Below are 144,179 nucleotides of genomic sequence, written 5' to 3'. Positions count from 1 at the left end.
TCTGAATGTCGCAGATCCGTTGACTAAACCTCTTCCATGAGCAAAACATGATCAGTACCAGTACTCTTTGGGTGTTCGGTTCATCTCAATGTAACTAGATTATTGACTCTAGTGCAACTGCGAGACTGTTGGAAATATGACCTAGAGGCAATAATAAAATAGTTATTATTATATTTCCTTGTTCATGATAATTGTCTATTGTTCATGCTATAATTGTATTAACCGGAAACCGTAATACATGTGTGAATGCATAGACCACAACATGTCCCTAGTGAGCCTCGAGTTAACTAGCTCGTTGATCAATAAATGGTTGTGGTTTCCTGACCATGGACATTGGGTGTCGTTGATAACGGGATCACATCATTAGGAGAATGATGTGATGGACAAGACCCAATCCTAAGCATAGCACAAGATCACGTAGTTCGTTTGCTAGAGCTTTTCTAATGTCAAGTATCATTTCCTTAGACCATGAGAGTGTGCAACTCCCGGACACCGTAGGAATGCTTTGGGTGTATCAAAAATCACAACATAACTGGGTGGCTATAAAGGTGCACTACAGGTATCTCCAAAAGTGTCTGTTTGGTTGGCACGAATCGAGACTCGGATTTGTCACTCCGTATGACGGAGAGGTATCTCTGGGCCCACTGGGTAATGCATCATCATAATGAGCTCAATGTGACTAAGGAGTTAGCCACGGGATCATGCGTTACGGAATGAGTAAAGAGACTTGCCGGTAACGAGATTGAACAAGGTATAGGGATACCGACGATCGAATCTCGGGCAGGTAACATATCGATGGACAAAGGGAATTGTATACGGGGTTGATTGAATCACCTACATCGTGATTCATCCAATGAGATCATCGTGGAACAAGTGGGAACCAATATGGGTATCCAGATCCCGCTATTGGTTATTGGCCGGAGAGGCATCTCGGTCATGTCTGTATGGTTCCTGAACCCGTAGGGTCTACACACTTAAGGTTCGGTGATGCTAGAGTTGTAATGGGAATTGTATGTTGTTACCGAAAGTTGTTTCGAGTCTCGGATGAGATCCCGGACATCACGAGGAGTTCCGAAATGGTCCGGAGGTAAAGATTTATATATGGGAAGTCCTATTTTGGCCACCGGAAAATGTTACGAATTTTGCGGTATTGTACCGGGAAGGTCCTAGAAGGTTCCGGAGTGGGGCCCACCTGCATGGGGGACCCACATGAACGTGGATAGTTGGGACAAGGCCCCACACCCCTGGTCAAGGTGCACCAAGATCCCGCCTTAGAAGGAATAAGATCATATCCCGAAGGGATAAGATCAAGATCCCTAAAAAGGGGGGATAACAATCGGTGGGGAAGGGAAAGGATGGGATTTCTTTCCTCCCACCTTTGCCAACGCCCCAATGGACTTGGAGGGCAAGAAACCAGCCCCCTCCACCCCTATATATAGTTTTTTTTGAATATTTACTGTGAGGCAAAGCCCCACAGCCCTTTATTATATAAAGAACCACTGTACAAGTAAAACAGACTATACAAAGAAGGAAAACAAAAGGGGAAAGAGTCTACCTATTTGCTAACTAACTGTACTTGCTTTACAACAAAGAAGCAATCCAAGCCAAAAGCTTTGGCTTGTTACAGTCCTTCACCCTGTGAGCAAGCAAAGAAATATCATGGATGAAATTACACTTCCAAGCACTGAAAGTAGCTCTCTCAGCTCTGAAAATTCTGCCATTTCGCCTAATCCAAATATTCCAGGCTGCTGTTAGTATAACTTCAACGAAGAAAGGGTGTGTGAAGTTAGACCTGGCGTGCAGGAGACATTGCAGGATATCTGAACCTCCAGACCAATCAATACCCAAATAGTTCCAGATTCTACAGCTGAAGGTGCAGTTAAAAAACAGATGCATCCTATTCTCATACGCCAACTCACTGCAGATGAGGCAAAGATTGTCATCCTGATTTGAGCGCCAGTGTCTCCTAACCAGCATATCCTTGGTGTTAAGTCTGTCAAAGAACAAAAGCTAGCCAAACACCTTGATCTTCATGGTGCATTTACTCTGCCAAAGCCATTTACAGGGTTGTATTGTAGGCAAGTGGGAGTGCATGATCCTGTAAAAGCTTTTTGCAGTATACCCTCCTGATTGACCAGGCCATATCCAAACATCAGGTATGGTGGGGTCTCTGTCTAACTGCATGATCCAATTTTCCAATATGTGCAACTCAGCAGCAGCTTCCTTAGAAAGAGGCAGATAAAACATGGAAAAGAGATCCTGGGATTGGAGAAATTCCCTCACAGAGATCCTGTCATTATTGACAAAAGAAAACAACCTTGGCAATCTCCAGCAGAGGGGTCTAGCAGAGCCCCCAATGTGCTAGGAATTAGTCCAGAAAAGAGCAGAATCACCCATGTTGATGTGAACTGAAGCAATAGCAGTGTAAGCTTCATGCAGCTTCAGAATATCTCTCCACCAGAAAGATCCAGCAGTAGCTGTTGCCTGTGGGACCCCATGATCATAGTAACTATTCCATATCAGGGTCACCCAAGGAACAGCAACCTTGTTATAGAATTTGTGTAGATGCTTGAGAAGCAGTCCTTTGTTCTGGATGTTCAGATTAATAATGCCCAAACCACCCTTATCTCTTGGCCTGCAAATGACCTCCCAAGCAGCCAGGGACTGTTTTGGAACATCACTATTACCCCTCCAAAGGCATTGCTAGTGGGGAGGCGCATGGGAGCTGCACCCTTTTCCCTGGCGCAGCCCTGCTCCCTCCTACACCTCCTCCTCCTTCGTAGTGCTTAGCGAAGCTCTACTGGAGAACCACGAGCTCCACCACCACGCCATCGTGCTGCCGGAGTTCTCCCCTTGCTGGATCAAGAAGGAGGAGACATCCCCGGGCTGTACGTGTGTTGAACATGGAGGTGCCATCCGTTCGGCGCTAGATCGGATCTTCCGCGATTTGAATCGTCGTGAGTACGACTCCATCAACAGCGTTCTTGTAACGCTTCCGCTTAGCGATCTTCAAGGGTATGAATATGCAATGCCTCTCTCTCGTTGCTAGCATCTCCTAGATTGATCTTGGTGACACGAAGGAATTTTTTTGAATTATTACTACGTTCCCCAACACTGAGACATGTTTGCAACCAACTGCCGAAAGTCCTGATGTGTTCACATGTAATCCAGTCGTCACACTGCTCCAGGTGTTTGGAGCGCAGAATGTTCTTGTGTGTTCATCGACATACGGGGTCACCAATGTCGAATTCTGTAGAACTGTGTAGTGTGCTTGAGACCAAGAATGCCCGTCCATACATATTATTGAGTTCCCTCCTAGCGTGCCTTTTCCAGTCAGTCTCCCCCGATATCGCGATTGAGGGAGACCAATCTTCTTAAGGTCAGGAATGAAGTCAACACAAAACCCAATGACATCCTCTGTTTGATGGCCCATGGAGATGCTTCCTGCTGGCCTAGCGCGGTTACGGACATATTTCTTTAGGACTCCCATGAACCTCTCAAAGGGGAACATATTGTGTAGAAATACAGGGCCCAGAATGACAATCTCGTCGACTAGATGAACTAGGACGTGCGTCATGATATTGAAGAAGGATGGTGAGAACACCAGCTCGAAACTAACAAGACATTGTGCCACATCACTCCTTAACCTTGGTAGGATTTCTGGATCGATCACCTTCTGAGAGATTGCATTGAGGAATGAACATTGCTTCACAATGGCTAATCGAACGTTTTCCGGTAGAAGCCCCCTCAGTGCAACCGGAAGCAGTTGCGTCATAATCACGTGGCAGTCATGAAACTTTAGGTTCTGGAACTTTTTCTCTGTCATATTTATTATTCCCTTTATATTCGACGAGAAGCCAGACGGGACCTTCATACTGAGCAGGCATTCAAAGAAGATTTCCTTCTCTTCTTTGGTAAGAGCGTAGCTGGCAGGACCTTCATACTGCTTTGGAGGCATGCCATCTTTTTCGCGCCCACGTTGCTGGTCCTCCCGTGCCTCCGGTGTATCTTTTGTCTTCCCATACATGCCCAATAAGCCTAGCAGGTTCACGCAAGATTCTTCGTCACGTGCATCACGTCGATTGAAGAGTGGACCTCTAGGTCTTTCCAGTAGGGTAGGTCCCAAAATATAGATTTCTTCTTCCAAATGGGTGCGCGTCCCTCGGTGTCATTCGGAACAGATAGTCCGTCGGGAACCTTTCCAAAGATTACTTGTAAATCATTGACCATAGCAAGTATGTGATTACCGGCACGGACGACGGGCTTCTTCCGGTGATCTGCCTCGCCTTTGAAATGCTTGCCTTTCTTTCGACATTGATGGTTGGTCGGAAGAAATCGATGATGCCCAGGTACACATTCTTCCTGCATTTGTCCAGGTATATACTTTCGGTTTCATCTAAACAGTGTGTGCATGTGTGGTATCCCTTGTTTGTTTGTCCTGAAAGGTTACTGAGAGCAGGCCAGTCATTGATGGTTACAAACAGCAACACATGTAGGTCAAATTCCTAATGTTTGTGCTCATCCCACACACGTACACCATTTCCATTCCACAACTGTAAAATTTCTTCAACTAATGGCCTTAGGTACACATCAATGTCGTTGGCGGGTTGCTTAGGACCTTGGATGAGAACTGGCACCATAATGAACTTCCACTTCATGCACATGCAAGGATGAAGGTTATAGCTACATAGTCACAGGCCAGGTGCTGTGATTGTTGCTCTGCTCCCCAAAAGGATTAATGCCATCCGCGCTTAAACCAAACCATATGTTCCTTGCGTCACCTGCAAAGTCCTCCCAGTACTTTCTCTCGATTTTTCTCCACCACGACCCATCAGCGGGTGCTCTCAACTTGCCGTCTTTCTTACGGTCCTCTCTGTGCCATCGCATCAACATGGCATGCTCTTTGTTTCTGAGCAGGCGTTTCAACTGTGGTGTTATAGGAGCATACCACATCACCTTGGCAGGAACCCTCTTCCTGGGGCGCTCGGCGTCAACATCACCATGGTCATCTCGTCTGATCTTATACCACAATGCACCGCATACCGGGCATGCGTTCAAATCCTCGTACGCACCGCGGTAGAGGATGCAGTCATTAGGGCATGCATGTATCTTCTGCACCTCCAATCCTAGAAGGCATACAACCTTCTTTGCTGCGTACGTATTGTCGGGCAATTCGTTATCCTTTGGAAGCTTCTTCCTCTTCAATATTTTCTGTAGCTTCTCAAATCCTTTGTCAGGTACACCATTCTCTGCCTTCCACTGCAGCAATTCCAGTGTGGTACCGAGCTTTGTGTTGCCATCTTCGCAATTGGGGTACAACCCTTTTTTGTGATCCTCTAAGATGCGATCGAACTTCAGCTTCTCCTTTACACTTTCGCACTATCTCTTTGTATCAACAATGACCCGGCGAAGATCATCATCGGGCACATCGTCTGGTTCCTCTTGATCTTCAGCTTCCCCCATTGCAGCATCACCGTATTCAGGGGGCACATAGTTGTCATCATCCTCTTCTTCTTCGTTGTCTTCCATCATAACCCCACTTACTCCGTGCTTGGTCCAAACATTATAGTGTGGCATGAAACCCTTGTAAAGCAGGTGGGTGTGAAGGGTTTTCGAGTCAGAGTAAGACCTCGTATTCCCACAAATAAGGCATGGACATCACATAAAACCATTCTGCTTGTTTGCCTCAGCCACTGCGGCAAAATTATGCATGCCCTTAATGTACTCGGAGGTGCGTCTGTTACCGTACATCCATTGCCGGTTCATCTGCGTGCATTATATATAATTAAGTGTGTCAAAAACCATTACAGAACATCATGAATAGATAAGTGAACAAATTAATAGAAGTTCATCATCACATTAAAACCAAAGTACATACATAGTTCTCATTGAACAACATATAGCGCTCCAGAGCATCTAATTAAACCATACATTGAAACTATGTAAAACATCAATGCAACACCAAATGCGATCATAATCGCAACTAAGGTAACAATTGATCCAACGGCATAATGATACCAAGCCTCGGTATGAATGGCATATTTTCTAATCTTTCTAATCTTCAAGCGCATTGCATCCATCTTGATCTTGTGATCATCGATGACATCCGCAACTTGCAACTCCAATATCATCTTCTCCTCCTCAATTTTTTTCAATTTTTCCTTCAAGTAATTGTTTTCTTCTTCAACTAAATTTAACCACTCAACAATATGGTCGGTTGGAATTTCCGGTTCATATACCTCCTAGATAAAAAAAATCTATGTCATGTTGGTCGGCATAATTGTCATAAACACTAAATGAACCAAATAGTTATAAAAGATAATATATACCACATCCGAATCATAGACAGGACGAGGGACGACGGAGGCTACGAAAACCATCGCACTATATAATAACAAACAATAATAAAAGTAAGAAAATTACACAAGTATCTATCTAAATCATACAAGTAAGAACTTTTTTATTTTAGAAAGAAGATAAGATCAAGAGGCTCACCACGGTGGTGCCAGCGACCAGATCGGTGTGGGCGATCGAAGGCGGTGCGGACGGGACGGGACAGGATGGACCGCCAAACCTAGACAAATCTTGAGGAAAATGGAGCTTGGACAAGGAGCTTCGAGAGGATAAAGCTTAAGTGTGGCTCGGGCATTTCATCGAACACCTCATGTGCATAGAGGTGAGCTAGAGCACCACAAAGCTCTCGCACGGCCGGGCAAAAAAACAGAGCACTCCACTGCTCTGCTCGCGGGCAAGGGGGTATATATAGGCATCTGATTGGTCCCGGTTTGTGGATGGAACCGGGACTAAAGGACCACATTTGGTCCTGGTTCCAGCCACGAACCGGGACTAAAAGTTGTGGGCCAGGAGCGAGGCCCATTGGTCCCGGTTCGTGTCTGGAACCAGGACCAAAGGGGCCAGACGAACCGGGAACAATGCCCCACGAGGCCCGGCCAGCCCCCTAGCCTCACGAACCGGGACCTATGCCCCCATGGGTCCCGGTTCATGACTGAACCGGGATAAATGGGCTTACCCGACCTAGACCAAAGCCCTATTTTCTACTAGTGCTATCTCCCTCTTTTTGTCTTCTCCACAGCCACCATATTCTATTCCACCTATAGTGCTATGTCCATGGCTCACGCTCATGTATTGCGTGAAAGTTGAAAAGGTTTGAGAACACCAAAAGTATGAAACAATTGCTTGGCTTGTCATCGGGGTTGTCCATGATTTGAATATTTTTTCTGTGATGAAGATGGAGCATAGCCAGACTATATGATTTTGTAGGGATAAACTTTCTTTGGCCATGTTATTTTGAGAAGACATAATTGCCTTGTTAGTATGCTTGAAGTATTATTGTTTTTATGTCAGTATTAAAATTTTGTTTTGAATCTTATGGGTCTGAACATTAATGCCACAATAAAGAAAAATTACATGGATAAATATGTTAGGTAGCATTCCACATCAAAAATTCTATTTTTATCATTTACCTACTCGAGGACGAGCACGAATTAAGCTTGGGGATGCTTGATACGTCTCCAACGTATCTATAATTTTTTATTGTTCCATGCTATTATATTATCTGTTTTGGATGCTTTACATGCATTAATATGCTCTTCTATATTATTTTTGGAACTAGCCTATTAACCTAGAGCCCAGTGTCAGTTTCTGTTTTTTCCTTATTTTTGAGCTTCACAGAAAAGGAATACCAAACAGAGTCCAAATGGAATAAAACCTTCACGATGATTTTTCTTGGACCAGAAGACACCTGTTGGAATTGGACTCCAAGTCAGAAGATCTTGGAGTAGACGACAAGGCACAGGGGCGCGCCCTAGGGGGCGGGTGGGTGCGCCACCTGCCTTGTGGCCTACTCCAACACCCCCTGACCTAATTCTTCGTCCTATATATTCACATATATATATATATATTCCCAAACCTCCAAAAGCATCCACAAAAACACTTTTCCACCGCCGCAACCTTCTGTTCCCGTGAGATCCCATCATGGGGCCTTTTCCGGTATCCTGACGGAGGGGGATTCGATCACGGAGGGCTTCTGCGTCAACTCTATTGCCCTTCCGATGAAGCATGAGCAGTTTACCACATACCTACGGGTCCATAGCTAGTAGCTAGATGGCTTCTTCTCTCTCTTTGATTCTCAATACCATGTTCTCCTCGATGTTCTTCGAGATCTATCCGATGTAATCTTCTTTTGCGGTGTGTTTGTCGAGATCCGATGAATTGTGGATTTATGATCAGCTTATCTATGAATATTATTTGAATCTTCTCTGAATTCTTATATGCATGATTCGATATCTTTGTAATTCTCTTCTAACTATCGGTTTAGTTTGGCCAACTAGATTGGTTTTCCTTGCAATGGGAGAAGTGCTTAGCTTTGGGTTCAATCTTACGGTGTCCTTTCTCAGTGACAGTAGGGGCAGCAAGGCACGTATTGTATTGTTGCCATCGAGGATAAAAAGATGGGGTTTACATAATATTGCTTGATTTTATTCCTCTACATCATGTCATCTTACTTAATGTGTTACTTTGTTATTCATGAACTTAATACTCTAGATGGAGGCAGGAGTCGGCCGATGTGTGGAGTAATAGTAGTAGATGCAGGCAGGAGTCGGTCTACTTGACACGGACGTGATGCCTATATTTCATAATCATTGCCTTAGATATCGTCATAACTTTGCGCTTTTCTATCAATTGCCCGACAATAATTTGTTCACCCACCGTATTATTTGCCTTCAAGAGAGAAGCCTCTAGTGAAACATATGGACCCCGGGTCTATTTTCCATCATATAAGTTTCCGATCTACTATTTTGCTATTTTTTACTTTCCGATCTATAAACAAAAAACCCAAAAATATTTACTTTATCTTTTGTTTAGTTTTATCTGTCTCTATCAGATCTCACTTTTGCAAGTGACCGTGAAGGGTTTGACAACCCCTTTATCGCGTTGGGTGCAAGTGTTTGATTGTTTGTGCAGGTATTGGTGATTTGTGCGTTGTCCTACTGGAGTGATACCTTGGTTCTCAAACTGAGGGAAATACTAATCTCTACTTTGCTGCATCACCCTTTCCTCTTCAAGGGAAAAACCAACGCAAGCTCAAGAAGTAGCAACATCTCCGTCGTTTCTATAATTTTTGATTGTTTCATGCCAATATTATACAACTTTTGTACACTTTTGGCAACATTTTATATGATTTTTTTGGACTAACATATTGATCCAGTGCCCACTGCCAGTTCCTGTTTGTTGCATGTTTTTTGTTTCGCAGAAAATCCATATCAAGCGAAGTCCAAATACAATAAAAATTTATGGAGAATTATTTTGGAATATTTGTGAATTTTGGGAGGTGGAATCAACGTAAACGAGGGCCCACATGCCCCAAGATACACCAGAGCACGCCAGTGGGTGCCCGGCGCACCCAGGTGTCTTATGCCCTCCCCGTAAGGCGGTTGGGTATTCGGACACACTGCGCGGCAGATCTGTGTAGGCTCCTGGAGAACTCTGAATCCGGGTTAGTAAGAAATACTTCTTCTTCATAAACTTGCTTTGCATACTAAATGCCTTACCCGCCGCGATCTTCCTGGCCTCCTGGATCTCTTGGAGGGCGCCCTGGGCCTCATTCCGGGCCGTCTCCGCGCTCTGACGAGCCTTGGCGAGTTCGGTCTCTCGAACCGACGCGTCGCGCTCCAAGGTCTCGCACTTCTTCACCGTGTCCTGGAGCTCTTGTTGAACCTCGTTGACCCGGGCCTTGAGGTTCTTACGGGCGACCTGCTCCTTGACAGCCTTCCCCTCAGCTTCGGCCAGGGCCTCGACCTCGGTCGTCGCTCCTATATATATCTTGACACTTCAGTCAATGCATACACTACAAAAAAAGACACATCCGTGACATTTTGGGCCGAAGGAAATTTTTTTCTGTCATACATACGACACTTCTATGACGATAATTGTGACAAAACCCGGTATCATCATAGATGTGGTGGGCTCCTACTTCTATGACAAAAAATCATGACAGAAAATGGGCTTTTCGTCCTGGGTGTTCCAGAGACGCAGCTGCATGACATTCTTTGGGCCGTCCATGACGGAAAAAACCGTGGTAGAAGCGAGGGCGAGGAAAATTTCGGGGAGTTCACGGTTATGGTGGGAGGTCGGGGGCCGAGCGATGCGCGTTTCTCTCGTACACGTACGCGCGTGTGTGCGAGGCGTTGGCTCTAACTGAACCCGAGCGAGGCGTTGGGCTCTAACTGAACCCGAGTGATTGCACTGCAGGCTACGCGTTACTGAACCCGAGCGATCGATCGATGGCTGTTAACTGAACCCGATCGAGCGATTCCTTCGCTACTGCTGCTAACTGAAGCCGTTCGATGCTGCCTCTGGATGAATAGTGAGCGTTGCTGGGGGGTTTGGATGAACAGTTCCCGGTGGGGTGGATGAACAGGACCCCGTGGTGTTGCCTCTGGATGAACAGGACCCCGATCGATCGAGCCAGTTGGGGGTGGATGAACAGGACCCCGTGGAGGGCAGGATGAACAGGACCACACCGTGGAGGGCAGAATGAATAGTAGACGGTGGAGGGCTAGATGAACAGTAGCCCGTGGAGGGGTGGTTGAACAGGAGCCCGTGGAGAGGGCTGGTTGAACAGTAGCTGGTGGAGTAGCACGTGGTGGAGGCTGGATGAACACGAGCCCGTGGATGAACAGTCGCAGGTGGAGGCTGGAGGAGGTCAACGGTGGATGAACAGTAGCCCGTGGAGGCTGGAGGGGGTCGACGGTGGAGATGAACAGTATCCCGTGGAGTCCCGTTTTGCGGTACGCCACACCCCTCCCGATGAACAGCACCCCCGTTTCGACCTTAGCGCTCCAACACAAGTCTGTTTCCTCCGTTTTGCGGTACGCCACACCCCTCCCGATCAACAGGACCCCCGTTTCGACCGTAGGAGGTCCGTTTCCTCCATTTTGCGGTACGCCAGACCCCTCCCGATGAACAGGATCCCGTTTCAAACGTGGCCGGTCGAACACAAGGCCGTTTCCTCCGTTCTGCGGTACGCCAGGACTCGTTTCCATCAGTTGTTCCGTCCAAGCCCTCCCGATGAACATGACGACGCATTCCATTCCGACCCAGCCGGTTGGCTCCCCATGAACACGACGACGACGCTGTTTCTCCGTTCTGACCCATCCATGTACACGAGCCCTGGCCGTACGTATGCGCGAGTAGGCGTTCGAGACCCCGCCTGTATGTACACATACGTGGCCGTATTTTCTTTCTTGCACCCTGGCCGCTGTACGTACGTGTACATGCTACATGCGGGCCTCTACTACGACACGGACGCGCCTCTACTACGACACGTGCGCGCCTCTACATCCACCAGTATATATTTACGTACACGTTCGCGACCAGAATGACAACGCTACGTACGCTTCGACCAGGTGGGTCCCGACTGTCAGGCACTTCCTTGCCTGCGAAGATGTAGCTGGTGGGTCCCAGCAGTCAGGGGAGCGAATCATTTTTTTGCCCGGATGCACTTCCTTGCGTGCGCAGATGTAGCTGGTGGGTCCTAGCAGTCAGGGGGAAACATTTTTTTCGCGAAATACAGTGGCCCGTCCGGTGGGTCCCGGCTGTCAGGTGGAGGAATAATTATTTTCCGCGTAATAAGGAGGCACTTCCTTGCTGCGGCCGTGAACCCAGCTGTCAGCCTCTCCACTTACAGTCCACGTCCGATGGAAGTCGTTCCTTGACCACGTTGACCATGCCGCGCCGAGAGCACCAGGGCGGTGGACGATGGTGAGGCCTAGGAAGGGGACGACGGGGAGCCGGGGAAGACGCGGCAGTGGAAGCCCGCGCGGAGAGGAGTACGAGGGTTCACTGGTTAGGCTGCGGTGTGAGGCTGCCGTCGCCACAGGGCCTGGCCAGCGGTGGGAATAGTAGGGGGCGGTGAGGCCTCCGCGGCAGCACAGCCGGCCACGGGAGGCAGGAGCATGCGGCACGACCGGCGCTGCTTTGGGTGGCTGGAGCAAGAAGACCAGAGGTTGAAGAAGCACTACGGCCGTTGGATGGACATCGTACGGTCACTGGAGCTAGAATCATGCATATTGACTAAGTTGACAAAGCCCTCCGTCCCCGTCAACTTAGTAGGCCCACAAGTCAGCCTGCCACTATACTGGGTCCCAGCTAACAGGGGGAGTATTCATCTTTTTGTGCGTAATAAGGAGGAACTTCCTTGCGTGTGAAGATATAGCTGGTGGGTCCGAGCTATCAGCGGCGGTAACATTTTTTCGCGAAATACAGAGGCCCTTTCGGTGGGTCCCTGATGTCAGGTGGAGGAATCATTATTTTCCGCGTAATAAGGAGGCATTTCCTTGCGTGCGGCCGTGGACCTAGCTGTCGGCCTCTCCACGTACAGTCCTCTTCAGATGCATGTCAGTCGTTGACCACGTTGACCAGGCCGCGCCGAGAGCACCAGGGCGGTGGACGACGGCGAGGCCTAGGAAGGGAACGACACGGAGGCAGGGAAGACTCGGCAGTTGTTTCCCACGCGGAGGGGAGTACGACTGTACGAGGGTTTACTGGTTCGTCTGCCGTCGCCGGAGAATAACAGCAGGTGCGGGTGAGTAGAGGGATGTCTAGGCCACCGATGGGAGTACGGTGGGGCGATGAGGCCTGCACGGCAGCAGAGCCGGCCGCGGGGAGGAGGGAGCAGGCAGTCCCACCGGCGCTTGTTTGAGCGGCTAGAGCAGGAAGAGCAGAGATTGAAGAAGCACGACGGCCATTGGATGGACATCCAACAGTCAGTGCTTGTGCGTCAACCTTTTTTTAGGAAAGCCTCAAATGTGTGGAAAACAGCATACAGCCCATCTACCATTATTTCTAATAATTTACAGCCCATTTGCTAATTATTAAGGTTTTTTTGGAGCCCGTATTCTTCTTGTTAGCATTACAGGCCATATTGTGGCCACGGTTAAAAAATTATACGAAATTTTGCATATTTCGGTGCCGTCCGAACTGTTTTTAATCCCGAAATTTGACTCACGTTCAAACTAATTTTAAAAATAAATGTATATCAATATAAAATCCAACAAATTCTCCACGCATAAAAATTAATGTAATTTAAAATCTCGAAATAAAAAAAAGATATTTGAAACTAATTGCCGGTTTGATGTGTTTTAAAAATGTACAACCCATTTCTCATTACTGATGGGCCATTTTCTCGGCCAGCGAAATGAAAGTTCTCCTCGTCTTGAAAGATTTGCAGCCCAACAGGCCTGACAAAGCGACTTACTTGGCATATCACAAAAAAACTAGGTTGTGGTCATGGACCCAGCTGTCAGCCTCTACACGTACAGTACTCTTCCGATGGAATGTCGTTGACCACGTTGACCACGCCGCGCCGAGAGCACCAAGGCGGTGGACGACGGTGAGGCCTAGGAAGGGGACGACGCGGAGCCGGGGAAGACGCGGCAGTGGATGCCCACGCGGAGAGGAGTACGAGGGTTCACTGGTTCGGCTGCGGTGTGAGGCTGCCGTCGCCGCAGGGCCTGGCTAGCGGTGGGAGTAGTAGGGGGCGATGAGGCCTCAACGGCAGCACAGCCGGCCACTGGAGGCAGGAGCAGGCGGTCTCCCCGGCGCTAGTTTGGGCGGCTGGTGCAAGAAGAGCAGCGATTGAAGAAGCAGCAGGACCGTTCGATTCAAATCCAACGGTTACTGCTGCTAGAATCATTTGTTGACTAAGTTGACAAGCCCTGCGTACGCGTCAACTTAGTAGGCCCACAGGTCAGCCTCCCAACCGGTGCGCCCCAGATGTCAGTGGGAGGAATCATTTTTTCGCGTAATAAGGAGGCAGTTGATTGCGTGCGGCCAGGCCAGCGGAGGGAGTAGGGTGGGCCGAGGAAGCCTGCGTGGCATCACAGCGGGCCACAAGAGGAGGGAGCAGGCAGTCCCGCCGGCGCTAGTTTAGGCGGCTGGAGCAGGAAGATCAGAGATTGAAGAAGCACGTCGGCCGTTGGATGAACATCCAACAGTCACTACTGCTAGAATCGTGTGTTCACTGACAAAGCCTTGCGTAAACAAGTCAGCCTCGAAATCTGTGGCGTGTACAGCCTATTTGCTATTATTTTTATAATTTTTACTCATTTTCTAATTCATATGGAATTTATTGCAGCCCGTTTTCCATTTTTAGAATTGCTGGCCATTTTATGGTCAGTACCAGGGTCAAAAAATTAACTAAATATGTGGGAAATTTTGAAAATTTGCAAATTTTTGCTGGGGAACGAAATATTCTTAATCCAAAAATTAATAGCCATACTAAAACAAATTTAAAAATAAATTAGTACTATGTCATGTTAAATCCAATGAAATACGTATAAGATATCAGTGAAGAACAAAAACAAAAAAAGAAACTTATATCCCATTTGCTATAAATTTGTTGGAATTTTCAACCCCTTTGGATATTACTTTTAATAGACATTGACCAATCTCTTAAGCCAGGCCGGAATGCATCCCTCCTCGTCTTGAAAGATTTGCAGCCCAGTAATTCGGAGAAAACAAATAGGCCTAGCTTGAGTATTCTTCAAAAAGAAATACTGGGCTACCTATTTTCCCAAAGAACTGGTGCATGAGCATTTAGCTTTATTTATTTATTTATTGACTTATTTATTTTAGGGGACCATGAGCATGTACCTGGGCCGGATTCATGTGAGAGCCTCCCTTCCAGTTAATTATGGGCTTCTCTATTGGGCCTTCATCAGTGGGCTGCATGTTATCAACAAGTGGAAAATGTGTTCCATACGAAAAATAATATGCGCTACATACGGTACGGGGCACTAAAGGATCGAACTGTGCAACGACTTCCAAAACATTGTGTTTGTCGTTCTAACAACACATTTATTCAACGGACAGACGAAATATACTACTGATTGTACATTGAAAACAGCAGCAGCAACCAGGGCTGGGGGTGCAACAGAAGCAGTAAGCAGGCCAGAAGAGTGAAGACGCAGCTCTCTCTTCCAAACCAAACATCAGCCATCATTACAAAAGGGCTACCAAAAAAGAACAAGTGTATGCATCAAACTAAATAAAGATCCTACTACACCAAGTGTACGCATCTAACTAACTGGCTCAGTTAGACGTTACTATTTATTAAGCTGTGGAGATTGGCTGACGGCTTGAACCAGATGGGTGCCTGATGGGGGAAACTCCAGCCAGCAGGTCGAAGTCTGATACTTGCGACCCTCTCTCCTACTTTGGGCTGTAGAGCGTGGCGGCACATATCAGGGTATGGTGCATGCAGAGACGCATGGTACGCTGTGTACACACAGTTTTGCCTGATGAACGAAACCGCGCTACCATCATGATCCTTGCCGTCGGTTATCTCCTGGTCAATCAGATAATTCAGTCCGACATACAGAGAGCGTGTACCAAGGCTACTTACCAGCCTCCAGTCAAAAATTCCTGAAGGCCCAGAGAAGCTGGGATCCTGCTCAAAGACCTTGCAGTGACTGTGATTGTATTCCGCGAAACAACACGTCCGGTACGTGCGAACGATCATCAATCTTTCGTCGTCGTCTGATCGAGCCAGGAACCACCTGCAACTGCCATGCCGCTTTTCTTTGAAAGGTTCTGGGATTAGGAAGGGTAGGGACACCAGGCGGCCTACAACATCATATCAAGTTGGAGTCAAATAAAAAAGGGCTCTTGATTTAGTCAATCTTAAGAACAGCATGTTATGAGCATGAATATTTTTTCAGCAAATGTTGACAGTAATATAAGCAAGCCATCATGATATCATAGGAAAGTAACATACTGCTGTAACAGCCGTTTGTAGCGATGACTGGAGTAGGCCAGCAATACGTCCAGCCATAGAAGGAGTCGACAGCGTAAATGAAGCCCTTGTGTTCAATGGCATCAGAGAACCAAGGAGGATGTATGATCCTGCGATGGACGTGCAGATTTATCCACTTACCGCAGTGACCTGTCAGATAGGCGAGACCGCGGTTGAAGAACGCAATTAGCCTGAAGTCTTTATAATTCGCAAATCTTGTGGGCACTTGGCAGATTACAACCTTGAGCAAATCAAACTTGGTATCATGTTGGCTACTGTAAGATTCCGAGTATTCTGGGCCGCGGTGCCAAAGCAGTGCAGTGTTAATCGAAGGAAGGGGGATCAATCGCCGGGTGTAGACCTCCACGAGCATCCAGCTGCCGCGACCGTCGACGAGCACCATCCAAGACGTGTTCATGCCGACCCAGTACATACCGTTAATGTAGTTGAGGCTGACGGGGATCGGATCGCAATCAAGGGGGTTGATGCTCGCCACCCTACGATCGTTATGCTGCGTGACACGCCGTTTCTGAAGATCAGGCGGCATCAGCAAGCAAGGAGCTGGCTTAAAAAACTCCGGCATGAGGGATTTGAGTAAACGGTATAGCCCCGACGAGCACGCGGCGAGCGGCATGGTACTGAGATTGTCCACATGCGAAACAATGAGCTTGATTACCTCTGTGGGGAGCGAATTCCAGCCACTCTTTCGGCGGACGCTGCTCAGTTCTGCCATTGTTAGCGGGGATGGAAGATTGGACGAGATTATGTGCGGACAAAGATGGAGAAGCGAATATGTGTTGCGGGAAGTGGACAGGTGATGATGACTACAGCACGCCGCTTGACTTACGAGACACATACCAGCAGCGTATGGTCATGTCGATGCCAGACAACTTGCTTGAGTGATCACAGTACTGGTACTCCCTACAGTGCTATGCCCTAACTTGCTTGAGTAGAGTAGTAGAGTAGGACTCTGCTCTACTACTAGCACCGGAGGAGTAGTATATTCTAATCTAAAATAGTTACAAACTTAAATGCCCGAGCATGGAACGACTACGAACCGTGCTCAAAGACCGTGTCTACGTGGTGTTTGGACATGGGCGACAACCTCAACGCCAACGGTGCTGCTCCCGTTGCACCGTATGTGTTTCTGTCCTTCCTGTTCGAAATCGTGGTAGAATTCATGTTTCTACTCTGTATCCTACTACTATGCTAGTCCACATGATTAGCTTCATCTCTGTTATAGCCGTCATGATTTATCTTGTGCTTATTCGGATTAAATCTCGTAGTAACTTGCTCATATATTCAACTGGCGCAACGTCCCCTACAGCCACTCCCGTTTCATGGACGGCCTGGTCGATGCCTCCAAGGAGCCCTTCGTCCACTGCTATGAGTGCCCGATGCCATTTTGCGGCTCGCCGGCGGACATGGTGCATCACCTCACGGATGCGGGCAGCGGTCACTGCTGGCCCTTGGCGGAGAACATCAAGTACGAGACGTGCTACCCGTTCACCATGCCGGAGTCGCTGGAGGATCACCGCCGCCTGCTAGTCTCGGTGGAGGACGGCAGCGTCTTCCTCTTGATCGTGGGCAGGAGTAATCCCATGTGTAAAAACTAATGATATCTTGAGAATTTTATCGGAAAATAGTATGTCGACCATTTCATCGAAAAAATGATATGTCGAGAAAGATGATAGAGGTGAGGAGGAGTGGGCGTGGTGGTGACTGGTGGTCGGACTGGGCAGAGGCATGGGGATGGACGGCGCCGGCAGCGGCCACCATGCCAGATTGTTCCAGAGACTTCCTTTTGTAATTGCTCAGCAATGAGGTTCTGCGAGATAAGGATGAACGAGGCAAGGCCTTATCTGTAAATGTGGAGAGAGGAGCGGGTATCTTTTGTAAATTTGTCATAGTTTTCTTTCTATCCGTCAGATATAGATCGGACAATCTATATTATAAGATGGCAGGCGCACCATCATCACCAACTCGGTTTTTTCTCTACTCCTACTCCTATAAAAGACTCAGTTGGTGATGATGGTGTGTCTGCCATCCGCCATTTCTGACCATTAGATCTGCATCTAACGGCTGTGATGTAAGTTGTGGAATTTTGCAACAATTCCCACTTCTCTGCTCCAGTTTACACAAAACCCCTTAGTATCTTGAAACCAACCACATTCCTCCCTTACTTCATCAAAACAGCCCAAAGAATATATTTGGAGTGAAACATAAGATTTTTTTAGTGATATGTATATCAAAAGTAAACTGTTTTCTTTCAAATTTGTGAATATGTATTATTCTACTTTGGATCTGTTGCAACGGACAGGCTCATAGTTATAAAGGTTTATCTCTTGCATTCTCCGCAACCAACACCTAGTGTACTGGTCCGGGCGGGATGCTCGCAGCCCGATGACCTGAGTTCGAATTCTGTCCTAAACTTTAGCTTTTTATATATTTTTAATATATACTACATCTTTTGCTACTGTACTGGCAGTGGAACCCACAGAGTACATAGAATACAGGATTAAGGATGGATTTGTTTCTTTTTAACTTTCTGTACGAATCTGTAGCCAGCCTGCAAGTCATGTACACTGTACTGACAGTGGAACCCACAGAGTACTTAGAATACAAGATTAAGGATGCAATTAACTTTTTATAGAGGGAGAATCATACACGCAATTAACTCAAATGGATTGGACGTGACTCTATTATTCTCCAACTCCAACCGACAAATTTCCTCCCGCGGGCCAGAGTACGTTTCTCGGTTTGCATGCGGGTTTAGCGGACGGGTTTGATGGAGGCGAGGAGGCGTGTTCAGCCGGGCGTGCAGTGGACGGCGCAGTACTATTCGATTTGACAACTACAACTAGTTTATTTATAAAAACAAAGAAGAGTAATAGAGATAGAGATAAGAATAGAGACCAGGGAGGAGCACCATCTACTGCTTCGTGGGCGACTCCTGCGCTCCATTCGGCGGCCGCAACGTCCCCTACAACCACTCCCTCCTGCGCTCCATTCGGCGGGCGCTTTTGAAATTTGGGGAGCGCACTCTCGCGACTGCTAGCAGCGACGACTTCACCGACGACGACTTCTTCCCCGACCTCGGCAACCTCTTCCTCAACGACATGGGCGACAACCTCAACGCCAATCGTGCTGCTCCCGTTGCACCGTATGTGTTTTGTCCTTCCTGTTCGAAATCGTGGTAGAATTCATGTTTCTACTCTGTATCCTACTACTATGCTAGTCCACATGATTAGTTTCATCTTTGTTATAGCCGTCATGATTTATTTTGTGCTTATCCGGATTAAATCTCGTAGTAACTTGCTCATATATTCAACTGGCGCAACGTCCCCTACAGCCACTCCCGTTTCATGGACGGCCTGGTCGATGCCTCCAAGGAGCCCTTCGTCCACTGCTATGAGTGCCCGATGCCATTTTGTGGCTCGCCGACGGACATGGTGCATCACCTCACGGATGCGTGCAGCGGTCACTGCTCGCCCTTGGCGGAGAACATCAAGTACGAGACGTGCTACCCGTTCACCATGCCGGAGTCGCTGGAGGATCACCGCCGCCTGCTAGTCTCGGTGGAGGACGGCAGCGTCTTCCTCTTGATCGTGGGCAGGAGTAATCCCATGTGTAAAAACTAATGATATCTTGAGAATTTTATCGGAAAATAGTATGTCGACCATTTCATCGAAAAAATGATATGTCGAGAAAGATGATAGAGGTGAGGAGGAGTGGGCGTGGTGGTGACTGGTGGTCGGACTGGGCAGAGGCATGGGGATGGACGGCGCCGGCAGCGGCCACCATGCCAGATTGTTCCAGAGACTTCCTTTTGTAATTGCTCAGCAATGAGGTTCTGCGAGATAAGGATGAACGAGGCAAGGCCTTATCTGTAAATGTGGAGAGAGGAGCGGGTATCTTTTGTAAATTTGTCATAGTTTGCTTTCTATCCGTCAGATATAGATCGGACAATCTATATTATAAGATGGCAGGCGCACCATCATCACCAACTCGGTTTTTTCTCTACTCCTACTCCTATAAAAGACTCAGTTGGTGATGATGGTGTGTCTGTCATCCGCCATTTCTGACCATTAGATCTGCATCTAACGGCTGTGATGTAAGTTGTGGAATTTTGCAACAATTCCCACTTCTCTGCTCCAGTTTACACAAAACCCCTTAGTATCTTGAAACCAACCACATTCCTCCCTTACTTCATCAAAACAGCCCAAAGAATATATTTGGAGTGAAACATAAGATTTTTTTAGTGATATGTATATCAAAAGTAAACTGTTTTCTTTCAAATTTGTGAATATGTATTATTCTACTTTGGATCTGTTGCAACGGACGGGCTCATAGTTATAAAGGTTTATCTCTTGCATTCTCCGCAACCAACACCTAGTGTACTGGTCCGGGCCGGATGCTCGCAGCCCGATGACCTGAGTTCGAATTCTGTCCTAAACTTTAGCTTTTTATATATTTTTAATATATACTACATCTTTTGCTACTGTACTGGCAGTGGAACCCACAGAGTACTTAGAATATAGGATTAAGGATGGATTTGTTTCTTTTTAACTTTCTGTACGAATCTGTAGCCAGTCTGCAAGTCATGTACACTGTACTGACAGTGGAACCCACAGAGTACTTAGAATACAAGATTAAGGATGCAATTAACTTTTTATAGAGGGAGAATCATACACGCAATTAACTCAAATGGATTGGACGTGACTCTATTATTCTCCAACTCCAACCGACAAATTTCCTCCCGCGGGCCAGAGTAGGTTTCTCGGTTTGCATGCGGGTTTAACGGAGGGGTTTGATGGAGGCGAGGAGGCGTGTTCAGCCGGGCGTGCAGTGGACGGCGCAGTACTATTCGATTTGACAACTACAACTAGTTTATTTATAAAAACAAAGAAGAGTAATAGAGATAGAGATAAGAATAGAGACTAGGGAGGAGCACCATCTACTGCTTCGTGGGCTACTCCTGCGCTCCATTCGGCGGGCGCTGTTGAAATTTGGGGAGCACACTCTCGCGACTGCTTGCAGCGACGACTTCACCGACGACGACTTCTTTTCCGACCTCGGCAACCTCTTCCTCAACGACATGGGCGACAACTTCAACGCCAATGGTGCTGCTCCCGTTGCACCGTATGTGTTTTTGTCCTTCCTGTTCGAAATCGTGGTAGAATTCATGTTTCTACTCTGTATCCTACTACTATGCTAGTCCACATGATTAGTTTCATCTCTGTTATAGCCGTCATGATTTATTTTGTGCTTATTCGAATTAAATCTCGTAGTAACTTGCTCATATATTCAACTGGCGCAACGTCCCCTACAGCCACTCCCGTTTCATGGACGGCCTGGTCGATGCCTCCAAGGAGCCCTTCGTCCACTGCTATGAGTAACCGATGCCATTTTGTGGCTCGCCGGCGGACATGGTGCATCACCTCACGGATGCGTGCAGCGGTCACTGCTCGCCCTTGGCGGAGAACATCAAGTACGAGACGTGCTACCCGTTCACCATGCCGGAGCAAGTGGAGGATCACCCCCACTTGCTAGTCTCGGAGGAGGACGGCAGCGTCTTCCTCTTGATCGTGGGCACCGGCGAGGCCCACGCAGGCCGCCGCCCCGTCTCTGTAATGTGCGTCAGGGGCGACGCCGCTGACGCTGACACTGACACGAGGCCGATGTACGGGTGCGTGGTCAGTGTTACTACCCCTCCGGGTCGCGTGGGCGGCGACACCGGCCTCATCGAACGGACTTGGACTCTGGGGAGCTAGGACTATCCCGCCAATGTGGACTTGGAAAACCCATGGCCTCCTTTACCCGCCGACGCGGTGCACGGGGACTCCAAGGAGGTTCACCTGGAAGTATGCATTATCAAGTTAAATGTTGATCATTAGTCTTCGCTCAATGTAATCCGCTGTCTAAGCATGTGGAGACTTCCATGCAGGATCTTGCTCTATTGGAGTATCGCGCATGAATAAAAGTGTATCCGTTTATGGTTTAGTCTAGAATCTTCCATGTATGAATTTTTACTACAGTACTGGGGAAAGACTTACGATGAACCATTTCTTACATCTCCTCTGCCCGCTTGCAAGTCATCCTGATTTAATCCCTCCGTCTAGGTGTATAAGGGCATGGTTAATATTACTTAATAGTATAGCCAACTGTTGACTATAAGAAAGTGCCATGTCATCTGTAGCCAACATGTATAACAATCGATACTCAAAAACTAATTCTTAAAGATCATTTCTTGCAAAGCACAATAAGTGTTATTTCTTCACAAGTTTTGGATGCAGGTTGAATAGTTGAACGCTTTTGTTTGCAAAAGATACCTTTTTATCTACTTCACCCGGATGTTTGTGAGCTCTAGAGATGAAATAATATCCGAAGAAACCTATCGATACCCGTTACACATGAGATGACCCCCACATCCTTTGTCAAAATAAACAACTCCCCGATCAATGCATTTCACTCTTCGGTGCAACGCACGGGCACCTTACTACTATAGATTAGTACGACCAAAAATTGAACTAACATTATATATAGTACGATAAATGCTGATGCATGTCACCTAAAATTATATCATTCAAAACTATGTTCAAATACGAATCCAACGATATAGTTTTTGTTGACATGCACTAACATTTTGTCAGTTAAATCTTCAGTCAAATTCAATGGGGGACTAATAAACCACGACCGATGTAGTACAAGTGTAGAGGGCAGCGCTGCACGGGAGTCTCACCTCTCACCCCGCTCGTGGCGCGGCAGTAAAGCCGTCATATCACAAAACCCAACCACTCCCAGTAATAAGTGGCCTGGTAAAATAAACGGACAAGCAACCATCACATCCCTCTGTCTTTTTTGCATTTCATCTCTCTGCATTTACTTTCTCCGGTTCATCTCGCACACTCGATCCCTAGCTACTACTCCTAGGGCCAGTTCTTTTGGCGGCTTCCCCAGCTTTTCCCACAAGACTAGTCACAGTGGAGAGTAACAATAAGGCGCCTCACTCATTTATTTGGGCTTCTAAACTACTACTCCGTCCTGGTTTATTCCTCACCATTATAATTTTTGCTAAATTTTGACCAAAGATTTAACTGGTTTATTCCTCACCATTGTAATCCCTCCGTCTAGGTGTGTAAGTCATCTTACGAAAACCAAATAATCCCAAAACACTTAGGCACGGTGCATTAACTTCTACCTCGTTTCTTGTTTCTTGACATATCAACCAATAAGAGATAAAGAGTGTGCATGCTTTTAATGACTTGAGATATCAAACACGACATGCAGTGGTTAGTTCATTGCATGCAATACTATTAATTAGCAAATAAACATTAACGTTTCTCGTTTTCTCCTCCTCCTTGGTCACGGTGCACAGCCTAAGATGACTTACTCACCTAGACGGATGGAGTAGTGCATGTGACATGCACTAACATTTCATTAGTTAAATTTATGATCAAAATTTGACACAGATTACAATGGGGACCAATAAACTAGGACGGAGGTAGTAGTTAGAGCATGGTTAATAGTATAGCCAGCTGCTGGCTATAAGCCAGTGCCATGTCATCTACAGCCCATCTTATAGCCAACCTGTACAATAATAGATCAAAAGAGTGTACTACTTTTTTATTATGTGGCCCACTTCTCATTCTCACAAAGTGCCTAGGAGCACGTGCTAGAGCTGGCTCTTCACGAAGAGCCCGCTTACCTTCTCTCTCCTCTTCTCTTTCCTCCAACTAAGCAGAAACATACTAGTTTATTTCTTATAGCCCGCTGACTCAGCTCTATTGTACTTGCTCTTATGGGATTACTAATCTAGAAGCCTAAAAGAACTGGCCCCTGCTACTCCTACTAGTAGTAGTACTCAAGTTGGAATTCCAATTGCACGGCACAACTTGTTAGGCAAAAAATTCGATACAGGGTGTAGGAAGCGGTTTGGGAATTTGCATGCCTTTCCAACCAGTGAGATACTCCGTACAAAGTATGACAGAGAAATAACCACAGATAAGGAAGCTAAAAGTAAACAATCAAACGAGCATTTTTGCATTTGTTTTGCATTGAATCGTTTCACAAGCTTGACTAGTGCTGTTTTTCTACTTTTACAAAAACCGCATCGTAATGTTAAAACGTGCATTTGCACGTACATAAGTAATAGTAGTACTCCCTCCGTCTAGGTGTATAAGTCTTCCCTCCTTCTTGGTCACGGTGCACAACCAAAGATGACTTATTGACCTGGACGGAGGGAGTAGCACAGTCTGCAAGCATATATCGAGAGAGACGTGTAGTGCGATAGTATATACTAAAGTTTGTGCTATATGCACGTACTTGCAAAATGCATACGAATACACAAGGTTTCCAAACTTTCCCTTTTACATACTCAATTAAGGACGCTAAAAATTCCTGAATGTTCAGGATTTATCATTTGCGTCCCAAAACTAATGAGATCGCCTTACGAGACAAAAATTATACTCCTCCTAAAAGCCACGGCACTCGCAGGAGCACTTGCGGCGCACCACGAGTGCCCTGGTGCGCGGCCGTTTCCCAGCGCGCCGACACAACGCCTCTTCCTCAGCCTCGCAACTCGCGAGGTGCTGATTGGCGGCTTGCCGGTGGGCGAGCGCGATCTCACCGGTGTGGTGATCCAGCGCCAACAGGTACTCCTCCTCGCTGGAAGCGTGCACCCGGTCCACGTACCGCCAAGCGTAGATGAGGCGCTTGGGCCCGACTGCACTCAGGGCGTCGGCACGGGCGTCCTCCGCCACCCTCACGGCCCTCGCACGAGCCTTGTGCCAAAGAGCCAATTGCCTGACTCTCTCGGACGCGACATAGGCCTCCCAGGCAGCTTGTTCCACGGTGCGCTTCTCCTCCTCGTCCTTCTTCTCCGCCTCTATTTTGGCTCGCTCTGCTGGAGGCAAAGCCTCCCACAAGGCGACATCCATTTCTTTCCAAAGCTCCTCAAGGCTGGGGGGCTCGGCGGGCGGCGCGGCGTTCTCCTCGTAGCGGGGAGCCGACGCGTCCTCCAGCGCGAGTGCTGGCGAGATTGGGAACACCGACGCGTCCACCTCGACACGTCGCGGCGAGGAGCGGAACGCCGACGCGTCCTCCTCAACTAGTGGCGGCGAGGAACGGAACGGCGACGCGTCGCGTCGCGGCGAGGAGCGGAACACCAACGCGTCCTCCTCGACTAGTGGCGGCGAGGAACGGAATGGCGACGCGTCGCGTAGCGGCGAGGAGCGGAACACCGACACGTCCTCCTCGACTAGTGGCGGCGAGGAACGGAACGGCGACGCGTGACCGTCCGCGCGGTGCAGCGAGGGGCTCCTACGGCTTGGGAGGGGCGATGCCATGGTGGTCGACGTGAGAGGGAGGGGGAGGAGATAGCGATGAACGTGAACGTGAGGGGGAGGAGATAGCGATGTCGTGGGAGGCGCAGTATTCATAGCGAGCATTGGCACACCTACGTAAGATATGGACTGAGCTGCACACACTTAACTGCAGGTCCAGTTGCGTCACTTACATGTGGGCCAGACCCCTGTTGGGCCCATATGTCAATGACCCAATGCACCTGTAGTTAAGTAACAGCTACATGGGCATATTTGTTGGAGTAAATTACGGGGGAGCGAAGGTGTGGAAATATTACTGGTCACAACGGATTGGACGAGCGTGGGGGGAGGAGAGTCATGCATGCAGATTTTTTCACACGGGGTGGAGTGGTGGGACCGCCGGAGGGAGAAGGAGAGTTTGGCAGGCATATTGTTTCCACACATGGAGAGGAAAAGATTTGGAGACGAACGGGCTTCCTGCAGGTATGGAAACAGTGCATAATAAGTCATCTTGCATGTCGGGCTAGGCATAGTCTCAAGTCATTAAAAACATACACGCCCACACATGTTCATATTTCAAGGTGCACTAAATTATTGCATGCGATGATTAAGGCTGGCCATAATGGTGGTATCTTAGCTGGTATCATGCACACGGGAATAGCAAACACGCTGATGTGGCAAAGAATTGAAGAAGAGAGGGGGGTCAGAGTAACTAGTGTTCATGCATGCATTGGTAAACACATTTTTTTGTGAAGAACGACAGCACTAGTTGAGTACTTTTGCAGACTTCAAAAACTATTCCACCGCCTCTACTATCTTGCTAAGAGTAGGTGAAATTTTTGAATCGAGCCCTTTAAACTAGAAGGGAGGTAGTGGTACTCTAAGGCTGGTCATAGTGGGGAGTAACTTAGACTAGTAATATGCATATGTTACTAGTCTATGTTACTACCTCTATAGTGCATAGTATCATAGGTGGTCTCATTTATTGCCATGCATGACACATAGTAGCATCACATTTATTATGTTACGATATCTACCTATGTCACTATAATCATCTCTCTCTTATACTCATTATAATCAGTATTGTAGATATTGATATTTTTAGTATAAATTTGGTCGTGGGATTTCATTGATGCCTGTCAAAGCATGGAGGAAGCGGAGCTTAGGGCTTGCATTGCCGGTCTCTACATAGGTATTTCTCTTCATAATCCTGTAATTTTAGAGACTGATTGCGCTTTTGTGGTAGCGTCTCTTGCATCGGGGGACTATGATAGGTCTGCTATGCGTGACCTGAAAATGAAAGCGTTGAGCATCTCGAAGTTGATCAACAATCTTCAATTGTCAAAGATTAGCGGTTCGGCCAACAAGGTGGCACACTTAATCGCTAAGTATAGCTTTGACAATAGATTAGATGGTATTCTTATAAATAATGTACCGCCCTGTGTGGTGAATATTGTATCGAATGAGTGTACTGGTGTGGCTGGTTAATTAATATAAGGTGGTGTTCAAAAAAAAGTATAAATTTGGTCAAACACTTTGCAAACGGTTGACGGGAGTAAAAAGGACCAGAGGGAGTATCATGCATGCGGAGTAGGCAAAAAAATTGCTTGTCTAAAAAAAGGCACAAAAAATTGCTCATTTATAGCCGGTCGAAGTCTCAGAGGGCGTGACCGCGCGAGGGAGGTGAAGGTCGTGGGAGGCGCGACGTTTGACGGAATTAAGTGAAGTTACATCCACGCGCCGGCATGGCGTGCGAACAGGCAGAAGCTATACCGTCAGGCCTACGATATGGGTCAAGTAGACATGACATCTAGTGGGTCCCGCATAGTTCTTGAGAACTCTTTGGGGGCTTGCAGCCGTTTATCCACCGGGCAAGCCAACAACCCCACGCCATTCGCACGCCCAACTCGTCCCCGTCTTCTACCTTACAACAGTTCGCTCCCAGTCGTCCCGTCCTTTCACATTAGTTCGCTCCCCGTTTTTTTTGCGGGGTACAACAGTTCAACTTCTCCTAACCCTCCTCCAAAATCCATGGTCACCGCTGAGTACCAGGTTAGAGCCATCACCGGCGATCAGTTCATCGTCATCTAGACACGTGGATCCGAGACGGTGAAAGCATGGCTTGCTCGCTTCCTACGCATGTTCAACAGTTCAACGGATGAGTGGGCCGCTGGGCTAGATGTTGAGTACACCACAGTCCTGGGACGAGAGAAGGATCTAAAGGACAAAGAGAGGAAGAAGCCCTCAGTGATCCAGGTTTGCGTACATAACGTTTGCTTGGTCTACCACATATGCCATGCCGACGTTGAGTGCCAGGATTTTAAGAACTTCCTCAAGGACAAAAGAGTGAAATTCGTTACTGTAGGCTTTAAGAACGACAAGGATGTCCTGCGTCTGATAGGTCTCGTTGTAGGCCAACCCTTCGATCTCCAGAAGGCAAGCCTGGTGTCCTCCTCTCAACCTTCAATGCTGACCCTGGCAGCAGCCATGATTGATCCTTCGTACGCTAAACTGAAGAAACCTCATCACGAGTTTCATCATGCATGGGAGTCGAAGACATTAGATGAAGATCACATCCTATACACAGCAATGGATGCCTAACTTTGTTTAAATATCTACAAGGGTTGGATGAAGAAGCATAGCCCAGTGTCCGGTTCAAGCAAAGAAGCGTCGGCGAAGAGGAAGAGGGACGAGGACGAAGTCGAGGACGTGGACTCGGACTCCGAGAGGTGGCAGTGTCGTCGCTCATGCTGGTTCTACTGCAGTGTCAAGCGGACTAGTTGCTTAGTTTATTTTCAAGGGTGTGTTGTGCTGAGGCCCCAGCAGAACTATGTTTATGTTCTTTCTCGTTATTTGACCTCTTTAGTACGTACAGTAGTACTAGTACTATGTCTTACTACTGTTCTTCTTGCAGTTGGTACTACTGCTCGTATCTTCGTGTTCCTACTGTACTTAATACGTTCGTACTAGTAGTATAATTTGGGTCAGTCGATTTGTGAAAGAAGTTCGATAGAGCGAAGGAAGAAGACGGCAGAAGAGGTGGAAGAAGCCCTTCTAGCCATCCATGTTGCATCAAACGGCTCACATGAGTCGACTGACCCAAATTGCTCCTTCAGATTGCAGGATCCACGTGGCATTCAAGGTCTCGAAGGTAGATTCCGCGTCCGCACCCGGTTTGCGGGCTCGACGCGTGCGTGACCGGCTTCCGCCGCGACAGCCACCATGCGCGCCTCCTCCGCGCGGGCGGAGACGACAATGACACGCTAGTTCCTCCTCGCCGGCGTGCTGGAGCACGCGCTCGTCCTCCTCTTTGTATGCTGCGTGCATAGACGCGGCTCCACCAGCTGCTCGCGTGCTTGGCAGCGCGGCGGCATCGCGAGGAGGGACTGCAGACGACGTGAGCGGGCGAGCCTTCGGCTTCATGGCACAGGGATGGCGGCGACACGGTGGTGATGGGCGAGAAATTGTTGGCTGGAGCAGGCGGGCGCCGGCATGCGCAACGGCGGCGGCGGCATATTGATGAGTGCGCGTGTGGGAGCTTACTTTAGTTTTATATATAAGGTTGGTCAAACTTAAAAGAAAACCGTACTAGTACACGTAAACATTAGACTTAGGCAGCGCTTTTATTAGTTAGTACCACAGCCACGATACGGAATCCTGTGCAAGCGCGTGAACCGCGGCCGCGCGGTCGATCGAACGGTGCGTCACCGTGTCGCGCTCGAAGGACATCCACCGAACCTTTTTGTGTGTGTGAAAACAATCCTCGAATATTACTCAACTTTTTTTTCCTGTGAAAGTTCTTGACGCTGCAATATTTCCATATATTTGAATTTAGCTCCAGTTCGTGTTTATTTGGATTTGGACGTTTTAGGTGTGCCCTAGTTTTTTTAATACTGATTTTGTGTGTGTGACTGAGAGAGAACGTGTGTATGTGTCCATATGTGTGTTGTGGCGAAAGGGCAATGTGGAGACGGTGTGCGTGTGATACAGACATAGAGAGGTGTGAATGTGCAAATGATCATGCATGAGTGAGACATAGACAGATGCCGATACGTTGTGTATACATGAGAGAACGGTCTTCTAGTTTACTTTGTGTGTGTGTGTGTGTGTGTGAGTTTGAGCATGTTGTGAAGTACTATAGACCTTGTATACATCTTGGGATTCGACAATGATTGTAACTATTGAATTGTATAGACCATTACATTCGAAGTCAATAGCCTAATATATTTATTTCACAATTTCAACAAATAATTAGTTCACTACAAACTAACAAAACAAATGTGTACTCCCTCCGTTTTTATTTAAGTCCGCGTATTAGCATTGGTCAAAGTCAAGTTTTGTAAACTCTCAGAAAGCTTATAACAAAAAATATTAACATATACAATAACAAATAAATACCATTAGATTCATCATTGAATGTACTTTCACATCATACATATTTGTTATGGTAAATGTTTATATTTTTCTATAAACTTGGTCAAACTTTAGGAAGTTCGACTTCGGTCAAACCTAATATGCAGAGTTTACTACTACTACTCGCTAGTTGCTTAGCCGAATCACTCAACACGCCACACGGGGAGTCCAGTGTCACAAAATTTTGAGGTCGGCGGGAAAATCTCCCGCGACCCTGATTCGAGCAGTGGGAAGTTACCATCATAGCCTTCGGAACAGGCCTACGGATGACGCTTGGTAGGGGGCTGTTTTCGTAACTTCAGGTTCACCCTACCCAGCCAACCCCACCCCGGCACCCAGAGTAGTACACCTGAATACTCCCCATTTTCTATCCCCACCGCAAAATAGACTTCTCCACGGCACCGCAGCCTTCGTGCTCCTCCCCTTTACATCGGCGCACTCGTCCACCGCAGCGCATCTGCCTCATCGACGACCTCGTATGCCGCACTGGAGCCGGTCCACCGTCGTCGTCGTACACGGAGCCTCTTCCCCGGCATCGTCTTCCACGGTCTCGGATCTGCTTCCCGGAAGCCGACGCCAAGCGCAGAAGTACCACCGTCATGGAGAATGAACTGACTCCCGTTGCCGACCATGACTCACAAAGGCCACCGCGACCATCGTTCTCCTCCTCGATTGGTAATGTGTGTATTGAATCACTTAGCAGTACATGTGCAGTTCCAATTTTGTTCATACCTACCCTTCAAATTTCCTGGGTGCTATTGTTCCCGTAAAAGTAATTGGTTATAGCCTCCATTGTCCAACAAAATATCAGCTTGTAATTGTGCGTCGCTCCTGTATCGCGCTGTGCTTGGGTAGGTTTTTCATCTGCAACCAGTAGTGTGGCAAATGATGGAAAGGTTTTTAGAACTAGCAAGATGCCCATGTGTTGCACGCATCAAGATGCATTTGTATGAGTAGTTTATCTTGTGGGAGAAAAGGATGAACGAGGGAAGGCCTTATTTGCAAATCGGGGGAGGGGTATGGGTATCTTTTTGCAAAATTCCCATTTGTTTCCTTCCTATCTGTCAGATATAAATCGGACGGCCTATATTGCAAGAAAAAAAAAGTATAGAGAAAAAAAGTAGACAGTAAAGGAAGTAGAGATAAATATTAAATATTAAATATAAAATAAATATAACAGTAGAGAAGAGAGTAGAGATAGCAGAGACGTCGGGAAAGGATCGCGCGCGCGGGAAAAAGCGGTCAGGCGTGCGCTAGTTTTGGCGCGCGGCGTCCGGCGCGCTTTATAAAATCCAACGCCCTCCCACCGCTCTGTGCCTTGCCACCGCTCTCTCCCCGCTCTGTGCCTCGCCACCGCTCTCTCCCCGCTCTTTTTCACCTCGCAGCCGCCGCGCCACCATGCCGCCGCGTTGCCGGGAAACTTGGGGATACCGCGGCGTCCGCGCGCGCCCCTTCGGCGGCTTCTCCGCCGAGATCCGGTTCCGCGGGATGCGCCTCGGCCTCGGCAATTTCGACACCGCCAACGAGGCCGCCTGCGCATACGACGCGGCGGTGTGGCGCCTCTAGTGGCCTCATAGAACATTGAACTTCCCCAATGTGCCGACGCGGGAGCGGGCGCAGGAGCTCGCGCCTCTGCCGCGGCTTAGCACCGACGAGGATCGTCGCGACAACCGAAGGCGGGAGCACCATCTCGGCATCGCCGAGATGGACGAGGAAGCCATGGCGCTGTGGCGCCAACACTTCCCGTAGGACATCATCAAAGAGCGCGAGTTCTACGCGCAAAGGAGGGCGGAGAGGGATAAGAGGAGGGCGGAGCGAGCCGCCTATCGCGAGGACAAGCGTAGGCGAAAAGCGGACGCTCAATTCAACATGAGGCTAGGAGTAGCGTTGCCCTGGGAATCCGACGACGATCGGTATCTTCACGCCTACAGTCAGACGTCGGAGGAGGACATCACCGAGGAGGAGGCGGACGACGAGGAGTAGTTGAGTTATCTTTTTTTTATCTATCTATGCTGAGAACTATCCTCTACTCTCTAGTATCTACTTCTCGATCTCAGCAATGTAAACGCTTTTTTAAAGCGCCGCGCGTTGCGATTCTGTTGGAGATGCTCTAACATGGCAGACGAGTGCTTTAATGTTGCCCACAAGATGTGCGAGTATTACTAGTAGTATATTTTTCTTGCCATGTTGAGATTTTAAAACCACGAGTGCGAACATGCAGAGGAGCAATGAAGACCAAACACGGGATATTCGGGACATCTTCAAGGAGTGTGGCAAGTTAAAGAGGAGCTGCACCGAACCTGTAAAACGAGCTTTGGTAAGTAACACCCTTTCAATTACTTTCGTGTAGCCTCGTGTTCTTCGATATGTATATGTTGTAGTTTCTGTTTCCCTTAAGCGTGGTGTTCTTCGATGTGTAATAAGAAGAGTCTTAATCGTCCTAATGCTTTCGTTTTTAGCTTGATGTAGGAAGTGGGTGTTCTCACCTTGTAGTCTGTTTTTATTTTTATTTTCTTTTGAATTCACTTCTCCGAGTTCTGTTTATCTGGCTTCTACTAAATGGATCTAGGTTGCTCTGAGTATTGATCTAAAAAAGAAGTAACTTCATGTCAGGATGCAGTTCCTGCGAGGAGGGAAGTATGGTCAACCTCGAGATCATGTTTCCAAAATGAGGCTGCATTACACACAAGGTGCCAGTTCCCTAATGATGCTGGATTAGACACAAGGTGCAAATTCCCAGATGATGATGGATTACACACAAGCCAGGTGGAGTCGTCAGCTGTTCGTGTCCTCGTGGCATTAGTAAAGGCTGAAAGAAAGCGTGCAGCAGCCCTTGAGAATGTAGCCGAGTTCCTGAAGAAGCGAAAAGAGCAATCAGATGCTCTCTTCACCCAAGCCAAAGAAGAGATGGAAGAAGCCAGAAATAAGCTAGCAGAGGCAGAGCAGGCTAGGCGTCTCCTGCTATCTAAAATCGTTGTCAATACAAAATTTCCTTCATAATAGCTAGGTTCAAATGTTTAGCCAGTCAGCATGCCTGTTGTGATGTCCGTGCATCTACTAATGTGGCACAAAATGCTTTTTTCGGGTCATGTAATAACAGCAATTACTTTCCAAACAATAACAGACGAAGCATTGGACATGGTATAGTTCACACGCAAGCCCGACATTCCAAGTTCAACTTCCACATCAAACTCATGTTCACAGATATTTGCACATTCATGCATAATGTCCACAACCATGATTCACTTCAAAGCCAAAAAAATGTGAGGAGAGTTATAAATAAAGAAAATCCTCTACTAGTTCCTGCTACCAGTGCGAGCACAACAAGTCAAGACCATGCGTAAATTAATTATATTTTAGTCATTTTTTGTGTTCTAAAATGCCTGCCGGCTCGCGGAAGGACGTGTTGCCGGCACACGCGCGGATTCAATGAAGGCAGGCGGGGCAGTCTTAAGCTGGTTGCACGCGGCGAGGAGGCGTGCTCAGCCGGGCCTGCACCGAGTGCGGCCCTCTTGGCCGGCGCGCCGGTTCAATGCCTGCGCTATGAGTGGTCGTGTCCGTGTCAGAGCAATCACTCCCTCCAGTCCTTTTTTGTTTGGGTATAACAAAATCTCGTTTTCCATTCACATTTTACAAGTAAAATTCATGGACAAACTTTGACCCAAAGTATGATGGGGACTAGTAAACCAGAATGGAGGTAGTAGTTTTTTTAATCAAAGAAGGGTTTCCCCTTCTGATTTTCATTACTGAAAACCAGCATCTAAATCTAAACCATAGTATTTGCCCTAGAACTACCAGGTTCAACATCTCGCAACATAAACCCATACAACCTCCATCGCAAAAAAAACCATACAACCATACGCCAAGGAGGTACGTAGTACTATGAATTCCATTTTTGCTCCATACCAATCGTTCTAAAAACTACTTACTACTTATAACGCACCATTGAAAATCGGAACTCTTAAGCCCGCTAAAAAAACAATATTTTAAACGTGGCTACTCGATCTGTGGCAACTGGCGAGCCACCGCGTTCCAAGTCGTTCACATGTGGTCCCGACCATCAACTCCTACGGATCAAATTATCACGCGAGCTGACTATTCCTACAAAGGTGCTCCACCACGTACCCGGTACCCGTGAATGCAGCAATCGTGCACCTAGGATTTTAGGGTTTATTTGTTAACGTTGCCTTTGCGTAACACTCATGTGTGCGAGACAGCGAGAGGCCGACTGCGTGCGTGCGCCTCTTCTCTTCGTATATGTACTCCACCGTTTGTCTGGTGTCCAAAAAAGTATAATAACTACTAGCAATGTGCCAATGCGTTGCCACGCAATCAAAGTAGATTAATACATATTCATCGATTTGTAGAAAAAAAAGTCTAGTTTTGAAATACGTATATCACTAAAAATATGTTATGTTTCACTCAAAATATATTCCTTTGGCGGTTTTGATGAGATAAGGGAGGAATGTTGTTGGTTTCAAGATTCGAGAAGTGGTATATGTCTAATTTCTACTCTTACTAGCAAGATGCCCGTGCGTTGCACGGAACATCAAGATCTTGTGGGAGAAAAGGATGAACGAGGGAAGGCCTTATCTGGAAATGTGGTGAAGAGTGCGGGTAAATTGCCATATTTTCCTTCCTATCCGTCAGATATAAATCAGACGACCTACATTGCAGGATGGCAGGCCCACCATCATCACCAACTCTATTTTTTATCCCTACTCTTATAAAAAGCATTGTCGGTGATGATCGTGTGCCTGCCATCCTGTAATATAGGCCGTCTGATCTATATCTGACGGATAGGAAGGAAACTATGGCAATTTTACAAAAAGATACCCACACCCCTCTCCACATTTGCAAATAAGGCCTTCCCTTGTTCATCCTTTTCCCCCACAAGATAAACTACTCATACAAATGCATCTTGATGTTCCATGCAACGCATGGGCATCTTGCTAGTTGTTGCAAAAAGCCCATGTGTGTGTGAGAGAGAGGGAGAGTGGAGGAGGACGGAGTGCATGTGTGACAAAGACACAAGGAGTGTGTGTGCGATAGGTATCAGCTTAAAATGAGGCGATAGTGTGTGTGTGCACGATGGAGAGGGCGTGTCTCAAGAAGAGAAGAAAAATCTACATAGATACAAGGAGCGGGAGAGAGACATGTATGCGATGGTGGAAGCACGAGTGTGCGGGTGTATAAACCTATCTAGAGGCTAGCTAGTCGATAAATGTTTGTGAGAGAAATACGAGTCGGGGTGCGAAAGTGAGAGTTTTGTGTGTGTGAGAGAGAGACGGTAGTCGGGAAGGGGAGTGGAAGCAGGAGTTGTGTGTGTGTGTCTGTGAGAGAGAGAGGAGACGGTAGTCGGGGTTGTCTGATCGGTAAACAAATGAATAATGTCAGTCTGGGATGGAGACGAAAAGGAGACCGCAACAAATGTTGTGTCTACAGGAGAGAGAGAGTAATTTTAGTGGTATGAGTCATATGTAGAGACATATATGGTGTGTGAGAGAATCCCGTAGAGAGAAAGACAAAGTGAAAGACGAGTGGAGACTGTGTGTGTGGCGGTGAAAAGGAAAGCTTAGGTACCGAGTGATACCAGAGAACAGTAGAGACGTGAGAGATAATGAAAACCGTGTAATGTATAATGATAGGGTGAGTGTGACACTCCTCAAGGGAGACGTTGAGAGACCATGTTTGCGAGGATAGGAGAAACATGAAGTGAGCGTGCGGGTGAGCTGGAGAAAAGAGAGTGATAGCTACCTGAAGGAGCATGCATGCGAGAGAGATGGGCGTGAAAGGAGTGAACAAAAAAGGGATTCAAATATTTGAATTCGAGATGATGATCCATGTAATCCATACTCGAACCAAAATTGATCTATCAAACATGCATACTCATATGAATTCACGCACATCTATGTTATTTAATATGTAGATATTACTGATCCATACATTTTAGTAGAACATAATTTGGTTAAATTTTTTCGAATTCAACCTTAAGATTTCGAGATCGTTGTATTTGTAAATCATATTATACATATAAAGGAGCAGAATTCTTTGTTGTGCCTTTGAAAGTATATATAAAAAATGATGTATATAGAATGTAATTCCAATTGAAAATGGTTTCCGCCCGAAAAAAAATAGAATACAAACGGGATTCGAATTGAGTTGGCACGGTAAACGTGCACTCTGCAAAATTTGAACGAAGCGGGGAAAGTCGCAGTAACTGCCCGAAACCAAAATCTGCGAGATGGAAATCACTACTTCCTATCCCTGCCACGCAAAGCCTATCTGCTGGATTTCTATAGGTTTCGATAGGGGTAGGTTTGTAATTTCACCCAAACGTGGCGTAACCGCCTCTCACCCGGATTCATACACGGTGGGCGCCAAAACACAGTGTGTCCTCGGCCGAAATCGACTCCCTCCCCGATTCATATTCATACACGGTGGGCACCAAAAACAAACTCTCGTCGGCAAATATTCGGTGTATGCGAGATTACCGTCCTATCCCCAACCGACTAATGTTGCTGTGATGTAGTAGAAATTTGAAACGGGGGCTAAGTTTGTAAATTTCCTCGTATTTGAGACAAGCGCGCCCTGAATACATGGTTCCCCCCTTCCTCTCTACCTCCTTTTTCCCCATTCGTACTCCGTGGGCGCCAAAACACCCTCTTCACCCCACCCTCCTCCGTCCGCCGCCATCCGCCACCCCATCCACCGCCGTCCTCCTCCACCATGCCGGAGCTGATACCCCGACGCCGCCGTCCATTACAAGAGATCGACCTCTCTCATCCACGGCTTCGGACCGGGATCCTTGCATCCCGTCCTCTCGCTTCATCCCCGCCGTCGTCCACCTTGCCGGCGCCGCTCCTACGACCGTCTCGTCCACCGCGCCCCGCCGCCACCGTCTACCCTCCTAGATCTGCTTCCACGCCGCCGACAGCCATCGCTACCGCAGCACCCTCAAATTCTCAGCAGATGCATACACGGCGCCGCACCAGAGGCGGTACTCTTTCGTATCTGCTCAACTTATTTATCGCAGCAAGAAAATAGGTCGCCACTGCTTTACTCTGATTTCTTATCTTGGTTGCGAAGTTGCCTTTGTCCGGTTTGCACCTTCAAATCCGCCATGGCACGCTCAACACTATACTCCCAATGCTTATGGTTTTCCCCTTTTATATTCCACACTAGTTAAATCATAGTAGACTAAATTTCAAAATTGGGTCAGTCGATTTTTCAGAGCTCGCCGGAGTTCACCGGTGCGATCGAAGGGGTTCGGGTGGTTGTGGGGCCTCGCCGAACGAAGAAAACTCGACGCGGGTGGGGGTTGGGGCGGGGGTGGGGGTGGCAGAGGAACACAGGCGGTGGGGGCCGGTAGTCCGGCCGGCGGCCCGTGCGGTGTTCTGTATGGGAAGAATCAGAGACGAGGAAGAAGAAGGGTTAGGAGACGTAGGATCTTCATCCAACCGCCTGAAATGGTCGAGAGACAGCGGGGAGTTGCATTCTTAATGCGCTCTGGTTCATCATTTTTGGGCACTGCGCAACCAACAATTTATTATCCAAAATCTGCTTGCTCTTCTTTACCATGTTCCTCTTCCGTTCTTCTTTAATATGTACTCTCTCCGTTCCTAAATACAAGTCTTTGTATAGATTCCACCATGGACTACATATGGAGCAAAATGAGTGAATCTACACTCTAAAATGTATCTGGATACATCTGTATGTGATCCATAGTGGAAATCTCTACCAAGACTTATATTTTGGAACGGAGGGAGTATGATAGTAGTACAGTATGTTCCTTGTACTGAAGATGAGCAGGGACATTTGCAGTGTAGAGGTCTATACGGTCGGTTGTGATGGACACTTTGAGCCTCTTTGATTCGTAGGATCTTGTAAACATAGGAATAGGATTTGTAGTGGCCTGCCCACTTGAATCCTATAAGAATAGCAAGGAAATGCGGGGAGTTGTGTCGCCTTTGAGAGTTACACTGATATTAACAATACCGCACCTTCACTTGAAGAGAGCTGGTATCCGAAGCCTTTCTAGCCGTACCGGCAATACTAGCACATATATTCCAGCAAGTTCCACTTTGCCGATTTTACTCTGATGCTTAAGGTTTTCCCGTTATATCTACACTATGATCTGTGTAGCTGCTTTGTGTCGCACTAGCAGCAGTCCACTCTTGAAGCTAAACACTGCAATTACTTACAAAATTGGCACCAAGGCATTGAGTGCCATTCTGGATGCAATGAAACTCATACGCTCCCCACCTGTTGATTCTTGTTTAGAATATGATCCTAATTACTATTCTAACCTCGAGGAGTCAAAGGCAGATGGCTTGTCCTGTTCACCCATCAAGGTGCCTGTTCTAATTTGGAAATGTTTTATTGATTGCGGGTATCTTGCATATGTTGTCTTGCATTTCTTCTACTTTGTTGCACCGCCATCTGCTTAGTTTACTCATCATATATGTCGAGATGCCATGCCCATCCATTATCAATACATATTCCATCTGTCATCATATCATGTTTTTCCACTCAAATGTTGTTCTTGTGCATAAGACATCAAAAAGGAAGAGGGTGATTGCCGAACCTGAAGGAGCACCAGCAAAGTCCTTGAAAAACGTGGTGGTGCCGGAGAAATCAGACAGCACCCCACTTATATTGGATGTACAACCAGTGACACAAAACGTAGGACCGACTCCAGCAGACTGTACCCATACTTCACTGGCCACACCACTAGCCCCACCACACAGGACCTGCACTCCAGCAAAAGGTATACCGATTTCATTTGCCATAGCACCAGTTGTACCACAGAAAAATCCCACTCCAGCAAAAAGTACAGCAAGTCCACCGGCCGAAGACCTATCCCAACTGCAGAGACGGCCAATTCCTGCAGATTGGAACCCCATTCCATTTATTCCCAGTTTAAAAGACAATGCTTTCAATGTTGTTAGGGACTACGTGCATATATTCCCATCATGGGAAGATTATTGTGAAGACAAACACCATTTTCACATCTTCTTGTCCAACTTACGTGTAAGTGATATTATTCATGGTTATTTTTCTGCTGATTGAACACATCAATGATTTACATTACATTGTTGTAACTAGGCGAGGGTCAATCTGGATAGTCATGACGAGCAAAGCTTGCTTGTGCTTTTCAAGGAAGCATTGCAGCAGTATCGGTGTTACCTGAGGAAATCACACTTTGATGGCAAGTCTATAAACGAATTTCCGGTGAAGTCTCTTGTGCTAAATTTAGAAGACATTGAATGGAAAAACCTTGTTATGCACTGGTCTCGTTCCCAGGATGAGGTACTGTCTATGAAATCACATGACAATTTGAACTTCTACTTTTCCGCATGTGCCTTACGGATCTTTTTTGCAGGAAATCTGCTCGAAGAAGAATTCCGGTTTGAGAAGAACGACAGGATATCGCAAATATGCTGCCCGCTGCTTTGCTCTTGTTAGTACCTGTTGTCCTGTATCACTATACTTGCATACATACCTGGTTCATTATGTGACCGCAGTATGCATGATAGCTTGCTTATCAATTGTTCGCTCCAAATTATCTGATATGTATGAATGGTTACATTAGTGTAGAATATATCCAATGCCAATGTTTTTTTAGCTCTGCATTGTTCTTGTAAGTACATGCTGTCCTTTATCAGTGTACTTATAATGACAGGTAGTTGTTCATGTACCATCACTCTGCAGCTTATTTTCCTTTGCCCTCCATTTTCTACACATCAGATCTATATTTACTCTTACCATAAGGTTGGTACTGAAGAAGTTTAGCTGTGCATTGCTCTTGACTGTACCTTTTGCCTGTATCGCTGCACTTACATTTATAGCTACTTGGTTATGTAGCATCACTCTTCATCTTATCTTAAATATTCTCCATTTTTTCGTATATTATCACATCTATATTTACTCTTAACAAAATGTAGAATAAAGGCAATGCTTTTGAAGAAGATTCTGTGGTAAACTTCTTGAATTGCCCCCCCCCCCATCAGCATGGACAAGGCCTTTATAGAGCATGTCTTCACCAATAATGTAAGTTTGTCCATCTCAAGCCTTCAAACTTTGTTGTATATATTTGGTTAGGCATGACTGCAACAGCTGTTTATTTTTGGTGTTTGCATCAAATTGCTTGTTTAAAGTTTATTATGTAGTTCATAAACAAAAGTTTGTCCTTTCTCAATTTAAGTTTTCAGTTGTACAACCAAGTTCCTTCTTCATACCATGTAAATTTAACTATACAGAGCAAGTGATCTTCTTTTACACTGCATGTATGCTTCTGTTCTTCATCCGTAATCCAGTGGTGTGGTGAACCTACCCACTACAGCACAATGTCATATTCTGCAATGTCTTAACTATGAACAATGTCATATCATTCTACTATTATTTAAACCGTCTCTTTATTTGCCAATCTGAAATGGTATAAATTGACAGCACACTAACCATTGATACTTATGAGTTCTTGATCTGTAATCCAGTGGTGTCGTGAAGCTGCCAACTCCTTCACAATGTCATTTCCTGCCATGTCTTGACCTGAACAATACCATATTGTGTTAATGCAATTTTAAACTGTGTCACTTTATTCGTCAGTAAGAAATGTGATGAATTGTCAGCACTGATACTTTTATGTGCAAAACATGTCATCTGTCTGCTTGTTTATCTTTCAGAGTGAGGAAGATATAAGTGTTGAACAAGCGCAGTCTCATCATCTTGCTCAGCTGCTTGCGTTGCAGCTCCCCAGCAGGGCTAACCTTTCTTGAACTCTATTGAAGTGTTGTCGGTTTTGTATATTATATTGTCGGCGTGTTTATTTGCACTGGTGGCGATCTTTGATGCCCAGTGTATGTAATCTGTTGTCTGCTTGTGCTTTATTATCATAGTGGCAAACTTTGATGCCCAGTGGATGTAATATGCCGTAATTTCTTTATTGTATAGTCTAGGTTTTTCTTATTCACGATGCTGCAGTTATTTTACTGTATATATATCCTGTCTTCGCAGTAAACCAGCCAAACCGTAAAATTACGGTACGTAATCGGGCCGTCATGCAATCACGCTGTAGGTTGGGCCTGAAACGTGCCGAACAGCTCACGGGCCGGCAGCAGCCCGAAATGAACCCCGGCCCATGATTGTGCGAATCAAATCATGGGCTTTTAATAGGCCAAAATTGTCTCGGTCCTTGTTTGGCCCAATCAGATATCGACTGCGAGCAGGACGGATGCAAACCGGGCCGTAGTTAGGCCCAACTATATGACGGGCTTTTAACAGGCCGAAATTAATATAGGGCCGAAATGTTAAACGGGCCCTTAACAGGCCAAAACTAATATCAGGCCGAATTACTAAGTGGGCCTTTAGCAAGTGGGCCCAAAAGCATAGTGTCCACTTGACGGGCCGAATCTGATATGGGCCATAATTGAGCCCAAAGCCTCTTAAATGGCCGGACCTGATCTGGGCCGTAATTTGGCCCAGAACGTGGTAGGCTTTTAACGGGCCGGATCTCATATGGGCCACTATTAGGCCCGGAGCGTGGCAGGCCATTAATGGACCGGATCAAATATGGGCCGGCATTTGGCCCAAAACATGGCAGCCAGTTAATGGGCCGGCCTACTAGGGTCCTCAAAATCTTGTGGGCCTACAGCTGGGCCAGCCCATTAATGTCGGCGAAATCTCGTGGGCCTTTAGCTGGGCCGGCCCATTATGATCCGCAAGAATCTTGTGGGCCTTTACCTGGGCCGGCCCATTATGGCACACAAAAATCTTGTGGGCCTTTACCTGGGCCGACCCATTATGGCCGCAAAATCTTGTGGGCCTTTAGCTGGGCCAGCCCATTATGGTCCGCAAAATCTCGTGGGCCTTTACCTGGGCCGGCTCATTATGGTCCGCAAAATCTTGTGGGCCTTCAGTTGGGCCGGCCCATTTAAACTTGATGGGCCGGTCCACGCGTCAACATATCATAGGCACGTCTCGTCCATTGGATGAGTGACACCTGTGCCAACGCGGACCTGACACGTGTCTCCTCCAGCCAATGATGATTTTACACGTGGAAAATCCCTATTGGTCGGGGCTGTTAACGGGTTATCGGATCCAAAATCTGACCCGATAGCTTAACGGCATTCCGTTACGGTGGATGCCACGTGTCGGTCACCCTTGACGAAAGCACTTCTGTGACGCGCGATTTATCGTCATGGAAGTGGACACTTCCGTGATGATAATTTTGGTAATGTCATGGAACACTTCTACGACAGCACAGGTATGACTATCTTGATTCTGTCATAAATTTGTCATGGATGTACATGCATGACAAAAACCGCGACCTACTGTGACAAACACGTATCATCAGGGAAGTGTATTTTTTTGTAGTGATATCATTTTACCTTCTTAATATATAAAACGGGTTATCACATACCTTGTTTTTCTTGGAGCTGCCTCCTCACCCGACCAAGCTCCTCCTCGGCCTGCTCTAGTCTCCGCTGCAGTCCGGAGACTTGGGCAGTATGTGAGGCCGTGGCCAACAGAGAGGCCTGCGTATTCATTTCAGACAAGTTTAGTTCATTTCCTGCCATTAGGGATTGATCCTCTGTCCGGTCTCTCCTTTCCGGACACCGGACAGTGTCTCAGGGGCTACTGTCTATATCGGGATTTTCTCCTTTTGCGTCGCTTACCTCAAAACCTGTCAGCAAGCTGATGCAGGCTTCGGTCAGTCCGCTCTTGGCGGACTGAACCCTTTCAATCACCGTGCCCATAAGAACACGGTGCTCGTCCACAATGGAAGCGCCTCGTAGCGCTTCCAGCAGATTATCTGGTGCCCCTGGTTGGACAGGGGTCACCGGTGGAATAGGCATACCCCCTTCCTTCGAAGGAGGCTGCGTGCCGGATCCCGGAGCCGTATCGGTCTCCGGAATCGAGTCCGGTTGAGGGCCGAATTGAGTACGGCCCTCATCCCCAGTCTCCATGGGAATTGACTCCCCCTAGTGTTCGGCGATGGGGCTTCGCCTTCTGGCGCCTCTCCTCGGCCTGGAAAGGTCCATTGGGAGAGCACCTCGTCGTCTCCCTTGGCCTTGGGAGAGTAAGCGGCCGGCGGTGTCTCGCTGGCCATCTCCTTCGAGTCCAACGAACCCTCTGATGAGGATCGCTGGGAGCTGTAGTGGGCCGGACTGTAATAGCATGGTTGACCATCAATACGACAAGGAGGAGAGGTTAGATCTATGGGCATGTACGAGTCTTAGCACTTACGATGCGGCCCGAGGCTTAGTGCGGGGGCGTCTCTCTGGACTGCTATCGATGTCCCATGCGGAGCTGCCCGCAAGCTGGCCTTTCCCCTTCTGGGGCGCCTCCATCTCCAGAACTGTGGAGGCCGCCCTCTTCCTTCTCCCTCCATCAGGGGGAGAGTCGCTCTCCACCTCCTCCTCCTCTTCATCGTCGTCGTCTTCGGCGACGGAGGAATAGGTCTTGTCTGCGGACGTCGCGTCCGCAGCAGCCTTGCGGTGGGGGCCACTCCGGACCCCCTTGACCTTCTTCGCCGGTGCCATATAGGGCACCGGCACCAGCATCTTTGCTAAACGCAGAATGACTGGTTCTTCAGGCAGTGGAGCCGGGCACTGGATCTTCTTCGCCCTCTCCATCCATTCCTGAAGAAGCAATGACAGTAAAAGTTCAGATATCCTCCTTGAAACAGACAAGTAGAGGACGCGTTAAAAACTTACCTCGCTGGCGGGGTGGTTAACATCATGCCCACGGTCCAAATCCGTGGCTGGCGATATCTCGTTGCCCTTGAAGAGCAACCTCCAGGCATCTTTGTGAGTGGTCTCGAAGAGCCTCTTCAGGGTATGGTGCTTCTTCGGATTGAACTTCCATAGCAGGAGGCTTTGGCTTTGGCACGGGAGAATCCGGCAAACTAGCATCACCTGGATTATATCGACAAGTTTGACATTCTTGTCCACCATGCTCTGAACGCGCGTTTGCAGCGCTATCAGCTCGTCTGGCAAACACCAGTTCGGGCTCTTCTCGACCCAGGAGGTGAGCCGCATTGGAGCACCAGGGTTGAATTCAGCAGCTGCGGCCCAGTTGTTGCCGCGGGGTTCCGCAATGTAGAACCATTGTTTCTGCCATTCCTTGACAGTCTCCACGAAAGTGCCTTTCGGCCAGGAGACATTCCAGCTTACTCACCATGGCTCCTCTACACTCCGCGTGCTGGCCATCCACCACCTTCGGCTTCACGTTGAATACTTTGAGCCACAGCCCGAAGTGGGGTTGGGTGCGGAGGAAGGCCTCACACACGATGATGAACGCCGAGATGTTGAGGAAGGAGTTCGGGGATAGATCGTGAAAGTCTATCCCTTAATAGTACATCAGCCCACGGACGAAAGGGTGGAGTGGAAACCCCAGTCCGCGGAAGAAATGAGGGATGAATACCACCCTCTCATTGGGCTTCGGCGTGGGGACGACTTGTCCCTCGGCCAGCAGACGATGGGCGATTTCCTTCGCCAAGTACCCTGCCGCCCGAAGCTCAGTAATGTCTTTCTCCTTGACGAAGGAGACCATCCACTTACCTTGGCCTCCGGATCCGTACATGGTTGAGTGCTAGCTTAAGTGGGAAGAAGATGAGAACTTGGGCGCTGGAGCTCAAGGGTGAAAGGGCGAAGGAAGAGAGAAGGCGTGGGAGAAGAGGGGGAATCCTTATCCCCTTATAAAGGCAGTAAATATCGAACGCCACCCCACTCGCCCTAAAACTCGCCTATTCCCAAGGGCTGTGTAAACGGCACGGTTGGGTTACCCATGCCCACATTGATGAAAATCCCGTAATAAGGGGACACGATCTCTGCTTTGACAAGACGTGCCAATGGAAACCGCATCTCGAAACACGGAACGGCGGACAAAAACGGTTCGATATAGTGACCGAACAGATGTGATGTCATCTTGCAAAAAGTGGCAGCAGATGGGACTCGTGGGATATTATATTCCCTCTGCTGTGGTATGGTGCGTGTTGCAGGTCCGGACACATTCAATACGTCCGAAGACTATCTTGGAGTTCGGAAGGAGGAACCCGCCTTGCAATGCCGAAGACAGATCTATGCGTCGGATACCTTGTCATTGAAGCCAGGTTCAGGGGCTACGGAGGGAGTCCTGGACTAAGGGGTCCTCGGGCGTCCGGCTTGTTAGCCATGGGCCGGACTGATGGGCTGTGAAGATGCGAAGACCAAAGACTGCACCCGTGTCCGGATGGGACTCTCCTTGGCGTGGAAGGCAAGCTTGGCGACCAAATATGTAGATTCCTTTCCTTTGTAACCGACCTTGTGTAACCCTAGATCCTCCCGGTGTCTATATAAACCGGAGGACCTAGTCCGGAGGGAGAGAGACCCATGACCGTAGTCATACAGGATAGACTTCTAGGGTTTAGCCATTACGATCTCGTGGTAGATCAACTCTTGTAATACTCATATTCATCAAGATCAATCAAGCAGGAAGTAGGGTATTACCACCATAGAGAGGGCCCAAACCTGGGTAAACATCGTGTCCCCTGTCTCCTGTTACCATCGACCTTAGACGCACAGTTAGGGACCCCCTACCCGAGATCCGCCGGTTTTGACACCGACAACCCTTCTTATGACACAAGAAAGATAATTTATGGAAAAAAATCGTGTAAAAATTTCAGCGCAATCGGAGTTACGGATCTCCGGGAATTTGAGAAGCTGTGAAGGGCCAGATCCGGGGAACGCAAAACAGAAGAGAACTGAGAGGGAGATCCAATCTCAGAGGGTCTCCCGCCCCTCCGCCACCATGGAGGCCATGGACCAGAGGGGGAACTCTCCTCCCATCTAGGGGGGAGGCCAAGGAAGAAGAAGAAGGAGGGGGGCTCTCTCCCCCTCTCTCCCGGTGGTGCCAGAGTGCTGTCGGGGCTAGGATCATGATGACGAACTACATCAACAATCTTGCTACCGTCAACACCAACTCTCTCCCCCTCTATGTAGCGGTGTAACACCCCTTCTCCCTACTGTAATCTCTACTTAAGCATGGTTCTCAACTCCATTTATTATTTCCCAATGATCTATGGTTATCCTATGATGTTTGAGTAGATCCGTCTTTTCCTATGGGTTAATCGTGATCTTGGTTGGTATGATTGTATATTTTATTTATGGTGCTATCCTACGATGCCCTCCGTGTCACACAAATGGAGGGATCCACGTTTTAGGGTGTTGCAATATGTTCATGATTCACTTATGGTGGGTTGCGAGAGTGACAGAAGCTTAAACCCGAGTAGGTGGGTTGTTGCATATGGGATAAAGAGGAGTTGATACTTAATGCTATGGTTGGTTTCATGACCTTAATGATCCTTAGTAGTTGCGGATGCTTGCTAGGGGTCCAATCATAAGTGCATATGATCCAAGTCGAGAAACTATGTTAGCTCATGCCTCTCCCTCATATAAAATTACAAGAATGATTACCGGTACTTGTTATCGATTGCCTAGGGACAAATGAATTTCTTGTTGAAAAAGGCTATCCACTTTTATTACCTTGCAATTTATTCATAGTTTTATTCTCGCAAAGTACACATAGTTTTATTCTTGCAAAATAGTTTCATCCTTGTTCTAGGTAAAGTAAACGTCAAGTGTGCGTAGAGTTGTATCGGTGGTCGATTGAACTTGAGGGAATATTTGTTCTACCTTTAGCTCCTCGTTGTGTTCGACACTCTTATTTATCGAAGAAGGCTACAAACGATCCCCTATACTTGTGGGATATCAACCCTTGACTATCAACTGATAGACGGAGGTCAGAATACAACTAAAGAAAGACAACTCAAAGGAACATATGGTTTTCTGAGTTGTGGACGCATAGATTAACATGTCGAACAAAGCTCAACATATTTCTTCCGGATAACCCATGCAGAAAATTAGGGCTGCCAGGTTCACAATATAGAATCGAGAACTCATCAAGAGCACTCTTATTGTGATCTTCTGGTTCACAAGAACTTCCGGCAAGGATGGGTCATGGTATTAGGAAGATTGATATACCAGGAACCTCGAGGGCTATCACAAAGGTTACTAATATCCTGAAGGAACGAGCAAACACTATCAACACAAGGTAAGTAGAGTGAATCTTGGGTTCAAGAACCCAGAAATGGAATACCTACGAACTAAATAACATCACGAGATGCTCTTAAGAATAGTGGCCAGAATCATCACACTGGGAACACAAAACATGGCTAGATTACTAGGTGGTTCTCTAAGCTACCCTAGTGTCATAATGATAGCTTCAACATATATGTCGAGGCAAAGGAGTACCACAACGCACCAATTAGTGTGCTTAATCTGACCCAAAAGGACATCGGGAACAAGGAGGAAGATTTGCAAATGTCTTAGACTATGTGGAATCTGGGACAACTCGGACAGCATAACGGCTATAAATGCTCAAAAAGATTTTGAAACATCCTCCAAAATGGTGGCATAACCACTCAACATCACAATATCAAGGTTCGAAGATCAACTGTCAACACACGAAAGTAGTAGGAACTAAACTGAGGCTTGAATCCATCATTCCTATAAGTCTACGGATTAGTAACAGGTGATCCTGATAGAAAGATGAGAAGCCTAGTTCTTAATCCCCGCAGGAAAGGAAAGGGCGATTGAGATCAGAAGGACATAAGGTAAAGGAGTAAAAAGAGCCTTACGTTCCCTTCCACAATCAATTCCCTTATATAACTAAAGCATTTCTAGACTCGACTTCAACCAGTTTGGCTTGGTAATCCTCTAGGCAGTCAGGCTCTGATACCAAAGCTGTCAAGACCTCGATCCTAAGTTACACTGATCTAGCATGTAACACATCATATCACTTTGCGGCCTCACGCACGGTATTCCCATGGCTGCAGCTTTACCTAGGTCTGGACCATTTGCGCCTTTTGGCTCACGTATATGATTGTGTCGCTAGCATCCATATGACAGAGAACCCGGGCCGGCATGACTAGTCGTGAACCCAAGGTGGCACAAACTTAGAGGGACATGCATACGTAACCCAACAATGAACGTGTCGGTCATCAACGGATGAATCCAAGTTGTAGCAAGCTACAAGGACTTATAGGAACAACGCGTGACATTTCCCCAAAGGAACAAACACGTGAACAAAGAAGGATGCATGCCAGCCAACCTAAGTGTTCCGGAGAAGTAGCGAACTACCATGGCTCAGTGGAAGCACTAGGAGACATTTCCCCATAAGGAAGAGGCTACCAAGAATAAACAACTAGGTGTCTGATCCCACACATACTAAGCATTTCAGTAACATACACACAATATGCTCGATATGTGTAAATACAACATGGCATCACAACAAGACTCTACGACTCAAGGTATTGATTCAATAGGCTCCGAGGAGCCAGATATTAGAAATATGGGTCTCATGACCCAACATTAAGTCATACAAAGCAATAAGCACACGTGGAAGCATAAACATGTCTGAGTACAAACATCTGAAAAGAAAGAAGACTAGAAAGCATGTCTATCTACAAGACCCTCCAAAGGAACCAGACCCTTGCCTAGGATTCCCAAGCTAATTGTCGAAGCCCACGTAGAACTACTAGTGAGACAGAAGTCTCTCTGCAAAAACATAAATTAGGAAAATGTGAGTACAAATGTACCCAGCAGGACTTACATCAGAACTAGCTACATATGCATCAGTATCAACAAAGGGGGTGGTGGAGTTTAACTGCAGTAAGCCAGCTTTGACTCGGTTGCTATCCTGAACTACGATTACCAGTAACTTCTTTGAGGTGGCGCACACGAGTCCACATATTCACCATATCAATACACCACTATGGATCCACTCTCGTCTCCCTATGAGAAAGGCCATCCATAGCACTCACTCTTATCTTGCGCATTTTAGAGTATCCACTTCCAGTTATCTATGAATGATGTAAGCATTCCAAGTAGTCAATATCCGCGGACATGGCTATTCGAATAGATCATATATAACCCTATAGGGGTGTACTTCTTCACACACGCTATCACCACCTATCACCGCTTACACGACATGTACTCGGCAACCTTCAAGCGGAAGCCCAGCGAGGGTGTCGGCCACGGCCTGACTAATCACACAAGTCTCTAGTCTAGGTTTATCGCCTATTCGGGCTCCATCCGCAAGGAGATCCGGCCGGGGTTTCCACTACAGCCCCAAATGATGTGTGCAGGGTTCCCGAGTCACCAAACGGGTGTCTCGGTACACTGGGCCACTTGCCTACCGCATCACAGCCCACCCCTTAGGTCAGCGCTGCACACGGCCTCCAGCATACTACAAACACCAGAAACTACTTGCAACTCTTGGACAGAGGACAAGGCGATTAATAAGCCAAGAGGGTCCATTGGTTTCGGGCCCAATGCATGGTAGTAGCTGTTGTTGGATCACAAACACATAACTCAGTTCCTAAGGACAGTTTCAATGAGACAACCCACCATGTAATCCTACATGGCCTCTCATCGCTACCTTTACCAAATCGTATTCACACACTTAACTCTCAATAGTAGGACATGATGACCACATTCCAATTCTTCCCCGATGAACCAGACCTGACACAACTCTAAGCAATAGCAGGCATAACAAGCAAGCATAAATGAGTAGGCACATCATGGCTCAAACAACTCCTACTCATGCTAGTGGGTTTCAACTATTTACTATGGCAAAGACATGTCATGCAGAGGAATGGGTTCAACTACCACAACATGTAAGAGTTGAATCGTTGTTGTCCTAATGCAGTAAAAGAGAGCAGGAGTGAGAGTAGGACTGTATCGGAGTGATCAAGGCGGGTTTGCTTGCCTGGCACTTCTGAAAATGATACTACACTTCATAAGTGTTAACAATCATAACATCGGAATTGTCTGCTACCGAGAGGGGACAAACACCAGCAAACAAGAGAAGAACACAATCAATGCAATGCAACAATATGATGCATGATCATGACATGGCAATATGCTGGTATTTGGGCTAATGCAACTAGCAACAGTTTAAATGAAGTTGGTTTGAACCCAAGGTTCAAATTCAAACTCCATGTAAGGCATTTCAAATGCCATTTAATCAAATTGTCATGTACATCAGCTTTAGGTTGTTCAAACATGCATGAAAATGCCACAAACAGATTCTTTGGATTTTTCTGATAATTGTTCATATATAATTTTTTTTCATTTGGAGATACGGTTGAATTTCTATGAATTTTTGAAGTGTTAAACATTTTCTGAAATTTTCTGGATTATTTTTAATAAAGAAAATTGTTAACTGCGTCAGCATGACGTCGGTGTGACGTCCACAAGTCAACAGGGGTGGTCCAGGTCAAACCTGACACTGGGGCCCACATGTCAGTCTCTCAGTGCCTAATTAAGTTTAGGTTTAAACTAAACTAATTTTTAACAGGGGCTGGCCCCACCTGCCATTGACCCAGGGAAGTTCAAATCCCTGGTCAACCGGGCCTAATACATCGGCGGCTCGTCACCGGCGACAGTAGGCGCGCCGTAGGGCTCGGGTTTCACCCTCCGGTGACCAAAAGGACGACAGAGGGGCTCTGCGTGCTGCAGGGAGTGCTCCACATCTCCCTGTGCAAGTGGGAGGGGCTGCGGCAGCTTGTGGTGACGGCGGCGAGGAGTTCAGCGGCGGCCGGAGTACGGGCACGCTCGGGTTTGGCGTTAGGGAGCATGGCAGGAGGAGCTGGCGCATTATTCGGCTCCTGGGAGCATGGTGAGCACGGCGACACACTCTGGTGTGAGCTTGCCCGGTTGTGGCCACACCGGCGGCATGGCCTGCGGGGCCGAGCTCTTGGGCTCGATGAGGAGGACAGCCAGAGGGCACAACCGAGGCAGGGGAGAGAGGGTTCCGACGAGGGGGCTCACGGTGAGTGCAGAGGGCGTCGAAGCGGACACGAGGAGGGCTCGGAGCAGGCGGGGCGGCGGTGACGATCTCGGCGGCCAGAGGAAGAAGATGACTGTGAAGCAGGGCCTCCCGGTGTCCCACAGCTCGGTGGAGAGGACGAGGAAGATGCGACAGTGCTTCTGGACTCATCAGAAGGGCGAGTAGTGGCTCTGGGCGTGGCAACGATGAGCGGCGGCAACGGGCGCGGTCGGTGGTCGCATTGGAGAGAGAGCAGAGAGGGGAGGGAGGTCCAAAGAGAGGAGGGGAAAGCGAGAGGGGCCAGGGCATTCTCGAGGCGCGGTTGGGACGAGCCAGGCGAGTAGGAGGTAGCATGGGGACGTGGCCGCGGTGGCTGTGCTGTGGGCACGCAGCTACTTCTTCTGGCAGGAGGAAGAAGATAGCGGTGCCCCTGGGGGGCTGGGCCGTCCAGTTGGGCCGCACAGGTAAGCCAGGTAAGTTCTTTCCTATTTTGCATTTTCTTTCTGTTTTCTATTTTCTGCAACTGTTTTGGGTTTGATTTTCAAATCAAACCCTTTTCATAAATTCTGAAATTTAATATGGGAACTAATTGGATATATCCAGAGCCCCGCAAAAAGGTTCGGAATAATTGGACATGTATTTATTTTATAACAGGAATAAATCCAATTCAAATACAGTATGAGTTAATTTCAAATACCCACATAGTTCCTTAAAAATGTTCCAAAATTTTGGTTTGATATATAACTCTTGCCAAAATTCTCAGAACTATTTTTAGGGCATTTTGGGATTCACTGAATGCATATTCAAGGTTCTTGCCCTTTATTTAAAATTTTGAGGCTTCCACTTTCCTCAATTGAAATTCCATGAATTTAAACATGATGCATGAATGCTCACTAATGCAAACATTTACAGGCACGGTCTAGGGCTGTGACACGCGGCATCATGGGAGGCCCTTGCCTTCTCCCACTTGTTTCTCATGACTTGCCGATTACCTTTTGGCACAGTGGCTCTTCCATATTCCACGACAATATCTTCCTCTTCATCGTCCAACCTAATTCATTGGTGGGAGCTTAAGCCATCATTCCTCTTCTTTTCGGCCTTGAGATCGGCCACAAGTTGCGTCCACTTTGGTCGGCCATTCAATATGATCCAACAATGGCTGAAAGAAAATGGCTTCTTCCCAGTTTCGTGATACATAGTGGCCGCCACCGCCGTCTAGCAAAGAAAATATGTATGAGCATGAGAATGCGATACAAACAAGCATATGCAAATTAATGATGACAAGATGAAGTAGCTTATGTGAGTTACCACTCTCATCCCACTTTGAGGGCGGACGGTCACTTGTGAGTAGCACCCGATGTACTTGTTCACTCCCCCTGAATGATCCCCATCGATGTAGGAGAGATTCCACATTGCGGTTGGTGACGATAGGATGCGGCTTCACATAATCCTTTTGTTCGTGATATTCCTTCCAAATCTTCTCCCAATACTTATTCCCCTTTTGCTTGGTGTCGCACATTGGATCAAGTATTGTGGGCAACGAACCTTTGACCAACCAGATATCCTCAAAAGTTGAGAATGCTGGACCTCTTGCCTTTGCCATCTTTGCCTTCTTCTTCTTCTTGCTCGGATTGGGATTGGATGTTGTCCCAACTTCAAATGAATGGCAAGTTGGATCCCCTAATTCGTACTCCATGTTGGTTGAACCTTGATTATCATTGATCATGTCCTATAGGAACACCTCCTAAATTATCATGGTTTGGAAGCATTTATCATGTCCGAAATGAACAAGCGATCTATGCAAAACATTGAACATGCCATATGGAAAGTTGATCGGACAGGAGCAACAAGAACATACCGACTCTTGTTCTGTCATTCCGTCGAACAAGTCATGGGCAGCCCGGGCGCCGCCGGTGGTCGTGCTTATCTAGGCCCAAATGAGCTATGGTGAGTGACATACGTCCATCGCCGGCATCTGCGTGGGCAGAAAGCTCTTCGGAATGCCCCAACCGGTCGCCGAATCCTCTTCTATTACTTGGTCCGATGGTGCAAGAATTGTCGACAGACAGACGGATGGGGAGCAGGGTTCCAGGCGCGTCGTGGGGGACAACTGTGTGTCCATGTCCGCATCCGCTCCTTCCGATGCTGCCGCTTCCCTCTCTCCCTATCAGCTTCGCCGAATCCTCCATGCGATGTTCTCCGACCTACACGACTAAGCCGAGAAGGGGACGCCGACAGACGAGGCAGACGCAGCCTTTGTCGTGGCGAACGCAGACAGGCTGGATGACATCTAAGGCGACGGATCGGGACCGACGGTGACGATGGGGAGCAAGGGTGGCGGACGGCGAGGGCTTGGACGCGGGAAAGGTAGGGCGGAGGCGGGACGAGGAGGAAGAGTTTGATGAATTTGATGCAATTTGTGGTGGAGTAGGTTTGTCGGGTCCGATGTGGCAGACGCGTCCGGGCGCGCCCGAGCGCCCCATATCCGTCCCAGATTTGGGCTGAATATGAGGGGTGTCGGATAGTCCAGGCGTTTGAGACCCGTTTAAGGAGCCCGTCTAGATAAAAAAAAATTGTGAGCGATCACTGACCGGGCCGTCCGCTAGGTCATTTGAGGTGGGTTTGGGGCGCGCGACTAATGATGCTCTTAAAGTAGCCTCGTAAAATAGGGAGGCGGACAACTGGCTCTCGGCGACGCCGCACCCTGATATCTGTGTCATTGAGTTCCGTGATGGTATGGTTGCATTAAAGGCACAATGAAATTGCTAGTTACATATACATATCAAATACTCGATGATGCATTGTGTGACTCCTGTCGTCTGCACGTAGAGTCAATATTCTCAATAAATATCACATGCGTTTGCACGTAGAAAAGTACGGGTGTCAGTTATAAAAGTAACAATTAATAGCACATTTGCTGTTGGATGGAGATGAATAATTTATGTTAGATAATTTTCTTTTAAAAGGAAAACCCGTTAAGTGAGAAGATGATGCTTACACAAACACGGGTTAAGCTCCTTTGAGCGGGTTTGTCTCCCAGATAAACCAAACACAGCAACTTCTAAACCCTGTTATCTATTAAGCCATATCGATTCAAGTATTGTTCTTCTTTTAGACGACTCTGATCTCTTATGGGGCGTATAGCGCATCCAGTGTTAGTTCATTAGTGATAGAAGAATGTAGTACTAAACTGCTAATGAATGATTGTGGCCGGAGTTTAGTGTGCTGAAGAAGAAACGTTACCGCGTGAGTAGTAAATGGAGTGTACAACCGGACGTTGGTGGTTAGAGCACGTACACGTGATAGGTGCATGGTGGGACCAGAGTTAGAGCATGTATATTAAATTCTCAGCTTTCTTAGAACATGATAATACCTGAGATTATTATAGAAAAGGTTTCTGGAATTATTCTCATGACATACTCAGTTTCTCAATTAACAGAAAAAAACAAATATGAAATATCTTAGAAAGTCTTTCAAATCTAATTAAATAATTTCGCATGAATTAGTACCGTAAAAATTAAGCTTCGTAGAAATGTGTGATTACGTGAAATGACTTTTAAGTTTGAGACGAAGAAGTTGAAGGAAGATGAAACGGGATAGATGGGATCAATGGGAAAGACGGTAACTGATGATGTGACTATTGCTTGAGTAAATGTAGCTTTAGTTGTTGGATGTTGGCGGCTAGAGCAGGAGCGTGTTGTTGAGTGGGTGAGTGCATGCAGAGAATATAACGCTATGCATCTCTAAATTAGAACATACATGCAACTAAAATGATGAATACATATAGTGGTGCAGATCCCTATACATATTCGATGGTGAGATATTAGGGAGGTGCGCCCGCAGGTGCTTCTATGCAATTTCGCGTAAAATAGCTGCTAGTCTAGATCACTAGAGTAGCACTGTGTACTACAGTACACAGTTTGATTTATCGGACGTGTGATCTCCGACCGAAACCGGTAGCAACAAGCGCCCGATAGACGACATATGGTGCGGTGCATCTTGACATCTTGCCTTACATGCATACATGCGTGAAGCTAGATGCGGTAGGAGCATTCGACGTACCGAATTCGGCGCATATGTGCTTAGCTACAGCAGCCTGCAACATCCCAAATTCAGCATATAAAATACTCCCTCCTCCCTGTAAGGTGAGATGCTGTTTTGACTATAGTGTAGTGTCAAAAAAAAGTTTTACATTATGGAACGGAGGAATTACTGTATATACTAGGAGTAGACTAGATGCATTGGCACGCCAGCGACTACGTCACCACACTTGCGTATTCATATCCGACTCCCGTGGGCGCACGTGGGCTCCCCCGCGGCACAAGTATGTAGGAGTACGTAGGCGCGCCCGAACCTTAGCTAGGCAACTAGTAGTAGTACGTACTTCGGGGAGCAGGCTAGCCAGCCGCCGGCCGTCGGTCGCCGTAGATTTCTCCACACACATACACAGCCAAGTTTTCTCGGCTCCGATGGAGTATCCGAGAAAACAATTCCATCCAACCCCACCCTCCTCCAGCTCCGCCGGCCTTCTTCCTCCCCTCTCCCCCCTGACTCGATGAGCTCTTCCACCGTACAGCGTATGCTCCCAAGCTCTCCCGTTTTCCCGAGGCCACTCCTCCCGAGCGTGCCGTACGTGGACGGCTCAAGGTGGAGCTCGAACCCGCGCTATTGATCTAGCTCCGGTAGACGCAGGGACGGCGAGGATCGGCCAGCCCGTGCAACATTTACTGATGCGTGATCTCTACGTACTGCTGGATAGGGCGGTTGAAAGTTCAACGACTACAAGCTAAGCTATCGGCCAACCTCAAACGATTACAGCTATGGAGATTCTCGGGAAGATGTTGTTCCTAAGGTAAGCAACTCTAGCTAAGCTGATGTATGCACGCAAGTTACATAAGTATTTAATTAGAGTACGCGATTAGTTGTAATAACTCACCTATATGCAGGCCTTCCGGCCGTGGCAATGGACCGATCCTCAACGTCGACGTTGATCCGATCGTCGGGTGCTGATCTCCCATCCATGGAACTAGATGAGTCTCAGCACGGTGTGAACTGGAGCTGGAAGGTGCAGCAGGTGGCTGACTTATCTACCTTCTTGTAGTAGAAAGATATGGCAGAGGTCACTTGGTAGCAACGATCTGAATGTGTGCCGGTGATCTGGTGTCCCGGTCGCGGGGTGCACATCTGGTGCGCATGCGCGCAAGCATGCATACGTGTCACGACATCTAACGCAATGACGATCGCACAACCTCTCTATCTTTCTCGGTGCGATACATCCTAACTACTGTTTTCTACTCCCTCCGTTCCTAAATACTCCGTATAACAAGAGTTTTCAATACGGACTATATATTGAGCAAAGTGAGTGAATTTACGATAAAATATGTCTATATACATCCGTATATAGTCCGTGTTGAAATATTTAAAAAGGTCTTATATTTAGAAATGCATGGAGTATAAACGCATGCATGCACGCTCTATGTTTATGAGCGCCTTTGAGATAAGCACAACATTGTCCTACCGAACAAGCATTGTCGAAAAGACAGAAATTACCACGTCTAAGAACCCTGGCGGGACGATTCTACCATAAGGAGGCTAACCATCTGAGTTACGCTCAGTTCGCAAACTACCCGGCACAATGATCTTGCATGTATGCACATCTGACCAACATGATGAGTATATTAAAAGTTATTACGTACTTTGCTGTGCCTCCCTCTTATGGTTGACTTCTGTTTTCTTTCTTAGAGGTGTTAAAAGTATAAGAGCGGAAGACCAGTGATGCAACATGCCACTTCTTCGAAAGGGGAAGCAGCACAACAAACCCTTCCTCGTATCCACAATGGCAACAAAAATTCATAGAGACTAGTACCGCCTCTTTTATGGACGCGCCAACTATAGACGCAACTCACTATGTATCTAACATTGCACATCATACCAACACCCGCACATAAGAGGCAAAAAGTCACACACACATACTAACAAGTTGACACAACAACACTACACAATCTTCCCGCAAAAAAAGAACACTACACATTCAGACCACCCACTTATAGCTGGGCTTCAAGCCGTGTCCCAATCCCATTGGACCACAAATCTCCCTTTCTAGGGAGCTAAGTAATTGTAGTGATATACTACTAGTTAGTACAAGTAGCTATATATAATTGGTCTAGAACCATTTCATATACTATCATCCCCATTTATATCGTTGTAAATCATGGAGTGAGAAGCCTAATGCTTAGACTAGTCGGAAGTAACATAGGTAGTAATATGTATCCTCATGTAATGCCAATTAGGCATATTGATGACATGACATAGTATTAAGGCCTAACTACATTCGAGCCCCTAATCGGGGCACACCTGTTTTATTTGCCCCTAGTTCGAAAAACCCTCAGTTCTGCCCGAGCGTGTTTGCTCCTCTTATGCTATTGCCCACGGACCATCACTTCAAAAACTTCATAACAAATTCATATTAACTCAGAAACATGCGAATAAGATTTATTTAGTTTGCTCCTATTATGCTTTTGCGTTTGACATATTAACTTGCCCGCAGAATGCCTGCTAGTCTAAGAGCTCCGGGATGTAATAAAGTCGTGAACCATATTCATTCTAGTGTAAACAAAACTGAGGTTTGGCATTCACATCTTTGTTACATTAATTTTGTTTGTATGACGTGGCTAGGTAAGATGAATTTAATCCTGAGTTTCACTTTAGCCAAAGGCTCCAAGTGCCATGCATGTGTGCAAGCTGAGTAACCTCGCAAACCTCACAAGCCTACAGAGGAGAGACACTTGGCACCACTAGAGCTCATATATTCTGACCTATGAGAGATGAAAGGTGGAAAGCAATTTTCCATGACGTTGATTGACGAGTCCACTAGATTCTACTATGTTTATTTGTTGAATACTAAGGATGAAGCTCTACACTGCTTTAAAATCTATAAGGCCGAAGTTGAAAATTGACTTGAAACAAAATAAAATGGGTTTGGTCTGATCATGATGGAGAATACTTTTCTAAAGATTTCATTTTATTCTATATGGAATGTGGTATTATTCATGAGAGGACGCCTCCCTATTCACCCCTGTCAAACGGGGTTGCCGAACAAAAACCGTACTCTACCAGATTTGGTTAACACCATGTTAGATACGTCAGATTTATCCAAGGCATGGTGGGGGAGGCTATATTGACATCATGTCATGTCCTGAATAAGCTGCCCATAAGGGATAATGTGATTACTCCTTTGAGAAATGGGAGAAGAAAAGAAATGCACTCTCTTACTTGCACACTTGGGGTTGTTTGTCAAAAGTCAATGTGCCGATAACCAAAAGGTGTAAGTTGGGACCAAAGATTGCGGACTGCGTTTTTCCGGACTATGTTTGGCATAGTGTAGACTATAGATTTCTAGTGATCAAATCTGATATACCCGACGTGAAGGTCGGTACAATCATGGAGTCATGATACATTCTTTGAGGATATTTTTCCCATGAGATTTATGCAAAGAACTTCTAGACTAGAATCTAATGAGACTCCTGGACCTGCCATTCCAATGGAAATTATGAGCGAATACATGATGAAAAGCATGTGGAGGATGATGAGGAAGCTCCTGTTATAGGCAAGATATGGAGGACTGCAAAGTACTTTGGTGATGATTTACTTGTGTACCTCATGGATGACACTCTCAGTTCAATTTCAGAAGCCTATGCACCACCAGATGCCGACTATGTAAGGATGCAATGCATAGCGAGATGTATTCCATTTCGGCTAACGGGACATGGGAGATCACTGATCGTCCATATGGTTGCGGACCAGTGGGATGTGAGTGGGTGTTCAAAAATAAGCTTAGGCATGATGGTACGGTTGAGAAGTACAAGGCTTGTCTTGTGGCCAAGGGTTATACCCAAAAAGTAGCTGAAGATTTATTCGGTACCTACTCACATGTGGCTAGACTGACAACCATTCGAGCACTACTCTCGGTGGTTTCCTCGCATGGTCTTCTCGTTCATCAGATGGACATCAAGACAACTTTCCTTAATGGAGAGCTAGACGAGGAAATCTACATGCAACAACTTGATGACTTTGTAGTAGATGGGTAGGAATGGAAGGTGTGCAAGTTATTGAAATCTTTGTATGGCCGGAAACAAGGTCCTAATCAATGGCATGAGAAGTTTGATAAAAGTTTAACATCTTGTGGCTTAGTTGTCAGTGAAGCTCACAAATGTGTACACTATCGCCATGGTGGGGGTGAAAGAGTAATTCTGTGTTTGTATGTCGATGGCATACTGGTATTTTGGAACCAACCTCAAAGTCATTCAGGAGGTTAAGGTTTTTCTATCTCATAAATTTGAGATGAAAGACCTATGTGTGGCTGATGTTATCCTGAACATCAAGCTAGTGAGAGATAATGAGGGTGCGATTACATGTCTTCAATCCCACTATGTTGAGAAGATTCCGAGTCGCTTTGGGTATTCAGATTGCAAACCTTCTCCAACATCCAATGGTCCTGGCATGCGGACTCGAAAGTTTGAAGACACAACTATAGATCAAATGAGATACTCTCAAGTGATTGCTTCACTCATGTACCTAGCTTGTGCTACGAGGACTGACATCGCCTATGCTATGTGTTGGGAATCGTTGCATGGAAAACAAAAAAATTCTACGCACACGCAATGATCTATCCATGGAGATGCATAGCAACGAGGGGATATTATGTCTATGTACCCTCGTAGACCGTAAGTGGAAGTGTTTGATAATGCGGTTGATATAGTCGAACTTCTTCTAGCTCCGACCGATCAAGTACCGAACGTACGACACCTCCGAGTTCTGGACACGTTCAGCTCGGTGACGTCCCTCGCCTTCTTGATCCAGCAAGACGTCGAGGTAGTAGATGAGTTCCGTCAGCATGACGGCGTGGTGACGGTGATGGTGAAATGATCCTCGCAGGGCTTCGCCTAAGCACTACGAAAATATGACCGGGGTGTAAAGGGTGGAGGGGGGGTGCCGCACACGACTAGGCAATTGTCTAGGGTGTGCTAGGGGTGCCCCTCACACATATATATAGGTGGGAGGGAGAGGGGAGGCATCCAAATTGCACCCCAAGTAGGATCCTAATCCTACTTGGGTTTCCCCAAGTGGCGCCCCCTTCCATAAAACACCGGAGAGAAAAGGAAAGGGGGAAGAGAGAAGGAAGGGGGGCGAACCCCCTCTTTTCCTTCTCCCAATCGGCCTCTTGCCATACGGGGGGCGCGCCACCCCTTGTGGGCTAGTGTGCTCCCCACTCATGGCCCATATGGCCCATATATTCCCCCGGGGATGTCCGGTAACCCCTCCGGTACTCCGATAAATACCCGATACCTTCCGGAAAGCTTCCAGTGTCCGAATACCATCGTCCTATATATCAATCTTTACCTCTCGACCATTTCGAGACTCCTCGCCATGTTCGTGATCTCATCCAGGACTCCGAACAACATTCGGTCACCAAATCACATAACTCATATAATACTATATCATCAACGAACGTTTAGCGTGCAGACCCTACCGGTTCGAGAACTATGTAGACATGACCGAGACACCTCTCAGGTCAATAACCAATAGCGGAACCTGGATGCTCCTATTGGCTCCTACATATTCTACGAAGATGTTTATCGGTCGAACCGATATGACAACATACGTAATTCCATTTGCCCATCAGTATGTTACTTGCCCGAGATTCGATCATCGGTATCTACATACCTAGTTCAATCTCGTTACCGACAAGTCTCTTTACTCGTTCTGTAATACATCACCTCGTGACTAACTCCTTAGTCATTTGCTTGCAAGCTTATGATGTGTACTACCGAGAGGGCCCAGAGATACCTCTCCGATACTCGAAGTGACAAATCCTAATCTTGATCTATGGCAACTCAACAAACACCTTCGGAGATACCTGTAGAGCATCTTCATAATCACCCAGTTACGTTGTGACGTTTGATAGCACACAAGGCATTCCTCCGGTATCCGGGAGTTGCATAATCTCATAGTCGAAGGAATATGTATTTGACATGAAGAAAGCAATAGCAATAAAACTGAACGATCAATATGCTAAGCTAACGGATGGGTCTTGTCCATCACATCATTCTTCTAATGATGTGATCCCGTTATCAAATGACAACTCATGTCCATGGTTAGGAAACCTTAACCATCTTTGATCAATGAGCTAGTCAAGTAGAGGCTCACTAGGGACACAATGTTTGTCTATGTATTCACACATGTATTTAGGTTTCCGATCAATACAATTCTAGCATGAATAATAAACATTTATCATGAATAAGGAAATATAAAATAACAACTTTATTATTGCCTCTAGGGCATATTTCCTTCAGTCTCCCACTTGCACTAGAGTCAATAATCTAGATTACATTGTAATGATTCTAACACCCATGGAGTCTTGGTGCTGATCATGTTTTGCTCGTGGAAGAGGCTTAGTCAACGGGTCTGCTACATTCAGATTTGTATGTATTTTTGCAAATCTCTATGTCTCCCTCCTTGACTTGATCACAAATGGAGTTGAAGCGTCTCTTGATGTGTTTGGTTCTTTTGTGAAATCTGGATTCCTTCGCTAAGGCAATTGCTCCAGTATTGTCATAAAAGATTTTCATTGGACCCGATGCACTAGGTATTACACCTAGATCGGATATGAACTCCTTCATCCAGACTCCTTCATTTGCTGCTTCTGAAGCAGCTATGTACTCCGCTTCACACGTAGATCCCACCACGACGCTCTGCTTGGAGCTGCACCAACTGACAGCTCCACCATTCAAAATAAATACGTATCCGGTTTGTGACTTAGAGTCATCCGGATCAATGTCGAAACTAGCATCGACGTAACCATTTACAACGAGCTCTTTGTCACCTCCATAAACGAGAAACATATCCTTGGTCATTTTCAGGTACTTCAGGATGTTCTTGACCGCTGTCCAGTGATCCACTCCTGGATTACTTTGGTACCACCCTGCCAGACTTATGGCAACGAACACATCAGGTCTGGTACACAGCATAGCATACATGATAGAACTTATGGCTGAGGCATAGGGAATGACTTTAATTTTCTCTATATCTTCTGAAGTGGTCGGGCATTGAGTCTGACTCAATTTCACACCTTGCAACACAGGCAAGAACCCTTTCTTTGACTGATCCATTTTGAACTTCTTCAAAACTTTGTCAAGGTATGTGCTTTGTGAAAGTCCTATTAAGCATCTTTATCTATCTCTATAGATATTGATCCCAATATATAAGCAGCTTCACCGAGGTCTTTCATTGAAAAACTCTTATTCAAGTATCCTTTTATGTTATCCAGAAATTCTACATCATTTCCAATTAACAATATGTCATCCACATATAATATTAGAAATGCTACAGAGCTCTCACTCACTTTCTTGTAAATACAGGCTTCTCCGAAAGTCTATATAAAACCATATGCTTTGATTACCTCATCAAAGCGTATATTCCAATTCCGAGATGCTTGCACCAGTCCATATATGGATCGCTGGAGCTTGCACACTTTGTTAGCACCTTTAGGATCGACAAAACCTTCTTGTTGCATCATATACAACTCTTCTTTAGGAAATCCATTAAGGAATGCAGTTTTGACGTCCATTTGCCAGATTTCACAACCATAAAATGCGGTGATTGCTAACATGATTCGAACAGACTTAAGCATCGCTACGGGTGAGAAAGTCTCATCGCAGTCAACTCCTTGAACTTGTCGAAAACCTTTTGCGACAAGTCGAGCTTTGTAGCTAGTAACATTACCATCAGCATCAGTCTTCTTCTTGAAGATCCATTTATTCTCTATGGCTTGCCGATCATCGGGCAAGTCCACCAAAGTCCACACTCTGTTCTCATACATGGATCCTATCTCAGATTTCATGGCCTCAAGCCATTTATCGGAATCTGGGCTCATCATAGCTTCTTCATAGTTCGTAGGTTTGCCATGGTCTAGTAACATGACTTCTAGAACATGATTACCGTACCACTCTGGTGCGGATCATGCTCTGGTTGACCTATGAGGTTTAGTTGTAACTTGATCTGAAGTTTCATGATCATCATCATTAGCTTCCTCTCTAGTTGGTGTAGGCATCACGGGAACGTTTTTATGTGATGAGCTACTTTCCAATTCGAGAGAAGGTACAATTACCTCATCAAGTTCTACTTTCCTCCTACTCACTTCTTTCAAGAGAAACTCCTTCTCTAGAAATGTTCCATTCTTGGCAACAAACATCTTGCCTTCGGATATGTGGTAGAAGGTGTACCCAATTGTTTCCTTAGGGTATCCTATGAATACGCACTTCTCCAATTTGGGTTCGAGCTTATCAGGCTGAATCCTTTTGACATAAGTGTCGCAACCCCAAACTTTAAGAAACGACAGCTTAGGTTTCTTGCCAAACCACAGTTCATACGGTGTCGTCTCAACGGATTTAGACGGTGCCCTATTTAACGTGAATGCAACTATCTCTAATGCATAACCCCAAAATGATAGTGGTAAATCGGTAAAAGACATCATAGATCGCACCATATCTAATAAAGTACGGTTACGACGTTTGGACACACCATTACGCTGTGGTGTTCCAGATGGCGTGAGTTGTGAAACTATTCCACATTGTTTTAAATGAAGGCCAAAGTCGTAACTCAAATATTCGCCTCCGCGATCAGATCGTAGAAACTTTATTTTCTTGTTAAGATGATTCTCAACTTCACTCTGAAATTCTTTGAACTTTTCAAATGTTTCAGACTTGTGTTTCATTAAGTAGATATACCCATATCAGCTCAAATCATCTGTGAAGGTCAGAGAATAATGATACCAGCCGCGTACCTCAACACTCATCGGACCGCATACATCGGTATGTATTATTTTCGATAAGTCATTGGCTCGCTCCATTGTTCCAGAGAACGGAGTTTTAGTCATCTTGCCCATGAGGCATGGTTCGCAAGTATCAAATGATTCATAATCAAGTGATTCCTAAAGTCCATCTGCATGGAGTTTCTTCATGCGCTTTACACCAATATGACCTAAACGGCAGTGCCACAAAAACATAGATTTGCAAATACTATCAGGACTAAGTTCATGATAAATTAAGTTCAATTAATCAAATTACTTAAGAACTCCCACTTAGATAGACATCCCTCAAGTCATCTAAATGATACGTGATCCAAATCAACTAACCCATGTCCGATCATCACGTGAGATGGGGTAGTCATTAATGGTGAACATCTCTATGTTGATCATATCTACTATATGATTCATATTCGACCTTTTGGTCTCCAGTGTTCCGAGGCCATGTCTGTACCTGCTAGGCTCGTCAAGTTTAACTCAAGTATTCCGCATGTACAAAACTGTCTTGCACCCGTTGTATGTGAACGTAGAGTCTATCACACCCAATCATCACGTGGTGTCTCAACACGACGAACTGTAGCAATGGTGCATACTCAGGGAGAACACTTTTACCTTGAAATTTAGTTAAGGGATCATCTTATAATGCTACCGCTGTACTAAGCAAAATAAGATGCATAATAGATAAGCATCACATGCAATCAAAATATGTGACATGATATGGCCATCATCATCTTGTGCTTTTGATCTCCATCTCCAAAGCGTCGTTATGATCTCCATCGTCACCGACTCGACACCTTGATCTCCATTGTTGCGTCGTGGTCGTCTGTGGCACCCCGGCTCAGAGAAACTGGAACACCCCGTATTCCAGCCCAGAGATCGAGGAGAAGTCTCTGGAATACGGCACTGCTTGACATAGAACAAATCAACTCTTATTACAAAGGATAATGATACAAGTGTCTGATGTTACAAAGGATCACATCAACATGGCGACACTACGCCTGTGATACTACACTTGCTCTATGCTAGCAGCGAAACAACTAGTAGCAGTGGAATACATCTAGCAGCGGAACAACGACGAAGGTGGTGAACTCCACTCCGCAGGGACTCTGGCTGGGACACGATCTAGCTCGCACGCGCGGTAACCTCGACAAGCTATCAATCAATCACAGCATCACCTGCAATCTGGCATGACACACCAGGTCAGTACATTGAATGTACTTGCAAGCTCAAAACAACCAAAAGCATCAAGGCAAGACAACAACATAGCATTAAACAGGTTAATTAAATTAACTCCTACCATGATAAGAAAGCATCTACTAAGCATGATATGAAACTACTGCAATACTAATAAACCACCATCTTAGATCTCAACAACCATCTCACTCTTGGCTAACCGGCCAAGTAATATACCATCTCGATCACCTCGTGATCCACCTGATCACCTTGTGATCCAAAACATCCACATGATCACCTCGTGATCAAAGCATCCATGTGATCACCTCGTGACCACATCACAGCTGAATGATCATCCTCGAGATCATACCAACATCACCATCAACATCCTGCCAACCTGTACTGCTCACAATATATCAACAAATAAATCATTTATAAGTCATTCCGTCATGTGAGTGTTGATCGAACGGTGTGACCTAGTATGAACTTGTGCCCATGGTCGAGGACGCGGCTATCGATAGGTTAAACACACACTCTCTGCAGAGGTAGCGCACTTTACCCACACCACAGAACCCATGGCCTCGCACTCCCATTCGGGTGGACCAACGGCGTTCCGACAAAACCGACCTACTGCCATGACACTTTCCCGGCCACTCTGACCAACACCCCTTTTGGGTTCAGTCCTGGGTGGCCCCGTGCCTACCAAAGGCATCAACGGCCACCGTCGTGGCAAAACAAAAAGGTCCCAAACAGGGACAAAAAGGCGCCTAACAACAACTACGGGCACACAAGGTTATGTCTGCTTACCGGGCCAGGGTACCGCACGCCCATAACCTTCCCTCGTTGGAGGCACCGGCGAGAGAAATGACAATAGACCGCATTAGGGCCTTCCCATAAAAGGCAAATGTGGTTGCACTGGAAAAAGCCCGTTTCAGTGGCACCTGACAAACTTAATGACGGAATTTATCCCCAAAAATATAACAGTGATAACTGATACTCCGATCTCATCTATCAACCTGTAATCCAAGTCATAGCAATATCCAACAACTAATCCAAAGCATAATATCGACATATCAAACTACTCCGAGGATGGCATAACACTTCTATCATGTTGAATCCAAGAACGATAATACTACTACTCAAATGTCAAGAACACGCTATCCAGCTAAGATCCACATGCAAGCATCATTTACTACATCATGCTCCAAACATAATAGCAACTATCATCATGATGAAAATAATTCTAGCCACTAATAATCCAAAGGCAACATGTCATCCACATAAGATGCAAAATATTAAACTTAGAACTCCAAAGAATATCATGACACTAGCAAGATCAAAAACAACTCCGAGAAATGCCATGAACAGATCACATGTAGCTAAAACAATATTTTAAACAAGTTCAAATAATTTAAACCATGTCACTGCATTGCAATCAGGCAAATGGAGGGTGTGGCTTGCCTAGGAAGGATGGATTCATTGGGAGGAAGTGCGAGAAACTCGCGGAAAGAATCGCCGAAAAACGTTCCTCTCGGAGGGGGCTGAAAAAGGGCAAGGGCATAATGGTCATTTTCAGAATGTTAACACATGGTGAAAATGATACCAACAGTACGGGCTCGACGCGACGAAGAAGTGGGCTTTGGAATCACCTCAATCGGAGTTACGGGCAAAAATTTGTGATAGTTTTTCTGCCAGGGACCTATATGTAAGAAAATCTTCACAAACAGGCCCTCAACCGGAAAAACTGAACACGCCTTTTCTGAAAATACTGTTTCCCAAAGGGAAAACGTATTCTGGCCTGAAGAAGAGCAGACTGCGCTTTCGGAAACGGAAGACGTATTCCAGTGGAATACACTTCCACTTATCCTAGTCAGTAGAGGCGGGACTGGTGCTGACTCGCTGCCAGGTGGGCCCCGCTGCTGACATCTTTCTCTCCCACTCCTCCTTCCCCGATGCGGCGCAGAACAGGGGGCGGGGTCGCCGGCGCCGGCGGCCATTCTCACAGCTCCGGCCACCGCGCAGGACGCAGCGACCACCGACGAGCGCGGGAGAGAGCGCCACCTCTGTCCTGGCTAGACACGGACGCCGAGGAGCACCGAGACGGGCAGGGCTTCGGCCATGGCGGACAGCAACTCAGGCCAGTGATGGAGTCACGGCCAGAGGCCACCGGAGGAAGGGGCAAACGGCAGGGGAGGCTCGCCGGAGACTGGGTGGATCTCTGGTGGTGATGGAATGAAGAGAGAGGCTCGGGCTCGAGTGAATTTAGCCGGAGGCCCGAGGCAGCCACGGCGGCAATGGACGAGCAAGAGGAGCTCTGGGGCTCGGGTAAGGGACGAGGCAGGATCATAGGAGGATGGGAGGCCGGTGGTGAAGAGAGACGGGGTCGGGGAGGCCTTAAATAGGCGCGGGGCGAGGTGCCGTACTGGCATCGCCGCGGACGCGTGTGCACGCGCATGAGCTCGGAGGTAGGCGACGGAGGAGGAGCAGTGGAGGGTCTCACGAGGCAGAGGAGGCCAAGGGAGCACGGACAAGAAGAGACGAGCGACCAACTTGATGATGGAATTTATCCCCAAAAATATAACAGTGATAACTGATACTCCGATCTCATCTATCAACCTGTAATCCAAGTCATAGCAATATCCAACAACTAATCCAAAGCATAATATCGACATATCAAACTACTCCGAGGATGGCATAACACTTCTATCATGTTGAATCCAAGAACGATAATACTACTACTCAAATATCAAGAACACGCTATGCAGCTAAGATCCACATGCAAGCATCATTTACTACATCATTCTCCAAACATTTAGCAACTATCATCATGATGAAAATAATTCTACCCACTAATAATCCAAAGGCAATTTGTCGTCCACATAAGATGCAAAATATTAAACTTAGAACTCCAAACAATATCATGGCAATAGCAAGATCAAAAACAACTCCGAGAAATGCCATGAACAGATCACATGTAGCTAAAACAATATTTTAAACAAGTTCAAATAATTTAAACCATGTCACTGCATTGCAATCAGGCAAATGGAGGGTGTGACTTGCCTGTGAAGGATGGATTCACCAGGAGGAAGTGCCAGAAACTCGCAGAAAGAATCGCCGGAAAACGTTCTCTCTCAAAGGGGGCTGAATAAAGGAAATGTCATAATGGTCATTTTCATAATGTTAACACATGGTGCAAATGATACCAACAGAACGTGCTCGGCGAGACGAAGAAGTGGGCTTTGGAATCACCTCAATCGGAGTTACGAGCAAAATGTTGTGATAGTTTTTCTACCAGGGACCTATCTGTAAGAAAATCTTCACAAACAGGCCCTCTGCCGGAAAAACTGAACACGCCTTTTCTGAAAATACGGTTTCCCGAAGGGAAAACGCATTCTGGCCCGAAGAAGTGCAGAGTACGCTTTCGGAAACGGAAGACGTATTCCAGTGGAATACGCTTCCACTTATCCTAGTCAGCAGAGGCGAGGTCGGCGCTGACTCGCTGCCAGGTGGGCCCTGCTGCTGACATCTCTCTCTCCCACTCCTCCTTCTTCTTCCCCGACGCGGCGCAGAACAGGGGGCGGGGTCACCGGCGCCAGCAACAGTTCTCACAGCTCCGGCCACCGTGCAGGACGCTGCGACCACCGACGAGCGCGGGAGAGAGCGCCGCCTCCATCCCGGCTAGACACGGATGCCGAGGAACACCGAGACGGGCAGGGCTTTGGCCATGGCGGACAGCAGCTCGGGCCAGTGATGGAGTCGCGACCAGAGGCCACCGGAGGAAGGGGCGAACGGCAGGGGAGGCTCGCCGGAGACTGGGTGGAGCTCTAGGGGTGATGGAATGGAGAGAGAGGCTTGGGCTCGAGTGAATTTAGCCGGAGGCCCGAGGCGGCCACGTCGGCAATGGACGACAAGAGGATGGGAGGCCAGTGGTGAAGAGAGACGGGGTCGGGGAGGCCTTAAATAGGCGCGGGGCGAGGTGCCGCACTGGCGTCGCCGCGGACGCGTGTGCACGCGCATGAGCTCGGAGGTAGGCGACGGGTGAGGAGCAGTGGAGGGTCTCACGAGGCAGAGGAGGCCAAGGGAGCACGGGGAAGAAGAGACGAGTGACATTAATGTGAGACCGCCACTGTTCGCCCGTCGACGCGCGGCGTTTAGCTCCGGCGAGGAGGTTTCTGGAGGGGTAGAGGGGTTTAGGAAGGTGGCGACGACGAGAGGAAGACGTTGGACATGCTCACGCACGTGAAGACGACGAGAGGGGATAGGACGAAGGAGAAACGACGCTCTGGACGTGGCCACTACACACAGAGCGCGTGCACAGGCACACCATCGTCGTAGTCACCACATGAACTGGGGCATTCAATGCTCTCTGGCATCCCAAATGTTGTCTAGCCGATAGTCCTTCCAAACTTGAGACCGTGGGAAGTGAAAACGTGAGAGAAGAGGCTCTGTGTCTGAGTTAGGCATCAGCTAAAGTTTGCTGCATCAAACTTGGCCGTGCACTGCTGATCAACGGGGAACTGATTGGGGTCAATGGTGTTGTCTGGGGTGATTCTTAGGAAGGACTTTGACCCTGGAAGGTTTTAGGGGAAATGGATCAAGGCTTAATAGAGTTGCTTTGCAACTGACCAAAATGGTCCAGAATCAAGAATAGGATGATGCTCTCATATGGAGAAGCCACTTGGGCTGAATTTGGTAGATCATGATGATTTGGGCAGGTGATGATTCTGTAAAAATTCCATACCAATTGGACAAGCCAAAATGGTACTTGCTTCACAAACATCCCCTCTGTCTAGAAACTTGCAAAAATTCTAGAGGATCCCAAAATTGGTGGAGAGTGGTTTTATGGCTATGAGAATGCTCTGGTGAATTTTCAGCCAAAATGAAGCAATATGAAATATACTTAGGGATGGCAATGGGTAGGGTATGGGTGGGTACCGCCTCCTTCTGCCCAAACCCATACACATAGAAACTTTCTATACCCACCCATTTCAATACCCATGGGCACAAATTGACACCCATGCCCATACCCATCGGGTATCCTATACCCAATGGGTATCCAGTGGATACAACATATAGCATTTAAATTTTAAAGAAGTCGAGAAATGAGTGTAAAATTCATGTGAGTATGGGTCTGTCTAGTACCAACATGACCTCCTCTGATGGGTGGCCAACTACAGGCGACAATGGAGTACAATAAGTGGTTGGTGGAAGCCTGAAACAGTGGGAGGCGGTAGTGGGAATAGGGGATCGCTGGTATAAGAGTTGGACAAGAGTGTGTTGGTGATGAGCCGAGATTTCATCGTTTCAAGGAGTCATGTAGGACATAGGAGGAGTGCGAGTTGGTTGTCGCGAGCCTATGAACTATGGTTGGTTTAGGAAAAAAACGGACTGAGAGTTGGGCCATAGGAGTTGGATGTTGACCCCACATGTCATAGGAGTTATTTTCACTTATTAATTTTTCTGGGTATTCATAGGGTTACCCATGGGTGCAATCTTATACCCATGCCCTACCCATATATTTTGCGGGTATGGATAACCATTACCCATGGGTACAAAATCTTGCTAAGTCTTACCCATGGCCGCTGTTTTTGGGTAGGGTACCCGCGGATACCCATACCCATGGGCAAAACTGCCATCCCTAAATATACTTGCTTCACAACCTGAAAATATTGACAGAAGCAAAGATTTCATCCTGTGCTCACATAGATGATTAGATGGGGCTGAAATTTGTAGGAGTGTGATAATATGAGCACATGAAGAGGTATGCAAAATTTCAACTCATTTGGATACTCCTAGATAGTACTTCCTTCACAATGCCTTCTGTCTGACAGAAACTTTGAAAAACCACTGAGGGAAGTTGGCTAGGCAAATAAAGTTGAATTTTGGCATGAGGCAATGATTTGGATGAAATAGCATGCCCAAAAAGTTTGGGAGAAAACAAGATTGGATAGGTGGCACTTCCTACACAGAAAGCCACATTGGACATAAATGAAAAATAATTATTGGGAAATTATTCTTGGGCTAGGATAGGAAAGTTTGGGCATATTTGAGCAACATACCCAAAGGAATTATGAGAATTATTTGGGAATTTTAGGAGTGACAGAAATATAGGTTGCTTCACAACCTAGGGAATTGAGGTTATTCCTTTACTAAGAAAAGGAATATTCCCCAAGAAAAAGGATTTTAGGGTTGGGCTAGTATGGAAATGACATGGTATATGGAAAGATTTGAGGATTAAGAGTCACTTCGGAGAAGAAATGAGGGTGATCTCCCAGGTTGCAAGGCCATAGATCCACTCCAAAAAGAAAAACAGAGCAAAAACCAAATAAATCAAAAGAAAAAGAAAAGGGCCAAAAACCAGGCTGTTAGATCGTCTCACCAACTATTGCTTCTACAACTATCGCTAACGCATAGTGATAAAGTAAAAGCAATTACATGGTGTTTGCATTTCATACAATAAAGAGACAACCATAAGGCTCCTGCCGGTTGCCGATAACTTTTACAAAACATGATCATCTCATACAATAACGTATATCACATCATGTCTTAACCATATCACATCACAACATGCCCTGCAAGAACAAGTTAGACGTCCTCTACTTTGTTGTTGCAAGTTTTACGTGGCTGCTACGGGCTTCTAGCAAGAACCGTTCTTACCTACGCATCAAACCACAAGGGTGTTTCGTCAAGTTTGCTATTTTAACCTTCTTGAACGACCGACCAAAGTCAAATTTGATTCAACTAAAGTAGGAGAAACATACAGCCGCCAGCCATCTTTATGCAAAAGTAGTTGCATGTCTGTCGGTAGAACCGGTCTCATGTGCGTGGACATGTAAAGTTGGTCCAGGCCGCTTCATCCCACAATACTGATATGTCTCCAACGTATCTATAATTTTTGATTGTTCCATGCTATTATATTATCTGTTTTGGATGTTTTATATGCAATTTTATATTTTTTTGGGAATAACCTATTAACCTAGAGCCCAGTGCCAGTTCCTGTTTTTTCCCTGTTTTTGAGTTTCGCAGAAAAGGAATACCAAATGGAGTCCGAACGAAATAAAACATTTGCGACGATTTTTCTTGGACCAGAAGACAACCAGGAGACTTGGAGATAAAGTCGGAAGAGCCACGAGACGGCCACAAGGACGGAGGGCGTGCCCAGGGGGTAGGGCACGCCCCCACCCTTGTGGGCCCCTCGTGCACCTCCTGACCTAATTCTTTCGCCTATATATACTCATATATCCCCAAACCAATAGGGGCATCCACGAAAACAATTTTCCACCACTGCAACCTTCTGTACCCGTGAGATCCCATCTAGGGACCTTTTCCGGCACCCTGCCGGAGGGTGATTCGATCACGGAGGGCTTCTACATCAACTCCATTGCCCTTCCGATGAAGCGTGAGTAGTTTACCACAGACATACGGGTCCATAGCTAGTAGCTAGATGGCTTCTTCTCTCTCTTTGATTCTCAATACCATGTTCTCCTCGATGTTCTTGGAGATCTATTCGATGTAATACTTTTTTGCGGTGTGTTTGCCGAGATCCAATGAATTGTGGATTTATGATCATATTGTATATGAATATTATTTGAATCTTCTCTGAATTCGTTTATGCATGATTTGATATCTTTGTAATTCTCTTCGAACTATCGGTTTGGTTTGGCCAACTAGATTGGTTTTTCTTGCAATGGTAGAAGTGCTTAGCTTTGGGTTCAATCTTGCGGTGTCCTTTCCCAGTGACAGTAGGGGGCAAGGCACGTATTGTATTGTTGCCATCGAGGATAAAAAGATGGGGTTTTCATCATATTGCTTGAGTTAATTCCTCTACATCATGTCATCTTGTTTAATGTGTTACTCCATTCTTTATGAACTTAATACTCTCGATGCATGCTGGATAGCGGTCGATGTGTGGAGTAATAGTAGTAGATGCATAATCGTTTCGGTCTACTTGATACGGGTGTGATGCCTATATTCATGATCATTGCCTTAGATGTCGTCATAACTTTGCACTTTTCTATCAATTGCTCGACAGTAATTTGTTCACCCACCGTATTATTTTCTATCCTGGGAGAAGCCTCTAGTGAAACCTATGGCCCCCGGGTTTACTTTTCATCATATGAGTTTCTAGTTTCCATTATATAAGTTTCCGATATACTATTTTGCAATCTTTTACTTTCTGGTCTATAAACCAAAAATACCAAAAATATTTACTTTACCGTTTATCTATCTCTGTTAGATCTCACCTTTGCAAGTAACCGTGAAGGGATTGACAACCCCTTTATCGCGTTGGGTGCAAGTTGTTTGATTGTTTGTGCAGGTATTCGGTGACTTGTGCGTTGTCTCCTACTGGATTGATACCTTGGGTCTCAAACTAAGGGAAATACTTATCTCTACTTTGTTGCATCACCCTTTCCTCTTCAAGGTAAAAACCAACGCAAGCTCAAGAAGTAGCAGGAAGAACTTCTGGCGCCATTGCCGGGGAGATCCACGTCTATTCAAGACATACCAAGTACCCATCATAAACTCTCATCTCTTGCATAACATTATTCGCCATTCGCCTCTCGTTTTCCTCTCCCCCACTTCTAAAACGGTTTTCGAAAAGATTTGCCTTTTCTTCGCCCTTCTTCCGTTCGGTCTTGTGTTACCATGTGCCTTCTTTCTGCTTGCATCTTCGCTTGCTAAGAGTTTATGGATTCCCATCCACTTGTTAATCCTTTTAAAGGATCCAATTGTTATGAACCAATTGCTAGTGAGTTGAGTGCACTAGATTATCTTTATGGAGTTTTGCTTGAAATCCGTGAATCTGGAAATTGTGATGAAGTGCTTTATAAAGTAATTCATGGTAGATCTTTGAATAAAAAGCATGATTGCAATGATGTTACTATAAATTCTGTTAATGTCAGTTGTTCTAATAATATGCAAAACCCTAAGCTTGGGGATGCTAATTTTTCTATGTCTACTGCTTGTTGCAATGATCATGATTGGGGTAATTCTTCTTATGATCTTGAAAATTTATTTAAGCCCCATGATGAATTTGAGATTGATAATAATGTTTGCAATAATATTGAAAGTGGGTTTGGAAGAGTGTCGACTTTAGGTCCCACATATTTGGAGAATATTCAATCTTATGATTTTTTTTATAAACGTGGGTTCGGAGAGGTCATGACTTTATTTTATGATAATCCCATTATTTTGGAAGAGTGTCAACTTTGCATGCATGTGGATCATGAAGATGAAATTTTATGTGATAGCTATATTATTGAATTTGAATATGATCCCACGTGTAATTATTATGAGAGAGGAAAATATGGTTGTAGAAATTCTCATGTTACTAAATTACCTCTCGTTATGTTGAGATTGCTATTGTTTCTTTCTTCTTCCTTGCATATGGTAGTTTTTGCTTGTCTTGATAATTTGCTTGCTTATGAAATACCTATGCATAGGAAGCATGTTAGCCTTAAACTTGTTTGTCACATGCTATATGATGCTATTTTGTGCTTCAATTCTTGTCTTTCATGTGAGCATCATTAAAATTATAATTGCCTAGCTAAAAGGCTTAAAAGAAAAGCGCTTGTTGGGAGACAACCCAATATTTTTATTTTCTGTTTTGCAACAAATAATTCATATAGCCTCTTGTTAGATGTGGTTTTATGTTTTAATTAGTGTTTGTGCCAAGTAAGACCTTTCGCATAGCTTACAGTGATAGTTCATTTGATCTTGCTGAAAAACAGAAACTTTTGCGCCCAGGAAAATAATTTTCATAATTCACATAACAATGATTTTGATTTGATTGTTTTTGCATAAGATTAATAAACAAATTTCTTAGGTTGTCCTAATTTTTTAGAAGTTTTGGAGTTACAGAAGTATTCGAGAGTTACAAATTGCTACAGACCGTTTTGTTTTTGACAGATTCTGTTTTCTATGTGTTGTTTGCTTATTTTGATGATTCTATGGGTAGTATCGGGGGGTATTAACCATGGAAAAGTTGTAATACAGTAGATATTACACCAATATAAATAAAGAATGAGTTCACAACAGTACCAAAAGTAGTGATTTATTTTCTTATACTAACGGAGATTATGAGATTTTCTGTTGAGTTTTGTGTTGTGAAGTTTTCAAGTTTTGGGTAAGGATTTGATGGACTATGGAATAAGGAGTAGCAAGAGCCTAAGCTTGGGGATTCCCAAGGCACCCCAAGGTAATATTCTAGGACAACCAAGATCCTAAGCTTGGTGGTGCCCCGGAAGGCATCCCCTCTTTCGTCTTCGTCTATCGGTAACTTTACTTGAGGCTATATTTTTATTCACCACATGATATGTGTTTTGCTTGGAGCGTCTTGTATGATTTGAGTATTTGCTTTTTAGTTTTCCACAATCATCCTTGCTATACACACCTTTTGGGAGAGACACACATGAATCGTGATTTATTAGAATACTCTATGTGCTTCACTTATATCTTTTGAGCTAGGCAATTTTGCTCTAGTGCTTCACTTATATATTTTTAGAGCACGGCGGTGGTTATATTTTATAGAAATTGTTGAACTCTCATGCTTCAGTTATATTATTTTTAGAGTCTTTAAACAGCATGGTAATTTTCTTTGATTATAAATTTAGTCCTAATATGATAGGCATCCAAGAGGGATATAATAAAAACTTTCATATAAAGTGCATTGAATACTATATGAAGTTTGATTCCTTATGATTGTTTTGAGATATGAAGATGGTGATATTAGAGTCATGCTAGTGAGTGATTGTGAATTTGAGAAATACTTGTGTTAAAGTTTGTGATTCCCGTAGCATGCACTTATGGTGAACCGTTATGTGATGAAGTCGGAGCATGATTTATTTATTGATTTTCTTCCTTATGAGTGGCGGTCGAGGACGAGCGATGGTCTTTTGCTACCACTCCATCCCCCTAGGAGCATGCGCGTAGTAATTCGTTTCGATAACTAATAGATTTTTGCAATAAGTATGTGAGTTCTTTATGACTAATGTTGATTCCATGGATTATACGCACTCTCACCCTTCCACCATTGCTAGCCTCTCTAGTACCGCGCAACTTTCGCCGGTACCATACACCCACCATATACCATCCTCAAAACAGCCACCATACCTACCTATTATGGCATTTCCATAGCCATTCTCAGATATATTGCCATGCAACTTTCCACCGTTCCGTTTATTATGACACGTTCCATCATTGTCATATTGCTTTGCATGATCATGTAGTTGACATCGTATTTGTGGCAAAGCCACCTTTCATAATTCTTTCATACATGTCACTCTTGATTCATTGCACATCCCGGTACAGCACCGGAGGCATTCATATAGGGTCATATTTTGTTCTAAGTATCGAGTTGTAATTCTTGAGTTGTAAGTAAATAAAAGTGTGATGATCTTCATTATTAGAGCATTGTCCCATGTGAGGAAAGGATGATGGAGAATATGATTCCCCCACAAGTCGGGATGAGACTCCGGACGAAAAAAAGAGGCCAAAAAAATGAGAGAAGGCCCAAATAAAAAAATGAGAGAAAAGAGAGAAGGGGCAATGTTACTATCCTTTTACCACACTTGTGCTTCAAAGTAGCACCATGATCTTTATGATAGAGAGTCTCCTATATTGTCACTTTCATATACTAGTGGGGAATTTTCATTATAGAACTTGGCTTGTATATTCCAATGATGGGCTTCCTCAAATTTCCCTAGGTCTTCATGAGCAAGCAAGTTGGATGCACACCCACTTAGTTTCTTTTTGAGCTTTCATAAACTTATAGCTCTAGTCCATCCGTTGCATGACAATCCCTACTCACTCACATTGATATCTATTGATGGGCATCTCCATAGCCCGTTTATACGCCTAGTTGATGTGAGACTATCTCCTTCTTTTTGTCTTCTCCACAGCCACCTTCTATTCCACCTATAGTGCTATGTCTATGGCTCACGCTCATGTATTGCGTGAAAGTTGAAAATGTTTGAGAACATCAAAAGTATGAAACAATTGCTTGGCTTGTCATCGGGATTGTGCATGATTTAAATATTTTGTGTGATGAAGATGGAGCATAGCCAGACTATATGATTTTGTAGGGATAAGATTTCTTTGGCCCTGTTATTTTGAGAAGACATAACTGCCTTGTTAGTATGCTTGAAGTATTATTGTTTTTATGTCAATATTAAACTTCTGTTTTGAATCATACGGATCTGAACATTCATGCCACAATAAAGAATTTACATGGATAAATATGTTAGGTAGCATTCCACATCAAAAAATCTGTTTTTATCATTTACTTACTCGAGGATGAGCAGGATTTAAGCTTGGGGATGCTTGACACGTCTCCAACGTATCTATAATTTTTTATTGTTCCATGCTATTATATTATCTGTTTTGGATGTTTTATATGCATTAATATGCTATTTTATATTATTTTTGGGACTAACCTATTAACCTAGAGCCCAGTGCCAGTTCCTGTTTTTCCCCTGGTTTTGAGTTTCGCAGAAAAGGAATACCAAACAGAATAAAACCTTCGCAATGATTTTTCTTGGACCAGAAGACAACTAGGAGACTTGGAGATGAAGTCAGAAGAGCCACGAGGCGTCCACAAGGACGGAGGGCGCGCCCCCATCCTTGTGGGACCCTGGTGAACCTCCTGACCTAATTCTTTTGCCTATATATACTCATATATCCCCAAACCAACAGGGGCATCCACGAAAACACTTTTCCACCGCTGCAACCTTATATACCCGTGAGATCCCATCTAGGGACATTTTCCGGCACCCTGCCGGAGGGAGATTCGGTCACGGAGGGCTTCTACATCAACTCTATTGCCTTTCCGATGAAGCGTGAGTAGTTTACCACAGATCTATGGGTCCATAGCTGGTAGCAAGATGGCTTCTTCTCTCTCTTTGATTCTCAATACCATGTTCTCCTCGATGTTCTTGGAGATCTATTTGATGTAATACTTTTTTGTGGTGTGTTTGCCGAGATCCGGTGAATTGTGGATTTATGACAGCTTATCTATGAATATTATTTGAATCTTCTCTGAATTCTTTTATCCATGGTTTGATACCTTTGTAATTCTCTTCGAACTATCGGTTTGGTTTGGCCAACTAGATTGGTTTTTCTTGCAATGGGAGAAGTGCTTAGCTTTGGGTTCAATCTTGCGGTGTCCTTTCCTAGTGGCAGTAGGGGCAGCAAGGCAAGTATTGTATTGTTGCCATCGAGGATAAAAAGATGGGGTTTTCATCATATTTCTTGAGTTAATTCCTTTACATCATGTCATCTTGCTTAATGCGTTACTCCGTTCTTTATGAACTTAATACTCTCGATGCATGTTGGATAGCGGTCGATGTGTGGAGTAATAGTAGTAGATGCAGAATCGTTTCGGTCTACTTGACACGGACGTGATGCCTATATTCATGATCATTGCCTTAGATATCGTCATAACTTTGTGCTTTTCTATCAATTGCTCGACAGTAATTTGTTCACCCACCGTATTATTTTCTATCCTGGGAGAAGCCTCTAGTGAAACCTATGGCCCCCGGGTTTACTTTTCATCATATGAGTTTCTAGTTTCCATTATATAAGTTTCCGATATACTATTTTGCAATCTTTTACTTTCTGGTCTATAAACCAAAAATACCAAAAATATTTCCTTTATTGTTTATCTATCTCTATTAGATCTCACCTTTGCAAGTAACCATGAAGGGATTGACAACCCCTTTATCGCGTTGGATGCAAGTTGTTTGATTGTTTGTGTAGGTATTTGGTGACTTGTGCGTTGTCTCCTACTGGATTGATACCTTGGTTCTCAAACTGAGGGAAATACTTATCTCTACTTTTCTGCATCACCCTTTCCTCTTCAAGGGAAAAACCAACACAAGCTCAAGAAGTAGCAAATACTGTCGAATCAAAATAAGACGTTCATGGTAAGAAGTTTGACTATCACCGCCCACAACTCTTTGTGTTCTAGTCGTGCATATCATCTACGCATAGACGTGGCTCATGATGCCACTATTGGGAATCGTTGCATGGAAAACAAAAAAAAAACTCTACGCACACGCAATGATCTGTCCATGGAGATGCATAGCGACGAGGGGGAGAGTATGTTTACATACCCTCGTAGACCCTAAGCGGAAGCGTTTGACAACACGGTTGATGTAGTCGAACTTCTTCTAGCTCCAACCGATCAAGTACCGAACGTGCGGCACCTCCGAGTTCTGCACACGTTCAGCTCGGTGACGTCCCTCGCCTTCTTGATCCAGCAAGACGTCGAGGTAGTAGATGAGTTCCGTCAGCACGACGGCGTGGTGATGGTGACGGTGAAGTGATCCTCGCGGGGCTTGGCCTAAGCACTAGGAAAATATGACCGGGGTGTAAACGGTGGAGGGGGTGCCGCACACAGCTAGGCAATTGTCTGGAGTGTGCTAGGGGTGCCCCCCCACATATATATAGTTGGGAGGGAGAGGGGAGGCAGCCAGGGTGCGCCCCAAGTAGGATCCAAATCCTACTTGGGGTTCCCCAAGTGGCGCCCCCCCTTCCATAAAACACTAGAGAGAAAAGGGAAGGGGGAAGAGAGAAGGAAGCTTGGCCCAAACCCCCCTCCTTTCCTTCTCCCAATCTGTCTCCTGCCATAGGGGGGCGCGCCACCCCTTGTGGGCTGGTGTGCTCCCCACTCATGGCCCATATGGCCCATATATTCCCTCGGTGGTGTCCGGTAACCCCTCCGGTACTCCGATAAATACCCGATACCTTGCGGAACGCTTCCGGTGTTCAAATACCATTGTCCTATATATCAATCTTTACCTCTCGACCATTTCAAGAGTCCTCGTCATGTTCATGATCTAATCTGGGACTCCGTAAAAAACATTCGGTCACCAAATCACATAACTCATATAATACTATATCGTCAACGAAAGTTAAGCGTGCGGACCCTACGGGTTCGAGAACTATGTAGACATGACCGAGACACCTCTCAGGTCAATAACCAATAGCGGAACCTGGATGCTCATATTGGCTCATATATATTCTAGGAAGATCTTTATCGGTCGAACCGTTGTGACAACATACGTAATTCCCTTTGTCCATCGGTTTCTTACTTGCCCGAGATTCGATCGTCGGTATCTACATACCTAGTTCAATCTCGTTACCGGCAAGTCTCTTTACTCGTTCCGTAATACATCCTCGTGACTAACTCCTTAGTCGTTTGCTTGCAAGCTTATGATGTGTATTACCGAGAGGGCCCAGAGATAGCTCTCCAATACTCGGAGTGACAAATCCTAATCTCGATCTATGCCAACTCAACAAACACCTTCGAGGATACATGTAGAGCATCTTTATAATCACCCAGTTATGTTGTGATGTTTGATAGCACACAAGGCATTCCTCCGGTATCCGGGAGTTGCATAATCTCATAGTCGAAGGAATATGTATTTGACATGAAGAGAGCAATAGCAATAAAACTGAACGATCAATATGCTAAGCTAACGGATGGGTCTTGTCCATCACATCATTCTCCTAATGATGTGATCCCGTTATCAAATGACAACTCATGTCCATGGTTAGGAAACCTTAACCATCTTTGATCAACGAGCTAGTCAAGTAGAGGCTCACTAGGGACACAGTGTTTGTCTATGTATTCACACATGTATTTAGGTTTCCGATCAATACAATTCTAGCATGAATAATAAAAATTTATCATGAATAAGGAAATATAAAATAACAACTTTATTATTGCCTCTAGGTCATATTTCCTTCACTATGAGCAAGTTGAGCCGGTTTGTTTCAAACCCGGGAGATGTGCATTGGCTTGTTGTTGAAAGGGTAATGCGTTATCTGAAAGGTACTGTGAGCCATGGACTTCACTATACCAGATACTCGATGGTACTTGAAGGGTACAGTGATTCCAATTGGATCTCTGATGGTGATGAGATGAAAGTCATAAGTGGATTTGTGTTCATACTTGATACTGGTGTTGTTTCCTGGAAGTCTTGCAAGCATACTTCTTAACTAAGTCAACAAGGAAGCAAAACTCACAACATTAGACAAATCTTGTGACGAAGCAGAATGGCTTCGAGAGCTTTTGATGGATTTGCCAGTGGTTGACAAGCCAATTCCGGTAATTCTTATGAATTATGACAATCAGATAGTTATTGTCAAGGCGAAGAGTTCAAAGGATGACACACAATCCAGAAAGCACATAAGAAGTAGATCGAAATTTGTCAAGCATTCAAGAAACTCCGGAGTAATAGCATTGGATTGCATCCAATCGGCTAAGAATTTGGCAGATCCCTTTACGAAAGGGCTATCACGGATTGTGATAGAAATTAAATGCATCGTGGGAGATGGGCTCGATGGAAACCCAAGCTATGTGATTGAAGATCCCGTGAAATAGGACTTGGGAAAACAAGCTAGTGGTCAACTAAGGAGAGTAACCTTGCTAACCCACTATGTTGGAGAAGCAATACTCTCGTAATTTGCAAGTATGTCAACATTTGTCTTAAACTGTTCCAAAGCTTGTGTAAGCAAGATGCTATGCTACAGATCGATCTTTGGAACAACACAACTATGTGAGACCGACTGCTGGTCACAATCTATGAGGTAGGGTAAGCTCTAGGAAGCTCATGAACAAGTCAGGGGTATGACTAATATGCCCACCCGTGGGGTTAGCTTTCGGCAGCCTAGTACCGGTATGCCAATTGGTGAAACTTCTGAATGCCAAACTTATAATTCAAGACATACTCCATTGTTTAGTTGTTAAGAAGTCTAGCTTTGTGCTCTGTGCATGTTCAAACTTAACCGATCTCCACTGAAAATTTTGGTATATAAAAACATTGTTTGAAACGAATGACAACTTAATGTGCCTCAATATCTGGTTGGGGATTGTTGAATTAGAGATAGGCCTTGGGCCCTATGAACAATATTTCCTATTGATCTCTAAGGCACATGTAGGTTCATGATAAGTGGTGGAAAGTTTAGTATCACCTCACAAGTTGAGAAGAGTTGAGACCTCTTTATAAGGGTTGCTCTACCACTTGCGCGATATTGGAGCTTGAGAAGAGGAGGGGTACATGCGCGCTCATCCTTCACCACCCGCCTCGCCCGCCCCCGTGTGCGCATCATGTTTCTTGAATGTGCCAAGCCGAGCTCAGATCTATGCTTGCGCATTATTTTTTGCTGGTAAGGAATGGTTAACAAGTCTCTAAAGGATGTGCCACTGTCCGAGACGTTGGATTGCAGGCTGTTTTTCGCCCTGGTCGTGGGCCTAAGCCAGGTCCGTGACTCCCTACCTGATGGCATATATATTGGAGGTGTTGGCCAATGCAACCAGCACACTCAGTTCCTCCCCGCGCAACCCTTGTTGTCATCTACCGTTCCACTCATTGTGCTGCTTCCGATGATCCCATCCTATGAACCGCGTGCACGGCCGTTCAGAACAGTAGGCCTGCGGAACCCCGTCCTTCGAGATCCTGCACGAGAAGAAGGGCAATAAAGTTTTTGGGGAGCGTCTCGGTGCGACTGCTCTTGATTCGTCTTCGACTTCGTCCTCTGATTCCACTACTTCCCCGACACCGACAACATGGCTGAGGCCGCCGCTGCCAAGAAGAAGGCCGAGGTCGCTGCTGCCGCCGCGACTTTAGCTTGGCCTATCGGAGGGTAGTATCTAATTTATCCTTTATTTACTCGTTCATGTCCTAGTCGTATATGATGCGCTCATAAGATGTTTCGGTTCTATATTCTGTACGTGCTCAAATGTTTAGATATATGTATGAGTTGCATATTGTTAATTTCATGTTTTCGATTTACTCGTGGATTAGATTATAAAAAATGTACTCAATATTTTCAGCAATTTCTTGTCCTCGATGGATCGATGATGGCCTCAAATTATTTTAACAAGTAGTACCATGAGCAAAATTGCGAAAGGTTCTAAAAGATGGATGGTATTCATCAAGTCAGCACGGAGATGTCGTGCAGAAGAGTTAGTAATAGAAGTCTTAAGCTGATCGATCGAAAACAATTTTTTGTACAGCAGTCGTCAAGTTAGATGGGGCGAGATCAAAGAGCCGACAAAAGCAGCAACAATTGGTGTCAGCGAGGTCGTTCGATCTAAATCGCAATCGGTGCACGGCGTAACGCATGCACATGAAGTGCTTTTTATAGGTACGCAAATTGCTACGGAAGGCAGTGCAAGGACAATATTTTGCTTAGTGCGAGTGCCTCTTCCGTCTCGCATGAAGCTTTTGCCCCATACCTTTAGCTATTGGGCCGCCCGTTTCCGTCTGGGTTTTTTCCTTCGCTGGTTCATTCGATCAGTGAGTTCACAGGTTCGCTCACATCAACCGAGTTTATTTTTGTTTTTTCTATTTTCAGTTTCTTTCTTTTTTCTTTGTTTCTTCACAGGTTTTTGGCTTTTTCTACTTTCTTTGTATTTTCATTGGTTTTCTTGGCTTCTCTCTCGGTTTTCATTTGTTTTTCTTACTTGTTTCTTTCTTGGTTTTCATTGGCTTTTTTGTTTTGTGTCTTTCTTTTTTGGTTATTATATTTTTTTATTGGTTTTCATCAGTTTTCTTTGTTTCTTTCTCGGAGTTTCTCTGTTTCCATTCTTTGAATTCGTTTCTTTAGGGGATTCATGTTCTTTGTTTTTTGTCGTTTTTCATCAGGTTCTTTTTGGTTCGACGCATGTTAACTTTTTTTGGTACACATTCAACCTTTTTTGTAGACATCTGAGACCCTTTAATATACACAGTTAACATTTTTTAGTTACATGATTAGCATTTCTGGGAACTTATATTTTTTATGTCTACTTTTTCCCATACACATTGCACATTTTTGGTATATATCTAATACATTTTAAAATACATGTTTAACATTATTTAAATACAAGACTAATATTTTTTTGAATACACATGGTCAACATTCTTTCTATACACATTTAACACTTTTAAATGCTTGACTATAATTTTTCTAATATTAGATTAAAATTATTTAATATATGGTCAATATATTTTCTATGCACATTTAACTTTTTTCAAATTCTTAATTAACATTTTTCAAATACAAGATTAACATATTCTTAATACATGGTAAACATGTCTTCTATACATATTTAATAATTTTCAAATGCTTCATGATTTTTTTTAAATACTTGTTTATTTCAAGTGCTTGATTAACATTTTTAAATACAAAATTAAAAATTTCAATACATGGTTAAAATTATCCTATACAGATTTAATTTCTTTAAATGCTTGATTAAATATTTTAAACTAATTATTTAATAGTTTTTCAAATTGTTGATAAATATTTTCTAAATACATGATCAATATTTTTCAAGTAAATTGTATATTTTTTGTATACCTGAGAAACATTTTCTCTGTACACATTTAACAATTTGTCAAATGCTTGCTCATCGTTCTATTCGATGATTTATGTAAAGTGCATTTGCAACTTATGTATTTATAATATATGAAAATATAAAAAAACTAAAAAGGAAAAAGAAAACTAACAAAAGAGCATCTCCTGTCGCCTTGAGCGATGATACCCTATGGCTTGCTGTAAGCGAGACGGAGTCTGCGCGTAGGTTGCTCGTCAGCAACCTAGCGTGTACCCTAAATCAAACGTTTCTCATTTGGGCCGGCCCATTTCGAACTGCTTCACCACTGATTTTATTTTTGTTTTTCCTATGTTTCCTTTTCCGTTTTACTTAATTTTTTAATATTTTCTTTTTGTTTTGTTTTCGGTTATGTTTTTTATATCTATTTTTTTCTCTCTGTTCTTATTATTCTTCTTTCCTTTTTATGTTTTTGCCTTTTCTTTTTCTCATTGGGACCATATTTCGAATTTGTGAATATATTTTCTCCAATCGTGAACAATTTTGGAAAGCCGTGAACATATTTTGAACTTTGAACATGTTTTGAAATCATGAACATTTTTAAATTTCGTGAAACTTTCTATAATCATGAACAGTTTTGAATTGACAAATATTTTTACAAATTCGATTTTTTTTTGGCAAAATGTTTACCTTCTTTTAAAACTCGCAAGCATTGTTTTAAACTAGTGGTTGGGGCACCACCTGGTGGCGCCTCTTGAGGCGGGATTGTGCGCACAAATCATGCTATCGTATTTGTTAACGTGTTTCTATGAGTAGGATTAGTTTAGCGAGAGCGACAATTACATGTTAGTGGTTAGAAATGAAAGGCGCGATAATATAACTACAACAGAAAAAGTGTCCTTGCATAAAGTAGAGCAAGCCTAAACTATACAATTGAACCTCACATATGTATATTTTGTGTGAATGTGGTGATCACACTAGACTACTTAATGTAACAAATGACATACCAAATTTCTCTGCAATCTCATTCCAGTCAAGCAACACCTCTTCCTTCTCCTGGCCAGAAAGATAACTAAGGACCTACACAGACTTGGACCTTTAACAATCTGGCTCTCATGCCACTGGACCTCCACTTGCTTGAGAAATTAAGGACGCCAACTCCCCTCCTCCCCCCTGCCACCCACACACCATCCCCAGGCGTACCTCTTGAGGCAGTCCTATGCGCACTAGTATTGTTTGAGTGCCTCGGCACGTCCCGTGCGTTCATTTTACGCACTTAAATTAAAAATCTCTAAAGAACACAAGTCATCACTCACAACTTTTTCATAGTAACAGAACGCTAGTAGCAGACAAGCTCACTCTTATGGTTCGGTTTAATCTTTGCTCACCTCATAGTATAACCAATGGGGAAGAGAGCTCAAATGATTTAAAATAGTTTGGTTGCACATCACTTCTTTAATAAATTTACCTATGAAACATAATAAGGAAACAATTGTAAAATATGAAAAACAAATTATAGGAAGGAGCACACATGAGACCCGAACATGTAGAGCAGAAGGGTAGAAAACCATAAGGGTGGATTTTCAACATGATAAGAATCAAATATGTATGTACTGAACATCAAAGGAAAAAAAAACTTGCTATCTTGTATGCATTCCAGTGCACTCATCATAGCATGTGTAGAACTGTTGGGACATACCTGAAAGGCACAAAAGGACATCTAACGTCATCAACCAGATTTGAAGTTGTGAAGTCATACATTTTGTCCCGTCGATCCCGTAAACAGATGATCTCACCGATACAATTATCTGACATGTCTTTCTTTTCTTCATATCGTGCTGATCTTGTGAACTTCCTGAGTTGCCATTGCGGAGAACAAATGACTTGACTGACTTAGACGTGCCAACCATTTTTCTGCAGTTTCAAGATTCACAATGACAATCTTGATCTGCTCCAAACTGGACAAATCTGTAGACAAGGACAGAGATTAGAAGCAGCAATAGTTTTATGTACACAACGTAATAAAGTAAGGTGGACGAAACAAATTTGTTTATAATTAAAAAATACTTATAAAGTAACCATGAAACTGAATGAACATACTTATAGTCATAGGTCAGCTCCTCCCATCTCTCTATATCACGAAGAGCAAAAATTGCAACTCTGGTTTATCCATCTACAGTCCTGAAATAACATGATACCATTAGCAAATATCAGGGTTATCTACAAAGATATAGAATAAGTAGTACAATATAACTAACCATTTCTGCATCTCCGTGTTTGGTTCACAGCTATGATTGATGAACCCGAACTTGTTCCTCTGGTTTGTTGCATCAATGACCATATTGCTACTGACCTTGCACAGAAGTACCACAATTGGGGCATTGGAAGCAGATTGATACCAAGATTGGTAATTTTTACGTGTCAGTACCAACTTTGAGGCGAGACGTTGCAAAAGAGGCTAAAAGTGATGTTTATACGTATTGACAGGGAAACTGACCGGTTGGGCCCGCCCGTCAGGCGCCACGCTAGCCAGTGCCCGCGTCGCCTGCGCTGGCTGCGCGCTGACTCGGACGAGGCCGGCTCGGCCCGTTTATGTGCGACCGAGCCAGACCCCGACCCCGACCGCACTCGCTTCTTCTTTCTTTCTTCCTGCCTCGCCGTCGCCTGCGCCCGCCACCGCCGGCCGGCACAGCACGCCGCCGCAGCCATGGTTCTGGAGGACGAGAGCAGCGACGACAACTCAAGCCTCCCGTACATGCACTCCGAAACCTCCACCGATGGGCTGAACCAGGTAAGTTACTCCATTGGAGCTAGGGTTAGGGTTAGGTTTAGGAAATTTGGGGATTTTTGTGTGTAGGTGGTCTTTGTTGTTAGGATTTCGTTTGATTTGATTTGTCCTCGTCCTCTGCACATGATGGTAACTTGGATTTTGCTTGGGCAGGTGCCTTTCTCTCTTGAGGACCCGGATTACAAGGGTCTTGAGCTAGATCTGATAGTGTTGTGCGAGAAGCATGGGAAGCCATCAGAGAGGCTTGTTGCGTTTGAAGGAACAATGACTGGGAGAAGGTTCTTAGCATGTGCAGAGCCGGTAATTTTCTTGCCTTGGTGATTAAGCACTGGATCTGTTCATTGAAAGTGGCAGAGTCTTGTTTGCCACCTGTGATTCAGTTATGTGCATGCTAAATTTGTTAGGAATGATCATTATTAAGTTCAGTGGAATGCATTTCTGCTAAAATATATGCTCCTGTTGTGTGCACATGCTATTTATTTACACTTCTTTCCAAATGCAGTGTTGCTCAATATTAAGTTCAGTGGAGCCAGTTAGTAACAATTGCTTACTTCTGACAGTAGGTAGTCTCATTAGCTAGTTTGTTGCTGCAGGCTAGTGTAGTGTATTTAGGTGGGCAAAGTAGTTCACATTGTGTTGCTTATTACTGTTAGGATTTCATTATATTAATGGTCAATTCTTAGCAACTGCTGTTGCTTAGCACATGGCTGCTTAGCAACTTCTAAGTTGAATGGAGTGTTACTCTGGTGCCTGGTAAATATATGAGTTGATCATGCATTGTAGGATTACATTAATCTATTTTACAATGTGGTCCTGTTGCTTAGCAAATGGCTGTGCAAATCTAGTTAATGTCAGTGCCAACATTAGGTACTGCCATGAACTAACTGTTGCTTAGTACTCTTAGTAGTTGTATTGTACTAAATTTTGCCCTTCTAATTTTTCCAGGAAGGTCAGAATTGTGGGTTTGTTCAGTGGGTTGATGAGCAGTGGCCCCCAACAATGGAGAATGCATTGCTGAAGCTTTGGTCAATGGTTGAAGAGAGCAAGTCTGCTAGGGTGAATGATAATCTTCAAAGTGCTCTAACTATTCATCAGTTGACAGAAGAAAAGAACAAGCTGGATGCAGACTATGACAAGTTAGTGAAAGATGTGCATCAACTTGTGGACTTTCAGCAGGATAGGGTTGTGGATTTCAGTTATCTGCAGCCTGCTGTCACATATCAGCACCAATGCAGAGCTGAATTGGTGGCTGGTATGAATGCAGAAATGGCAAAGAAAGATGCAGCTGCACAGAAGCTTCAACAAAAGTATGAACTCCTGTGCAACCTGACAAGTGCTCAAGCAACTGTCATCCAAAACTTGAAGTTGAAGAATATGAAAGAGAAGGAATTGTTGAGTGAGGGTAGGATGAATTTGGAGTTGAAGAATGCAGAGTTCACAAAGTTTGAGGAGAAGCTCACCCAAGAGAAGCTAGAGTTGAAGCTCCAGGTTGCTGATCTGCTGAAGCTCAAGGAAAACCATAATGAAGAGAAGCAGATGCAAGAGTTTAAGATTACTGAGCTCATCAAGGCAGAGGAGAAGCTGAAGGAGAAGATCAAGGGGATCCAGGCCATCTTGCAGAACTGAACAAGATGACTTGAGATTAGTGGGCATTGCAGACCTTTTGGGAATGATGGTTGTGCAATGACCTAGTAACTTAGAATTATGGTTGTGTAATGTATGGTTCTAGTACTAATTGTGAACTCTGGTTGTAACTCTAGTAGTTATGCTATTCATCCTTTTGTGAGAAAAGGATGGATTGTGCATTTGAACTCCACTATGTAATGTGATCAATGTGAACAATGGATGTGTATTCTATAATGTGTTGAACTCCAGTGTTACTTATGTTATAGTGATGCTTAAATGCTTAAATGCATTTGCAAAAGTAATGCTTATGTTAGAGTGATGCTTATGTTAGAGTGATGCCTTTAGGTGTTTTCGTCGACCCCGAGCCACCAAAACCCTAATTGATAGGTTTAGGTGGTTCCGTCGACCCCGAGCCACCCTAGACCCTAAATGATGCCTTTAGGTGGTTCCGTCGACCCCGAGCCACCCTAGACCCTAGATGATAGGTTTAGATGGTTCCGTCGACCCCGAGCCACCAAAACCCTAGTTGATGCCTTTAGGTGGTTCCGTCGACCCCGAGCCACCCTAGACCCTAAATGATGCCTTTAGGTGGTTCCGTCGACCCCGAGCCACCCTAGACCCTAGATGATAGGTTTAGGTGGTTCCGTCGACCCCGAGCCACCCTAGACCCTAGTTGATGCCTTTAGGTGGTTCCGTCGACCCCGAGCCACCCTAGACCCTAGATGATAGGTTTAGGTGGTTCCGTCGACCCCGAGCCACCAAAACCCTAGTTGATGCCTTTAGGTGGTTCCGTCGACCCCGAGCCACCCTAGACCCTAGATGATAGGTTTAGGTGGTTCCGTCGACCCCGAGCCACCAACACCCTAGTTGATGCCTTTAGGTGGTTCCGTCGACCCCGAGCCACCCTAGACCCTAGATGATAGGTTTAGGTGGTTCCGTCGACCCCGAGCCACCCTAGACCCTAGATGATAGGTTTAGGTGGTTCCGTCGACCCCGAGCCACCCTAGACCCTAGATGATAGGTTTAGGTGGTTCCGTCGACCCCGAGCCACCCTAGACCCTAGATGATAGGTTTAGGTGGTTCCGTCGACCCCGAGCCACCAAAGCCCTAGTTGATGCCTTTAGGTGTTTTCGTCGACCCCGAGCCACCCTAGACCCTAGATGATAGGTTTAGGTGGTTCCGTCGACCCCGAGCCACCCTAGACCCTACATGATGCCTTTAGGTGGTTCCGTCGACCCCGAGCCACCCTAGACCCTAAATGATGCCTTTAGGTGGTTCCGTCGACCCCGAGCCACCCTAGACCCTAGATGATAGGTTTAGGTGGTTCCGTCGACCCCGAGCCACCCTAGACCCTAGATGATAGGTTTAGGTGGTTCCGTCGACCCCGAGCCACCAAAACCCTAGTTGATGCCTTTAGGTGGTTCCGTCGACCCCGAGCCACCCTAGACCCTAGATGATAGGTTTAGGTGGTTCCGTCGACCCCGAGCCACCAACACCCTAGTTGATGCCTTTAGGTGGTTCCGTCGACCCCGAGCCACCCTAGACCCTAGATGATAGGTTAGGTGGTTCCGTCGACCCCGAGCCACCCTAGACCCTAGATGATAGGTTTAGGTGGTTCCGTCGACCCCGAGCCACCCTAGACCCTAGATGATAGGTTTAGGTGGTTCCGTCGACCCCGAGCCACCGTAGACCCTACATGATGCCTTTAGGTGGTTCCGTCGACCCCGAGCCACCAAAACCCTAATTGATAGGTTTAGGTGTTTTCGTTGACCCCGAGCCACCAAAACCCAAAGTGCTTCTTTTTTAGCCTAGACCTTAACAACATATCCAACAATGTATACAACAATATATCCAGCAATATATCCAGCAACAGTGTTACTCTATCCAATAGTATGCACCATTGTCATGAACATATCAATCATAAAAAGATATAAAAAGAACCATCCATCCACATGAACATAGTCCCCAGGCATTGATTAACTAATAAATAGCAAGATCACATCCATCCACATGAACAAAAGCCAGCTCTAGAAATGGCATTAACTAATAAATAAATCCATCCATCCACATGAACAAAAGCCATATATGGCATTGATTCTTAAAGTACACCAGCAAAGTACAATAAGAGCACCAGCAAAGTACACTGAGAGCACCAGCAAGATCACATTGTACCATAGGATGCAAGAACACACATGAAGTATCTAGTTTTGAACATTACATGGCACATGTGCCATTTAGTGGTTACCACTTGCATAGAAGTAGGCTCTCGATCCTCTGTTTCTACCACCAGAAGGTGGAGTAGAAGTAGATGTAGAGGGAGCAGTAGATGTGGAGGGACCAGATTGCCTTGGGGCAGAGAATGTACCTCTCCCTCTCCCAGCACCTCTCCCAGCACCTGGTGCAGCACCTCTACCAGCACCTCTAGCAGCACCAGTCCCAGCAGCTACAGCTGCAGCCCCTCTCCCAGCTCCTCTCCCAGCTCCTCTCCCAGCTCCTGTTCCAGCTGTTGGTGTTGTTGTAGGAGTTGGATGAGAAGTTGTTGATGCTTGTGTAGTAGCAGCAGCACCAGCATTGGAATTCCTTGCAAGAGGCTTGCATAAACAAAGAAGGAAAATGAGTTAGTACTTAAAAAAATAGAATGTACAAGAAGGAAAACCTGTTACTACTTATTAGAGGATTACCACATGTTTGTTCTTCCTCAAAGCCAGCTCAGGCTTCAACTGCTTGTTGCAGCTTGTGTACCTATGTCCTTGCAGTCCACAATTGCCACATGTTATACTCCCCATTCTTGATGTCTCCTTAGGCTTTGGGACTTCAAATTTCCCCTTGATCCTCTTCTCTTTCTTTCTTCCTCTCTTCACTTTAAATGCAGGTGGGTCAATGTCTGGACCAGGTGTCCTTGTCCAGTCATGCTCACCAGGAACTGGATAGATCATTGGTTCATAAGCTGCCAGATAAATTTCTTTCTTGAAGAACTTGCTGACATAATCCTCTGGTTTTCTTTTGGCCTTGTTTATTGTTGAGATGGCATGGTTACATGGGATGCCACTTAGGTCCCATTTTCTGCACCCACATGCGTGCATTTGCAAGTTAATAGCATGGGTTTGCTGCCCACTTGTAACTTGCCACAAGTCCACACCAGCTTGAATTGGTTTGCAATATTTGGCCCTCTCCTTCTCAACCTCTAGCTTCTCACTATAATGGGGTGTTATGTCCCATCTAGCTTTCTTTCCAGTCTCCCTATTCCTATGCCACCTCACCATCTGCTTATCCTTTATTCCATCACACATTGTCCTAATTGGTTTCTTCCTAACATCTAGGACATACTTGTTGAACACCTCAGATAAATTGTTAACTACAAGGTCAGTCTTGCAGTTTGTGTCAAATGCATGCCTTGCCCATATTTTCTTGGGTATTTGACAAAGCCACTCCCAAGCTTGCTCACACTCAGCTCTAAGGTCATTCATTGCAATGTTAAATTTGTGTTCACTATATGCATAGGCAGCATTATCCATACACTTTTTCAGATCTCCCCCCCTAAACCCAGCATTTTGGAAGTTTGCATAGATATGCCTAAGGCAGAACCTTTGGTTGCACTTAGGAAAGACAGCATTCACTGCATTTAGTAGGCCCTGGGACACACAATTAAACTAGCTAAGCTACTATCTAGCACAAAACAACCATATAGGAACAATGACATAAGATGCAAGCACATACCTTTTGTCTATCTGACATTATTGTATATGGACCAAACCTTCCCACTTCTCCTCCTAGGCAGATTTTAAGTTGGTGTAGAAACCAACACCAGTTAGGTGTGTCCTCTTGCCCAACAATACCAAATGCTAGTGGGTATATATTGTTGTTGCCATCTCTACCAGTGGCAGCAAGTAGTTGAGCACTAGTAGTTAACTTAATGAAGCACCCATCAACACCTGAGCAAGCAAATTCAGTATTAAAAACATTCAAATGCATTTCTAGATGAAACAATATGTAACTAATGCACAAGGTGAACAAACTAACCAATGAATGGTCTGCACCCCTTGAGAAACCCCTCCCTTGCTCCATTGATGCAATAGGACATAGCATGGAATCTTGGACCTGGATGGGGGATTTTTTCAGTGGGTGTTGGAGTTACAGTAGTGACTACTACTCTACTCCCAGGGTTTGTATCCATCACTGTCTGAGCATAGTCTTTCAACCTAGGGTATTGCTTCTTGTGGTCTCCTAGCACAGCATCAATAGCTAGGTTCTTTGCCCTATATGCCATTGACTTGGGCACATCCACACCATACTTCTCCATGCAGGCATCAATCAAAGTCTGAATGCCAGTTGTTAGATCAGATCTGAACAGTGACTCATACTTCTGTGCAAGCCACTTGGCACTTACCCTTGTTGTCTCTGTACTAATAGGGCAAGTGTGCTTAATTCTCATCTTCTTAATTACAAAAGTAGTTTCACCTTTTATAACTGCTACCACCATAAAGAAGTTGCAATGTTTTTGGTTGCATTCTACAATTATTCTTTGATCTGAGTTCCTATGATATTTGAAGTTTCTGCCTTGAGTGATGTGTAAGTTCAACAAAGCCTCTCTGAATTGATGTTGATCCTTGAAACACATCTGTAGACATAATTGCTCATGTGGTGCCTCCATTTTCTCATTGTACCATTTTCTAGGAGGCCTCTGCTTTGCCCTGCTCTTCCTTTTCTTTGGCAGCACAAATGCCAATGGCTCATAACCATCATCATCAGCCTCCTTCAACAATCCTCTCTGTTCTTCATCAGATGAAGGTTGGAAATCAGGTTCCTCCTCTTGAACTACACTTGAATGTGTCCTTGTTGTAGGCCCTTTCCTAACTGGAAGCTTCTGTTTCTTCTTCTTCTTCTTCTCTTCATGTACAATTACAGTTTCTTCATCCTGTGAAACAACCTTGTCATCTTCATCCATTTCAAAAGGTTCCTCAACCTCTGTGTCACCAGAGTAATGCACCATTTCTTCCTCCTCGGATTCTTCATCATCTGTTTCTTCCTCTTCTACTTCATCATACTCTCTCTGTTTCTTTCCCTCATCCATCTCTATGTCATCAGCATCACCCATATAAAAAGGGTTTACATCACTGTCATCTTCACCTTCACAATCAGAACCACCACTGCCATCATATCCCTCTTCTTCTTCTATTTCCAAAACAGCTTTCAGTTTTCCTTTTACATTCTTGCTCTCTTGTGTGCAAACACCAGTACCATGAGCTACTAAACTGCAGCTGCTACTCTGACTTTCAAAGGCAACTCCTTCTTCATCAACAACATAGATGGGTGGCTCACTGAGATCATATAACACAACAGTGGATAATTCTTGCCTCTGAAACTTGCTGCAAGGAGGTGGACATGCCCTCACTAGCAAATTTAAAACCTTACACTCCTCAACCTGCCTCTTTACTAGTTGCAACTCAGCATTACTCTCTACCATCTCCAATCCCTTCTCCCCTAAATCTGGATTCTCAATGTGAAACAGCAGATCATATTCACTAAATCCTTGAGTTTCCATCACTGCAATCATATTCAGGTATGTTACATCTGAACTGCAGAGCTTCAGCTCTAACATTTCTGAAGCATCAAAAAAGAACCTAACATCCAAAATGTCATCATACAAACTGCAAAATGAAATAACAGACAAAATTGGTTAATAAACAATTTTACTTAACATATTGTCTAACATATAAACAAAGATTTCTTTCAGTTAACATATAAACAGAGTTTTGTTTAGGTTAACATATACAAAAGTTAACATATAAACAGAGCTTTGTTTACCCTAGCTAGGTAAAACCTAATGCTGCTCTAGTTAGGACCACTATACTACTCTGCTCTAGTTAGGCCTAGCAATTAGAGTGCTAAACATGTAGGCAGTACACTCTAACCCTAATCCCCAATTTCAGTGAGCAAGAATGGAGCAAGAATGTAACAGTGGAGCACTTACAGAACACCACCGAAGCCATGAGTCCAGTGATGGGCGGTGCTAGGGTTGTCCACCCAAATTCGCGCCATCCGCAGCCTCTGCTCCATCGACAACGCCGGCTCCGCAAAATCTTCCTCCGCGCTACTGTACTCCGAGCTGGAGTAGCCGCCACTGCCATCGAAGCGGGGAAGGTCGCCGCCGCTCGCATCGCCCAGGCCATCGCAGCCTGCCGGAGTCGCCGAGGCCATCGTCGCCTAGGGCACAGCAGCCGCGGGGGAGAGGAGGGCACAGCGGCCGCGGGGGAGAGGAGGGCACAGCGGTCGCGGGGGAGAGGAAGGCACAACAGCCGCGGGGGAGAGGAGGGAGGTGACAGCGCCTGAGCTGTTCGATCGATGGCTACGGCGGCGTGGTGCGGCGGCGGCGGGGCGGGCGGGGAGGCAGCCGCCGGCGAGGTGCGAGGAAAAGGACAGGGCAGCGCGGGGTCGGGGTCGGTCGCACCAACGGGTTCGGTCGCACCAACGGGCCGAGCCGGCCTCGTCCGAGTCAGCGCGCAGCCAGCGCAGGCGACGCGCGCACTGGCCAGCGTGGTGCCTGACGGGCGGGCCCAACCGGTCAGTTTCCCTGTCAATACGTATAAACATCACTTTTATCCTCTTTTGCAACGTCTCGCCTCAAAGTTGGTACTGACACGTAAAAATTACCAATCTTGGTATCAATCTGCTTCCAATGCCCCAATTGTGGTACTTCTGTGCAATTTACTCCACAGAGATAGAAGCGAGTGTAACGTTGTCTCTTCATTTACCATGGTCTTTCCTCACAAGTTATGTCATCAATAACTACAATATTGATGCAAGATATATGGATATTAGTTTGATCGCCCAGTGTATAATGTGATTAACCATCATAACATCAATCATATAAAAAATGCAATCACACACACACACAATTATTTTCACCAGTACAGCACAATGATCCAATGTAATGAGTGAAATTTGTTGAGAGAAACCAAGCATTGAGTGACTTGGTAGCAGGGACAAACAACAGAACGACATGGAGACGGTGATGTCGATGATGTGGCAGGTGATACTGATGAGCCCATCGTCGTAGTCCATGAGTGAGCTAGGGTCCATCCAGATGTCGAAGGATCCAGGATTGATGGATGCCGTCGATGTCGTGGCTGCGGCTCGCCTCAAACTGGACTGAAATAATTCAGAATTAGTACAAGCACAAGCACGGATGGTAGTAGTTAGTTACCTTACTGCAGGGCATGTGGTAGTGGCCGAGCGTGTAGCGAAAGATCATAGGAGACAACAAAAACGAAGGCGTTGAAGAGCGCCCAAGCACTAACTCGCCGGACAGCACCGGGGAACGGGTACGAACAACGTCTTCTTGGCCATGGTCACTCCAAGGCAGCAGATGATGTGTCTTGCCGTCCATAGTGGATCCAAGTTTTTTTTTTGTAGGGAGTCCATGGACCCAGGCACCAAGCTAGCTAGGACGAAATCAACAACAACACGCAGTTAGTTTGTTCCCTTGTTCAATTTCGATTTCTGTGAAGATCAGTAGATCATAAGTACCTACTGAAACAATCATCCAGATTGTTTATATAAGAGATTACCAAAACGGCAAAGCCGTCCATGAATGCAGAGCAGACCCGAACAATGAACCAATGGAAAAAAGTACCTAAAAAGCACCCTTACCAAAGAAAGATAAAGAACTGAATACCAAACTGCTCCTTTCACCTTGAAAGATTAATCTAAATATCCACTGATAACTAACCAAGCAAGCAAGAACTCGAACGAATGCTTTGTCGGAGAAGGACCAGATGATGTGAAGTAGAAGAAGAAAGACGAAGCGACGTACCAGAGTCGACGCTCCTGCTGCTGGGGCCGAACACCTTGATCTTGCGCTTGAGATCGACCTTGGACGGCAACGACAAGGCGAGGCTCAGCTTCTTGGGCAGCCCAACGTCCTCCTTGTGAACTGACGCACAAGAACCCATGTCCGGTGTCTTCCCGGCTTTTGTGCTTTTCAGGGCTTGCAAGTCCTCCACCGTGGTCGCCGTCCACCATGAGGGAACGGGGCATGCTGGGGGGGGGGGGGGGGGGGGGGGGGGGGGGGGCATGGAATGCGGAGAAGAAGAGAGACCGATGGAAAAGAGGAGGCGGCGTGAGAGCAGGAGAAAGGGGACCGCGTGGGATGATGAGGGTGTATCTGGGGAGGGTTCCATCGCTACTAAAAAAATCCAGCCCAATCTGCAAACTGCTATATGGGGCCTCAGCTCATGATGTGAAACCGGAGCGACGAAAGAGACAAAAACGATCGAGGGCCCTGAAAAGACCTATAGTGGTTGTGTTCCAGATCAACCTGAAAACAGAAAAAATAAAATGGAATTTGATTTAAGTTAGTAATTACAGTACCCTGACACCAAAAAAATCAATTGTACATAGTGACAATAGTTAGCAGTAGACAGTAGTTAGGAATCAAAAGAAGACTGCAGAGCATGCTACATTTTGTGTAAACTGCAGCAGAAGTTGTGAAATTGAGTTCTTGGATGGGTACTACACTGACAATGGAGAAAATATGCAGGGAGGCAGAAACAACTATTGGCAGCAACGGTGGAGTGAACAAGGCAAGAAAGATGATGGTAAGTAATGAAACCTAAAGCACCGCATGCGAATATGAGTACTTAATATTTACAGCATGACATATGAATATGACTATTTAATCGTCAACGTCCATGCTTTAACAACTCTAGTAGGCAGGAAAGGCCCCCACATAGATCTAGCACTGCAATGAGAATTGCGACTCTGGTACTAATAGCAACGTAATTAGACTCTGAATATTTTATAGTAAAACACAATCCACAGGATCAAAATAATACTGCAAGTTACACTTCATATGATCAACCGGACAACTACTTGAGTCGTGAGGCATAAGCAAGAACAATGCTGCATTTCCATATAAAATGGAAGCAAGAAAATCGATAGATACTACTAGTACCGTTGCTTACAGCAAACTCAGTTGCACTCTTCAGCTTTGTGCCTTTGTCACCAACACTTCCAAGGTTTTCCGGTTTTCAACAAATGTAAAAGGGGTGTCATCTGAAGCAGGTGGTTTTAATGGCTCACTTTCAGGAACACGCCTGTCAAATAGTTGCTCCATGGGAAGTTTTTCCTGCAATGAGACAGACGCGTCACACCACTCTTCTCACATTTGATAAATACATTCAGAATAAATAAAACAGCACTTCCCTCCAATTTCTCAGACAGAAACACTGATATTAGATAAATTACACTGCTGACTCTTTTTTTTTTTTTGGAACGAAGACGCTAGACGCGTCCGGCTTTAAATTAATAAAGCCCTCAGGCACCAGTTCAACAGGATACAACCAAGAAAAGCAAAATAAAAAGTACGATCCACTGGTAGAAAAAAGCCCTTTAGTCCCGGTTCGCAACAGCTTTTAGTTCCGGCTGTGCAACCGGGACTAAATATGCGCGACTAAAGACCCCCCCCCCCCCTTTAGTCGCGCCTCTTACGGACCGCGACTAAAGGCTTTAGTCCCGGTTCTTGTGGCTGACCGGGACTAAAGGCCCGTCCACGTGGGCGCCAGTGGTCCGTCGGGGCGGAGGACCTTTAGTCCCGGTTCTCGTGGCCAACCGGGACTAAAGGCCTCCTCCGTAGGTTTAGGGTTTTAGCCCCCCTAAACCTGGTTTCTCTTTAATTAGGAGTGTTTTATTTCTTTTATATTTTATTTTGTGTTTTATTTTAATTTTGATGAAGTTTCAGTACACATATTCTACGCTACTATATACATGCATATGAAATTTCAAACAAGAAGAATTCAAGAGGAATATATAATATATATTCAATCTCGGGTGACCATATACAACTTCGAACAAGTTTCCATACACAATTAGGATGGATGACCATATACAACTTCGAACAAGTTTCAATCTCGGGTATGCATATAAATTTCTTCGTCCTCGGTATAGTGTTCTCCTTTAGGATTGATGACTTCCCTCATGAAAAATCCTGCTAATTCTTCTTGAATTGGTCGGAAGCGAGCTTCTGGACTAAGCCTCCTCCGCAAGTTATCCGTCGCGTTCCGCACGCTATCCGATGCCTTCCGCTCAGAGGTGTGTCTCCGGATGTTCTCACAAACATAGTATCCACATAGATTGGTCCCCGGTGGCTGCTTATCCACATTAACTAACCTTCTAAAATCTAGCTCATGTTTGAATTCACCGACAATTTCTTCTGAGAAACGTCTCCAAACCCTACAGGGCAAAGAAAATTAAATGAACAAGGGAGTTATTAGTTACTTGATATTAGGAAATGAACGAAAGAGACCGATCGATATAGAGCTCAAATGATTGAAAATAATTACTTTTGCAGCATTTTTCTCATGTCGGCCCAACGCTTTGGATCCGAATCCATAGAGTCCATGATTAGAACTCTGGAGGTGTGAAGTTCAATATTTAGCAGAATCCAGTGGAACCTGCGGACACGTTACATGCACAGTCATGCATAACTCATCGATTAGACATACCATGCATGGAGTAAACAAAAGAGAATGGGCACAAGAGAGAAACACTCACCCAAAATGGTAAGGAAATAGAATATGACTTTTGAGTTGATGCTTTCTAAGAAACTTGTACAAGTCTTTCTCCACGTCTTCGGGGTGATGTTGTAACACATGTCCATTAACGATATGTGGGTCAATGAACCCAACATCATGGATGTTTCTTATTTTGCATTCCCAAATCTTCAATCTGCATAATAGCGTACGCAACAATATAGTTAGGACAATATATATATATATATATATATATATATATATATATATATATATATATATATATATATATAGTGCAGGCAATGAAGAACGAGATGAGGTAGAAATAAATCACTTACAAAACGTAGCAACTCAGCATAGATTTGTCGAGGTCGCACAGATTGAACAGCTGGAACAATTCACTCATATGAACTTGTACAGAGTACCGTTTGGTGTGATGCTCATCTGTAACATCCGCATAAACATATTCTTTGTCGGCCCATGTTATGAATTGCTTGTACCAACGTAGCAGATTTCGCATTTGTGGTGGTAGACTCTTTTCCCGCGCAGGCTCGACGAGAGGCCCATTCCGCACATATTGTAATGCTATCTCACATACTGGCGCATCCTCAAGGCCTAAGAAGGCACGAAGAGTCAAACCCATCTCGGACGCTTGTTTCATGGCACTCGCTACAGTCAATCCAAGTGCTGCCGCGGCTGCTATGATCTTGGGGTCCTCTTCCGGACCGGCTTTCACTATGAGCGGGGGGATCGATTGTTTCTTCTGCATCCCGAGCTGGTCAACTTGTTTCCCGCTTTTTTTACTTTCTTCTTTCTCCTCCTTCAATATTTTTGCTTGCCTACGAAGTTCATGTCCATAGTCGTCAGGCATATTCAGCTCGGCTTGGGACGGTGTCGTCAAAAAATCCTTAGCCCACTTCTTTTGCTTCTCAGTGAATACTTGCTTGGGCTCAGGCTCTTTTATCGCCTTCATATCCGCCTTCCATTTCTCATAATCAGCAGACGTGGCCAATTTGGTTTCAGCTTCACTAAGTTCCCAAGGCCTTGGGAGGAGAGGCTTCAGTGATGGCTCCGGTACCCTTGTGGTCTTAGGTACATAAGGGTCCGGGTTAATAGTCCAGGAGCGGGTTTCCTTGCTGTCCGCCTGCTTCTGCTTCTTCGCCGGAGGTGGATTGGGGGGCGTCGTACCCGCCGGAGGTTGTGGATCGGGGGACGGCGTCGAATGGCGTGAAGGAGGTGTAGGTGAACCACCACGACCACCACCACCGCCACCACCATCGGAGGGGGGTGGACTTGCTAGCCTTGGCGCCTCGCCTGGAAACACTATGTACTTATTTTTCCATAGAATGATCTGGCGCTTGACATCTCCAAGTCTTCTCTCCCCTTCGGGTGTAGGTTTGTCAATCTCCAGGTCCTCAAACCCTTGGACTATGTCTTCCACCGTGACACGAGCATAGCCATATGCAATGGGGTTGTTGTGGTGGAGTGCTCCAGGTGTACAGGGTAAAGCACTGCCGCTAGCTACCTTCGTGGAAACGTTCCCCACGGGATAATGCAGATCACATTCTTTCATCTCCTTTACATCATCCACGGGGTAGTGAGGCTCCGGTGCACGAATCTCGATCATCGGTGCACTAGCACCAGGCGGGGCATCCGTGGAAGCCACGCTGCTTCTCCGCTGCTGGCTTCCGCGATCCGCTTCATGATCTTCATGCGGCCCTGCAGCCGATTTTTCTTTTACTAGTTCATGCACGGTCTGCTTCAACTCATGGAGTTCCGATGCAAACTTCGTCATAAGATCTGCATCCCGGTCCGTCTTTCTCTTGCGGCTTCTGTAACAGTACGGGTCATTGTCCTGGGAAAACCCTACTTTCCACGGAACTTTGCCTTTGCCTCGTACACGTCCTCCGTGTTCATCATTCCCGAGGGCTGTTGTCAGTGCGTCTTTCTCTCTGTTGAACTTGATCAAGCCCTCTTGAGCTTGGGTCATTGCGTCAATAAGGGCTTGGGTGGGAGCAAACTGTCTCTGCCGGTGAACACACACCCCTGTCTCCGGGTCTAGCGATCCCCCATGCCCGTACCACCAGCTTTTGGCCCTTGGGTCCCATCCCTCTGTACCTAGAGGGATTCCTCGCACCCTCAGGTCCTCCTCCATCTTCTGCCACCTAGGCTCCGAAAGGCGGTATCCTCCTGGCCCCATAATATGATGGAACTTTTTCTTACTCGCATTATCCTTATTTTTTTCGATATTTCCTTGAAATGCTCCGATTGCTTTTGCCTCACAAATTCTGGCCAATCATCTTTCAGTTTCTCATGTTGTCCATTGAAATCCGGAGTCTTGCCCTTGTTGACATAGTCACGGGTTAAATTTTTCTTGAAGTTCCGGAATGCTTCGCCCATCTTCTGAAGAGCGAACTCTTTAACTAGCCTCCTCCTCTGACGTCCACCCGGAACCTTGTTACCGAATTCATCGACTTTGTTGTATTCCGGAGGTAGAATGAAATGTTCCATAAGCTTTCTCCAGCAATCCTTTTTCGTTCTCTTGTCGACAAAACTGAAACCAAGACGTGCCTTCTTTGGCTCCTTCCATTCCTGGACGGTGATCGGGACGTTGTCTCTAACAACGACTCCGCATTGGTTGATAAACTTTGAGGTGTGCTGTAGGGGCTTGCCGGTTTCACTGACAAACTCAATGGCATATGTTTCTCCTGTTTTCATCGCCTTGGATTTGCCACGCTTTGTCGTACTCGATCCGGAGGGCTAAAAAAAGAAAGAGAGTCGCGCGCGTTAATACATATGTATTCACATTTCAGTAAGTTTGTATCACAAGAGGCTCAATGTATATATATACCTCGTCGGAGGTGGTTGCTACTTGCAATTCGAGATCGTCGTTTGTTGACGGTTGACCTCCGTCGACAATGTCTGTTCCTTCACCTTCTTGATCATCGACAATCTCTGTTCCACCGTCAAGGTTCAGAAAAGAAGAGACTACCTCCTCTTCTTGCTCATATTCTGAGCCCGGCACATAAGGAATCTCGTTGTTGATGATGCCCATTAAATAACGTTCAGCCCCCGGATCCCTAAGCGGCTCGGCTCTATCGTCCGCCATATGTCACTCCTGCATGTAGTAAAAATTCTTTAAGTATAAAGGAATTAAAAAATAAGATTAAGGGGACATCTAGGACTTTCCAATATTCTAGCTCCCAAAATATAGATTTCTTCTTCCACATGGGTGCGTGCCCGTCAACTCCCCGCGGAACTGATTGTCCGCCAGGACCCTTTCCAAAGATGACTTTCAAATCCTTGACCATATCAAATATCTCAGCACCAGTACGTTCCGCAGGCTTCGGCCGGTGATCTGCCTTGCCGTTGAAATGCTTTCCTTTCTTTCTTACGTTATGATTTCGGGGAAGAAATCGACGATGACCCAGGTACACGTTCTTCTTACAATTAACCAAACGTACACTTTCAGTCTCATGTAAGCAGTGCGTGCATGCATTGTATCCCTTATTTGTCTGTCCCGAAAGGTTACTGAGAGCAGGCCAATCGTTGATGGTTACAAAAAGCAACGCTCGTAGGTCAAATTCCTCTCCTTTGTGCTCATCCCAGACACGTACACCAGGTCTGGCCCACAACTGTAAAAGTTCATCAACTAATGGCCTTAGGTACACATCGATGTCGTTCCCGGGTTGCTTTGGACCTTGGATGAGCACTGGCATCATAATGAACTTCCGCTTCATGCACAACCAAGGAGGAAGGTTGTAGATGCATAGAGTCACGGGCCAGGTGCTATGGCTGGAGCTCTGCTCGCCAAAAGGATTCATGCCATCAGTACTTAGACCAAATCTTATGTTCCTTGCGTCAGCTGCAAAATCTTTGAACACTCTGTCGATCTTTCTCCATTGCGTTCCATCAGCGGGGTGTCTCAACTCCCCGTCGGACTTACGGTCCTCTTTGTGCCATCGCAACGACTTGGCATGCTTTTTGTTCATGAACAGACGTTTCAACCGTGGCATTATAGGAGCATACCACATCACCTTGGCGGGAACCCTCTTCCTGGGTTTCTCGCCCTCAACATCGTCACCAGGGTCATCGCCTCTGATCTTATAACGCAATGCAGTGCATACAGGGCATTCATTCAAATTCTCGTATTCACCGCGGTAGAGGATGCAGTCATTAATGCATGCATGTATCTTCAGAACCTCTAAACCTAGAGGGCAGACAACCTTCTTTGCTTCGTACGTACTGGCGGGCAACTCGTTATTCTTCGAAAACATATTCTTCAACATTTTCAGAAAATTTTCAAATGATGAGTCACCTACACCTTCCTGTGCCTTCCATTTTAGCAAATCCAGTGTGCAGCCCAGCTTTTTCAGACTATTATCGCATCCTGGATACAACGACTTTTTGTGATCCTCTAACATGCGATCCAAATTCTCCCTATCCTTGTCAGTTTCGCAGCGTCTCCGTGCATCAGCAATGGTCCGACCAAGATCATCAGCGGGCTCATCATGTGCCTCTTCTTCACCTTCACCTAACCCTTCCCCACCTTCAGCATCATCCTCCATGAAAGTATCACCGAAATGATCATGATAGTTGTCATCGATATCATCCCCTTCTTCATCTTCTTCCATTCTAACCCCTCTTTCTCCATGCTTGGTCCAACAATTATAGCTTGGCATGAAACCGTGCCGAAGCAGGTGCATGTGAACGTCTCTTGAGGAGGAGTAACCCTTCTGATTCTTACAGACAGCACATGGACAGATAATAAAACCTTGCTGCTTGTTCGCATTTGCCACTACGAGGAAATCTTTCAAACCCGTAGTGAACTCGCCGGAGAGTCGGGGACCGTACATCCATTGCCGATTCATCTGCATTATTATTATATAAAGTATATAATTAACCATCATGCATTTGTTAAACTAACTAGCTAGAAATAATACAAATTAAACAATGAACTACACACATGCATATTTTATCAATGACACATGAAAGGTTCAAGTTGCTAACCGCGATCGCGGAGGAAAAATAAATGAGAAAGCCCAAGTGTGGCTCGGACACTTCATATCATGTTTGTTTTAGGCTCTCGGGCATTTCATCGAACACCTTGTGTGCATAGGAGGAACCAAAAGCAAACCCACCACCCCCTTCTGAAAATTGTGAAGTGAGCTGAGTGAAGTGAAGTGAGCTGAGTCCTATATATAGGGATGGGCCTTTAGTCCCGGTTGGCCTGGCCAACCGCGACTAAAGGCCTTCGGGGACCTTTAGTCCCGGTTGGCCAGGCCAACCGGGACTAAAGCCCCTCCCGTCCGCCAGCTGGATGGGCCTTTAGTCCCGGTTGGCCTGGCCAACCGCGACTAAAGGCCTTTGGGGACCTTTAGTCCCGGTTGGCCAGGCCAACCGGGACTAAAGCCCCTCCCGTCCGCCAGCTGTCGACCGAGCGCGCTGGGCCCAGATAGTTGGTCGCGGGTCTCCTCCCGAACCGCGACTAAAGGCCCCTTTTGTCGCGGTTCGATTGTTTTGGGGACTAATGGGGGCGTATGGAAGCCTCTTTTTCTACTAGTGATCCAAGACAGCACCGAAACGAAAAGGAGGTTCCTCGCGAAGGCATCATTACACCAGCCAAAGCATCCAACGCTGAACACCTATCTAACATAAAACAGCCTCAAAAGGCTCCAAAAGCATCATCGAGTCGGCGGGTCTTGTCTAGCCAGCAACTGGATAGTCTTGATGCGCGTCATGGCCTCCGACATGTCCTCAGCATCGCGCTCCTTCCCCAGCGGAGTCCACGTCTGTAAAAAAAGATGACATATGAAGATCACATCCGCGGGGTGGTTAGGGAATTTTTTTCTCAATCGTAATTTTATTGCGCGTCGTCCAAATAGCCCAGAGTAGCGCCCCTACGCAACGCCAAGCGATTCTACTACTGGTCCCTCTCGTGGTTTTGAGGATGGATATCAAGTCATTCCCCGAGGCTAGGTTCCAGTTCGAGTGGAAGGCTTCCCTAACTGCACTCCACGCGAACCTGGCTAGGTGGCATCTAAAAAAGACGTGGTTTGCATCTTCACCTAGACCGCACACAGTGCAAGTACCATCAGCCGGACCGTTACGTTTGGCCACATTATCCGACGTGGGCAGCCTATTCCTGAGCATTTGCCACATGAAGATTTTAATTTTCAAGGGCAGCCCTGCCTTCCACAGCCCCCTAGCTATATCAAGCGCTGTCCCTTCAGTAAGCTTGTTGTATAAGGATTTAACCGAGAATTTCCGGGACGCTGTCAAGCTCCATTCTACCGAATCCTCGCCCGGCCCTAAACGTTTGGCACCAATTTGTTGCACTAGATCGTCCCATGCCTCCCGTTCGGCGGTGGAAAGGGCCCGCATGAAGTGGATCGCTGGAGGGTCAGTACGAGCTGCCTCTCCCACTAAGATGTTGATGTCAGTGGCGATCCGAAATAAATTGGGGTGACTTTGCCAAAGGGGAGAGGCGCCCAGCCAATGGTCCAGCCAAAACCGAGTGGATTGTCCATTGCTAATCCGAAATTTGGCCCCAATAGCAAAAGCAGGCCGGACCGCTTGGATCCCTTTCCAAAACACGGAGCCGTTGGCCAAGGCACTGAAGGGATTCCCATTCGGGAAATACTTGGCTTTTAGCAGCTGAGCCCAGAGACTCGTCTCGTTTTGGGCAAGCCGCCACCACCATTTGGACAGGAGGGCGACGTTCATTAGTTTGGAGTTTAGGACTCCCAGTCCTCCAAATTTTTTTGGCCTACAAACAGCCGCCCACTTTACCAGGTGATATTTCCGCTTGATGCCAGTTCCTTCCCAAAAGAACCGGGATCGCGGTGTATCTAGCTTAGCGTGCACGCCATCAGCTAGTAAGAACATCCCCATAGTGAATAGGGGGAGGGAAGAGAGGCTCGAATTAGTTAAAATGAGCCTCGCCGCAGAAGACATAAACCGCCCTCGCCACGGGCTTACCCTATTGGCCACCTTCCCATACAGAGGCTCCCACTCTAAAATCGAGAGTTTGCGATGAGAAATTGGAAGCCCCAGATACTTTATTGGAAAGCTCCCAAGCTTACAATTAAGTAGGTTTGCGACTCGAAAGCTTTGCTGGTCGTCCATCCCCATGGTAATGACCTCGCTTTTAAGAAAATTTATTTTGAGTCCGGATAAGATCTCAAAGGCAAGTAACAAAAGCTTAATCGAGGCGATACTATGATCGTCGGGCTTAAACAAAAGCAAGGTATCGTCTGCATATTGTAGATGGGTCACACCACCCGGAATGAGGTGTGGGACGAGTCCCTTAACATGACCGGCCTCGCTGGCCTTGGACAACAAAGCTGCCAAAGCGTCTGCCACAAAGTTAAAGACGAGTGGGGAGATGGGATCGCCCTGTCTTAACCCTTTCCTATTACGGAAAAACTTCCCCATTTCGCCGTTGACAATAACCAAGGTGTTGCCACTTGAGATCAAATGCATGATCCGGTGTACGAAACCCGCCTCAAATCCCTTTTTGAGGAGGACCTCCCGCACGAACTCCCAATTTACGCGGTCGTACGCCTTTTCAAAGTTGAGCTTGAGGATAACGCCCTGTGCACGTGTTCGTTTTAACTCGTGGATTATCTTCGTGAGCGCAATAGGCCCTTCAAGAATGTTTCTACCTTTTAGGAAAGCGGTTTGGCTCTTATGGATAACTCGTTGTGCAACCGGCGCTAACCTTGAGGCGTAGGCTTTGGCACATAGCTTGAAAGGGACGTTTAAGAGCGTGATCGGACGGAACAACTTGATTGAATCCGCCCCTTTGACCTTGGGGATCAAACAGATCGCCCCATAATTTAGTCTCGAGAGGTCAACCGTACCGAGGGCGAAGCCATTAATAATAGCTAGGAAGAGGTCTCTAAGGATCGGCCAAAACTTTTTGAAGAACTCTACCGGCCAGCCATCCGGGCCTGGAGCCATGTCATTCTTCATTCCAGATAGCGCTAGGTCTATCTCTTGTGGCGTGAAGGACAGCATTAGTGCGTCGTTTTCCTGTTGAGACACACGCTCCTCCGGGCCCCATAAGTCTTCCCTAAGACTTAAACCTTTCGTTTCGGCTGTTCCCAACAGCTCGACAAAGAAATCGAAGATGTGCTTAACAGTTTCATATTGGGAAACCAGAGTCCCATGCTCCGACTGGAGTCTTAGGATGGTACTCTTGTGTTTACGGCCATTGGCGTACGCGTGGAAGTAGCCGGTGTTGGCGTCACCTTTCACGACCCACTTAACGCCGCCCCTACGACGCCAGTACTCCTCCTCCGCTCTAAGTATAGCCAAGACCTGGTTTTCCAGGGAGTAGCGGTGCTCCCATTCGTCGCCAGAGAAAGGTCTAACATCCGCCTGCGCGTCAATACGCGCGATTTCTTCCACAATGCGTTCCCTTTCCCTTTTGGACTCGCTGCCATGGTTGGCCCCCCATCCCCTGAGGAAAGCCCGCAAGGCCGCAGCCGCGGAGGACTAGAACTCTACTGGTCCTCGTTGGCACCCCACCTGGTTACCAATCAAGGTCCAACGGTTCACGACCAATTGACAAAAACCCTCGTGTTCGAACCACGCCGTCTCGAAGAAAAATCTACGGCTGCGACGCCTAGTGTCCTCCCCTGACGACAGAATTAGAGGGACGTGATCTGAACCAATGCGCGTCTCGGCCACTAAGGTACAAAGGGGGAACATGGCCTCCCAATCACTTGAACAAAAAACTCGGTCGAGAACACACCGAACTGGGACCCGCTATTTGTTAGTCCAAGTATATCTTGCACCTGTCCGCGCAATTTCCCTAAGAGCAGCGGCCGCAATTGCATTGTTGAAAAGGGACACCCTAGCCCAGTCTATGTTGCCATTGTTCTTGTCCGCCCCCGAGCGGATCAAGTTAAAATCCCCACCCACAACAACAGGCATGTTGGCCGCTCGTTTGGCCCCGACCAAGGTTGTGATTTCCCCCAAGAAATCTGCAGACCTCGCGTGGTCCGCCGGCCCGTATACACTGACAATCACCCAAGTAGCCATGGATACCCGGTGACGAACGGTAGCTGCAATATAAAACGTACCCGGCTCCCACGCAATTACATCGTAGATATCTTTATTACAGCCCATCAGCTGGCCTCCAGAAAGACCCAAGGAAGGGGTCCAAAACCAATCGAAACGCTGCAAAGGATCATACGCCACTAAATCTCTAAACGTGAAATCAGCCTTAATAGTCTCTTGGAGCGCTACAAAGTCTATGTGTTCTTTGGACATATACTCTCTGAGCTGCGTACGCCGCCCCCCATGGCCGCATCCGCGGATATTCCAGAAGATGTACCTCATCAGATAACCCGATTACGCAGACGAACTCCACGGGAGCTCACCGCCTTGGCCACACGCTTCCTTGCCGGCGCTCGGCTGGAAGAAGGCAAGTCCGAGGCCACCCCGGCCTCGTCTTCCTCGGTGGGCAGAGCGACTGCACCAGCCCCTACTGGTACTGCAGCCTGACCGTCCGCGGACTGCACAACCGCACAGCGGGCGGCAGCAGCCGTGAGAGCGGCCTGAGCATCTTCACGCGCGCGAACTAAGGGAATGATATCCAAAGGCGAGGAATCTAGCGCTACGCCACTATCGAGAAGAATCTCAGCAAGATGGGCGTCAAAGAAGGCATTCAGGATCTTGAAAGAGGGGGAAGGGTTACCTGTCACGTCCATGTTTTTGCCAGCAGCACGGAGCTTGGCGCTTTCCAACGATGACATGTCCCCAAGCTTGGCCTTGGCGCGCACGCTAGGAGCCTGGGTCGCCACCGGAGTCGCCCTCGAACGGTTGGCCTTGGTCGCCGGCCCTGGCGCCTCCAGAGCCGCTCCTAGCTTTCCTCCCAGCGCATCGATCGAACCCGCCGACTCCTTGGCCACCGTCTTGTTCCCTGGCTTCCTCCCTGCTGTCTTCTTGGCCTGCCGACCGGAGCCGCTCGACATACGCTTGCCCGAGGCCGGGGTAAGGTCGAAAATCACCTCGAGAGCGCAGCCTGACCCTGAGCCCCCTCCGCGCGCTGGAGAGGCAGGCAAAGGGCCTGTCTCCTTAGACACCTGCGGCAGGGACCCAGGCTTGATTTGAGCTGGCAAGTTGGAGCCGTACTGGTCGAAGGACTGATCCAGGGAGCGGGCCAGGGGGGGGGAACTAACAGCAGTGTCTTGAGTTGCGATCACACCCAGCTTTTCCCAAGTCTCCGTGTCAATGGAAGTATCTGGAATGCTATCTTCGGGCTCCTCAGACAGCTCACCCATCTCCACATCTTGACCAGTCGGGGCCGCACCCGAGCCAGGCGCCACCTTCTGGGGCACCCCAGCCGCAGACCTGCCCATTTTCGCACCATTGGCAACTTGCTTGGAGGGGATGTCCGCGGCTGTCCCAAGCTTGAGCTGCCCGCCCGCACCTTGCTGGCTCTCTGGAAGGGGGGCGGATGGGCCCGCCCCAGGAGCACCACCACCGTCCCCCAGCCTCCGCGGCAGCCGCTCCAACTCCACCTTGATCTGGTACCCTTCGTGATTAAACCACACCTCGACTGTGCCATTAAGTTTTGCCGGCGACTTGCAAGCCAGTTTCATCCTCACAGGCCCCAGCTTTATCAGGGAGAGCTCGTCGACCACGATCGGACGTCCCAGCATCTTAAACGCCTCCTTGATTCGCTCAATCTTACGGTGTTTCTCAGGGATCCCGTGGAGCCGCACCCAAGCTTCTGGCATCACCATCGGGGGGATCACCTCCTGCTGCACATCACGCACCCTAGCAATGATATCGTTGATAGAAAGGAAAAGCTTGCCACTAGTCCGAGCCATATGCAGGAGATCTGCTGAAGGAAACACCAGCATGAAATCGTCCTCTCCCACTTGAGTGACTTGCCAGTCCCAGTCCCCCGTGACCATGTGGTTGAGCTCCTGTATGAGAATCCGCAGGCTCAGACGGCCTGGCTCAGCAGATAGGATAGCGGCGTTGCCAACAGAGAGCTGCCGTGGACCCTCGGGTTCCTCCTCCTCTTCGAACTGCAGGCAGAAGAAACCTTCCCCAGAAATTGTGCTACCCATGATCTGCAAGCAAGGCTGCCGACCCCTCGTCGGGCAGTGCGCAGACGCATGTCCCTCCTCCTTGCACAGCACACACAAGGGCTGGAACTTGCACTTCGACTGAAAATGGCCAAGTCTCCCGCACTTGAAGCATTCCACGTCCGGGGCCTCCGGCGCATCCTCCACCGGAATGGGTTCGCCCGCCGTACCCTTCGATCCAGGGGGAGCGGCGCCGTCAGGGGGGCGGAGGCCGCCCTGGGTCTCTTAGCCAGTGGATCCCCGTGGCCACCACCACAGTTGGGGTGATCCATCGGCTTACGCTCTAGCTCCCGCCGACGCGCCAGCTCCTTCTTCTTCTTCTTTCTCTCCTGCTGCTGGATCCACCAGGGGAGGAGGACCCCAATCCCCCTCACGCCCACTTGCTCTTGGTAGCGCTCGGATCTACCACCTTACCTCGCGCGCATCTCCTTCTTCGCCTTCTCCCGCAGGTCTCTCTCCCGCCGCCGCTCCCCATCCAGGTCCGGGGCCTCCATCGGCCGCTTCTCCACGCGCCGCTCGCTCATCACTGCCGCTGCAAACGAAATGGGAAGCGTAGGAGGGGGGGTGGGGCGAATGGATCTGGCGAGGTGAGCAAGGCGCCGCACCTCGTTTCTGGATGCGGGAAACCCTAGCGAGGGGACGGGGCAGCCGCGCCGCAGCCATATATATGTGCCGTGGCTGGGCCTAGTCCTAGGTAGGACCGGCGCGGGCCTAGCCGAGCCCTTCGGCCCAGCAGGAACCAGGCCACCGCCCGCTAGCGGAATATTGGACCCCACGTGGCTAGATACACCCTCGCCACCCGGCCCAGGCACGGGGGCCGGCCCACGGCCCACTTGCCCTACCACGGACCCAGGCCCAGCAGCGCCAACCCTAGCCTGAGGGGAAGCAGAGCCATCTTCCGCCGCCGGCAACCCTGCCGCCGCCTCCTCCGACCCCTAACCGGCGACCACCAGCGTCGGCAGGCGCGGCCACTCGACCTCCGAGTCCACCGGTGCGAGCAGCGCGGACGCCGCCCGCGACCTGATCTCCCGCGCGGCACCTCCAGGAGACGCAACCCTATCCGGGGTCAGCGAGGGCTGCCAGGCACGAGCTGCGACGGCGCGCGGTCCCCGGTAACCCGGAGCGAAACGGCGACGCACCCCAGCGGCGCCGCTCCCCTCGGCCTGCGCCAAGGCGACGAATTAACCAATCGACGGGCCCTCAGGCGCCGGCCGCCCTGCCTCCGACGCCAGATCCACGCCGTCCTCATCCTCCGGCTCCTCTCCTGCCAACGCCCAGAACCTGCCTCCTACAGACGCCACCGCCGAGCCCCGTCGCGGCCTTGCCGGGGAGTAGCCAGCACCACGCCTAACCACCTCCCAGCCCTCGCTGGCCGGAGCCCTGGGCGACCGGGGCAAGGCGCCCGAGCCGTCGCCAGGAGGAGCGCCTAACGGTCTACTCATTCGAAAAACCTCTTGATGGTCCCTTGGACAAGTTATTTCGTCTTAGCAGCTCTCCCAACTCAATGCTTCCTGCCTAGCAGCTCTCTCTCTCTCTCTCTCTCTCTAGCTGAGCTTGTATGTTTACTGGGCTACCACACTGCTGACTCTTCGTTCCTCCATACTCATGTTATTTTATTTCCCTAATTTTATTCACACATTCTCCTATGGCATCTAGTCTCCACTACCTAACGCATTTCAATAGTCATGTACCAGCTAATTTAAGGTTTTATACTTCCAAATGTTGAGAAAACTAATCATCGTCCGTGTGCAACACTTGATAATCTTCCAAATGCAATAAATAAATTCTCTACTGCATTATTCAGTAAACAATAATGGCTCATTAGGCACCTTTCATGGATGATTTCATAATTAATCTCCGAACAGATTAATCTTAAATTGTTGAGGGGAAGGTGTGATGTGAGATTAGAACAAACATGTGCGGAAGCACTAACCAGTGGGGGTATGGCATGGGCACCATCATCGCTGCGCTCAAGGAAAGCATGGTCGAATGGCTTCCTCGTGTTGTCCACCACAATGCGGTGCACGTCCTGCGGGCGTGGGATGGTGGGGATGTGGAAGGGCACCTTTTGCTTTGGCCCTGATTGTAACACCCCGGATGTAACTTTCCATATTTGTAACTCCAACTCTTGCCATTTTCGGCTATGTGTTATGATGTTCCCTTGGTGGTCGGGTTTTGTCTTTCGTTTTGCATTTTGGTCATGTCATGCATCTCATATCATGCCATCATGTGCATCTCATTTGGCATACGTGTTCGTCTCATGCATCCGAGCATTTTTCCCGTTGTCCGTTTTGCAATCCGACACTCCCACATGCACCGGCGCACCTCTCTTGTTTCTTTTCGTGAGCGGGTGTTAAACGTTCTCGAAATGGACCGAGTCTTGCCAAGTGGCCTTGGTATACCATCGGTAGACCACCTATCAAGTTTCGTTCCATTTGGAGGTCATTTGATGCTCCAACGGTTAACCGGGTAACCGCAAAGTCCTTTTGTGTGTTGCAGCAAAACCCCTCTCCAAACAGCCCAATAACCCATCTAAGTCCCCTCCATGCTCTCAGTCGTTCGATCACGATCGTGTGGGCGAAAACCATGCCTCATTTGGACTCTCCTAGCTCCCTATGCCTATATAAACACCTCCCCCTCCGAAATTTGCGTCCAAAACCCTAGCCTCTTCCTCCTCCGCGCGCCGGACAAAACCTCCCCCGCCGCCGGACACGTCCGCCGCCGCCCCCGCCCAATCCGCCGCCGCCACGTGTCCCGCTCCCGTCGTCTCCGCCGCCGCGGCCCGGAGAGCCCGGATCGGGCCCTCCCGGCCCATCTCCCCGCGCCGCTTCCCCGCCGCCCTCGCACCTCCGCCCCTCCCGCGGATCTCCGCCGCCGCCGGTCGGCCGCCACCTCCGCGCCGTCGCCCGCGACCGCCGCGCCGCCCTCGCCCTCCGGTCGTCCTCCCGCTCGCCCGCGCCCCGAGGTGCCCCATCGCCTCCTCGTCCCGCTCTGGCCGTCTCCGTCCGTTCTCCGGCGAGCTCGCGCCGCCGCCTCGGTTCGCGTGCCAGATCTGGAAGGTTGACCCCGTATAATCCTCCAAGTCCCGAATATTTTCACATTATGTGCTCATGTTCATCGCATCATATCTCCTTGCATACTGCTCCGATTCATGCGCATGATATATCGAAATGTTTATCATGGGATGCTCTTCATTTTGTTCCATTGTGACATGCTCGTTTGAGTTCATCTTGATGCCCAAATCTCTGATGCAAGAGTGCTATATGACGTTTACTGCTGTTACTTATCAGAACTTGATGTTTTGTTATTTTTGTTGCATTTGATGTGTGCACCTTATGGGCATGAGCTCTACAGGTGTTTTGATCTATGCCATGCCATCTTTACAGAGGTCTATGCCATGTATTTTTGTGATCTATGTGGTGACTAGCACAAGCATGCAAACTAGGCTTCATGATGTTTCTGTTTCCAGGGACTTAGGATTTTGGCCAAGTCTGTTACTGCTGTTATTTTGTTGCCATGTATCCATGTGTCTACAGTGAGATCCATGCTTCTTTTGGGCATGTTCAGTAAGGATGTTTTGTAGATATTGTTGTGCTCTTTCCATTAATGCCCTTGTTTGCAATTATAGAGTGCCATAGCATGTCTCAATCTTGCTCTACTTTTACTATAAAATATTCCTGGCAGAATGTTAACATGATATTCAATTTTGCCAAGGTTGTTGTAGTTGATCCATACATGCTATGAACTTGCTCTTGACATGGTTAGCTTCATAAACATGCCTTCTTGCTGTAGGTATGCTTGTGTTATCATGCATTGCTTTTTGATGAGTGAATCAACCTCACCAAGATGCCGTCATAATGCTGTTAATGCCATGCTCTGTTTTCTGCTAAGTCTGGAACCTGTTAACGAAACTTGCTATGTTTACATGGGTGCCATCATATCTTCTGATCCTTGTTGGCTTACGGCCAGTAAGGGACTTTTGTTCTATGCATTTAGTAGATTCATGCCATGCCTTGTTTTGCTATGATAAGTTCCTGTAGCATGTGTTTTTCTTGCTCTGAACATTGCTACCGGATGCTGTTTCAGCCATGTCCAGTATTTTCTCCAAGTCTGTTAAGCTGATATCTTTTGCACTTTTTCCATGCTTGTTTGAGCCTGTTATGGTGTGATCTAGCCGTAGCTCAGTGTTCATCTTTTGTCAAGCATCTCCTGTAGATTACTGCCATATTCTTTGTTGCTATGTTGGGGTGCTGTAGCATAGTTACTTGATGTATTCTAAGTGCTATCATGCTGTTAATTACAGATTTATGTCATTCTTGTTTTGCTTGCCATTTGCAAACCGTGCATCCGTTTCCGGCGATCTTTATATCGATTTCGACCGAAATCATCTCATCTTTCCAGTGGCATACTTGGTTTGCCAAGTTACTGTCTTGTTCATTCTTTTTCTTCCGGAGCACGCATACGCATTGCATATCATGTCTCGCATATCATGCATGTAGTGCATCATGTTGCTTGTGCATTTCCCATGATTGATTGTGGTTCCATTGCTTGTATTCTTGCTGTGGGTAGAGCCGGGAGATGAGTTCATGAACGAGGAACCTGTTGGGTACGCTTACGAGGATCAAGCTTTCGACAACTCTGAGAACCTTGCAGGCAAGACGACCATACCCTCGAAATCATTTCTATCTTTGCTTTGCTAGTTGTCGTTCTATTGCTATGCTGCGCTACCTACCACTTGCTATATCATGCCTCCCATATTGCCATGTCAAGCCTCTAACCATCCTTTCCTAGCAAACCGTTGTTTGGCTAAATTACCGCTTTTGCTCAGCCCTTCTTATAGCGTTGCTAGTTGCAGGTGAAGTTGAAGTTGGTTCCATGTTGGAACATGGATATTTTGGAATATCACAATATCTCTTATTTAATTAATGCATCTATATATTTGGTAAAGGGTGGAAGGCTCGGCCTTATGCCTAGTGTTTTGTTCCACTCTTGCCGCCCTAGTTTTCCGTCATACCGGTATTATGTTCCTTGAGTTTGCGTTCCTTACGCGGTTGGGTGATTTATGGGACCCCCTTGACAGTTCGCCTTGAATAAAACTCCTCCAGCAAGGCCCAACCTTGGTTTTACCATTTGCCACCTAAGCCTTTTTCCCTTGGGTTTTCGTGAGCCCGAGGGTCATCTTTATTTTAACCCCCCTGGGCCAGTGCTCCTTCGAGTGTTGGTCCGAACCGAGCCGCCTGCGGGGCCACCTCGGGGAAACTCGAAGTCTGGTTTTACTCGTAGCCTGTCTCATCCGGTGTGCCCTGAGAACGAGATATGTGCAGCTCCTATCGGGATTTGTCGGCACAGTCGGGCGGTCTTGCTGGTCTTGTTTTACCATTGTCGAAATGTCTTGTAAACCGGGATTCCGAGACTGATCGGGTCTTCCCGGGAGAAGGTTTATCCTTCGTTGACCGTGAGAGCTTATAATGGGCTAAGTTGGGACACCCCTGCAGGGTATTATTTTTTGAAAGCCGTGCCCGCGGTTATGTGGCAGATGGGAATTTTTTAATGTCCGGTTGTAGAGAACTTGACACTTGACTTAATTAAAATACATCAACCGTGTGTGTAGCCGTGATGGTCTGTTCTCGGCGGAGTCCGGGAAGTGAACACGGTTTGAGTTATGCATGAACGTAACTAGTTTCAGGATCACTTCTTGATCATTTCTAGCTTCGCGACCGTTGCGTTGCTTCTCTTCTCGCTCTCATTTGCGTATGTTAGCCACCATACATGCTTAGTGCCTCCTGCAGCTCCACCTCATTACACCATCCTTTCCTATAAGCTTAAATAGTTTTGATCTCGCGGGTGTGAGATTGCTGAGTCCTCGTGACTCACAGATTCTACCAAAACAGTTGCAGGTGCCGACGATACCAGTGCAGATGACGCAACCGAGCTCAAGTGGGAGTTAGACGAGGAACGTGGTCGTTACTATGTTTCGTTTCCTGATGATCAGTAGTGGAGCCCAGTTGGGACGATCGGGGATCTAGCATTTGGGGTTATCTTATTTGCATTTGGATTTGACCGTAGTCGGTCTATGTGTGGATTTTGGATGATGTATGAATTAATTTATGTATTGTGTGAAGTGGCGATTGTAAGCCAACTCTCGTTATCCCATTCTTGTTCATTACATGGGACTGTGTGAAGATGACCCTTCTTGCGACAATACCTACAATGCGGTTATGCCTCTAAGTCGTGCCTCGACACGTGGGAGATATAGCCGCATCGTGGGCGTAACACTGATGCTCCAGCCCTATACATGGTGGCCATCCTCACCGAACTAGAAGATCCAAAGGCCTCACTTCTGCCAACTCCTTCCTCTCCCATACTCATCTTTTTCTTCTTCTTGCCGTAAAGGCGTAAACAACCTGGAACCCATCCCCCGCCATCTCTTCTGCCGCGACCTTCCTGCCATGGGCCTCCTCCTTCTCGCGCAGCGCCTTGAACTCGTCCGCGGAGGCAGCAAGCATCTCGAGCAGGTCGTCATTGCCGGCGGCGAGACAGTCGTAGCGTCCTCGAGGTCCTCAGTGGGGAAAGGCTGCTGCTGCTGCTGCTTGGGAAGGAGCGGGGAGGCGCCGAGGACGCCCAGGGAGGAGTCGGCCCTGGCGGCGGCGGCGCCGGCGCCGACGGGGAATTGAAGGAGGGGAAGTTGTGGCGTGAGAGTAGGAGAAAGGGGATCGCGTGGGATGAGGAGGGTGTATCTGGGGAGGGTTCCTTCGCTACTAAGAAATCCAGCCCAATCTGCAAACTGCTATGTGGGGCCTCAGCTCATGATGTGAAAACGGAGCGACGAAAGAGACAAAAATGATCGAGCGCCCTTCTGCCTACGTGATGACGTGTATAGCGTGAGGAGACGCCCCTTGCGCGACTCCTAATGGGTTTAATTGGTGAACATTTTTCGAATCAACAAACATTTTTCCAATTTTGGGGAACAATTTTTCTAGTTCACAAACAATTTTTGATTTGACAAACATTTTTAAAATACATCAACATTTTTCGAATATATTAAGATTTCTAAACAACCAAGATTTAAAAAAATGTTGAACAAGTGTTTGAAAAATGTTTAACAAATATTTGGAAAATGTTATAAGTGTATAGAAAAAATGTTGACCATGAATTAAAAAATTATGAATTTTTTTTATCATGTATATAATTTTTTTAATCAAGCATTTGAAAAGATGTGGAACAAGTATTTGAAAATTGTTAAATGTGTACAGGAAAAATGTTGACTATGTATTAAATAAATTCTGATTTTTTTATCATCTATATGAAAATGTTAACCAAGTATTATAGAAAATGGTTAACAAGTATTTGGAAATATTAATCAAGCATGTGAAAAATGCTAAATGTGTATAGAAAAAATGTTGACCAAGTGTTAAAAAATGTTAATATTGCTTTTAGAAAATGTTAATCAAGCATTTGGAAAATGTTATATGCGCATAGAAAAAAATGGTGACCTTGTATTAGAAAATGTTAATCTTGCATTTGAAACATGTTAATCAAGCATTTGAAAAAATTTAAAGGGTTTATAGAAATAATGTTGACCATGTATTCAGAAATTTTTTATCTCATATATGAAAAATGTTAGTCAATCACTTAAAGATGTTTAAAATGTGTATAGAAAAAAATGTTGACCATATATTAAATAACGTTAAATTTGTATTGGAAAAATGTTGATCTCGTATATGAATAATGTTGATCAATCACTGAAAAAATGTTAGGATGCCATAGCCGGCTACGTCACCCTCGTTTCCACCTTAGCGTCATCTCTTCTCCCGAGATCGACTTACACGAATCATGTTTTCAGCCGACAAACGATAAGCAAATGAAAACCACTTGTTTTCAACTGATTGTTATTTACTCTTGCGTAAGCCGCATCCCATGCTCGCCACATGTCCCGGCAGGGGCCGCACACCGCATCTTCTTTCTAATCTTTATCCTCACCGAAGCTCTCGACCACACTCGTTCTTTTCTCCTATCCGTGCGTTGACCCCAACCTCCACGCGGAACCTCTTCTGGATAAAACGTCACCACATGGAGTTTCTACGATGGGCGGCGACGATGCTGCGATAAGCACTAATGACACTGCATCCCTCTACCGCAACATGTGTGACCACCACCGGTGCAAGGCTTCCGCGAGGCGCCCCTTCCCAGTTTGCACAGCTGTGTTGCAGCAGTCATCGTGCTGCATGCGGGGGCGTCCGTACTATGAGCTGGTGTCATGGAGGCGCCCCATGCTACGAAGTGGGTGTTGTAGGCGCCATCCCACTCCTAGCCCAATGCTTCGAGGGGCGCCACCATTGTGCAACTAGCCCTTGCTGTGAGGGCCACCTGCGCGAGCCGGTGTTTGGGAGGTGGCGCCATGCCGTGAACCGGATGTTGAGGAAGCGCTGTCGTGCTGCGAGGGGGTGCCGCCACCGATTTTTTCCGCCGTGTTGCGAGCCCATTCTACGAAGATATGGTCGGAGCTGCGAAGGGAAGTTGTTGTGCTTCTAGTGGGAAGACGCTTCGATGTTTTGCGGGGCGCGGGGTGGGGGAGGGGGCAAAGGACACACGTGGGTGGGAAAGGGCGGGATGCGTTGATCCATCCAACGGCTCGGTGGATGGGATCCAACAGCATGGGAGACGGCTGATCATTCCTCCCCTACAGATGGTTGGCGCCTAGCACCCCCTACTAGCAAATGTGGTTTCTTTTTGTTATTTGTCGGGATATCATGCCCATCATTTCCCCTTTCCTCTTTCCTTTTTGCCGGGAGACCATGCCCATCATTTTCCATTTCTTCCTCGCGTCATGGTTATAGGCGATCGGGTACATACGTGACATTTTACACATGGACACTGGTTACAGCGTGACGGCTCTATGGTGTGACATGCGCGTCGGCGTCACACGTCCATCTTTTGCGCCATCGCCATGGCGCGGCGCTGCGTCGCTGATCGTCTGGCGCGGACTGCTGCAGCAAGACCGCACCCCGCGATATCATCATCCTTCCTGGTCGATCACGTACAGTACACACGTTACGTTAATCTGCATGCTTTACCTGCGAGGTCGTTCGGGACAAGACGTACGACGACGAGGAGCAATTAGCTGCTGCCGGCCGCCGGACGATCTTGCAGGTTCTACCTGATGACGACCAGTATGCGGCGCCGGCGCCGACAGCGGCAGCGGCGTACCGTGGTGAGCACAGGCGTACACCGTCGGGAAAACCGGGTACCGAGGGGGCATCATGGCCGGGGCCTGCCAGCCAGGCAGCCGCATGCAGGACGGCGGCGGAAAGATTGGCGTCGTCGGGATGGCCGACATCACCTGAACGCATGCCAAGTGAAACTAGTTCTCTGCCTACTTTTTGGACGTACAGCACATAGGCTTTCAAACGCGCGCGGTCAAGAAAAAGAAGAAACGCGAAAAGATATGGGTGTAGATATATACCTGCACTTGGTGCTGGAGTGATTTCGTGTACTTGATGACCTCCTCCAGCGTCGAGACCTTGTCAGTCTGATGAAAATAAGTCGCATATAGGTCATATGTACATACCCATCAAAACTACTCCATGCATGCATGGTTGCATACGCACTCCATCTTAATTTTGTTTGGGTCAAAATTAGTGTAAGAAATTTTAATCATGGCATTCTGGTATAAATGGATAGAAATACAAATTACGAAATGATTTTCGAAAGTACTACTAGTGTTATTACCTTGCTGCACCTGGGAATCAGTTGCTGCAAAGTCCTCATCTTGTCGTTGATCTTGTCCCGCCGCCTCTGCGTGCATGCATGCAAACTAAGCCAACCATATCTATACATCCGGCGAACGTATACGAACTCCTGCTATGTGCATTTCTTACCTGCTCTGCAGCTTTTCCCGAACAAGACCGTCTCCGGCCGCTGCTCAACTGTCCATGTCTGCCCTCGGCTGCTCCACCCGCCGCCACGCTGGTGGTTGGCGTGCCCACGGTGGCGGTGCCGCCGCAGCTTCTGGGCGCAGTGTTGCCTCCCTCGGTCGTTGTCGCGGTCGCAGCGCCCCGCGGCTTATGGTCATCAGGGGCCTCCTGCTCGTAGATCTGGCAGAGCCATGACGCCATCTCGGCGTCGCTCGCGATCACTTCCCCAGATGGGTTGCCGGCGGCATAGTACGTTGGCAGAGGAGACGACGGTGGAAGATCGATCGGCGAGGGATTTTCGCGGGCGACGGAGCTTCCCGCAAAGCCCCCGTCGTCCTCGGGAAGCAGCAGCTCCAGCAGCTCGGGGCTGCAAAGTTCCACCATGAAACACACACTCCGGCCCTGAACAATGAACAAATCCAGAGGTACGGGACTCACGTGAAGTAGTAGTCGTCGAGCGCGCGCAGGTCGCCGTCAATCCCAGCGAACCCCTGGTACTCCGGCACGTCGTAGTCCATCAACTCCGCCCTGTCGGTGGCCTGGCTAGCTGAACTAGAGGTTGACTTGAGTTCGATGAGACAGAGAGGGGCGCCGGGCGGAATGTATATATAGAGCTCGACGTCCTAGACTCCTAGCAGCAGCCAGCAGGCACTGGTGGAGCCGGTACAAATTTGAGCTTTTGGTGGCGTGCGGCTTTGGCGGGCTACAGCTGCATTTCTGTGTGCACGGCAAGGCGGTTTGCTGCTCGTCGGCGGCAGCGGTATTTCATCAACACGGCCGTTGTGGCGGATGCACGCATATGCACCTTCGGGCGGGCGTTGGCCGGCGGGCGCATACGAAGCGGTGGTCTGATTCGCCACCATTCTGTTTTGTCGACGCGCGAGAGAATTCTTGTGGAGGAGACGACGACGCGTACGGACTACGGAGCAGCTAGTGGGACGTGAGAAGCAAGAAAGAGCTTTTCGAAGCTGACAAGAGACGCTATAGCCTTGTGTAATTGTGTTTGCCTAGGTAGGGATCATGGTTGTGCTGCCGATCGACGTGGACGAACGGATGCCCGTACGTACTTATATATGACCTACGGTTCAGGAAAACTACATCGGAATTAGCGCTGTGCAGAATCCCAAAGAATTTGCGGCCCAGATCCGTTGAGTATCGTGATTATTAAGAAAAACGAGATATACTATGATTTGTTCTGGCTTGTCTTGTACTCCAAGTTGATGTACTCCTACATATATGCACACGAGGAAAGCAATACAACGAACTATTCCACCAAACCTCTCTCTCCCTTCTAACATGGTATCAGTTTTCGGGTTCTAAACCCTAACCGTCGCCGCTTCCGCACCTGCGCGCCGCCCCAAGGGCGGTCAGCCTACATGACCGCCGCCGGGGGTCGCGCCGCCCGTACCTAGGGTTCGTCCGCCGGTCGTGTTGACCGGCTGCCCTAGAGAGTCTTTTCCCCGAGCCCTTGCTCCGGGGTTTTCTCTCTCCCGCCGGTCATCTTGATCGGCGTTTTCTTTTTGGTCTTCCGGTCTAATCTTGATCGGTTTGCGTCGCCCATCGCCACTGTCGACCCCGTGCGCCTCTAATCCAACACCGGCGCGATCGGCCCGCTTCTTCATCGACCCGGCGGCCTCGCGCATCGTCCGCGCGTCTGCCCGCCGGTCGCCCCGACCCGGCAGCCTCGTGCGTCGTCCACGCGTCTGCCCGCCGGTCGCCCCGATCCGGCGGCCTCGCGTCATGCGACGGCCCTTCACCGCCGCCGTTCGCGCACGGCCCGCCCGTCATCTACGCCGGCCGTCACCGCCCTGCTCCGACCGGGACTCCTGCATCACCCCGACCCGGCGGCCTCGCGCCATGCGGCGGCCAATCATAGCCGCCCTGCCGCCCGCCGTCGCCGTCTTCATCTTGGACTCTGCCGCCACCGCGCCTCCACCGAGCGGCGTCCCCGACCTCGCACGCAATTGGATTGATCACCCGCTCGTCGCCGCGATCCGCCTCATCTACGTCGCGCGACCGACCTGGCCCGTCAGCTACGCGCGCCTCCGCAGGTCCCGTGAAGATCGTCCCCGAGTTCAGCGCGCCCCTCCACTGATCGAGCAACGGGCACTACAAAAAAAAGACACTTCCGTGATGATATGTGTTTGTCACAGTAGGTCACGTTTTCTGTCATGCATGTACATCCATGACAAATTTATGACGGAATCAAGATAGTCATACCTGTGCTGTCGTAGAAGTGTTTCATGACATTACCAAAATTATCATCACGAAAGTGTCCACTTCCATGACGATAAATCACGCGTCACAGAAGTGCTCTCGTCAAGGGTGACCGACACGTGGCATCCACCGTAACGGAACGCCGTTAAGCTATCGGGTCGGGTTTTGGATCCGATAACCCGTTAACAGCCCCGACCAATGGGGATTTTCCACGTGTAAAATCATCATCGCTAGGATAGATGTCATCCACTCATTGGACAGAAGGCGCCTATGATACGTCGACACGTGGCACGACCCAACAGAGGCCCATTCCTATGAAAAGGCCGGCCCGTTTGACTTGGTAAAAAGGTGGCGGGCCGGCCCATGGAAAGCCCGCTAACCCAAGGCCTGTTACGCCCTATTCGAATTAGGCCCAGTAGCGTCATCTGGGCCATCCAATATGATTCCAGCCCGTTTTCACTTCTGGCCCATGTATGGCCCATGACGTCCTTCGGCCCATATGAGGCCCTATGTAACTTTTGGCCTATTAACGGCCCGTGGTGAAACTGACCCGTAATGAACAGTGTATCACTTTACACCCATTAACGGCCCGTGGTGAAACTGGCCCGTAAAGAACAGTGTATCACTTTATACCCATTAACGGCCCGTTATTCCGTTGGGCCGTTTCCAGCCCATGTTATCTTTCGGCCTTCTCAGAGCCCATTTATTCTTGGGCTATTTTCCAGCATTCGTTTACTTACGACCCGTTACTATCATTTTCTGCTTGTGGGCCAAATTCAGCCCGTGGTTACAGTCGGCCCGTTTGTGGTCCATTAATATGTTGGGCCATTTTCATAGCGTCATCAAATACGGCCTATTAATGATGGCCCGTTATGGTCGGCCCATGAACGGACGATTCCAACTCTAGCCCTTTTACGGCCAGAATGCGGTCTGTTTAGCCCATGTTTGGCCAATCGATCATACGGCCCGTATAAGGCCCATTGATGATACGGCCCGTAGAAGGCCCATTGTTTCTACGGCCTGTAGAAGGCCCATTGTTTCTACGGCCAAAGGAAGGCCCACTGTTTCTACGGCCCGTAGAAGGCCCACTATTTATACGGCCCGTAGAAGGCCCACTGTTTCTACGTCCCGTAGGAGGCCCAGTGTCACTACAGTAAATATTAGCCCATGGTTATTGTGGCCTAGTTTTAAAAAATAGGTTATTGCAGCCACTAGCAAACCGCAGAAAAAGAACTGCACTGACTACAAGCAAACAAATAAACAAGACAACTAGGAAATAAGCAAGCAACTTACACTAGGCTATCACGGCTATTACACATATTACATCCACTGGGCATCAAAGTTCGCCACCAGTGCAAATATAGGGAACACAGCAGCATATAAACACCGCAGCAAAACAAGTCCAGAACTGAAACTACTTCAGAAGAGCTCAAGAAACAATATCCTGGGTACCCATAATGCTGGCAAGATGCTTAGCAAGCTTATTAACTTTCTCTTGTTTGGCGCTTAAGTCCTCCAGCGCTTGCTGTTGCACCAGAAAGTATGCATCTGAATTCTGCAGGGACTTCCTCAGTCCTTCGGCTTCCTGTCGCATAACATCTGATCAATGTCTTTCAACTTGAAGTTGAGACTCAGGAAGCCGAACTGATTCAGGCAACGAGTTCGAAGAGCTGGTGCCAGCAGTGGTAGCCAGTAACTCGAACACTACATCAAGACAGGACTTTGGGGTTGTCTCAGTGTCTTCAATATAGTTTTTATCAGCTTTCTTGGAGACCAACAGGGATGTCTCACTATCTTGAACCTTATCTGCATTACTTCCTTTACCATTGCATAACAGGGTACTCTTCTCCAATATTTTATCTGCGTTCTAAAAGAGAAACAAACAAACACATCTCAGGTTTACAATGTAGTATATGAAACTCATTTTGGTAAACCAGTTCAGTAGTAAGGTGGACAGTTCAGTAGTAAGGTGGACAGGATAACAGCATGAAACAAACATATATCTATGTAGTATGGTCACTGTATGGTCTATATCATTCTAGTTTATGTTGCCAAATCAAGATAGATACAGTTCGAATCGTATCTATTTAAGACAAAGCAGCATAGACAGAATATAAGTGTGGGAAACTACACAGTAATAACAACACTTGTAATGTGCATGGCATGAGAACATAACTGTTTATTCAATTGAAACTGAAATCAACATAGAGCAAGTTACAACAGCAAACAGTCAAACACGTTGAAGAAACAGGTTTAAAACATACCTGTTGCGCCATTGGAGTTTCAATTGCATCCTTCAAATTTGAAATTAGTTGGTATCAGTAAATACAGTGATGCAAGAGCAAAGTAGTATGAACCATAGCTACGGAACCTGACCTAAGAACAATTCTTCTTCTGCTTTAAGCGTTGACTTCGGGTTCGGAGTGGTTGTCCTCGTGATTTGGGCACTGCAGTTGCCTTACTAACTGCTCGTGTTTGGGTGCTCTGTGGTGGAGACGGTGCTATGTCAACGGGAATTGGGTGTCTATCTGTTGGGATTGGGGTTAGAAGGGGTGTAGCTGGTTGTCTGTCCAACTGGGTAGGGGTACAATCTCCATGAGTGTGGGTTATGTGTGGTGGGGCTGGTTCTTGGGCAAGTACAACCGTGGTTCTATCTGCATCGACAGGTAGCACGATCTTTTCTGAAGACCGTGTTTTACTCCCATAGATACTGCCATCACTCCCTCCAATTAAAATGGCTGATAAACAAGAAAAGTAATTGAATGTACAGACATTGTGAGATAGACAGGTGCAATGGATAGTAGGGAAGAAAACAGGGCATAAAATAATTCACATTTATGTTGTCTAAGCAAACAGAATAGCAGGACATAATTTCACATATATGATTGCTAATTAAACAGGATAGCATGACACAACTTCACATGTATGATGGCTAACTAAACAGGATAGAATGACATACTTCAAAATATGATGACTATGTAAACAGGATGACATGATATAACTATACGATGTGTCTATTAAAGTGGTTGGCATGCCATAAATCACAAACATGCCGTCGATGGAAACATGATGGCATGATATAATTCACGGATAGAATGACATAATTTAAAATATGATGACTATGTAAACAGGATGAGATGATATAACTATATTATGCTTTAGAAAATGGGTTGGCATGCCATAATTCAGATAAATGCTGTCTATGTAAACATCATGGCATGACATAATTCAAATATATGATTTATATACTAAGGAAGTGAGCAGAGGGCAATCACATATATGATGTGTCAACTAAGGAGATGACATTCAATATTGTGTATATGATGTAAAAACTAAGCATTGCAATACAACATATGCATTATATGAGTAATATAACCCTGCCAAGTTTGAGCATACACCTCAGGGGGATAATAGGACTGGTCATCTGCCTCTGAATCCTCCTCTGAAGAGCTATCTGTAACCAGCAAGATATCTGCTTCAGCAGGTAGCATTGTCTGCTCTGAAGACCTTGTTTTCACTCCAGATTTCTCCATCACCAATTCAAATGGCTGATGCACAGGAAGAGCAGTTGAATATACAAACATTGTCGACAAAAGCAATGAGAAATACAAAAAAAAGGACGACATGATATAATTCACATATATGACGCTTAACTAAACAGCATGGCATTGCATAATTCACATACATAATGCCTTGCAACAAGATAACATTGCATAATTCACATATATAATGTCTTGCAACAAGATGGCATTGCATAATTCACATATATGGTAATTAGACACTAAACAGGTGGCATTCACACAAAGCATGTCTAAACTAAGCAAATGACATAGCAATGCAAGATACCATACGCACGATATGAGCAACATAACCCTGCCAAGTTAGGGCATGCACTTTGGGGGGGGATATGACTGGTCATCTGTCTCTGAATCCTCCTCCGAGGAGCTATCGGTAACCAGCAAGACATGCGCTTCGTCAGATAGCATTGTCTGCTCTGAAGACCTTGTTTCCACTCCAGATTTTTCCATGACTGTGCCGAATGGCTGATGCACAGGAAGAGTAATTGAATGTACTAAAATTGTTGACAAATTTAACACATAATAAAAAAATGATGGCATGATATAATTCACATATAAGATGACTGGCTAACCAGGGTGGCATTGCAAAATTCACATATATGATGCCTGGCTAGACAAGATGGCATTGCATGATTCACATATACGATAAAGAAACTAAACAGATGGCATTGACACAAAGCATGTCTAAACTAAGAAGATGACATCTTTAATGTATACAGTAAGCAATGCAAGGCACCATATGCATGATATTACCAACATCAGCATGCCAAGTTAGAGCGAAGACCTCATGGGGTAAATAGGAGTGGTCTTCTCCTTCTGAATCCCCCTCAGAACAGTTATCTTCCTCTTGATTATGATCCGAAATGGGTGGAGGGGGGCTGCCTTTGCGCCCACCATGGAACGACGTCTGCATGAAATTTTATTGCCACGCAAGGCTCGTTTCTTTTGCTCTACATGATCAATTCCATTGTGTACAATAACTGACATGCATAGGGATAAAACATAGTGAGATTATGCAAGGAGTGCATGCACAAATCCAGAGTGATGGTAGAAAATTGTGGATAGACCCAAAACCAATGATAGCAGGCAGATAATAGCTTTAGTTAAAAAATACAGATAATGGCTCCTTTAATGTTTGTTTGCACCAAACATGAAACTCATAGTAGACACCGGAGATTAACCAGATAGTAGACAGATAGTACTGATTGCTGCCCCAATATGTACCCCACAACCATTTAAAAACTCAAGTTTCAGCATTAGTTTGGACCTGACTCGGAGTCTAATAGGTGAACACGACGATAATGTAGCATGTCATCATATTAAGCGACGCATAACGTAAGCAGACACGGAAGAGTGCAACCTCTCTTGCGGACCCGTGTAGTCCTCAAGGTCATATGCTCAGTTGATGAAGGTAATGTAGTTGCCGTGGCTGCCGGTGGTGGGGAAGAAGATCTGAGGCGGTGAAAGACAGTCTGGAGAGCGGATCCCTGCTGTGGTGAACCCTTCCGTCGTTGGAGCAGCTGAGCTGGGGTGGAACACAGCGCCGCAGGAGCAGGACAAACCACACAAGGTTTTCTTTGACACATATCTATAACAGAAGTAATTGAGTAAGGGCTTGTTTGAATTTGAGGATTCTAACAATGCAGGGATAGGAAATAGACAGGAATAGGATAGGAATGCACGTGCAAAACAGAGAATTTAAAAACACAGGATTTCTGCCAATCTGGGTGTTTGATTCACAACAATTGGAAGATCACAGGATGCAAAAAGCATGGTGAGATTAAGTCAAACCACAAGAAAATTTACGGTTATAATGCTATTATGTTACTATCTCTTAGTCTTGTGCTTGAGGAATAGGAATATGAAAAGGAGGAGAAGTGGAAATTCGAATTCCGATGGTTTTTCTTTCAAGGAGACACTAAAGGAACAAATCCTACAGTTTTCCTTTGCTCCATTCCTTTGCACCAAATTCATGAAAAGTAGTACCATAGGAAACTTTCCAATTCCGATGTTTTTCATTCACTTTTCCTTTCAAGCACTGGCGATTCTAGTAGGCAGGCTTGAGCAAGGAAAATCCTACACTAAAAAAATGTTTTTGTGCTACTTCTATTACTTTGGACCCTAGGCCACTGCCATACTAGCTCAACTCCCAGGCCCATCGACAAATGCACAGCTCAAACGCACAGAGATAAATAACGATGGCGTTCAAGCGAGTCCATCACGGATAGCTAAGTTGCCTGGTACCTCACTGCTTGTCATATAGTAGGATAAAATAATCGTATTTCCCGTTACTACGAGTGCTCAGTGGACAATATATATAACATGTAGGGTAAAAAAGAGATGGAACAAGTGTACAACCTCTTTGGCGAAGCCATGTCGATCTCAGCGTGATTGGGTTGGCCGGTGAGGATGCTTCGGCTGACTTGGCTGTCGGAGGAGGGGAAGAAGATCTTAGGCGTCTGGAGATGGAGCCCGAGGTACTGCTCCGCTGTGATGGAGGGTTTCGTCGTTGGAGCAGCTCTGATGAGTTGTACAACGCCGAGGCTGAAGCAGGACAAGAGAGACAACGAACAACGTTAACCTGAGTGGAATTCTAATAGCATCTCCAATACATGACGTAAAATACATAACCACAAAGTGCTAGATGTAAAATACATCAGCCGCTCATCTCTGAATTTAACTGTCAAAACTGAATTTAACTGTCGAAACTGAACTTAACAGTCGAAACTGAATTTTGCTGTCGAAACTGAATTTTGCTGTCGAAACTGAACGCACTAGCAAGGTGAGGCTACACATCGGTCGATTGACTTTTTCATCTCTGGTCAGTCGATTTTGCAGCCGTTGGATACGAAATCAAGGGACTGCGGTTCATCTTTAACCTCCACCCCCTGAGCCGCTAGCCACCACCGGCCAAACAGCAGCCCCCCGCCGCCCGCGGCCGGCGGTGCGCCGCCCCGCCCGCCCCGAAAACACTCCCCACCGCCGGTCCACCGCCGCCCCGGCCATCCCTCTAGGCCCCCCGTGCCGAGCTTTTTCTCCGGCGATCCCCACGCCACTGCCCCGCCAATGCCCCGCCACCGCCGGCGACCACCGCCCCCATCCTGAACCCTAAGATAGATAGTGGGGTACCTCTCCGGCGAGCCCCCCTCCCCGCTGCGGCTGGTTCTTCCTTCACCCCGGCGAGCCCCCCCACCCCCTGAAAATCGACTGACCCAAAAGTCGATTCAATCGACTGAAGTGTAGCTAAATCGGAGCAGCATCGCAAGCAAGAGCGAGAGCAGCAGCGCGAGCAAGAGCAATAGCAAGAGCAGACCAGGCAGGGGACCGAGAGCAAGAGCAGAGCAGCAGCGCGAGCGAGAGTTAAAGCAGCAGCAGCAGCTCCTACTGATGTGGACGTCCCCGCCGAGGGATCGACGCTATGGAGGAAGTGGCCGGCGACGCCGACGTGGATGGAGCCGCGCGGTGTCGGCTCGGGACCGAGCGCCGACAGCACCGTGAGATCGAATCAAGAAGAAAATGCTGTGATTAGTGTACAACCTCTTTGGTGGCGCCGATTAGGCCGCAGCTTCATCCGAGGAAACGGTGATGATGATGCTCTTCCGGTGGTGCAGGTGAAGACGGCACTGTGGGAATGGAGGTGGCGCGAAAGACGAGGAGAACGTCGGGGCAGCTCCTTGGAGGTGGAGGACGGGGTGGCTGAACCGGCGGGACGATGAGATCAACGACGGATCCTCATCTGGTACGGTGGATGAGGCACGTCGAGGTGTCGCTGTGGACGACGTCGTCGGGGAAGAGGCTCCGGCTGGGTGGCGGACGGAGCAGGGTGTGGGGTTTCGTCGCGGGTTTTCGCGGCCTCGGTGTACGAATGGATGGGCGGATGGGATGGCAGTGGGAACCATGGCTTCGAGACGCGCTTGTCCGAAATATGGGGTAAGTTACGAAAGTACCCCCATCGATTTGAGGCGGTTCTTTCGGTTCAGGGGTACCACAGGCATTTCGCGTGTCGGGATTTCACAGGAGGTGGGAGTTTCCGCGCGCGTTGTAATTTCGGAATAGCAAGGCGCGGGTTGAGATGGAGGGAGTTGTCGGAGCACAACGAGACAAAGATATATCTTAAATATTTCAGGCTAACAAGGCGCGGGTTGAAGAGGCGGGAGTTTCGCAGCACGATAGACAGAGACGCTAGCTTGAATTTTCGGCATAACAAGGCGCGGCTTCAAATTTCGGAAGAACAAGCTTAACGTGTACCCAAAAAAAGACAATTTGCACCTCAACACGCACAACACACACACAAACACCATTTAGACTAGAGTAAGGTACACGTGCATTGCACGCATGAGATTTGGCAACCAAATTATGAATAAATACCACATTATAGCATGCAAGCTTTGAGTCATATATGCATGATGTAGATGTTCGTTTAATTCTTATAGTTCATTTCATTCAAAATCATCTAGTTTTTATAAGAAAGCTAATCTGTTTTAAGATTCATGGAATTGTGCGTCGTAAGACATAAAGTAAAAACAAATAATGGCAAATCATGTAGAAAAACATTTGGGCAATTATGATACGGAAGATTCTATAACAAATAAGAAGTGCTTGTGTTTTGATGTTTGTGCATTATGCTTAAGTTCAACCATGGAGTGATCTAGATTATACATGTGGCGAAATCTGGTGGAATCTAGATGATATCCAACGGCCAGTAGTGCTCAAATTTGCCATCTTTGGACCATCGGATTCGCCTCATCCAACGACCATCTTTCAAAGTTAAAGTTACCCGCACATAATATAAAAAAATAAAAAATAATATATATATAGGGGTATAGATATATATATATGTGATGCGAAAGCCGCCCATCATCTCCAATTAGAATAGCGTGTCCATGCACGGATGCGACGTGGCCAAATGATGTCTGCCATCGGTATCTCAAATTCAAATCAGTCTGACCTTGTTCAATGTGTGTACATTACAACATGCTCATTTCCAAACCACACCGTTCAGATCTCCGTTATATTCATGCATGCATGGGTTTCAAATATCAGGATCTCTTATTCAAATATTTGAATTCAACTTTACATTGATTATGACCTCACCTATTCTTTTACACCCACAAAGTAGTCTTCTCTTTATAATTATACCACTAACTTTCTCTCGTGCATGCATGCACACACACTACCAGTCGGCATTATCCATCGCACGCATGCAATCTTTTTCTTTAGGTCGGTCTCCCATGAAGGCACACACCCACACACATCCCCCTCTCCATCATATCGGGCATTCTTTATCTCTGACGCGTGCATGCGCAACGATCGATGTTCCTCTATGTATGTGTGTATATAGCTAGGTCTTTCATAGTTTTCCACACAAACCGATCAATCGATATATCCAGTGAGGTCTCACCCTCTTTCCCACGTCCACATCGATCAATCTATACCTCTCTATATAGGATTAACATATATAGCTAATACACCCACATTAATTATATATCCAACGTCCCCCTCTCATCATACATGCCTTCCGCTTCATCTCTCAAACGCGTGCACAATGGCGAAGACAGGGGGCAGTAAGGGCCCTGCCCCCCTCCCCCCTAACATCACTATATATCGAGGCTAATATGAATGTGATCATTAGACAATTGCCGCTAAAAATGGTTTAAGTTCATGAATTGACCCTCCTCGTAAAGGATTAGCAATGCTTGGCCCCCTAGCTCATTTATTTTTCATGGCTCTGCCACTGCGCGCAACAGCGCACGTGTTCGCCCCCTCTCTCTAAATATTGATCTCGCACTTGTGCATTCCTTCATAGTCTCCCTCCACTCGGCCCCTCGCACCATCTTCTAGCCCCCCACCGGATTTTGCCACATGTACAATCTAGCAGACTCCATGGTTGAACTTAAGCATAATGCACAAACCTCAAAACAACAGTGGTTCTCTTTTGTTCTAGAATCTTCCGTATCATAACTGCCCAAACTTTTTTTCTAGTTGAATTGCCATTATTTGTTTTTACTTTATGCTTTACAATGCACAATTCCATGAATCATAAAATAGATTAAGGGCTTCTTTGATTCAAAGGATTCTCAAAGGAATTTTGGAGGATTCTAATCATTAGGAATTTTTCCTATCTTGGTTGTTTGATTCGTAGGATTGTAAACCATAGGAATTTTTCCATATGATTCATTTGCACTAGATTTCATAGGAAACATCCCATCCACTCAAACCTCTTTGAAAGAATTTTGCGTTTTTCTATGCACAATCAAACACTCGTACAATCCTGTAGGATTCAAGAAGACATTCCACTATAATCCCATGTTTTTCCTATTCCCGCGTTCTTAGCTTTTTTATAAAAACTAATTGATTTTGAATGAGATGAACTATAAGAATTAAATGAAGGGCTACATCAGGCATATATGACTCAGAGCTTACATGCTATAGTGTGGTATTTATTCATAATTTGGTTGCAAAATCTGATGCGTGCAATGCACATGTACCTTACTAGTACTTCGAGTATGTGCCAAACACGTAAATTAGAATACCAATGGCACGCTACACAGTGTCTCTCTTACAGTTCATGAAGCCACGTGGCACATGTGGAGGCGTTGTCGCGACCTCCTTGCGTGGATTGATCACAGTGACGTGTTGCTGGTTCCAGAAGAATGTACTCGTCCTCCCTGAGCCATACTGGCGGTACATGCACGAAGCGAAGATGTGCACGCACGCCACGCACGCACTCATTCCCTCGCATGCACACACGGGTACACGGGCGGACGCAATTTTGTACCAAGATCCACCCCATGTGATAATTTGACGCGTGTAAAGTCGTTCACTTCATTGATGGTCAATTAATACAGCGCATGCAAACTGAGTGGACGTGAGGGCGGAAGAAATACATTATTACTCCACTGCGCGCATGCGAGTAGTTAAATCGTGGGTTGCTAGTAGTACTTCCATTGGTCTCCTTCGTATTTTGTGCCAATTTTTGACAGTAACATAATATTTACGCATTTGAGCAGTGTAGTACTTGAAATTTATGTTCCGCTAAACTCATCGGGAGCCGTTTCGGGCCTCGAAACCAAAACCATCAATTAATCTTTACCTTGTTCCCATCACTTTTGAAAGCCTGCTCACACCTACTAGTACGTACCAAACCTGAACGTGTTCCCACTACGCAGGTATTAGTACTAGTGCTAGTACTTAGGTTATAAAAAGGGGAACTACCTAACCGAAAATTACTCTACCTTTCCTCCTCATAAGTGCTTCTTCTTTGTCTGTCGTTGCCATGGCCGGTGAGCAGAGCTCTAGGTCGAGAACTACTCATAACAAGGGAGCGGCAACCAAGGCTGCGGAAAAAAGAGAGGGCTCACCGCCACGCAGAGACCTCGAAAGATCTCTCACGAGCAGGCGATGGCTCCCAGGAGCGCCCTAGCCACGTAGGCGAACATGCCGAGTCGGCGGAGCTGGAGTCGTTATCCCTCGACGGCATGCCCGGTCAGCTCAATAAGCAGAAGGAGTTCATCCAAGGCTTGATGGAGTTGCTGAAGGAGAGCCTCGACGACATGCCCGCTGAGCTCAATCAGCAGGGGGAGTTGACCGCCGGCTTGGTGATGCTGCTGAAGAAGAGCATTGCCTCGGAGAAGAAGGCGACCGGCGAAATCCTGCGACTTCAGGAGGACAAGGCGACGCTCTGCCATGAGATCGGCCTGTTGAAGGAGAAGAACGCCGGCTGGAAGAAGCTGCATGAGAATAGTAGTTCCTCGATGAAGATGCTGCAGGCCCTCGTCATGGAACAGAAGGAGGAGTTGGCGAAGCTCCGCATCGAGCACCCGGCTGCTGTCAAGGTACGTATTGCGGCCTTGGAACAGATGATGAAGGCTCGCGTCGAGAAATCCCGCGTCATGGACAGAATGAAGAAGATGGAGGAGGAGACGCACAGTTCTCTGCGAGGTGGTTCTTTGCTCCTCTTCGATCAGGTCGTCGGCGCATTTATACGAGCAGTCAAATCACAAGGCCCCGCCTTCCAGCAGTAAGAGCAAGTATAATAAGGTGACGTAAGTGGGCTATAAGGATTTAAATATTATATTGTTGATGAGTTGGAAGAGAGAGAAAAGGAGAGAGAAGAGAAGCGGGCTGTAGACTTACAGTCGGCTGTAGCACGAGCTCCTAGAAGCTTTGAGAGAGTGAAAGGTGGGCCACAAGTTGATAAAGTAGTACTTTCATATAGCTAAATATTATACGTGTTGGCTATTACGTTGGCTATAGATGACATGGCAACATGCTATAACCATCAGTTGGCTATATTATTAACCATGCTCTAATGAGCCATCAAATCACAAAGGCCCTCGCCTCTCGTGAAACCGACCAAGCTAGACTGCCCCGCCCTCTAGCCTTTCAAAAAATGTACACTTTTGTACAACAGTAGTATCGATGGATTGCGCCATGGAGCAAAACTTGAAATTAAAAAAAAGGTGGTACATATAGAGAGCGCTCGTCGCCAAATTATGCATATAGTACTATTAAAAAGGCTAGTCACAATAATGGTGTCCAGCACAACCCACCCCTCAAATAAAACTAAGAGGGTGCTTGGATACGTTTTAGTCCCATGACTAAAAGTAGTGGGACTAAAACATGCTAGCCTCACCCATGCTTGGATCCAAATACTAAAAAGGCTAAAATCAAGTTAATGAGCATTTATTATGCTCCAAACCCTCCAATCCAGAACTCGCATGTGTTAAAGGAGAGGAGTTAAATGAGTAGAGAGAGGACTAATCCACATTTTAGTAGGGGTACCCCTGACTAAAAAAATTTAGTCTCAAGACTAGTTTTAGCCCCTCTTTAGTCAGGGGTGCTTGGAACTTTAGCCTCTTAAAGAGACTATTTTTAGTCAGACTAAAATAAGTCCCTTGGATCCAAGCACCCTCTAAGCATCCTGGAATTCTTTGACAAAACTAAGCATCCTGAAATTCTTTGACAACTAAACTGCTGGCTATATGATGTTGGCCATATATATTGTACGTATATAATGTGAAGAAACGAGTGGTAGTACTATACCAACTAAAAGATGAAATGTAAGAAATACTAGTATGTACGTACTGAAGAGTTAAAGTAACGAGAAGAAACATACTGGGGGCTCAGCACAACACACCCCTCAAATTAAATTAAGCACACCTGAAATTAAAGTTTGCAACTATTCCGGCAGACACTGCATTAGAACCACCATGAGCAACGACACTGCCAGCGTGCGAACTGCAGGGTAGTGGCTTTCCATTCTCCCATGATACGGGCTTCCGAGAGCCCTTGGATCTGAGATCGAACGGTTGCATGGCGTGATTCTAGACCTATGGGTGAATATCCTATCCTGGAGGGTTATTCTGCAAATTTTCAGCAACTTAGCATGCGACCGTTTGATCTCAGATCCAAGGGCTGCCAGCAGCCCGTATCATGGTCGCGCCTACCACGACCGTCGCGTCGCTCGCGCGGTCGCGCCCTTGGAGATTTAACACGGTCCGTTAGGCTATCTGATGTTGGCATGTCATACATAGTCATCACTTAGTCACTCATACTACAACAAGGTTGGCTATAAGGTTGGCTATAAGTGTGTTTTTTTACTCCTCTCTATCTCTTTCTTTGTACTCCCTCTGTCCCATAATATAAGAATGTTTTTGACACTAGTGTAGTGCCAAAAACGTTCTTATATTATGGGACACGGGGAGTACTAGTATTTATTGCATTTGCCAAGGAGTGACCTCTTCCAATGAAATGGTGTTGCTAAGTTTGCTTCATTTAATTAGCTATAGACTCAAAATTGTCTTTTCACCTAGGTACACGTGCTTAGCACCGTTTCTTCCTTGGGTCACCAAACTAGTCTCTCTCTTCTTGATTAACTTGCCACATCAGACTTTATGCCTATGTGGCAAGCTTAAGCACCTGTAGGAGCAAGTAAAAGTAAGTACAATAGTGCGCTTTACATGGCATTTTTGCATATGTGGAGGAAAGAGAGGCAAGGAAAAAGTGGAGAAGTGGGCTCTCATGCAAGAGCCAACCTCTACTACATGGTGGAGCATTGGGAGAGGCACCTGTATGGAGGTGGTCAGGAATCGGGAGACTCACGCCGGTCGTAGCGCCGCAGTTACAATGATAATTGCAAGTCAAATCACGGGGCCCCACCTGTCCAGCAATAACTCGCTGTCAAATCACACAGCCCTACGTTTGCAGCAGCCTACTCCCTCGTCTTCTCGCGTCTCTGTCGAACCGACTAGGCGGAACTGCCCCGCCGCCTACTGCGCAGGAAAAGCCCCGCCCTCGACTTTTAAATAGTATATAGTATACTAATTTTGTATCCATGGATTGCGCCCGCGCCATGGAGCAAAGCGTCTAGAAAACGGCGGTACACATGTACGGAGTATACAGCACGCCCGTCGCGTTCGCGTCGCACCCCAGACGGTCAGTTGGTCCGCCACACTGCTCTCCGAATGGAACGCGCGTCATATTGTGTTTGCACACACATGTGGGACGGCAATTGAGAACCGACCATAGGCACACTCCCCGGCCCCGCAAGTCGGGTGGCTTAATAGAAGAGGGAGACGAGCGGTAGTACTAGAGAAGTGTTGTAGTACGTTGGTGCCTGGACGATCCCTGCAAGACATGGAAGATCAGTTCGTCCATGCATGTGACCAGACTCCAGCAGACACGCCTGGATTGGCTATCGTCTACATATCGTGCAGGCTGTGTTGTACATGGCTGTAGTTGTGGTGAGAAATCTAAACAAAGGTTTCTTATCATCTCGCAAAATTAGGTGTCATGTGCTTCGGATCACTACGAGGGTTAAACAGCGACAACTGAGTTGGGCTAGTCATTGGGGGCACATGCACGAACAGTGACTACTCGGCTGCCATCTAGGTCAAGCCGGCTATGTTAATTAGGACATCTATCGACGGACCCCTTTTCTACGAGTTTATCTTTAATTTGAGCTTTGTTCCTCGTCTAGTTTGTCCGTCGGGATTCATGTTGTCTCCTTTGGGCAGTGAGGTTATGATTTCTTGTCATGTGGCATTTTTTCGTGTTATATGTTATAATCCGGCGCGTCAGATCAAAATGACGACAACCGCGCCTCTGGGCCACGTGCATGAAGACTTCTCGACAGTCATTGACGAGGTCAAGCCGGTTCCGGTAGACAAAAGAAAACTAGTACTACTCCACTATATAGGCAGGAGCCTCCGCGCTTGCTTGCTAGTGTTGCTCTCTTCACACTGTCTCGGCCTCTCCCGATATAAACACGACAGCGGTGGCCACACTCTCTCTCTCTCTCTCTGCTCACCGCTGGTCACAGATCCAGCCGGATCCTCTCCGCCGGGGAAGGTGAGAAGGTGCAACGTTCACGCGGTCGTCTTCGGCGACGGCCCTTACCCACTGTTGGGCGCGTCCCAATCAGCCTGCCTTGCCGTTCTCTCCCAAGCGCCGCTGGCGAGGGAGGGCCTCCCACCCCTTCTTCCTCGCCGCCGTAGTATGGGCAGATTCGGCCTCCCGCCGCTCACCTAGCGACATCCCGGCGACCATCAGGTATAACTTCCTTCGAAACCGGCCTTGCTCTACTTCCCGAGCTCCTGAGGTCGCTGCATTTGTATCTTTTACTATTTCTCAGGCCCCCTCGTAGATAGGATCGATCGGCTGTTCGAAAACCACCTAATTTTTTAACGTTTAAGAGGTAAAACTAGTTCATGCACTCGAATCTAGTACTACTTGGTTCAAACAAGGAAGAAAGGGGGTGGGGTGGGGGAGGATTTGTTACCTGAATCTAGGACTTGGTCGAAAGAGGAAATAATGGGGGCGAAAAGTAGCAGAGACTGGCTATCCAACTGGTCTCTAGGTCTAATAGGGAAATAAAGGGAAACGCAGTACAAACTCAATATAAACCCGATCTATTGGTTGAAAAAGGAATGAAAGTGGGGACTAGGGGACAAGTCAACAGAGTAAGTCCAGCACTAGATTTGCTAGCCTCACACTGTATAAGGTGGCTATACCGAACAAAAATGGGACCAACCCAGATATCCTGTTCTGATGTTTGTTGCCCCGAGCCACTCTTATGTAATGCCAATGGTAAAATGTAGCAGTCGCATTGTTAAAAGTAAGGACACGTTAAACCAATGTTGTTTTCAATGTAATGCCTCCAGTAATATGAATCAATGGCACTTCTCTACATGTCCTGCTAAAATTTCCCATTAAGATAAGTTGGTTCTTTTCGTTAGAAATGCAACTGTCCTGGTCCGCCTACTCTCCCGTGCCCAAGTAATGTCGTATTTAACGGTTGTCATAGTTAATCCTAATGACCACACTAATATCTAGCAATGCCAGTGCTTTAGAAATTGCTACTGTCCTTGTAGGATTGCCATTCAGATAAGGAACATGCTTCTTTTCATTTCATGCATGTTTCATCACTTGTTAGTCACCCTCCTTTCCACCTTTTTTGTGCAAACAGAGATATACATTTCACTCTCGATCTTAGTTGAACTGCACAAATGATATCCAAATTATAGTTGAGCATTCCAGGAGCTTCACAACCAACCTTGATGTTGCTCAATTTTATTGCAACTAATGAAGAAGAAGCTCTCTGGGTTTCGTTTTCTGATGGAAATGGAACCGGGGCTGGAGCCCTTTTCTTAAAAAAATTTGAAGAAGAAGCTGCTAGCTCACGGGACATTGCTTCATTTTAGGTGAACTGCATCAAAAGGTCCCATGAATTGAATCATCCATGTTGGTGACTGAAAGAGCCAGCTTCAGGATCCCAGTCTAAGCACCCCCGGCCTCCATCCTTGCGACGCACGGTACACCTCGTTTGCCACCTGCTCGACCCTAGTGTCACTGATAAAATGAAGTAATAATACAGTTAAAATAGAGCGAGTGTCATCTCTATCATTTCATGTCCAATGTAGATAAAGAAAGTGCTTCTCTTTGTTAATGTATGTTTCATCAACTAGTCCCATTGTTAATGTTTAAGCGTTTCTGCAAACTGGGGTGCTTAATTTTAGTTGATATGTACAAAAATAGAGATTTGAATGTCTCAAGGCGCCTCCTTGTACTACTGCTGTACACTGATGTTCATCACTGGCAGAAGGTGTATCTGGGAGACTTGGGACGATGTCCAGCATGAGGCGTACCGTATGAGGCATCGCAGGGCCCATCTCGCCCTCGCAGCATGGCATACTATGATACTATCGCAATATTTTCTTCTATTTATTTTGTGTGTTTCATCAACTAGTGCCACTAGAATGTAATCACGCTTTTTCATTATCTGTGCAAACAGGGTTATTCAGCTGCATTTTGGTGGAACTACACAAATGTACGTATGGAACCGGCATATATGCAGAGTGCGAGGTGTGCCAAGTAAAAATTACCGACACCAACCATGCTGCATGCACGCATTGGCATCCACCACCACCAGTGGGATGTGTGGCGCTCTCTGTGGACGGATCTTTCTCGGCAGCAAATCATCTAACCAAATACTAGTAGCTTATATTGGCAGTTTTCTAGGGAGTACTCTTTTCTGAAAGAAGCACCAATCTATTTTTCTTTATTTGTACACTGTGTCACAACTTTGACCCAAAGGTCCAGAGCTATTTTAGGGTGATTGGCGTAGTACTCGGAGACTGATTGTAAGCATGATTTTCATTAGCTGTCACACTGATTGTAAGCATGAGCAGATGGAAGATTAGGTTAGTGCGAAGCTTTCCTTAAACCCTACCGCCGCCGTTGAAACGAGGCGAGCGTCGAGGGAACCGTGGAGAACGGCGGGGAAGCGATGTCGCGCCATCCGGCCTCCTCTTGCGGTGGGAGAACGAATACTCCTGTGGCTCCAGCTGGCTCTGCACCATCACGAACGGCACACCATACTCGATCGATTCGTTATCCTCTGGGTGCTCGACCTTTGACCTGTACGCCCACCACCTCCGCCTGACTGTCGCCTCGGGCGAATCTGTCTGCTCCATCGCCCAGAGGAGATACTCGATGAACTCGGAGGACTACGGCCTGACTGCCGCCGAGGAGTACATGTACATCGCCGCCCTCATTGCCGCTGTCTCGCTCTTTCGCATACATTGCCACATGGCCCGCACCGTCCTTGAAATCTCCCACTCATTGTCAAACCAACTAAGGATCTCCTTCAACCTGGCTAACTTTGCCTGGTCGCCGCCGGCGATCTGCCTGATTCGCTGCTGCATCCTCTCCATAGATGTCCTTCTGAGTGGTCCGGTGCTAGCTTTGGAAGATGGGAGGAGAGACGGTGGTCTTGCAATAGAGAAGAGGGAGAGGCGAGACGGTGGTTTTGGAATGAAGATGTTGGAGAGGAGAGGAGGTGGTTTTGCAATGGAGAAGATCAGAAGAGGGAGAGGCGAGACGGTGGTTTTGGAATGGAGATGATGGAGAGGAGAGGAGGTGGTTTTGCAATGGAGAAGATCAGAAGAGGGAGAGGCGAGACGGTGGTTTTGGAATGGAGATGATGGAGAGGAGAGGAGGTGGTTTTGCAGTGGAGAAGAGGGAGAGGAGCGTGCGGCAGCGATTTAGGATTGGACGAGAGGGCCGGCGCGCTGTGACTGGATCAAAATCAAAATCAATTTACACTTCAATTAAGAAAGCGACCCCACATTAACTAGTCTCCCTTTTATTCTGGGTCATAATTGACCATGATTTTCGCACATAAAATATAGGTTATACATTGCAAAAATAATATAATTTGAAAGTACATTCAGATACGAACCAAACGATACAATTTTTGGTGACATGCATTCACATTTTGCTTGTCAAATACAGTACGTGGTCAAACTTTGACCCAAAATACGCAAAACAACAAAAAAATACTTCCAAGACCAGCGCCGCTCTTCCGCTCTTCTCCTCTTAAACCACCGCCGCTCCTCTCCTGTTCTAATCTAAATGCAGCGCCGCTCCTCTCCTCTACCATTTCAAAACCACCGCCCCTCCTCTCCTCTTCCAGTCCAAAACCAGCGTCGCTCCTCTCCCGTTCTAATCCAAAACCAGCGCTGCTCCTCTCCTCTTCCATTCAAAAACCACCGCCAGCGAGTGAAGGTGCTGTGGAGAAGTAGATCGATGGAGGAGTACAACCGATACGTGAGGATCGCAGATGTTGGAGATACAGTCTTGGTTTGACAACAAGGACCAACTAGCGGCGACGGCGACATCCATGGCCAAATATCTGCAACAGAGCGAAAAGGCGGCGATACTCCCAAAGGGAGTCGCGCCGGAGTACATAGAGCTGCTCCTCTGGGCCATGGAGCAAACAGATTCACCGAATCCGATCGTGAGGGAGCGGTGGTGGGAGTATCGATCCCAGATGGAGCATCCACTAGAGATTGAAGGATCGAGCATCTACAGGGTGTCGTTTGTGAGGGTGTCCTGCCAGAGCGAGCCCGTGGAGTCTTCGTCGACCGAACCCAACTACAAGAGGAGAAAAGCAGTTGGCCCGACGACGCTTCCCCGCCATCATCTCCCTCGCCGTTCACATCGTCTCACGGGGCGGCTGTCTGCCACCGAGGAATAGGAGGGGGCTGCCCCCCCCCCCAGCCCAATAGTCGGGCAGGTTGTGAATTGTCAGGAAGAGCTTAGGGTTGTCAGTATTTGAAGGTTGTGAATTGTGTTGTGTATTTTGAGAGTACTTTCAGATATGAATGTCTTTTGAATTTCAGATTTGCAGTATTGAGCATATGAAGTATTTTATGAATTCTAGAGATCTATTTTTAGCACTTAAAAAATGTAGTTTCATAGGAGTATAAAAGTGCAGATAATGTGATTCTCAGAGAAGAAACTGCAAGTTTCAGTTTCAGATAAGAAACTGCAAGTTCAGTTTCAGATAAGAAACTGCAACTTTCAGAGGCAGAGCATTTATATTAACACGGCCTTTTCAAACAGGGTTAACATCATGTTTGAAGTTTTATTCATGGTCGAAAATGGAACTACCAGCCAGTTAACATCATGCTAATCAACATTCATGCATAGCATATCTTCATATGATGCACAGTCAAAATGCCCACACAATGTCGAGTGTGCGAAACACAGAGAAAACGAGGGACGAAGTGTTGGCAAGTGTTGGGCGTGGTTTTGGGCTGCCCCGTCTAGGCTTTCATTTTTAACATGTGCAGACCACGACCTCGGATGGGAGGTCCATAGGCCTGTTTGTATTTTCTTAGGGCCGTCATGTATCGACCGGCCTATGGACCTCCCATCCGAGGTTTTATTTTTGGTAGTCCAATTTATGTATTTTTTTGAAGAAAACGCAGAGGTCTGTTCTATTTTTCTACATAAGAATAGGAACGCCAGGTCCAACTTATGTTTCCCTTCTAACTATATTATATATATTTAAATTATTTTATATGTTATTATATATTATTTTTATTGCCATCATATATTTAACAGATACTTACATATGTAAGAAAACAATATCCCACATCTTATTAACTTATAAAAATAATTTCTTAACAAATAAAAGCCTGGATTGTTTTGGCACGAAACTCCTAGTGATTGTGTACAAAAGCTTGGTAAGATTTAAGGACGAATGTAATAATATCACTTATTATTTAAATATATTTATAACAAAATGCTCAGCCCATTTTTATTTTTTGATAACATTGCTGGCCCAACCCAACATTATAATTAGAATCAGCCCAGCAAAATCGTGTATTTCGAGAAAGTGCAAATGGCCTGTAATTTTTTAGGAAATAAAATAAATGGGCCGCATGGACGCTACATTATTTGTTCACCCAGCCCAGCTAATGGCTGTAATTCAAAAAAAGAAGATCAAATTGACTGTAAATTCTACCGCGCAAAAAAAAGACTGTAAATTCTGAAAAAATGGGTTGAATACGTGCCACATTTTTGGAGGCTGAAATGTGGGCCAATAGGTCGAAGCCAACGCAAGTCGTTGTCAATTTAGTCAACAAATGATTCTGACATGTTAGCCGTTGGATTTACATCCAACAACCGGCATCCATCTTCAATCTCTCATCTTCTTCCTCCAGCGCCGCCGGGACCACCTCCCGCCTCCTGCTGCTAGCAGCTCTGCTTAGCATGCTTCACTATGAAGCGCTACTCTACCGTTGGCCAGGCCATCCCTCCACCCCTCCACACCTCCTATTCTTCTCCACCGACTGCCGAACCACAGCGCACTAGAACCAGTTAACACTTGTACACCTCTCCGTCTGCGACTCTACTCCCGCGTCTTCCCATCTCCGGCTCGTTGCTGTCCGGGGCCTCGCCGTCGTCCACCACCTTGGATGCGCTCGGCGCGGCGTGGTCAACGTGGTCAACGAACGACACCATCGGAAGTAGACTGTGCGTGGAGAGGCTGACAGCTGGGTCCACGGCCGCACACAAGGAAATGCCTCCTTATTACGCGCAAAATAATGATTCCTCCACCTGACATCTGGGACCCATCGGAAGGGCCTCTGTATTTCGCGAAAATAACGTGCCCCCCGCTGACATGTCGGACCCACCAGCTATCTTCGCACGCAAGGAAGTGCCTCCTTATTACGCACAAAAAAATGAATACCCCCCTGCCAGCTGGAACCCAGCATAGTGGGAGGCTGACTTGTGGGCCTACCAAGTCGACGGGGATGGAGGGCTTTGTCAACTTAGTCAATATGAACGATTCTAGCTCCTGTTACCGTACGATGTTCATACAACGGCCGTAGTGCTTCTTCAACCTCTGGTCTTCTTGCTCCAGCCGCCCAAACCAGCACCGGTCGTGCCGCGTGCTCCTGCCTCCCGTGGCCGGCTGTGATGCCGCGGAGGCCTCACCGCCCCCTACTACTCCCACCGCTGGCCAGGCCATCCCTTTACTCACCCACACCCCCTGTTATTCTGCGGTGACAGCAGCCTCACACCGCAGCCGAACCAGCGAACCCTCGTACTCCTCTTCGCGTGGGCATCCACTGCTGCGTCTTCCCCGGCTCCGAGTCGTCCCCTTCCTAGTCCTCGCCGTCGTCCACCGCCGTGTTGCTCTCGGCGCGGCGTGGTCAACGTGGTCAAGGAACGACTTCCATCGGACGTGGACTGTACGTGGAGAGGCTGATAGCTGGGTCCACGGCCGCAGCAAGGAAGTGCCTCCTTATTACACGCAAAATAATGATTCCTCCACCTGACAGCGGGGACCCACCGGACGGGCCACCGTATTTCGTGAAAAAAATGTTTCTCCCTGACTGCTGGGACCCACCAGCTACATCTTCGCACGCAAGGAAGTGCGTCCGGGCAAAAAAACGATTCGCCCCCTGACTGCTGGGACCCACCAGCTACATCTTCGCACGCAAGGAAGTGCGTCCCTGCAAAAAAACGATTCGCCCCCCTGACTGCTGGGACCCACCAGCTACATCTTCGCACGCAAGGAAGTGCCTGACGGTCGAGACCCACCTGGTCGAAGCGTACGTAGTGTTGTCATTCTGGTCGCGAACGTGTACCTACATATATACTGGTGGATGTAGAGGCGCGCACGTGTCGTAGTAGAGGCGCATACGTGTCGTAGTAGAGGTGCGCACGTAGCATGTACACGTACGTACAGCGGCCAGGGTGCAAGAAAGAAAATACGGCCACGTATGTGTACATACGGGCGGGGTCTCGAACGCCTACTCGCGCATACGTACG

The 144,179-nt window shown here is 46.7% G+C and overlaps 2 protein-coding genes and 1 long non-coding RNA gene across 15 annotated transcripts; 1 reads left to right on the top strand and 2 right to left on the bottom strand.

The window, feature by feature from the left end:
- Positions 1–64,202: 64,202 nt before the first annotated feature.
- Positions 64,203–66,916, bottom strand: LOC120963115 (uncharacterized). The gene is made up of 3 exons (XR_005755086.2): positions 66,112–66,916; positions 65,924–66,003; positions 64,203–64,471 (listed from the first exon to the last, which is right to left on the bottom strand). It is a non-coding gene; the product is annotated as an uncharacterized lncRNA (long non-coding RNA).
- A 15,118-nt stretch (positions 66,917–82,034) lies between these two features.
- Positions 82,035–88,469, top strand: LOC109772442 (uncharacterized). The gene is made up of 4 exons (XM_020331126.4): positions 82,035–82,111; positions 86,271–86,574; positions 86,725–86,871; positions 87,517–88,469. The coding sequence occupies exons 1-4, from the start codon at positions 82,035–82,037 to the stop codon at positions 88,195–88,197; spliced, it is 1,209 nt and encodes a 402-aa protein (XP_020186715.3). The 3' UTR covers positions 88,198–88,469.
- On the bottom strand, positions 84,663–120,447 carry LOC120962608 (uncharacterized). 13 transcript variants are annotated; one of them, XR_012182576.1, is made up of 12 exons: positions 120,190–120,376; positions 119,716–120,118; positions 119,567–119,632; positions 119,301–119,366; positions 97,151–97,324; positions 96,011–96,514; positions 95,402–95,639; positions 94,907–95,346; positions 86,042–86,136; positions 85,884–85,964; positions 85,483–85,751; positions 84,663–85,251 (listed from the first exon to the last, which is right to left on the bottom strand). XR_012182576.1 is itself a non-coding variant. In XM_040386316.3 (6 exons), the coding sequence occupies exons 1-6, from the start codon at positions 120,267–120,269 to the stop codon at positions 118,716–118,718; spliced, it is 990 nt and encodes a 329-aa protein (XP_040242250.1). In that variant the 5' UTR covers positions 120,270–120,447; the 3' UTR covers positions 118,643–118,715. The 13 variants fall into 13 exon arrangements, 4 of the variants coding, with proteins under 4 accessions (XP_073353216.1, XP_040242250.1, XP_040242252.1 ...); XR_012182574.1 differs by having other exon boundaries at positions 95,402–95,635; XR_012182575.1 differs by having other exon boundaries at positions 95,407–95,635.
- Positions 120,448–144,179: the final 23,732 nt, after the last annotated feature.

The sequence above is a fragment of the Aegilops tauschii genome, chromosome 4 (genome assembly GCF_002575655.3).
Source record: "Aegilops tauschii subsp. strangulata cultivar AL8/78 chromosome 4, Aet v6.0, whole genome shotgun sequence".
Taxonomy (NCBI): domain Eukaryota; kingdom Viridiplantae; phylum Streptophyta; class Magnoliopsida; order Poales; family Poaceae; genus Aegilops; species Aegilops tauschii.
The sequence above is the reverse complement of the archived record's forward strand: the minus strand, read 5'-3'. Positions and strand labels throughout refer to the sequence as shown.

Excerpts from the sequence above, each read along its gene's own strand:
- LOC109772442 (XM_020331126.4), top strand. The coding sequence starts at position 82,035 with ATGGCTGAGGCCGCCGCTGCCAAGAAGAAGGCCGAGGTCGCTGCTGCC. Across the intron at positions 82,112-86,270 it reads TTAGCTTGGCCTATCGGAGG|GGAAACTGACCGGTTGGGCC; the intron begins GTAGTATCTAAT and ends ACGTATTGACAG. Across the intron at positions 86,872-87,516 it reads TCTTAGCATGTGCAGAGCCG|GAAGGTCAGAATTGTGGGTT; the intron begins GTAATTTTCTTG and ends TAATTTTTCCAG.
- LOC120962608 (XM_040386316.3), bottom strand. The coding sequence starts at position 120,269 with ATGGACTACGACGTGCCGGAGTACCAGGGGTTCGCTGGGATTGACGGC. Across the intron at positions 120,119-120,189 it reads CTCGACGACTACTACTTCAC|CCCCGAGCTGCTGGAGCTGC; the intron begins GTGAGTCCCGTA and ends GGAACTTTGCAG. Across the intron at positions 119,367-119,566 it reads TGATTCCCAGGTGCAGCAAG|ACTGACAAGGTCTCGACGCT; the intron begins GTAATAACACTA and ends TATTTTCATCAG.